The sequence below is a fragment of the Parambassis ranga genome, chromosome 14 (genome assembly GCF_900634625.1).
Source record: "Parambassis ranga chromosome 14, fParRan2.1, whole genome shotgun sequence".
In the NCBI taxonomy this organism is placed as follows: Eukaryota; Metazoa; Chordata; class Actinopteri; family Ambassidae; genus Parambassis; species Parambassis ranga.
The window spans coordinates 9670011-9795925 of NC_041034.1; the positions used below are offsets into that span (position 1 = coordinate 9670011).

Here is a 125915-nt window from a genome sequence, read left to right on the forward strand (position 1 = left end):
TCTAAATTAATCACAATTTGTGCTGCATGTTGCTGCCTCAGCTCATCAAATATGGCCTCCATCAATTCTGTCCAATGCGTGTGGGCGCCGCCATGTTTGTTATCATCTGAAACTATTTTGTGTAGGTGCAGTGATTTCGAGCATGTTCAGCAAACACATGCACAGTGGGGGAAAACACATACTTCAGACCATATCTCAGCTTAAACTGTGCGATACTCTCACAAGGGGCGACAAAAATATCAAACATGTCAGAAAATTCAACTGATCATCCGATTGCCATTCGTGCAACGTTAATCGCCTCTCGTGAGCTCCAGTATGCCCGATTAAAGACGCACGACAAAGCTGAAATTCGGCCCGACCCAAAAAAGTCGTACGACTCAAAATTCGGGTCAAAATCGGACCAAAAAATGCACAGTGTGTGCCCGGCTTTAAACAGGTCTTGGTATGGCAACACAGGGAAGCCTATTTAGAGCAATCAGAGAAGCAGTGCAGCGCTGGATTAACCTGCTGATCTAATTGTTTCCTGCAGAGAGTGCTACATTTTTTTTGCACCAGTGCATCCTAATTCCCCTGATTGCATCCTCACAGATGCGACTCATCGGCTCATTTAAGTGACAACAAAGCTGAGGCACCCGTTCACAGAGAAGAAAGAACTTTAATTAAATATAGTGAGAGTCAAAAAGTTATTTTACACTTCAAAGTTCAAAATAAAAAAACTCAACATTATCATCTTTACAGTAGTTCCCTCTGTACTTTCCCCCTTTCACACTGATACAGTTGATAATGTGTGTATGAACGATGCCAACTGCTGTGTAAGCCTGAATGCAGACAAGCCATGATAAGTTTGTTAGACAAGTGCTTCTGATCTTACTTCCTTAAACAAAAACCTCTATTTGCTCCTTCCTGTACAGGTATTTATATATGTACTATTAAAAAAAACATCCTTTTAAACATCACATTTTTCTTTTTAGAGAAAAAAATGACACACATACCTACACACCCACCCACCCACCCACACACACACACAGACACAAACAGAAGAGTGGTCTTCAGACCCATGTTTGAGATAAAATAAATAGGTGGCTCATTTTTAAGGGGAAATAAAAAAAGAGGAAGAGTATTAATAGTACAGGGAGAGAAATGGAAACCTGACTGAAGCAGGTTGCAGGAGAAAGAGGACAAACTTTTTTCCTTCATCGCTTTGTTTCATCCAAAAATCCATCACATGGAAGACAAACACGCATAATTATAGCAACATATTAAAAATCTCTACATCTAATAAATGCAACAAAACCTTAAGAAAGAATGATATCATGACAATCTGACAAACATCCTCCCGCTTCGAGAAAATTACACAATGGCTTATTTGAGTCTGATTGAAACTACCAGTGGAAGTATGGCTTTTAACAAACAGACACTAGAACACACAAAACAATAACATTCATATCCAGACATGAGAGATTAAAAAACCAAAAGTACATCCTCGTATCTTCAGTGAGGTGAAATTCAGGATTCGTTTTCCTGAAATGAAAACGTTTTTTTAAACTTTTAAGACATTTTATGGTATTTTTCTCCATTATTTCTGCACTATTCGGACAGACCTTTGCTGCTTTGTTCTGGCTTGAACACATTTGAATTTACTTCATATCTCTTAGCATAATTATCCATTAATGTTTACACTTCCTCCCACAGAAGTAATAAATGCACATTGGATTTTTCTTTGTCCAGTTCAATTCACTTCCGTTTTCTGGCATCTTCACTGCTTGAGACTCTGACAAATATAATGTTGACTGTGGCATAAGACTGTTTAGGCATTCATGCTAAAGTAAGGGCTTTGGCAAAATTAACATCCTATCATTAAGACTGTTGAGCAACATGCACTGCAGGGCTGAGAGAGCAGTGACACATAATGTGATAATGCAAACATTTAAGACATGTTGATAGCTTCCCTGCGCTGCAAAAGAAATGTCATGAACTTCAAAATGAGTGCAAAGAAACAAATGAAACAACATCAGAACAACATGGCTAGGTGACAAAAATCCACGTGTTTCATTACTGAAAAAAGTGTCCATTAAAACTATAGAGGAGGTTTGTGTTTGGTTAGTTAAATATTGTGTCTAGAGCAAAATATTTAAAGGTACAATTTGTGAGGAAAGGGTTCAGTACCTCCCTCTGTGTGGTATCGTGCAACGTGTCTTTACATTTGGTGAATAATGCATCTCAAAGAAGGGACACATGGTTAAGTTTATGTTAAGTTTAACGGAACATATATGATCATATTGTGCAACATCACCCGAACACTATAGGGACTATAGCTGCAAAACTCTGGGTAAAGAGTAAGAATGCTGCTGGGGGATGGTGTCAGGAGTCCAAGGGTCAAGTCCACCTCACACTGCAAGCTGTTTTGTTTTTACCAAGTAAGTTTTTTAGTTTTTTTTTTAATTGCAGCTGTAATTGACTTAAAAATCTACTGGTAAAAGTGAGATAAAGATAATCTTAAAGCACACAAATTCATAATATTAAACTCGTTTTACATAAAAAATTAACTCGGGGTTGCCATTTTTGGGTACCATCAGAAGTAGTCCCTGCCCCCAGTGAACACATAGAAATGCAACATGTGGCCAGAGAAACACATTCACATGTTCCATTATTGAAGACCAAAATATTGTCCTCACGTTATATTAAACTGGTGAGGAGGGGCTGGCACCAGCCTGCATAATCATCTGCTGTAAAGCTATGCATTGGTGAATGGACCAGATCTTCAGTCCTTGGCATCACCTGATGCCTGTGGGGGGAAGGAGGGCATACCTGTTACTGCTTCCTGTTCTGTGGAGAACTTACATTCATTTTTGTATATTTACCAGTCTCACAAATTGTACCTTTAACCTCAAATAATTTATAGAGTATTTCTGTTGCTCCTTGCCACACATTATGTTGTTTTGCTTCTTATTACTCAGGTCGGGGTTACACGTTAAAGTTTTACACTACATGTTAAAAACATGGATCTTATTACGCACTTGAACATTTTTGGCTTTTTTGTTTTTCTTGCAGCGCAGCATGTAAGACACACTGTTGGTTAGTTTTCCTACTTAAACCAATCATAATCAGATCAGAGGGCAGGCAAGCAAAGAAGCTCAATCTGATTGGCTGGCTGATCACAGTAACGAAATATATGTCTATACTAAACACAGCAAACCAAAAAAAATATTAAGACAAAACTCAAGATGCAAATCTCACACAATAAAATCAAAGTGAAAATGGCAGCAGTCTTTTAAGACATGATCCCCTCTCTTGGAGAGGTTGCTGTGGCTGGATTTTTAAACAGATGTGGGCAAGATGGAGGGACTCTGTGGCAGTTGTTGGGTCAAATCCTCAACAGTGAAGCTGCTGTTGGCACCCGGGAATCACACACTCTCATTTCCGGATCATCAATGGCCTTTTTACAGTTATGTCTTCTCTCTTTATTCTTGAATTGTGGAAGTAAATTGTGTTCTACAGAAAGACTGATTTGTGTGTTAGTAAAAGCTCACGGGAGAATCGGGGAAAAAGATGAAGAGCTGGGATTTCTTTAATGGTTGAAACTGCAGCATCAGGTGCCAGCGGGAAGCATTTCTGATTAAATGCAGCACTCTCAGTATGAGCGCTGAGAGAGTGACATCGGTGTGGATTTGGCAAAGAGGAGTGAATGTGTGCGTTTGGCTTGTCAGTGTTGCCTGGATTTGACCCTGTATGAATCTTCATCATCGTCATAATCATCACATCCTGGCCAGATATTCTTCACATTATATTCCTTCATTAAAGACTTTATCAATAGAAAATCCCTCGTGTAGGTTACAGTTAGAAGATGATTATCACACATTAACCATTACAACAAAAAGAAAACAAAAGTCATTCAAGGGAGGAAGTGGATATTCTCTAAAACAAATACACTTCCTGTGTCCATGGAGAGTCATCGTGTAGGCATGGCAGTTCTCCTATAAAAGCATCAAAGTACAAAGTCTAAACAACTTATTTTCTTGCAAACAGTTTTTTCTTCTCCTTCTGTTTTCTTACAGTTGTTTGTTTTTTTGTGTTACAAAGGGCCTGAGTTGGGTTTGTTCCTTCAGATCAGGACAGCTGCTTCCATCCCTGACCGGAGTCTGACTCGCACCAAATCCTCCAACAGGATCAATGAGAGTGTGCTTCATTCAGCTCTCTCACACACACAGACACACACAATCATGCATTCACACCTTTACATGGGTGGGACGATCATTCCCGGGATTGCTGGTGGGTGGAGGGAAAAAAACAGGGAGAAGGAGGGAGAAAGAGAGGGGAAGAAAAGGAAAAAAACTTTTAAAATGGGGCCAATTTTTTTTCATCGTCATAAAAAAAATCCCTCATAAATACATCAATATGTTTTTCCCATCTGTGCAGCTGTGTGACTGCAGCAACATTTAAAACATCAATACACAAATAAATCAGTAAAAATCTGAGCAAGGTCACTACATTGACTCTCTCTCTCTCTCTCTCTCTCTCTCTCTCTCTCACACACACACACACACTTAATGCTGCACAGCAACAGTTGGTGTATTTTACTGTATGTTTGTGTGTGTGTGCTTGACAGATTGTATCATGGCATGTGTTGTCTTTAAACCCCAGGGAGGGGTGTCAACATGTGAGAAGCAGATCCCAGCCCAAAGTCTCTCTCTCTCTCTCTCACACACACACACACACACACACACACACAGCAGAGTGGAGAATTATTAAATAGATGTAACGTAGCATGATAAAACTCTACAAAATGTTTTGTTTCAGTTGAGCCTACAGTTGCCTTTCTCCTGTTTTAGACTCAAATAGTCACACACATGCACACACACACACACATGGTAGGGCAGGTACACTGACAGTATAAACTGTCAAGAGACTCAAACAGCTGTCATTGTTGATCGCTCCCCAGTAAGCTGCCAGTGTGTGATCACACAGTGTGTGTGTAGGAAAGTAAGTGAGTGAGTGTGTGTGCATGTGCAAGTGAGTGTAGTGTGTTTATTTCAGCTATGCTTTGAGGCAAGGCTTTTAGTTCCCACACCCACACACATGTTCACACACACACACATACACACACACAAAACTAAACAAAGTCAGTGATGTTGAGAAATAAATTCTCTGCGCCAAATTGCTTTTTTTGGCCTTAAAAAAAAGTAACTTCCTGTCTTTCTTTCCAGCCAATAGGAGGATAGGGAGGAGTTACCAGACAACCAAAGAAATAGATTAAGAAATTTAGGGTGAGAAATGTTTCAGTGATTCCATTCAAAAACAGGGTATGGTAAAACAGGGCAGATGATTATTATTTTACTTAAATTAGTCTGTTGCAGAAAGTTGCAGAAGCAGTTAGTATAGAGATGAAGGAAGAAACAATGGAGGGACATACTTCAGGTGAAGGCCAGGCCTTGTAGAGAGCTGGCTGTTGAGTACTTGCTAGAGTCCACAAATGTTTGATCTGGTACAGAGAGAGGCACAGAGGACCGGGGAAATGAGAAGGCAAGGGTCAGAGGAATAAGAAGGAGGGAAGGTTAGAAGTCAAGAGAAAAGGAAAGAAATATTAATCCACATTGTGCATAACAGAAGACCTGGATAACATGGATTAGACTGTTCTCAGGTTTACACTAACTAATGTTTACATTTTCCCATCTCTGTCATGCATTTTTTCAAAATGATAAGAAGAAGATGGAAAAAACTTATATTACTTATATTATGTAAACATCCTATGTCCCATATACCATATATAGGCTATGATATTTTTGTATAACTCTATATAGGGCTGTATGATGGCGCTTTCAAAGCAAAAGATTATTATGTAGTTAAAGAAAAAATGATCACATCAAGGCTCAAAACAGAAACGTTCCTGATCTACTGGGGAAATCCTCACACTCTGACAGACCGGGACAGTAAATTACCTTGGAGCCCGTTACCATTGGCACTGGTGCAGGAGGGTGGAGGGGAGGATGAGGGCCTGACCACCGGAGCAAAGGCAGACTTCTGTTTAACGGCCGCTGACACCATGTTGGCCGGAGAGAAGGAGAAGACACCGGAGGAGGAGGAGCAGTTAGAGGGGAGGGAGGTGGAGGAGGCCATAGTGGGACTGGATGGGACAACTGGGAGGAGAGACACAGAGACCGTGATTACTTCACTGCACATGAATATGCGTCCACACAGTGTGATTTATGATTGTGACTTCACAAGAAGTGACACCAGAGGGTTCTGCTTCTTAAATGTTCACATTTCTATCCTCTGTCATCATCATCATCATGCTCAGTGAGAAAAACCTTAGCAAACAAATAAAAATCTCTCTCTGTGTTGTTCTTTTCTTCCCTCCCTCCCTTCACTGTCTTCTTTTTCTGCTAAATTGAAATAGGATGCAATTAACCAACAGAGAGAGAGAGAGAGAGAGAGAGAGAGAGAGAGAGAGAGATGAGGTGTGGGTGTCAGATAAAAGGCAGCAAGAGAAAGAGGGAGGAGATGGATGGAGGACAAAATGGTGCTATGAGCTGTGAGTTGGTGATTGTTTTTGAAGATAGAAGACAGAAAGCCCCATGGAGGAATCTCCACACAGCAGATCTGAGACTTTTCACATTCTGTCCACAGACATTCAGGCTGCGTACATACTCAGTGTGGAGCACCTGTAAATGAAGCAATTAAAGAAGTTTGTTTACTGAGGGAATATGCACGCATCCACTCACTAGCATAAGGCGAGTTGGCTGCAGAGCCATTGAGGAAAGTGGGCGAGCCTCCCAGGTTGGTCATGCCTGTGTTGTTAGCATAGCCGTTCATGGTGCTGGTGACTGAGGTGTAACTGGTCTGCTGAGGTGTGGAGCTGGGCACGTAACCATGAGGCGACACACTACTGCTGCTTCGCACAAAACCTGCAGAAAACAGTGAAGAAGAGAGGGAAAAGTCACGTCAACCCAGTACCATACTGCTTTTCAGCTTGTAAAGCACTTTTTTTTTCAAAAATCAAAATGTGTGTTGTCTGAAGTCCGAAGTCCTACCCTGATTGGCTTGTGGTGGTTCTGAGACGTTGACGGACAGCTGCCCAGTGAAGGAGTTGACCCCCATCATGCCAGAGTGGGTTGAGCCGGAGAGCTGGGTGTGTCCTCGTGGAACGCTGTAGAGAGCTTCTGCAATGTCTGCTGCTCGTTTTAGGATGATCTCCTGCAGGAAGAAGTAAACTTATGAGAATAGATGCAATATTAACACACGTCCTTCTGCCGTATAGACAGCTGTTTGAGTCTGTACCTGGTTATTATGAGGCAAACCATACAGGGCTTCCACCAGGTCAGCTGCTCTCTTCAGAATAACCTCCTGGGTAAAAACAAAATAGAATTTCAATTAGTTAATTGTACAGATTTCTTGTATTCTACTGTTCTGTTAGAAGTCAGATACATGAAAAAACTACCACAAAAGTCATTAAGTACACACGCAGCCCCTCTTTCTCAACATCCTTTTCACATTCATCCACGATAAACAAATTGCTCTTCACTCCTTTTAAAGGCAGATTATCTGCTGTCAAGTTGAGTGCTTTATGTGTCTTAATGACATCTTAAAGTGACAGGTATTTAAAATATACTCTAGTGCTCTGTAGGTGCATCCGCTGCATATTGTGCTTTTGTAACAGTCCTCCATCCTCATGACTTACTTCTTTTTTTTGGTCCATTTTCACTTTTTCCTCCACCTCCTCCCTCAGCCCCCTTTCATTGGGAATTGTCTTCACCATCCACTAAACCCTCACCCTTCCTCCCACCCTCTCTCTCTCTCTCTCTCTCTCTCTCTCTCGGTGCCCACCCCGGGGTCTAAGGTGTCTTGTTTAACAGTTAATGTGTTGTCGTTTCCACAGCATGAGGCTGCCCGGTGACACTGAGAAAATTACTCTGCGCTTCACAGTATTAACCTGCACTGCGTGACACACTCACACGCGCACACACATACTTATGGTTGGCGAGCATGCGTGCTCTCCTGTGAGTTTGCGCCTGGTGGAACATATTGCCTCTCCATCAGTGTGTGTGTGTGTGTGTGTGTGTGTGTGTGTGTGAGGATATGAGAGGTCACAGAACCAGTCAGCAGTTTTAGTGTGCCTGTCCACGGTGCTAAATTCAATCTTTAACACATTATTATGGTCCGCCAGCCTCTCTGTTAACCTCTCATTATTAGACTGGTGAGCTGAGCCACTCTCACACACACAGACACACACAGACACACACACAGAAACTTGATCCTGACTGTTCGAGTGGTTCCAGTAAGGCCAGTAGCTGATAAACGGGAAGGAAAGATGATCCTCTGGTAACATCATCATTATCAGGTCTGCAGGCTTCGGCTGCTACATCACTCAGCGCCACTGACTGCTGGAATCAATGCACTCTGAATCCTTTTGTTTTTCTCTGTCATATTTAGACACACAGATACTCACATCTCCTAATTAATCTCTCGCCGGTTGTGTCAGTAAATTAGAATGCATTGTTTGTCAGATTACCTGCTGTTTAATACAGATGAATGGCGCTTCCAGCTGCATTGTGTTAAAATGAATGCTGAGTTGCTGTTGATCTTTTTGCCATCATTTATTGTTTCAAAGAGGATTAACAAGGCAAAAAATATGCAGCTTTTATGCTTTAATTACACCTCCTTCAGTACTAAAAAGACTTAAGGCTTTTGATGTGCAGCCCAACGATTCCACACAAAACGTAAACACATTTTGCTCTTCTGGACTATATAAGATGAAAAAAATGTATCAGTGGTGTTGATATGATCATTTTGAAAGTGGGTATTGCATAAAAAACAACAGGTTAAGGTCAGATATTAAAGTAAAGATCATCTCGGAACGTGGTGATGATATCATTTTCTAAAGGTCCAAGATGCTGACTTTTACAAAGAGAAGATGAAAATAAATCGTCAAATTTAGGTGTTTTTGACATGCAAATCACCAAATCGGTGCTTACTGAGGTGTGCTGGGATCAATCTTTACCTTCATGTTTCTGTCCATCAAGTTAAAGAAGATAAATTCTGACAAGAGTGACAGAAAGATGATCTTGTTTTCTTTGTTTACAGTAATTGCGGCCACAAAGCCTGATTTTTTAAGCCTTAATCTCTAATCTATTCATGTAATCGCCCCACCTTTCATCTGTTGTCAAGTATTTATGGAATATATACCTGACATGGACTCGTCTGTCATTTTTGTCTCTTGTCAGTCTTGAAAAGCAGCTTTCAGTCTTAAAAGATTCAAGTCCTTAGATGAGTTTATATAACACATTCTCAAGACTTTTTTTAACCTTTTAGCAGAATCTATTCCTGTCGGTTTCAGGTACAAATGTAGACAAATAGGTCGACTGACAGCCACAGAAAAGGTGCAGGAGGTGAGTGGAAGAAAAGACAAATCTGCCGGCAGAAAGAAAAAAATAACACAAGGTGTCTAGGTGCTTTTACTGTCTGAGTTACGAGCAGCACTAATGTGATAACCATACATTACACACACACACACAGGCACACACATGTTGTATGCATTAGCTCCAGGAAATGCTGAGCTGAGTTTCTGTGGGGTCAGATGTGTGTGTAACATGCGTGTGCCAGGCCAGCACAGACATGACACACACATGACTTATTCCTCCCTAATGCTGGCACATTAGCCGCTTGATCCGCTTCTAATGTGCCATTAGAGATGCCGTACATGCAGGGTCACACCTTGCACAGAGATGATGTCATTTTACATGTGAGCTCGCAAGGATATCGGCTACAATCACACACACACACAAGTATTGACATGTGTGCACACACACACATCCTTTTGAGAACTTCTCTTACTGACAGAGATAGTGCAGCTTCAGATTTCATGTCTTCACACCGATGTGACACACACTCACACACACGCATATATATATTGTGTAGTTACATTTATGTGTGTTCATGTATCACCAGGATTACTCATGTTAGTGATGAAGATGACATGACCTCAGTAATGCATGACATCACCAAAATTAGCAGCATAGCGATGTCAGCTGAGTGAGTCACCAGAGGAAGTCAACAGTCTCACGGGCGATGAACGCTGGCCGACATTGTCAACCCGAACGCCCTGAACCACAACTTTGACATGTGTGGACACAATGATGCATACATGCACAATTTGCAAAGATGCAGGCAGACCCACACGGCCTCTTCATATTCAGCAGCTCTTTTGGTTTTTCAGTGTGTTCACACTTGTCACACTAGGTAACACGCAGACTCACACAGTCAATGGGTACACAGACATCCACAGAGGTGTGTGTGTGTGAAATCATGACACACACAGAACCTCTGTACTTCAAAGCCACCAGCTAAAGCACAAATATCCTAGTATCAGGTATAGATGGAAGAAAAAATGCAAACAGACACTTATAATACAAATAAACACTGTAGATTTCACATGCCTAATACTAACAATAATCTGTAACATGCTATGTTTTGTCCTATGCTGCATGTTCTGCTCTTCTTTTGTTCTCTCTGTGCTATCTTCCTCCTCTCCTCCTCCTTTACCCGGCCCACCATCAGCATTGTTTCATATTTGTTGTAATTATTTGAACACCTGATTCCTTCATGTCCTTTTCTGCAGCAGTAAAGAGGAGTGCACAGGCCAAAGAGCACTGAATCTCTTCTCTGTGTATCCAAAGAGACATCTCTGCTTATCGCTTTCTTCGCCACGGGCCAATCACCCACACATGCTTAACAACAGATCACTGTGTCAGCGCTGTTTTTAAAACAGTGAATATTTATGTTGAATTCCGTAATTGATGTAGTAGTTTGATAGTTGTCAGTTATATTAAAAAAGACAGAAAGGTTCCTGACTCTGGCTTCAGCCTGTGTGTCTTCACATGTGTGTGTCAGTGTGTATAGTTACTGTATGTGCACATATGGATGGATGCAGGCGAGATCACAGTGACACAAACTGGCAGCTGAATACTGGTGTGTGTGTGTGTGTGTGTGTGTGTGTGTGTGTGTGTAGCCGGCAAAATCCCCTCAATGCTCACTGAACAATTATAGACTGGCCTGTCCACTGGTAATCCTCTCATACACTCCACTGCCCCGTCTGTCCGTCTGTGTGTGTCTGTCTTCTTATTAGAGCTTCAACAGACTCTTACAATAACTTCAATAAATGGCTGGATCAATACTCAAGACAAGAAGCCAAGTGTGTGTGTCTGTTTGGCGCCAACCTAAACACTCCAGTATAATCCATCAGCCACACACACACAGACACATTATAGCCTTCTCGCACAAAACAACAACCAAAGAGTGTTTTTTCCTGTTGTTCCTACATCACTCCACACTCAAATAACACACAAACTCGTGTGCTCTGTGACACACAGACACACACACACACACTGATTGCTGGTGGGCAGCAGTAATAAAGTCTCAGGGTTTGTGTGACCACAATAGGCTACACAATGATAAATTACTTAGGAATACACACACAGAAACAGATACATGCAATGCAACCTTGTTCTGAACAGAGAGAATCTACAGCACAACAAAGACGGCAGCAAAGTACAGCAGATCAACTCAGGATGTGTTTAGGTTAAATGCTTTCTATCATTAAAATGAAGGAGTTTGCTCCACAGTGCTGCTGAGAGGTGAGTGGAGACACAATAAATAAGACTTGTTTCCTGGATCCTTTTGTCTAATTTTTTGAAAAAGTTTTCAGAACTACTATACAGTGACACCGTGCCGTGAAACTTATTGTCTTAGTTCTCATGTTTTGTAGGAACTTTGTCTCGATTTCACCATGAAGGAAAAGTTTATCCATGTTTGGCTATGATTAACCTCGATATCATCTGATACCTGATCAATGCAGCCAGCTACTCTGGCAGCAGCTTGACCGTTGTCATTGTAGCTTTGCCTGGAAATATCTTGTGTGACATCATGTTGCTTATAATAAACTTGATATTGATCACCCCGTGGGTAAAAGAAAAACAAATAAAAAAGTTGTTTTTTTATGGATAATTGGGGTAAGAAATGATATTAATATGTGTTTTTTAAGGTATTTATGGACCAGTTTATTTCCAGTTATGTGCTCATTTGATTTATTTCACCTGACAAGAATAAAAAAAAGAATCGTGCTCTCAGATAAGGCAATATTTTCCATTTTCCCCTTTAAAATAGCTTTTAAGCTGTAAATGTCAAGTCTGTTATACGTTTGGCATTGATGAAAGCACATAAAACCTATGCAAAAACCCAACAATTAAATTTGACTGAATCACGCTATCTAACAAGACGTCGGAAGATTTATTTTTTATTTAGGATGAGAAAAGGTGGAAGCACAGTGTGTATCACATGGACTGGCTGTTTATCCATTAAGAGGTGAGTCACTCTGCTTTGACTCAGCCCTTTACCAGAAGCTGGACCTAACATCACTCATGATATCACACACTTCAGGTTGTGAGCCTTATTTCCTGAACTGTATTTTCATGCAGTGCTTAGTGTGCGTGGCTTTAAGTCAGTGTGAAAGGAAAAAGCTTTTGAAGGAGTTAAATTTTATATTACTGCACTCCATCCATCTGCTTTAGTGGATTGCATTGTTTATCCTGTATTCATTGTGTTGATGTCAAGGCTGAGACTTTTTTTCTAGCGTGAACGGCTACAACACATGGGCCATTAGGTCAAAAACATTACATTCATATTATAAATGGACAATGCTGCAGTTTTTATTTGAGAGGCGCCTGCTTGGTTGATGAAAAAAAATGTACAAAAAGGAACCCTTGTTCTTTGTTTCTGTAGGAATCAAGTTATTTTTGGTTCTCTAATAAAGGCCTCATAGTTTCCTGCATACAAATATGGATTTACATGGACCTGTTTTATACAGTATAACCCTAAAATACCTTCATCTTTGTCCTAATGCTTTCTACAACGTACCCTGCATGGGCATGAATGCTGGCAGTGCACCAAAACTGCAAGCTATGGACTCATCCAATGAGGACACAGGACACTAACACAGATTAATTCTCATCCAATCAGTTAACAGACATAATTAAAACCTTGTGCATTGGAACAGACATAACTGTAAAGTGTGTAACATCATACTTTTCTTCTGTCATTGTGTTTATACTAGTCTGTTTTTTTCGAACTGTGCAGAAGGTGTGATGTTTGTTTGTGTGATGTAGCTAGCGCGTTCCCACGGTGATAAAGAACAGTACATATGATCACTAACACATGTGCAGGGTCCAGGGTGTCGGCATGCGACCATGATGACAACACAGCATCGCCACACCATTACATCATGGCCGGCGCCCAAACTTTGATGATGTCACAACCAAGACAGCCAATCCTGGATCAGCTCCAGTGGAAGACGGAGATGTTTACACGGTCGTGACTGTGTTTCTCCCCCCCAAAAAAAACGCAAATTCAAATTTAATCTCTATCAGCTGACACATTTGCTCTGAGGAAAGTCATCCTGCATGTACAGATCATCAGGATGACAGAGTCTGGTATCAAAGTGGAGCTCATCGTTTGTTGCTAATTGTTTACATCTGCTGATCCTTTAAACACACTGCTTGATCTCTGGCTGATAAACAAATAATCAGATATGACTCTGATCTGGAAAAGATTCAAACGCTCACCCTGCAAATGGGGGTTAAGCAGCTCACACACACAGAGTTCATGAAGAGGTAAAAGCAAAACCCACAGGAGATTTGAAAACAGCTCAGAAATATGAAAATAACACTCACTAAACAAACAAAACATAAAACTGTTTTTGTTCTAGCTTCATATGTGTGGGCTGGTTCTTTGAAAGCAGAGAAGCTCAATGTTAGAGAGAAACTGTTTCTCTGCAGAGCTACAGTGTCTCTGCTTTTGAAGTGTCCCTAAGCAGGAGACACAACTGGTTTATTTTAAGGTGTGTTTCCTAGTTAAAGTGTCTGAAATATCTGTGAAAAGTGAATTGTTCTGGTACCTTTGGCAGCCTCTCGGGGTCCCCGGGGTGCCGAGGGATGACCTTCTGAAGCCTCTGGAAGCCGTAGTCGATGGTGGGTTCATTTAACGCTGCAGAAGACAGATAGAAACAAAGAACAGGGGGCATGACACAAATGGAATTTTCATGGAAAAAAACTACATTTGCAATTGTTCCACAAACTTTTAGACACCGGTACGGACCGTTTGGGGGATGATTCTCCTTGTAGCTCTGCTCTGGCACCAAATACTACAACAAACATATGGTTGCCGCAGTGAGACTAAACTAAAACTGTAAAAATGTTTCTGCTCTAATGAAACTACAGAGTCCGATGATAAGACTCATGTTTTAATCTGAAAATATTGATTGTGCAGACAGGAGGACATTTCCTTCCTGTCAAAGAAAGGATGTTGTGGCTTATCCTCATTCTCCTTCTGTTGCTAGAATAAACATATATCATAACATTTTCCATTAGCTTTCCACTATTCCTATCCACCATCTGCTTTGTTTTTCCATCCTTAACCTCCTTCAGCCTCCAGAGCAGTCCTACTTCTTTCCAGCTTAAAGTGCTATTGGTGTCAAAGACTGTAAAATCTATCGGAAGCAGTCAGACTGAGCATTACACAGTGAGAGTGAAAGCAGTGATCTCCTTGGGAAGACGTCTTTCCTCCATTATTTACTCACTTAACCGTTTTTACATTAATGTTGTTTTAAAGCTCGTCTTATAATTGACCAGTTGCTTCTTTAAGGCTCCTGCTGTTCATCCTGCACACATGATAAACACACACAAAACCACAACATCTGTGGCAGTCAGCGGGGGAGAAGAGAGAGGATGACATCCCATTTCGTGACATTTTGTTCCCAAGCATCGCACTGGTATCAAGTAGGGTCTTTTTGTGAAAGTGGGTTGGAAAATAATGAACCAGCTCAGCGGGATCTCTACAAGCCGACAGAAGCCTGGAGGTTAGAGAGGCAGGCTCATGACTGAAAGGTCGGCAGTTCAAAATCTGGCTGGGAAAACTGTAACTGAGGAAAGCACATCTCTCAACAACTTATGTGGGGATCATCCTGAAGCAGAATGAGAAGAAGGCTGTATATAAAAAACTGGAAATGTGCTTCTCTAGTCTGCATTTACAACAACTAACACAAGTTAAAACCTGCACATATAATTAAAACTATGATTGTTAAATGAGCAAATACTTTTGGAGTAATAACTGTTAACACAAAGTCACTTCACTGTTGCGGCTGAACCTGTGGTGGTGTAACTGTGCAGACAGTTAAATGGTACATGCAAATGTGCAGAGATGGATCTAATGGTGTCGAAAGCATTTTGTATGATAATAACGCTGCAGGTGTAATCTGAAGGGTTTTTAAAGAATGCTTAGTGTTCACTTTAATGTTCCAATTACATTTTCTACAGTCTTTATCCAATCAATATGTCAATCATGTGGAGCTCTGAAAGCCCCGTCAGTCAGAATGACAATTTAAAGGATTGTGTGTGTGTGTGTGTGTGTGTGTGACTGCATTCACACTGAAGAAACCTATACGTTGCTGCATGTGTGTGTGCGAGAAAGAGAAGAAGGAATACGAGAAGCAGAAAAAGAGCACGACAGAGGCTACAGCAGACGTAGGTGTGGAATATGAAGGGTGTGTGTGTGTCCAAGTGTGCAGCTGCAGTGATATCTGGTACTTTCCACATTCTGATAAATTACTTGCAGCTGAATGTCTTGTGTTGTTTTGTAATTCCTTTTAGCATGTGTGCATTTTAGATATGTGTCTGTTTTATTATCACATCACACCCCAGTTTCTGGTTTCTGTTATGTCCTAAACCGCTCAATTTGTTAGCAACATAACTTATTATAAATTGTGAGCTGTAAAAATACCAGATGTTAAACTTGTCAGGGACAGCGCTTCCCTCTGCTCTGAGGCAGGACGTAGCAATTTTATGATTCATGTGATAATTGTGTGAATGTGTTCGAGTGGTGTGAGAAGAGGTGGGTGGCGAAGAGATAACAAAACGAGCAAGGAATGGATAAAGAAACTACAGGTGAAAGAAGAGAGGCGAGAGAAGGAGTGAAAGGGGAATGTAGCATGTGTTAAAACATCCTGAAAAAAAAACTAATTCATGGTTGAGAAAAACAAAAAAAAACTTCTAAACACAGCTGCCTAACAGTCGGAGGGATATCAACTGTCAGAATTAACTGTCAGTGTCAGATCCACACTCTGCACATCTCTGGAGACATTTAACCGATGCCAGCGCTAATAGACCACACACACACACACGGATACATAACAGGATGACTTAGAGTTGTCTCGATACTTTAGGCCTAAAGTATATCCAACTGTCTCTTTATTAATAGAACACTATGTTTCTTAAAAGGATGGACGTTTGTGTGTTTATGGATTAGTGTCGGTCTGTGTGTATGCAGGCCCGTGTACAGAGTGTGTGTCTGTGTGTATTCTGAAGCCTAAAGGTCAGGTTTCTTTGGTGGTTTCTTTCCGCACAGAAAACAGAAATAGTATCAGTGCAAGTCTTCCAATTGATTACACATCAGCTTTAGAAGGCATTGGTAATGCACTCGCACTGTGGAAACACACGACACCCACAAACACCCACAGACACCCACCCGTCCACAGTTAGCAGGGTGTAGTGTCAGTTTTCAAAGTTTGGGATATATTGAAGTTTCTTTTGCTAGAAAGAAACTTCTTGCTTGTTCTAAAAGCTTGTTCTAAAAGCTACATGTTGTCAGGGTTTTGTCGTAGGACCCAGACTCAAGACCAGTTCTGATAATTTAATTAATGATAATTCTTATATTATCTTGTAATTAACAGATGTATTTTTTGTATTTATGTTTTGGAGTTGCTGCTTAGATCAGGAAAAGATTCCAGATTTAAATTCCTCACTGGCAGCCGATCCTCAACCACCTGCAACAAAATTCTCTCCCATTTTTTTAGAATATTTAGTGTTTTCTGCATCATTGAGTTACTCCAAAACTAAAACCCATCTATCTGTTTGATCTAAGTCATGACCTGAAAAGAAGCAACAGTAAGGACAACAGCACAGCATGACTACAGACACTTGGCATCTATGTCTGGAACGGACCAAGTATATGTATTTAGTCCCAGGCTCTCTTAATTTGAACTATTTTCCATCTGCAACAAACTTTTCCGCCATTTTCCTCATGGTTTTACTTAAATTCAAAGTATCTCAGTCAAACGACAAGGGGGGATGTTACCAAAACAACCAAACTGCAGCTGAGTAGATTTGGTGACACTTTGGCTTGAACCCGTCTCATCTCGACAAAATCTGCCACCCTGCTGCTCGTGAATCCATCTCAGCATGAACTCCTCCTCCTTTACCTCCCCTCCTCACTCCCTCTCTTTCTGCTTCACCTCATTCTTAACTACACCTTCTGCCACTTTCATCCATCCATTCTTCCATCCCTCCTCCACCTCCACCTCCACCTCCTCCTCCAGCCTTGTTCTTCCTCTCAGAGTCCAGAGCTGCCATCAGATCAATACTCATTGAAGTTTCATGAGGACAGACCATCCACTCCTGTTTCACAATAAAATGTGAACAGAGAAGGGAGACAGGGAGAAAAGACGAGAGGGACAAAGAGTGGAAAAGCGTGTGTGTCTATCTGTATTTTTTTTTATGTATGGGGATGTTTTTTTTTGGTTATTTTTCATAGTGTTTACTGGAAACAGAAGACAAAACAATGCAGGAAGTGGGAGAAAAAGGTGAAGCAGCGTGGGTGAAAGGACAGAAAGGGCTGATGTAAAAGGAGAAGAAGAAGAAGAGGAGGAGGAAGAGGAGAAGAAGAGGTGTGGTGTTATCGATTCTCTGGCCAGCCAACAGTTCAATACCACTGAATTATTGCTTCATTCTTCCCCTTATGAGATGAGATCTCTTTCTCTCTTCTTCTCTCGGTGTGTTTGTACATGTGTGTATCTGCATGTGTGTATCAGTATATGTGAGATCCACTTATGACTGGATCAATACTTTACAATCTGGTTTAAAAGTCCACCTTTCTTTTGGCCTCTCTTTTTATGGGTGCCTGTCTCTTTCTTCTGTCTCTGTCTCCCTCCACATTTCAAGCTCTGGTTTGCCTTCAAAATAAAAGTTTATTTGTTCAGGAAAAGAGGGAAAAAAAGTGAGTTATGATTGTTCTCACATAGCTGTACTGATGATGAATGAATATAAATATAAATGTGTTTGTGCACATGTGCTTATAAGTATTTATTGATTGTCACTTTGTACCATTGTGTTTATAGGAATGTGTGATGTTGAGAATGTTAATTTTTCCCATCAGGCAGATGAAGCAGCCATACGGCACCATGTGTATGTGTGTATAAGAACTGTGTGTGTGTGTATGTATGTGGTAGACCATCTGTTTACCAGACTACTCAACATCTTTCCTTCATATCACTCTGATTTACAATTACTTTCAACTCCTGCCCCTGTTTGAAAGTGTGTGTGGTAAGTTGTGTAAGACATGACCCCATAGGAGTGTGGCTTTCTAAGTGTGTGTGTGTGTATGTGTGTGTGTGTTTAATTGCCCAGTCCTTACACCCAGAGGCGACCACGACCAAGGCATTGAAAAACCGCAACAACCAATCAGCTCTCAGCAGCGTGACCCTTCACCGGCGACTTTTACCAGAAAGAGCTCGACCTTGAGGCGGGGTCAGGCAACCGCAGGAACAGATCGCGTTTCCTGGGTCACATGTTGAAGCGATCAGCCAATCGCGAGGTCACAGGGGGTCACCTCCGCCCAATAGGAGAAGCATTTAGACGCCAGACGGACCAATTACTCGCCAGCTAGCCTCAGGGTTGGACCAAAGACGTTTTGACTGAAGAACACTAAAGTCGGCGCACAGGCTGGGGACTTTTGTGTGCAGGCAGCACGGCAACACAACAAAAACATCACTGTGTGGAGATACTGTCTAAAAACAGGATCCTGAGCCCGCTCTATTACAAACATAATCACTGCTCGTACAGAGGAATTCCTTTACAGAACATCTACACCATGTTTCTTCTCTTTTGTTTACTAATATTATCGTACACATGCAGCATTCTGTTATACTTTTCTCTAAAAGTTCATCACCTTCTTTAACACTTTGTGCTTTCAACAGCCAGCAGTATAAAGCTTTAATAATCTTGACACCAGTAGTAAAACTGACAGTTGATGTGCGTATTGATCAGCTTTAAATCCTCATCTTTATCTCTGGTTAATTACTGCCATCATTAAATGTTTCGATCCTTAAAGATTTCCTACATTTTTAATCCCTCCCTCTCTCTCTCTGTGAGGATGACGTCATCATTATGGTGTGATGGAGTCATGTTGAGCAGATCAATACCAGACATCACATCACCTCCATCCATTTCCACATGTATGTCCGAACAAAATCAGCACACACACAGACACACACACACTTGGTGCATGCACACACACACACACACACATCCATGCTGTCCTCGCTCTTGTTCACATTCAACAGTCCGCTCAGAAATCATGCACACTGCTTTTTCACCGTTGCGTGTATTGTGTGTGTGTTTTGCATGTGTGTGTATGTGTGTGTTGGTAAACTGGGTGTTCTGGATGATTTCACTAATAGTTTCAGTATGGAGGGCTATAAAGAGCAGACTGTTTAATTGTAGCTGGTTTTAACGAGCCTCTGATTATGGCAACATTCTAACGAGTGTGGGTCGTTAATGTTGACTAATCTACAGTCATTAGTTCAACACTGTCTGGCCTGAGAGTGAACTGCAACTCTATTCACACACACACAAGCAGTCACTCCCTCCTTCTCTCTCTCTCTCTCTCTCACACACACACACACATGCAGAAAAAAACTTTTTATTTGAAACCTATTTTAAACAAATTAAATAAGGAAAAACACAAAAATAGTTCAACGTGTGCTCGTGCACATGTGTGCATATTTGACCTACCTGTGTATATGAACCTCCCTGGTGTGCCTTTGCAGAACTGTTTGGACTTGTAAGACAGAGTGACCTCTACAACCCCGGGGATGTGTCTGGGAGGTGTCTGCACCCGGATGGCATGCGGTGTAATCAACTAGAGGAGCAAAGGAAAAGGGACCGAGAGTCACTTCACAAGATGGGAACAAGATAATGCAGTTTTAGTCTCTGATTTGGTGCAGACAGGAACCAAACTTTCATTTTACTTCATACCTGTTGATGTTGGTGGTGATAAAAAGGATTTTTACCTCATAGCTTAACACTTTATTGGCATTAACAAACATCCAAAATTCCTTACTATGACATTTTCTTACTTTTTTACTATTTATGGGAAAATAAGACCACTGCTGCAGCATCAATGACAATAACAACCTAACAATATTCCATTAACTTTTGTCCATTGCTCCTATTCAGTGTATGTGCATATGAAGCTCTGCTGCAGTGTTTATTTCAGTTTGTGGGTTGGAGATTCATTTGCACTTGTTAATGTGGCGAAATGCATATATAACTGACCTGTATTGACATTTGTATTTGGTGCATTTAGGTGACGTCTGACACTGTTTTACTTTATGCACTTTCATTTACTTCAAACATTTAAAAAAGTCCATCACAGAATCAGTTTAAAAAGCTGGTGTGTGTAAAAATAAAAATTACCCTGCACCTGCATCGATACTAGGTGGAAAACAAATTCTAATTTTAAGCCAAATATAAGAAACACTGTCATATTTTTTATGGAAGATAAGATTAAAAAAACATAGTTTGGCTCAAGTTTACATAAAATCTTTAGGCAGAGAGTTGCAGACAAACAGAACTTGGCAAACACGCAATCACTTTCCACCAGCAGACTTTTTCACTGTGCTTTCTTGCGCCGGAATCAATAATCAGGTTGAGTGCAAATGAAACATTTGGTTGGCCAAAATCAGAGCCAGGCTGAGTCAGTTTGAACTGAACTGAACTGAGACTCTGTACACATGTTAGTGTGTGTAAGTGCGGCTCTCAACATTGTAAACAAACCCCTCAGCGCAGCGCACACACACACACGCAGCCATGTATGCCAGTATGTACACACACACAGACACTGTTGTTGTTGGAATGGAGCCACAGTCGTTCAGCACACACGGTGAGTGGAGTCAGAAGACAAATAAACATTCTGTAGAGGAGTGGAACTGGGGAAAAGTATGATAGTGTGTGCTATGTATCTGTGTGTGTGTATGTGTGAGCATTAAGCTGATAGCAATCAAAATCTGTTGATTTGATCAGTATTCCAAAGAGAGTGAGACAGAGGGAGTGTGGGTGAGGAAGGTAGAGAGGGGCAGCGGTGGTTTGTTGGTGGGGACTCATTAGTGAGGCAAACCTCATTTAGACAAACATTAACACACAAACACACACTTGATCACACACAGTTAAGAGCCTGATGATGAAGAAAAGTATGTTTTCATCATACTTTTCATCATATTAAATTACTTCCTACAGTCCAAGGACAAAAACACACAGTGGAGGGGTTGAAACAACATGACGGCAGGATAATGGCTGCTGGTAAACTGACCTCACTCCAAACCAGCATGGTACCGAAGATAACTTGGAGACCATCGAAGAAGTTGTCTCCTATGATGATGACAGTTGCGCCCCCTGTGGTCCATCCCTCGCTGGGACTGATGGCTTTGATGCAGGGAGCTGCTCCTTAAGAGAGGAGAGAGGAGGGAAGGGAGGACAATTATAAACACACACAGGGGTTTAAGGGACATCAGAATAAAACCGAATATTCACTCTTGACATAAAAAATGTTTTCAACAATTCGTGCCTTTAGAGAACCGATCCATCTCTGCACAGAGAGGAAATCTGGCTCAAAACATTTCCATCCCTGTTGCATCTGTCCCTCATAACTCTTCATGCTACACCCTTAGATTCTGGCTGCATTCCAGACTATTACACTGAAAAAGCTGCTGATTCAAAGACTGAGTCCTTTTCAACGGGTCCTTCAGACGAGAGGTTTCTCCTCGTAAATTAGTCTGCTTAGTAAAAACAAGAGGATAAACACAGGAAACAAGTGCTGATGTTTCTCACCGAGCTTGAAGATACATCTCTTTTCTGTTTAGATCATTATTATTTATTATGTTTGGGGAGTTACACACACATAATTACACTTAAAAGTGAAATATAATTTAATACACTGTTATTATATACTGAATTCATGTGAGGTTCAAACCTCTGAACCTCAAAACTTATTCTACAGGTCGAAATGACAAAATTTTTAAACTAACAAGATTCTGTCATAAAAATGTGCACTCCTCAGCACAGCTAGCAAACCATGACTAAGTCAATTATCCAGCAGGATTTTTACAGTAAATGTGAAAACCCATTAATAGATGGTGTAAAGAAAAAAGGTAAATATCTGTAGCTTGTAGAACCCATTTCTCCCCCACGATTAGTAACACAGTTTATTCATATTTCTGTATAGTCAATAATTAAAGAAAAATAACTTTTTTTTAATCATTAATTAATAGCTATTGTTCTGCATGATTAACCATGATTATGTTTGGGATTCAGATGGTTAAAAGCATCAGGCTCTTTTAGGTTATTTTCTGTTTGTTTATCCCAAAGCTTGACTGATGTGAGATTACTGCTGTTCATTTTTAACCTAATGATAAAACACATGCTCCAGTACCCCTGGTATTACTGTAAACAGGATGGATACTGTCAGCTTATGTCACTTCATTGTGAAGTACTGTGTGTAACCAAGCTCATGAATCAATCCCATATCATAACAATAAAAGCCTGACTGTCACGAAGCAGCTCTCACCATTGTGTAGACTGTGTGTGTGTGTGCGTGTCACTATCAGTATTCAGCTGAATTGAAACACCCTTTAGTCTGGGTTTTTTAATGAAAAAAAATCATAATTGTATTAAACCCACACACTCACACACCACCACACTGTGCATTGTGTCTGAGTGTGTGCAGTGAGTTGGATTAGCCAGATGGAGGGGCAGGAATCACCTGATAGGATTAAACCATCAACCATCTGGTGGCCATGCTGCTTATGCTCACACACACACACACACGAGTACACACACACTTCTGTGTTACCGTGTTCTAGGTAAGACGGCGTTCCTTCCACAGGGTCAAGCCTGCGGGCCCGTCGGCCATGTTTGGAGTTATTGTGGACGAACATGTTGTCGGACACTGACAGGACATGACCCTCCACGCTCACCGTAGTCGATACGACCACCTGGAGAGATGAAGCAGATGAAAAGTGTGTGAAGAGTGTGGATGAATGAAAATAAGAGAGAGAGAGAGAGGGGGGGGGGGGATGAGGAATTACGAAGTTAGGCTTAGAGATCATTGCTATGAGGAGCTAAAGCGTGAAACTGTGAAAAGCTCTTTAAATGTAACCCGTTATCACTGCTATTACCATCACCCTCAACACACACTAAGTCACTGTGACTGCACTGTTTGTGTGTGCGTGTGTGTAGAGTGTCTGTCCTCCTCTGTTCAATAGTTCCTGATGGGTCCGGCCCTTAATTATCTCCCAGGGAAACAGAGCTGTCTTTTTTGGTTCCACTACAATAGAGCTGCACAATTAGAGGCACAGATACCGTCACACACTTGCTACCATATGACTCTCTCTGTGTCTCTGACACACACACACATATAAATGTGTACATAAAGTATCCCACATCCACACACACACGTGCCACAGTAATAAATCTATCAGTATCTGCAGGGCGTCCAGTATCTCTACTCAGACTCAAGTGGTGTCTTCCTGATTGTGTTGCAGCCATGAAGATAAGGAACTAATCCTGGCTTCACCGCCTTATATCTTATTCAACTGTCCCCCTAACACCTCTTTTCTCCCATTTTTTTCTTTTCTTTGTTTTCTTTCTTTCCTTCTTTCCCTCCCTGCTTTCTCTCTCTCTCTCTCTCTCTCTCTCTCCCCTCTCTTTATCATCTTCCTCTCTCCCTACATTGTGTGTATATTTATGTTCTGAGTAGTCAGGGTCAGGATCTCATGTTTCCTGTAAAGGCGCTGATAGCTTATTTACTTGCACAGAAACACACACACACACACACATTACTGTGTTTATGTGTTGCAGCAGCCATAAATTGTGTGTGTATTATTACAGAAGACAAAGGGAAAGGAGACAAATACACAGAGAGACTGAGAAAAAGAAAGGTGACCAAATGCGGTGTACCTGGAACCTCCTCATGTCTCGTGGGTTTCCTGCATTCTTTAAACAGTTCTGGTTGCACTTGAGGAAAAACTTGAGGAAGAATCTGTAGGGAAAGAGAAAAAAAAGGCCATATTGAAGGTTACACTGCTTTCTTCCACAATATGAGTTCAAGCCCACTCAACAGCATACAGAACAGACAGATCCCCCAAAACAGAAATCAATATTTCATAATGTTTGAAAGTCAAAATGGATTTCCATGTGGAATTTTCCAGCAGATATAAGAGAAAATATATTTTTTTGTTCTTAAATCCACAGCAGCTGTTTTGAAGTACCAGACAAAGACACCGGACGAACATATGAGAAGGCAAGTAATCTCGCACGCTCTCTGCAAAGGTGGTGAAAATATGCAGCCGTGAGCCAGTTTGAGGAAGTTTGACCTTTAGTTTAATGATTTTAAACTTCACTAATCCTAACACTAACATTATACCATATTTCAAATACTTACTGATATCTACTGATAACATGATGCCTTCTATGTTGTGAAGTCATTAAAAAAACAGGAACTTTGTTGACATTCTGTGTTTGAAATGGGACCATATGTCATGAATCCATATTACAGAATAAATCAAACATGCAGATGGCCATCAACGGCAAACAAACACATCCAGGTTGTGTTTTGGGGTGAGCCAGCTGGCCTGCCTGGCACAAGCAACAAGGCACACACTCACACACAAAAACACCAACACACACAAGTTCATGTTTACATATGGGTTTCCTGTTTGTTACATCTGCAGGTATCACAACTCAACATCACAACTCAACGTCACAGTCGTGGATTTAATTTCTGTTTGCATTGATACAGGAATACAGAAAAACAGAAGAACATTTAAAAGATGTTGATGGCATGAACTTGAAACATGTCTCTTTTGCAGCATAATTTGAATATAAAGAGCTCCATTATAGTCTTTTGAAGATTGCATTTGATCGGATTTCATTAAATTGTGTCCACTTGTGAGCTTTTCACAAGTCTGTATCATCTCTATTCCCTTGTGACACAGCCTGGTGCTCCACTGTTCAGGAGATGACAGCCCTTGTGTTGGACCGCTGGAACAAAGCAGAGGTGTGTGTGTGTGAGTGTGCAAACATGTACTCTGCTTGTGTGTGTGTGACGGTGCAGCACAGTCCAGTGGCAGGTCTGAGTGTAAAACTCTGCATTAACGAGCTCAGGCTTCGTTAGAACACCGGCGCTGGGATTCTGCATGCCTAATTATCTTGACCCCTCACCCCTGGGTGACAGCCTATCACAGCGGAGGACAACCACAGTGCCCTCTGCTGACCTCCCACTGTCTAGTCCTCCTCACAACACTAGCATAGCGTTAACACGACCACCTCAGCTGACCCTCTGTTGTAACGCACACACACACACACACACACACACACACACACACACACACACACACACAGTGCTGCTATTCTGCCTGATATATGAACAGACTAAAGCAGCACTTTTCTCCAATGTGAGTCAAAGTCCTGCATTTGAAAGAGTAAAAATAATGTGAACTTAAACACATTGTGCAGCCAGATGCTGTTGTAATTTAAACTTCAGAAACTTTGAAAACAAATCATTGATTGAGTCAGGCATATTTAGACCAACAATGACGATTCTCATCCTTTTGCACTGTTCGCTTCACTCATCAGCCTTTATCCAGGCAACAGGGTGGATTAAAAAAAGACCATTTTCCAAATGTTAAATATGTTGCAACAAGCTTCTCTACCCTTTCATTGGTTACCATGGTAACCCATTGCACAAGTGCATAAGCTACCATATTTTGCACAGCTGTTGTTTCTCAGGTGTGGCTGGATGGTGAACCAAAATGTGAAGTATAAGAAGAACAAAATGAAACTTCAAAAATAAATTATAGGGACCACATTCACAAAGACCTCAGTAGGACCACTTTCCTTAGCTTTGGAAGCCCTGACACTGACATCAGGCTGCAGACACGCTGCATCAGAATGCACAGAAACTATTTCCGCACAGTGAGATTGGAAAACAGTAACAAACACATGTTGAAAAGAGTTCTGATCATACGTGGTATATCGGGCTGTTTACGTGAGCTTCTTCTACCCCTCTGTTTTTGGTACATCGCTGCCTTTTACCGTTCACTTTTGCCACCACCTGTTAGACCCTTGTTGGCTTTAGCGATCTCATTATTTTCCATATTTTCTACATTCTGTGGGTTTTCTGTCATTGATCGCCAACAGTACATATTCTACATTTTAATGCTGTATCTGACCCCATCTGGCCTAATCAACTCAACCACAAAAGGCTCTGCAGCAACACACACACCTCTCTCTCTCTCTCTCTCTCTCTCTCACACACACACACCTCTCTCTATCTCTTGCTCTCTCTCACACACACACACACACACACACACACACACACACACACCTTGTGTAAATTGATTGGCTGGTCCACTCACTGGTCGTTAAGAGAGGCCTCCAATTAAACTGGGCAATTATAAGAGTCTGAATGATTGTGGGGGAGGGTAGCCCTCTCCCCCTCTCTCTCTTCTGTCTCTCTCCCTCTCCACCGGGGGTGGGTCATGTTCAAGTGATAGCAGCAGCAGTTGACCTTTGCTATATTGTGAGTACCACACTCAGAGAGCTGACCCGACACTGTCCCTGCCTGCTGCAAACACACACACACGCACCCCATCTGTTCAAGGAAGTGTTAGAATGGTGTGCAGACATTAAAAATTAAATAAGAAGAGGACAAAGGTAACAATGTTTAATTGTCTTGCTTGCTTTTTTTTTATTAAAGCATTATAGATTATACATGTGTCAGGCATGTGCAGCAGGGTTATATTTATCAATTGAAATCAATTTAAAGTAAAAATAAGGCCTGGTTAAAGATTCTTTTTTCTGTAGGAAATCTGATTAATCTGTGAGGACACATCCAAATGTTTGCTGTGAATAAGTCATCAGCTGTCAGCTGCATCCTTCGAAGGTCTTAATACTCTTTTATCGTTTACTGTACACTCAGTGATGTGCTGCATTTGCTCCTTTATAGACACAGCTATGGTGACATCAGCTACCTTAGCTAATAAAGACCGCTTGTATAAAAAAAAGTATATGAGCAAAAGTTTTACCTACTAATGTAAAACAATCTATAGCTGGTTGTTAGCCACAGTTTAATTTAGCCTGATAGCATCTCATCTACGGATGCATTGTTTGATGGATAGCCATGGTGTTATTGACTGTAGCCAGTTAGCCATGATAATGTAATCAACTGCTGCTATCTTGTCTGTTAGCCATAGTAATGCAGCAAACAACAGTTGGATGCTGTTTTTTTATCCTGTTAGCCATGGTGTAGTGGTGAACAGCACAGTTACATCCATTATTCAGAGGCTGAGATGGCAATTATGGCTCAGAGCACAACTGACATTAATATTTAATATATAGGGCTAACACAGACCTGAAGAGAGAGACAGGAAGTGACAGAGAGAGGGGATGAAGAGGGCGAGCGAGAGAGAGAGAGAGAGAGAGAGAGAGAGAGGCACAGTGCGGGAGACAGACAGTGTGTGTGAAGGAGAAACAAGTGGAAGACAGAATCAGGAAAGAGGATTATGGGAGTTTGTTTCGAACACTCTACTGTCATTTAAACAGTTACAATGCCAACAGGGCAAGGGTGACATCCGGGGGAATTCCAGCTCTTTGTGTGTTTGTGTGTGTGTCTAAGACTGAATGTCTGTGTCCGTTTTATTCCCTAAAGACTTGGTATTCTACTGAGCCAAGAATAACGATGCTGCCTTGGAAGAGAAAAAAAAAAATCACACGCAAACACACACATGCACAGAGGCGCACCCACACACACACGCACACACACACACAGGTTTTCTGGTGAGTTGTTACAGACAGGTGGAGAAATTGCAGTGAGTCAGTTTGTGCAGACAAACTGAACAACAGATCAGTGCTTTTGCTGCTTCTGACTCCTCTCTTCTCTGTCTCTCTGCTTTCTTTAGATGTCTTGTTTCACCGGCCTGCCAAGTTTCTTGGCAACACTTTCTGACAGAATGATGATGTTCTCTACCTTCCTCTTTGTGTGTGTGTGAGAGAGAGAGCGAGAGAGAGAGAGAGAGAGAGAGGGACAACTTGCTAAAGTGTGTGTACCCATCATACCTGCCAATAATTGATTAGTTACTGGTTGCATGGCCGTTTGCAGACAATCTGGATGAGAGCAGCATGTTAATAATCTCAGTATTAATGACCAGCCTTCTCATATGTCATTTCAAATAATATATGTAGCATGAGTTTCCCCTCTCAGGCTGTTGATCTGTCAGAGATCAACTTCCTGTTTCCTGTTTACACTGAGAGGTTGTTATTGTTTAATGTGATGACATCAGATAGCATTGCTGCACTCCGTGCATTCAATCCGAGTAGGAAAAACAGGGATATGAAATACTATTGCACAGTTCTACTGTTACCACAAAATAATGTCATAATGTATTGCTTCCTGTTTTTTCCCCCTCATCCTGCTTCTGTAGTGTCCTGCTCAACAGCACTACAGCGGAGATGAATGGTGGTCAACAAGGCTTCAAACACAATACACAGTCATTCCAAAGATGTTTTATATCTTATGCAGGAGTATGACAGATATGACAGAAAGAAGATGAGAAAGGATAATTTAACAACTGTTTGGGGGATAAAGGTTTTATAACGCACTTTTTTAATATTGTTATATGAGGACTTAAAATTACACATAATTATTTGGCATGACCGCTTAGAGTCGGCCGTTCCACGACTGCCCGCTGTCTCAGTTGCACCTCTTTACCTGTAGTATAAGTTTAGACGGGCTTTGCTAACATGCTAACATGGTGACAGTCGGAGCCTCCCATAGGGAGTCAGAACGGCTCTTCAGTAACAGTTAAAACAACAGAAGCTTTTCCCATAGTTATATAGTGTCAATGGTTTAATAATGCCATACCAAATTGATTATATTAGGAAAATTCTTCCAGTTGCTGATCAAATATTTGGCACATGTTGCACCTCATAAAGATCATGTAACAGTGATCCAATATATATAATAATATAATAAAATAGATATACAGCGTCCTCCCAGACAACACTGAGGGTTTTTTTCTTGTGCTTTAGATGCCTCAGAACTTTTACTGTATGAAGTAACTTTAGTGGCTGACTCGACGTCCACATGCGCACACTTACAGCCATGGATGCTGAGAGTAAGTTGAGCGTGCAAGAGAGAGAAAAAAAGGAGACTTGGAAACTAAGACAAGGAGGGAAAAACTGTGAGTAAAAGGGTGGAGAGAGAGAGAGTGGTCGGCTGAGAAATGGAGTGCGGAGAGAAGAAAAAAGGCAGCGGAGGAGAGAGGGAGGGGGAGGTAAGGAGGGAGGGAGGAAAGGCATGGGAGAGGGAAAGAGAGTTATGCGAGGGAACAAGACTTAAGAGAAGCAGAGCCGAGCGAAGCAGAGTTATTTTACATAATGATGGTTGATATGCACAGAGGTAATTGATAGCTGAGCTGCAGCCCAAAAAACACCCAGCTAGCTGTCAATCATGGCTCATCTCCCAGGAGATATGCTAATGATGATGATGATGAGGGCTTAGCTTCATATTGCTATCATTACTATTAATGCTGTCATTGTTGTCATCTCTGCATATTTAAATGACAGCACAGGCCAGAGTGGCGATAGCCAGTGTGTATGATGTCTGTGAGTGGGCTCATACTTTCTGCCAGGGCTGAGCGAGAGGGAGAGAAGGAGCAGTATTAATAACTTGTGCTGTCTACTGGTTTAGACCTGTGTCATTACATCATTGTTACATGTAATAGTGACACTGATGTCATCACTCTGTGACAGGGCAGCAAGGTGTCACTCAGCGAGACTCACTGTTATTATCTGTGAGCAGCAACTGTTCCAGTGAAGGATCGGCAATAGTGTGTTGATATGATGAGTCATTTGTGCACTTAATGCCAATACAGTGTTTAAAACTGAAACTGATCGTTACTCCACAATGTTTCTCCTACAGACAATTAAAGGGGCAGAGTGCAGAAGTTTTGTGAGGTTCTATTAGCAGACATGGAATATAGTGTCCATAATTATGTTTCTAATAGTCTATAATTACCTGTGAACCATTGTATTTTCATTAGCCTGGGTCCACAGAGCCTACCATGTGCATTCAGTAGCAGGGAACAAACATTCTGCAATGTAGAACATGTAACAATAATATGAGGTTATAAAAGATGTTATCATTTTTGAAGTAGTGAATGGCTACTGGCACTGTGATCTGACACCCCGCCTGTAGGTGTCACTAAATCTGACACACTAGTGCCTTTAATTAAGAGTCTCACTACAAAGTAATAACTATTGTTTACTGATCAGACAAGTAAACAAATCAACTGTGTGAGTATCTTTAAATAGTAATTTACTGAGTTTAAAAATATCCATACTCCTCCTACCCATCAACAGTTTTTATAAGTGTTCACTATTTTAAACAAAAGAAGAAATTAAGCAGAACTGAGGCTCTCTGATGTTGCCGTTCAGTTAGAGGCCACAATAAGATTAAATTGCAACATCATTACCTCCAAGGCAAAGCCAGCCAGAGGTCTTATTCACCAGAGAGGAGAAAGGGGGGAGAAACAGGAGGGGGGGGGGGGGGTGAGGAGGTGAAGGCAAAGATGAGGGGGGACCGTCAGACAGAGGGAGGAGGTTACTGTGGTGTATATTTTAAAGGCTGAAGGCAAACTGTTGAATTATAGATGAGTGAGATTGATTTGGGAGGGAGCGAGGAGGAGGAGAAAAAAGGGAGAGAAAAGGTGGAAGGAGGGACAGAGGTAAGAGAAGGAGAGAGGCAAGGAGCAGGAGAAAGTGAAGGGTGAGCAGCTAAAGAATCGCTTGCTTCAGGCCAAACATGTACAGTATGCACACACACACAAATGCACACGCACACGCACATACACACTTCTTACCTAAAATCGATCAGAAGCTGAAGCTGGCTCTGCTTTTCCTTTTTTTTAGTCTTGCACTGTCTCTCTCTTTCATGCACACAAACACACTCACAAAAGTACACTCCCATACAAAATCACAGTCTTAGTGGATTACATGGTACCTAAACAGCAGTACCTGTGACCTATAGGGCTGTAGGCAGATAAACTACGGACTTTTCAGTGTGAGTGTGTGTGTGTGTGTGCTCCTTTGTCATTGCTGTTAGAAATAATTCATGGAGGTTGGGGGGTAAGAAAGGGAAGAGAGGAGAGGAAGAGAGGGATGAAGGAAGCGATATTGACAGGAACCTCTTCCTCCTTTCTCCTCCTGTCTCCTCCTCTCTCCATCAGTCACTCACTCAAACACACACACTCGCAGGTTCACTGCCTGTGAGATCACATCTCTTGCTCACACACACACACACACACTCTGCCTGGGGATTTTCTCAGTTCTACTGATGCTGATTGAGAAAAGCGTTTAAACGTCTTCTCTCCAGTGAGAGATGTGACGCATGTGTTGCGCCAAGTTGGCTCTTCTCTTCTTCTTATTTTACATCTCATCCCACATGCAGCTCCGACACTGTGTTTCCACTGTATCTATCTCTAAACTTATCTAAAGAGCATGCAGAAAAATGTCTGTTATAGTCATTTAGATGGTCACGGTTGACTCAGTGTAGCTACCTAAAACCTCTGGTTGGAGGTATACTTCAACTATTTAACCCGTCTTTCCTCTGCAGCTGCATCCATTGTAGCACACATATACAAGAGGCTGAGTGAATTTCATTTAGATGTCTTGTCTATTTAAAGACATAATGTTTTATTTAGTCACAACATCTTACTTGAGTGAAATATTTAGACTTCTGCTGACTGTCCACTCAGGTTTGTACACATCGGTTTAAACTCTTCTCTCTTTGTTGTCTTAATGTACAAAACAAACGTGTTTACTTGTCGTTGAAAACTCTAATGTTTTTGTGGAATAGTCAAACTAAAAACTATAATATTGAAAATTGTGAGTTTAAACTGAACAGGAGAAGAAAGGAGGTGAGCCAGCAGACAGGAAGGAGAAGGAAACATTCAGGGCAGGTTGGAGCATTTAACTCCCGCTACGTTTGTCAAACAAATTAAACGCTGTCGAGGCTCCTCACCTGTGCGTGCACGCACACACACAACCACTCACATACGCTGCCTGTGTGCCACGCATATGGCTCACCAGGCCCAAATAAGGAAATATGCATACATTACCATAACTAATGTACGAACCACTCCATTTAATATGCTAATTCCCTGAAATATTACTGAGCACCGTCTGTTGTGAATGAATAAATTTGAATTGCAATTAGAATAATCCTTTATAATTAATGAAAACTGTCAATTTTGGTTCAGAAGTAATTTGATTAACGGGTTGATGGGGCACCAATTAAGTGGAGGATGAGGAGGAGCAGAGAGGAGGATGAAGAGAAGAAAGATGACAAGCTCTTCAGATAATCACTTCCTTTTTCACATGTAATGAGAGATTAAGCCCAAATTACGTAATGTTCCTTTAAGGAAGGGTGAGAAGCAAACTTCTCTTACCTGTTCCGACATCACAGCAGTGACAGGAGGAAGCAGTGAGGAGAGGAGAAAGAGAGAAGGATGATTAGATTGTGGACTAAATATACAACCAGAGAGACACTTCAAACGCCTACGTTTGGATTTTAAAACGCTTATGTGTTCAAGCTATAGCTGCAGCACCCACAGTAATGATATCGTTGGATAACTAATTCACAAGCACCTCCTACCACTAATTAACCACATCCATGTTGCTGTTATTAGCTAATTACAAGACTGGACACATGCCCAGCTAATTAAAGCTATTAAGTGTGTGTGTGTGTGGGGGGGGGGGGCTATGTGCACAGGGGATGGTGTACATCAAGGCATCTGAGGAGTTAATGTTTTAATGACAAAATATAACAGAGACCTGCATGACAACAACCCCCAGCAACACTCTTACAACAATAAAAAGAAGAGAAAAAAAAAACACCACGGCTCCATGTATTCCCAAATCAATAGCCAAGGTCATTATGTGCAGCTGAATCATATGTTTCACTAAAGTTGCTGCGTGTTAATAATATTTCAACAGAGTTGCAGGAAAAAGCTTCTAATTTAGCTCGTTTACTCAACACTGTCATCCATCATAGTGGAAATACAAAAGACCCCCCTGACTCTCCGCTGCTTTTCTCGTCTCACCAATGCTCGTCTCATTTTCCGTCCCCCTCGCCCCATCCTCTCCTCCTCCTCCTCCTCCTGACTCTTTTTTGTCTCACAATAATTTATCCACCTACTTTCTCTTTTTTTCTTTCTTTTCCTCTCATTAGAAGATCATGCGTTTCTTCATTTGAGCTCTCTAATCCTCTCTTCTTACATCTGAATATTCATAGCATTGTTTTGTTTTGAATATTCAAGAACCAATTAACATGCTGCGAGTGAATAATTAATGCTTATTATTTTCTCCCCTTTAAATTTTTTAATAATTAAAATCTATAAATCTGAAAACAAAGCGCCTCATTTTCACTCACTGTGTGTTTGTGTGTGTTGTGTGTCATCCTGACAGACTATTTAACAACAGCTCAGGAACTCTTTCTTTCATCTGCCAGCAGTCGCTCCTCTTCTCTCCTGCCACCCAACCAACGTGTGTGTGTGAGTGTGTGTTCACACTCATGAATAAATGAACTTGTTAAAGAGAGATGAAGGGGAAGAAGTAGACAGGTTCTGCTGTCCTGTTTAAAACTACCTGATCTGGTTACATGTTGTAACTCTCTCTCTCTCTCACACACACACACACCAACGCTACACCACCAACACAGAAATTAACTTGACGAGAAGATTCTCTGAGTAAGAAGTAGAAGAAGATAGTGGAAGAGAGAAAGATGCCTTCTTGTCCTTTAGTCTTATAAATACAGCAGCCTTCACGACAGGCATCATTCCTTTTAATCAGTGTCGCTGCTGTGATCAAAGAAATACCACCTCCACCAAAAGAGACAGCAAGAGACAGAGTACAATGGGAGACTCCTCACTGTGTGTGTGTGTAGGTGTGTGTGTGAGAGAGAGAGGATGAGAGAGCGACAGCAACATTGTCTCATGCCTGCACAACAGCAGAGCCATCATGTCTACACGCTGTCACATAAGCGAGGTCTTACAATACAGTCAGATTTATACACCTCCTTCCCAATGCACATGTGCGTGCACACACACACACACACACACACACACTCACATGTATACAGTGACAACTGTCAAACACTCACCTCCCAACTGGGGTGTAGGTAATTAACCAGACAAAACAACTCACAACACCTCAAGGATCAAAACACAGAAGAAGAAGAACAAGGAAGACACGCGACAAAAACACAAAAAGAGAGACAAGAAGAAAAAAGATGCTGTGACTTCAAAACAACAAGCTAACACACCCAAACAAGGAGCTCCACTCAGGAGGAGTACAGAGAGCTGGATAATGATGAAAATAGAATAAATCTGCACTTTTCTTTTTATCTGTATCAAGCTTCTGCTCACTTATTCAAAATGTCTCTAGATCCACACAAATGGACATTTTATGTTACCCAGCGTTTAGAGGTGATACTAAAATCCAGCGTTACTCACTGCAACAAAATTCAGCAGAATGTTCCCTTCAACAAGCTTCTCCTCCATGTTTATCACATTTTTGTGTGCAAACACTGACAAATTCCACCACTACAGGTATTTGTCTGGTTGGGAAAGATTAAAAAAAATATCACTCCTAGTGTACTGATGTTGTTGTGGTTACCATAACAACATGGTTATGCTTGAGGCACTATTGTCTTGATGTCTAAGACATAGAGCGACTGATACAACTGCTACAACATGGGGGTGACCTGACTGGCGCATATAAAAGACAAAGATAAAGACTTCCAGCTAAAAACTCAGACTTCCCTATAGTGTATAGGGAGTCTCTAATGTGCATTAAGTACTTTTTAATTTGCATAAACGCATCAAGATTAACCTCTGCAACCAAACACCTCTACAATATAGATTAACCTTACAGCACCTGATTGATTGGTTCCTATAATACATATATAACCTGGTGAGACATGATAGCACTATACAGGTGATTAGTAATAATATGGCTCTTGCACTGGATATGTTTTGAAACAAGTGCTGCAATGACTTTAAGAGCATGTCACATATGTGTTTTATATATTATTGTAATATTGATGCACTTTTAACATTGTTGAAGATATCAGGTGTCATAGAAAAGTAAATAATGCTTTTACTTTCTTTCTTTGATCAATTGAACAAAGAAAAAGCAATTATTAATTTAAAAACACATGAACCAATTTAATTAGCTCCTTTTCTCAATTAACAGTTCACCCCCTTTGTTCTCTGTCATGGGTGGATGTTATCATGATGACAAATATCAAAGTATGTGTGTGTTGTAAGTGTCTGCAATACGACTCCCTGAATACTGCCAGTGATACTTCCTGTTATGCTAAGCCTTCCAGTGTAAAAGAATGGCAGAGCGTAAACCACTAATTAGCTCCCACTCAGACAAACCAAGATTGTACAGCAGTGTGCATACAGTTTTTTTTATCCTCCTCTGTTTAATCTCCCTGTTGTTTCCTATTTGTTCAGCTCATTATGTGATCAAAGCCATTAACATGTTTATGGAGCAGCTCTTTCATGTTGCAATAAAACACACTGAAGCAACTCATACAGAGTCGTAAGGCGATGAAATATGAATGTGGAGGCCCGAAAGACGAAAAGGAAGTGTGTGTACATATTTGTGTGTTTGTCTGTGTGTGAATCCCAACCTGATGAAACTCAGAGCTAACAAAAACATGAGGTGGACAGGGGGCATTTGAGTCTTTGAGCTTTTTTTTTTCTCGCACACATATGTACACACAAATGCACATATGGAAAAATACATACAGAGAGGCAGTAACTGTTAAATAATTCAGCATACACAAACACACACACACACTGGAGGCAAGGTGGGGGTAAAAGCACAGCTAAGCTAACAGGCACGCCGTAGTGGCCCTGCAGTGTCAACAACCAATCAGGATCGAGCATAGTGGCCAGAGAGGGAGATGTGACCCCCAGTGACCCTGGACTCTAATGATTTATAAACACAACTGAGGAGTGTGTGCATCTGTGTGCGAGTGTGTGTCCCGAAAACCCTGAAGCTATTTAAATGTGGAGATGAATTCTTATTTATTCGCATAGAAACAGGGTGAATGTGGAGACCCCGAGGGTAAGGTTCAAAACAATACAGAGAGACAGAGAGAGAGAGAGAGAGAGAGATGCAAATAGATACAAGGCAAAACAAGTGAAAAGCAGAGATTAGGAAAGATGGAGGAAGTGGAGGAAAACGAGAAAAAGAATGAGAAGGAAGAGAGGTGGAAGCATAAGAGAGAAGTTTAAAGAGGTAAAACTGCACTCTGATCACGTAGAGAAAGGAGGTTAGAGGGGCGTAAAAGACCCTCTTTACGATACTGAGGGGGCACACACACACATATTCCTCTCCCCTGCCCCCAGCTCTGTATATGTGTGTGTGTCCTCATGCAATATTAAACAGTGAGTATGTGTGGGTATAAAGAGTGGTGGGGCCGGGATGCAGTGAATTATATATCACTATTGATTTGTGCACACACAGAAACACACACATGTGCTCAAACAAGCACACACACTCTTTATTAGATTAAAGCTCACAGCTAAGACACAGACAACAGCAGCAGATGTAAAAAGAAAGAATCTGTCCACAACCACACCAACACTCACACACAATGAGACTGAGGTGCAGCCAACATCATCCAACCCAATGTAAACGGTCAGGGCTGGAAAATAAAACCAAACAACTGCAGCTCCTTAAATCTCCACATGAGGCTGGCTCCAAAGTGAGGTCATTCCCACAGACCTCCATTAATATATAACTTAACCTGTAAAGCCGATAATGTAGATATTTATATTCCCTTCCATCCGGGTCTTTTCAGTCAATATATGTCTTTTCCTTTAAATCATACCTCCATCATGTGATAGAGATCCACTTTCACTTGTTTATGCAACACAACACAACACAACACAAAGTGTAGTGGGTGAAAAAACAAATGTGACCATTATCATGCCAGCTTGATAGAGTGAGGGTTATTTTCAAGAGTACAGTGTGGACAGTATGCTCTTAACTTATTGCTTGTTACAGCTGAGGCTAATTTTACTGTAAAAACTGACATATACTGTATCCAGCATCAAAGGATAATAGCTCTTTGCTGTATTATATGCCACAATCTGGTGACTAATAATATTTTTTTTACCACCACATCATATGATATTGGTGTTAATAAAGTAATACAATCTAAGCCATTCAGTTAATTTTTAACTAAAATCAAACATATAAACATCTCAAAATAGTGAACTGACTGACCAAGCGTCCAAAGCTAGAGTCAACTTACAGTCACTCCTACATTATGCCCCTCCCTCCATTTTCCCCTTTTTCCTCACCCCCCCCCTCCCCTTTCTGCAAGTATCTGGCATTTTAATGCATCTATAGTCATGCTAATGGTCCTCAGAATTCAAAATCATTTCCTCTTTGTCCCACTCTGACACTCAGCACTGATAGAGGAGTGGTATCTCTCCCTCTCTTCCTCCTTCTCTCCCTTCATACTGACAGAATGTGATTTTGACAGAGTCCTGTCAGTCTTTCAGTCTGTCTTTCTATCACACTTATTCTGTGTGTCAGATTAATGGAGGTAAGGAGTTGAGAGTGCTGACAGGGCAGGTGGACAAGGAGGAAGAGGAGGGGGAGAGCAGAGGAGAAGAGAGGAGAGGAGAAAAGAAGAGCATGCGTTTTACATTATGAGTGCTTCCAACCTTCCTATTCATGTTGGTTGACCTTTCCATCAGTGGGTAATGGAGAGGAGAATGTCCTTACTATAAAGGCTGGATGTTAAGTCACGCTCCTCTCTGCCCCAAAGAGAGAGGGGAGCACCTGATGTCACTCCAGCACAGTGCCGGGTGAGAAGGGGGAGGTCGAGGAGGTGAATGGAAGCGCAGTGGTTGGGGTGAGGGACATATGGTGGACAGATATTACAAAGAGGGGGTAGTGGAAATGTGTGTGTGTGTGTGTGTGTGTGTGTGTGTGTGTGGAACAATATTGGTCTGCCAGTGCAGGTCATTGTAGAGAAAACATAAAACATAATCATCCATTAAAATGCAGCTTCACACCCTCCATCACATCCACGATGGAGTCACTGCCATAAATGCTGTGTGTGTGTGTGTGTGTGTGTGATTATGTACACACATTCACACATGCCTGCCTCAGCTATGATAGATCCAGGTGTAAAAAGCCTAAAGAAAGACAGAAGATGGGGGGGTTTGTGGTGAGTCAGGTTACTTATACATATATATGTATATGTGTGTGTGTATGCGTACATGCAGTGTCTGACACTGTTAGTGTTATATGTCATATTTTTCATACATTAGCGAGGGAGTGACTAAAACTAGACTGTGATGTAAACATGTTACGTGCTCAGGTCTGTAGTATCTATTGCTGGTCTGTCACTGTAAGTTTAGATGATGAAGTAGATGATATGGTTTCAATTTGCAATTCCCAAGGGCAATTTTCTATTAAACATGCCCTGAACTATTCATCTGCTGTGGTCCATTATATAATGGTCAGTTTTACAGTGTATAAACACAGAATAAAAAATATATAATATATATAATATAAATACTGATTCTTCAGTTTTAAAATGAATATTTTATGTTACACTACATGGATGCAAGATGTATACACAAAAAGGTAATTGTGAATTACTTGTGATGTACAAAAGAACAACACAAATTCCTTGCTTAAAGCTTTGCAGATGACCGCTGATAGTCTTGTGAATTATTATGATGAATACAATGGAGTTGTGTCATCTTTGAAAGGCGACTAAACAGATTTAAAGTGGGATGATGCTGCTCTTTGTCCCCGGGGACGAGCATGATGAGTTCCAAACAACTGCCAGTCAAAGAGGCCAAGTCTGTATTTCAAACTTGTAGTCTTGATGGTGTCACAAAAACACACACCCACACACAAAGACATAAGCACACGTGCACACACACACACACACAGCTCTCTGCTGTGACGCGATCGCACACTGTAAATCTCCACTGATTGAGGGTAAAGCGAGCGTCAGACGGCTCTGTGTATAACTAGCTCCAGCCCAGCAGATCAGAATGGCTGGCAGTGAGCTTACATGTTTGTCATCTAAAAACTATTCACCCTCCACTTAGCCAAGAACACAACACAAACAATAGACAGCCAGTTAACAATGTACCATTATCTAGAGCTATGATGGGAGGAGGGGAGAGTGTATGGAGGGGGGAGAAAAAGAAGGAGAGAGCGACAGAGCGAGCAGCAAAAAAAAAAAAAACGAGAATAAAGGCAAAGAGATGAGAGGGAGCATTGCAGAGAGACCAAACTGTTATTTAAACCAGGCGGCCACGAAAACATCACAATAAATAACTCGGCTGTTTAGTCTCCACCTCAGATGCTGGGGGAGCGACAGAGCGCATCACCCACTGGAGAGGGAGGGAGGTGAAGAGGGGTGGGGACATTAGAAAGATTGGGGAAGGGAAGGAGTGATAGAAGAAGAGATGGAGGGAAGGAAAAAAAGAGAAGAAACACATTACAAGATAGCTCTGTGTTGTCAGACTCAAAGCAGTATCCAGGATCGTCTCTCTTGACTAATGAAAGGAGCAGCTTCGCAGTCGAGTTCCAGGCCTGCTTGCAAACACACATGTGCACACGCTTATACTGTTAACCTTTTAAAAAAAATATATCCATAAACACATTTTATTCTGTTGTATCACGTTCAGCTCGCACCTTTCAGTCACACACACGCAGCCCTTTCCTCGTCTTCAGCACAAAGAATCGCACAGCGAGGGCACCTTTGACTGCACAGAGCGCCGCCTCGCCAGCCAAGGCCGTTGATGAGAGGAAAATAGTGCTAATGCAGCAAGGAAGCTGTTCTTTCCCAATTAAGCCAATAAAACACATGCTCCCCTCCTTCCTGTAACTGCCTAATAAGCCATAAACACAGCTGAACATTTATAATTCGAGCTACTCCATAAAAAAAGCACTTCCCATGTGTGCAGGGGTGAGGTGTGTGATGAGGGTGAGAGCGCTGGCGAGCGCAGCGGCATGGAGAAATCGCTTTTTCTACTAAAAGAAATATTTAGTACCTTGCTGAATTAATGTGGGGGACGTCGAGGTGGTGGGTGAGGACAAGACATGTGGAGGAGGAGGAGCTGTCTTTGCCCTCCTCTGCTTCATCCTCCTCCTCCTCCTCCTCCTCTTTTCAGGAGAAACTGAGGATGCTGAACTCTTTACAAAGATGACACACAAACACTAACAGTACTTTTACACATGTAAATGACAAAATGGGGAGGTGAGGACTGGAGGAAGAAGAGAAAGAACAAAGGAAAGAAAAAAGGAAATAGGAAGGTCTGCAGATGAAACTGACGGGGTAAGGAAGGAGGTCAAGCAGCATGATGAAGAGTGAGGTTTACAGGAGTGAAGAATAATGGGTGATAAGGAAGGAGGAGCAGCCTTCCTCCATCCAGCGGGTTTTCGTGTGAGTTCAGCTGCTTCCTGGATCACACTTGTGGCCTCCTTGCTGGGCTGGCTCTGATTTTCTGCTCCTGGGCAGGAGGAGTCGTAAACACAGCGTGGGATTGCTGTAAAGCAGTTCCTTAAAAACACATTTGCAGTTTACTGACTACAGTAAGTGCAGGAGCTCTGGCCTGGTGGGAGAGAGAAACTTGGAAGGAGAGCAAAATTAAAGATGGAGGAAGGAGGAGACAAATTGGTGGATTCTGTCTGCTTTATGATACAAGTTGTTGTGTTTCTCTTTGGGCATTATTAAAGTTTCATTTGATTTGACTGAGAGAGCTTCGCTGTTCGGCAAGTGTTCAAGAATCTGCCTTTTTTGTAGAGGTGAGTCTACAGCAAACATTACATGTACACTGTACTCACACACAAGGTTGGAATGTGGTAGAATGTGTGTGTGTGTGTGTGTGTGTGTGTGTGTGTGTGTGTGTGTCTTTCCTGCTATTGTCAGACAGAGATTGATACCGCCTCTTGTTACTGACAGACGATTGTCGGGGCTTCCTGAACTAATTATAAAAAGCAACAACAGTAACACACACACACACTCACACACCCTGTCTGCCCTCCTGTCTGTGATCATCTACAGTAACACATATATAAGATGCAGTTTCAAACCTGGCCTTGCAATTTCACACTGCATACACCTCATGGTTATTTCAAAAGGATAATATAGACAAAATGACTTGTAAATTAAAATTTCAACAAACAGAAGAGGAGGTAGAGAGCAGTGAAAACACACAAGCATCAGTCTGAGCTCACCTCCTGCTGTCTAAGTGTCTTAGAGGTCAGGAAATGTCATGTTGCATTTACACATACACAGTATACACAGACATAAAAGCTGCAAGTGTTATTTATCAACTCTGAGACTAAACCCATCGGGCTTTTTGTTCTCTGTGTGTGTGTATTTGTATGGGATGAAAGAGTATTCATGGACTACACAGGAAGTGGCAGCAATCCACTTCCTGTACGGATGGAAATCTCATCTGCAGGGTGAGCTGCCCAGGGTGTTACCACACGCAAATGCACACACACTGGAGCGTAAATATATATGGAAGAAAAAAAACACACACACACAGACCACCACCCAGTCTATTTCAGTTTGCCGTGTATTGTCACCTGAACCTGCAGTAAATACAAACTCTTGGTTCTCAGCCCAGTTTATGCTGCGGGGGCTTTTTCTTTGTGTGTTTGTCTTTTCATAAACCAACAACAACAGTGCTATTAATACATGTTTTTCTTTCTATATAGCATAAATATAAAGGACTGCCACCACAGTAGGAAAGTTTTTGGGGGCAAAATTTAACTCATAGACCTTAGAGATGGGAATAGGGGTGGGGGTGGAGGGGAATGCAGCAGGGTAAACAACATAAAAGATTAGTCGATTATGCCTGCAGTAAACAAGAGCCAAGTGTAACAAAAGTATTAAAATCCTTCATTTGGAACTGAAAATGACAGCACAATTAAAAATGTCGCTGCTCAATTAGAAACCTTTCTAAATAAAAATAATAAACTAATAATAACACTGGCACTATTTATTTAAAAGCAGCTTGTGTGTCTGAGAACAAATGAGAAGAATACTACAGGAAGTAATGTTTCTGGGCCAACATGGCTTGACGTAAGCACCGGCGAAGCAAAGCAAACTGTGTGGATCTCATTTGCAATCACTTAAACCTGACATTTACACCGTGCAAGTTTAAAGTTATTAAATAAAACTTAAAATATATTTTTTTTCACTGTTAATCCTGCACTAATGTCGTCTCCTTCCAGCCTTAAATTTATGTTCTAAGTGGCCCTGAAACACACACAAAGCAGGTATGTTAAATGATTCTAGCACACAGCGCATAAATAAACCCACATGTAGGAGACGTTCAAAGACCAGAATTAGCATAAAATAAAACAAATTTAAGAAATGAAATCCCCTCTGTTTCGCCATTTATGTGCGCCTGCCTGTTTGTCGAGGCAAACATTTAACTAGTAAATAAAGTCGCACTCAACACTCTGGCTGCATCTCCTGAGATTTAACCTCAACCCTGGAGAGTGTTGCATAACAGCAGCAAACTTGACAGATAAAACACAGGCTGTTAGCACCCCTCCAACACACACACTCACACAAACACCCATCCCCGCCACCTCCTTCCCCAGTGTTTGACTAGACAGCAGTATCCAAACACAGGGACTCCTCACTACACTGACTTTACAAGGACTAATTACCGGCTGGCACTGAGAGTAGACAGATGGTAGTAGAGAGAGGAGAGAGGGGTGCAGAAAGACTGCGCGCAGAGAGGAAGCGAAGAGATATGTATCGCCGCTCCAATGTGTGTGTGTGTGTATACATAACCCAGTTTGTGTCAATAACTACAGTCCACCCCACAGCGGATAAAAGAGCTGCCTTAACATGACAGTGGTGTCTGACACCCGCTCCATTTGTCTGCTACTCAAGTCCATAGAAGTTGTTTTGTTCTATTTAAGCCACCAGTTCTCCTCTTTACAGAGTACAACATACTTCTTCACCACTGTGACAGCAGCCTCTTGACTTCTCTGTTAAAGGTATGGAGAGAGACTGGAGGCACGTTGCTGCACCTTTAAACTGATGTTTGTTTGGAGCCACAGACATAGCCTCTGATCAGTCTGAAGGCATGAGCTACGTCGGCTTTGCTTGTTCATTGTGAAAAAGCAAAGGTGACCTAAAGAGAAGGTTTATGGTTTAGAGAGTCTGAGTATTGCCTTTGAGGACTAAAACTGGTTCTGCATTGGTGCTAGAACCACTCATGGCCATGTTATATGTGACCAACTGTGATTGATAATGACATCACTTTATGGTTGTTCTCTGGCACCAGAACCTGCCTTGAACCAGCAACCAGTTCTTGATGGTGGACAGTGGTGTTGGTGGAAAGAGAGGAAGTGTTAAATGCACATGTAAAAATGACGGCCCAGTCACACCAGTGGCCGGCTGCCCTTTTGTTTGCCTGTTGATGAAAGTGAATAAGTGTCTGTCTTATCTCTCTCCAAGCTGCTTCAGTTTCAGGCTCCTGGTATTGTTCTCAGTGGTCTGCTGACTGCCGCACTGTCGTGGCTTACTGGGACGCTTAAACAGAACACAGCGCTGCTGATGCTACAGCTTGCTGAAGTTGACTTTTCCTGAAGGAGAAAAATAATAAATCTGTGTTCAGGCAGTGCCGCTCTCCTTCAGTCTGCTGCTTTCACCGCTCCACCTCTGCCCCGGCTCACTCCTACCCCCCTCAATTCTTTTTCAACCCTCTCCCACTTTTTCAACCTGCCTCACCTCCATACCACCCCCCCTACTTATTCCTGCCTGTATCCCCCCCATCGCTCTGCCTTTGCATCCCTCGCTCGTTAGCTGGGTATAAATCTCCAGAACTAACCCAGTAATTTAACCAATTAGCATCTCAGATATGAAGGTGGCACCTAAATTACGACGGTGCAGAATAGTGATGCATGTAGCCCCGGCTGCTGAATTTACAACCTCTCGTTACATATTCAACCAGCATAAATCAAGCGTTCCCCACTGACACGCGGCCTTATGGGTAGGCACGGGCCGAGGTGGAGGGAACCGTCTTAGGGACGTGAGTTAGTTAATCATGTGGAAATAAGAAGCATAACCTAGATTCACTCACACCAATAAAATACTGATACATTCAGTTGCCTGCACATACACTTAACATAAAAGCTCATTTACTTCCACAGACACACACATACACAGACAATCGCACACACTCTTGCACAAACAATGCATTATATAAACAAACACAAACAAAATAAAGCAATCAGAAATTAAAAACAAAAGAAAACAATGTAACATTACATCTAAGCACAGATGTTTTGTTTCAGGCACCTCCCTTACCTTCCCTCTCTTCCTCTAATTCCTCAAAACACACACACACACACTGAGTGTTTCCGTGTGTTGATAGGTGAGACAAAGAGCCCAAACAGTGTGTGTGTGTGCGAAGGCCTTTCGTGTTATCACAGCGCGTGGTTTCAGCAGCAGCCCAGCAGCCGCGCAGGGCGCCTGGTCGTCGCAGCGGCGGGTGGCGACAGCCAGTGAGTGATAACTGTAGTAAAAGTGTAGTAAACAGTCTGAGTGATGGCGGCTGTCGGCGGGGCCAATTGAGCGTGTGACATCAGCCGTGACACATCAGCAGAGAAGCACAACGGTAATGACAGCATCGCCGCGCAGCGTGCTCAGGCTATCAGTTACTGCTTAACAGCCACTGCCACACACACACACATACACAAAATGAACATGTGATGGGGATAAATCTGACTTTCAGCAGCAGTTAGAACCTGCAGTTGTTCTAAAATGGCTCCTAAGACATAAAAGAGAATCAGTCTTCATCTGTGTGGGGGGAGGTTAGAGGTAACTTAAGGCTGTTAGGGTTTGGGTGTAGTTAGAAAGGTGAAAGGTCGCAAGCTCGAGTCCCAGGAGGAAGACAACAAACATTGCTGCTCCCAAAGGAAGAGACTCTGAGCATCATTATAAAACTCACACACACACAGACTATATACCTACTCAAATCATTATAACATGTAGTCTTATAATGAGGTGGTCACCTTCTAAACCTTCTAAAAACTAATCCCCTGATGTCTCTCTCTAACCCTCACCTACCAGCCTCCCAGGAGACCTGCTGACTGTGAGGGACTCATAATTAGACACGGGGACACAGAGATAGGAGACAACACTTAGTGGAAAATGTGGCTTATAGTTAGACAATAATTAAGGCAGGGTCCAAGCATCATTTAGAGGCATTCTCTACATCCTAATCTAACAGCTTTATGATTACACCTCAGATTTCTGGAACTTCTCTACAAGGTAGCTGCAACACTAACTTTACAAAGGATCATTTAGTTGAGATTTACCAACAAACCTATCATTTTTTAATGTCGTAAGCACAACAGAAACCCATTGTTTGAAGTCCCTTTCATCGTGTTCTGCAGCCCTGAAATTTTCCAGACATAGGCACATATGGGCAGCCATTAAACAGATTTTACTCAGCGTAAAGTCCCACTGTGCCTGTGGGTAAACAGAGCAGGTAATTGTCTGGAAAAAAAGAGGACATGTTGATGTCTTTTCATGGAGTCTATCTGATTCAAATCTAAAAGCTTGATTTTGCATATCAGTTCAAATACAAGTACAATTTCCATTCCACAAGCTTTAGAGGTGAAAACTACCTGCATAACCTTAAAGGGTCAGTGTGTGGGATTTAATGCCATCTAGTGTTAAGGCCCTCCATTTCCAAGCATATAGGAGAACCTATGGGAGCCACTTGAAAATGCGTTCTGACACACTGGTCATTTAAAGACATGAAATGTTTTAAACTGACAATTTTATAGCAAAATTTGCATTATGTAACACTTTCTACCTGCGTTCTTGGTGCATCCATTGAGATCAACATTAGATTAACTTCCTTGCCCAAGGACACGTTGGCGTGTTTCCAGGGTTCTGCTAGGGATCGAACCACCAACCTCACGATTAGCGTACAACCCGCTCCTTGGCAGAAAAATGCAGCTGCAAGATGAAAACTAGTAGGAAACTCTGACATAATGTGGGTGTTTCCAGCTAATAAAAAGACTATTGTGTAGGACCGGAATAATAATGGTTCTGTCATACAAACAGTTTACATGAAAATCATCAGAATTATAGCTTCCTCTTGTCATCTTAGTAAGCAAATACATGAACATAACTAAATGCTTTTCTTCATCTTTCTTTGTCTGTCAGGGACAAACACACCAAGTTGCCGACACCTTTTGGCTTCCAGGGCAGTTTCTTATAAGAGCAGGCATTCTAAATATGCCGAGAAGACCAGTTATGTTTATGCCAAAGCTACGGGTCACAGAGAAGAAATGCAGATTTAGAGAAACAGGCTTTCATTTTAAATAAATACCCAGATGATAGCGGCGGGTTTGACACTTAAGCTGGCTAACACCTACGCAGTGTGACCTAAGTTCAAGTGTTTCTATCTCTCTTTCTCTGCTCGGAGAACGATACAGAGAGAGAGAGGAGAGGCAGAGAGCAGCGATTTACCTCAGAGGGTCAGGAGAAAAAAAAAAAGAATCAGCTGAAGTTCTCTGTGATCAATACGTCCAAGAAATACATGCACCCACACAGTGCTGCCACAGAGCACACACACACATATAAGCCATTCCTAATAGGCACACACACACACAAGCTTCAAGCCCTAAACACTTAACCATAAAACACACACTGTAGAAGTGCTGGCCACAGCTGCGCTCTCCTCTCCAGCACAGCACTAACTGACGGCTAATCGATTAGAGCTTGGCGACCTATGACCCCGCTAGCTTCCTGTCTGACAGATTACACCTCCGCAGTTCCATAGGACTGCATTCGCCTGCCTGTGTGTGTGTTTTTGCTTTCTAGCTGCACAATGAAACCGAAATAACAGAACGTAAGAACGGTCCATTTTGACAACAGCACATACATGAGCATGTGTTACTGCAAGTGTGTGATGATATGTGTGTGTGGGGCAGGAAGTTTGTCTTGTCTGCAGCTCCGCAATACATTGTGTTTGTTGTTGTTTGGGCGTGTGCTATGTGTTACCATGGCGACACAGACGGTGTGCAGATCAGGCAACACAGTCTGGGTGGGGTGATGCATTTATGTGTGTGTGTGAGTGAGGAGGTAGATAACAATGCCCCTCTCGGCAGGACACTGGTGCTCTCTTCCTGGTCTGTTCTATACGGGAAACACTGCCCCAACACACACAGATATTTATACCTGTGTGGGCTGCAGTGACTTCACCAGCTCACCCTGCACAGTCCTAACAAAGGGAAACAAGACCTCATTGTGGACTAGTGTCCCTCCAGCACACACACAGAAGTGTAGTGCTTGCAGACTCAGCCGTCCGTTAGATCAGACAAGGTTAGCATTTTTATTCCGACACGGCTATTAATAATGAAATGATGCATGGCTGGCACATTTATCCTCTCCTCCCCGCTCTCCTCGCCTCTCTTCTCCTCTACAAATTCCTTTTTACAGTTGTACAAACTCTCATACAGTAGGTAAACACACTCTCCTTCGGCCTCCCAAAACACCTCAACCACCGGTTCACTTTGTGGTAAGGGGAAAATTCCCACTCTCATCAGAGTGTCTGTTAACATGTGAGTGTATGTGTGTGTGTAGTCTGCAGGGAGTTTCCAGATAAACTAAATTTGTTTGCTTTTTAATGACAGAGCTTAAGATATTCACACACATGCGTATACACCACCGCCAGCCACCTATCGTGAATGAGCCACTCTGTACTTTTCCCCCAACTCTATATGTGTGTGTGTGTATGAGAGGGAGAGAGAGAGAGAGAGAGAGAGAGAGAGACTAATGGCTGTCCAGTAATGGGTGTATGGTAAGAGAGATCTCTGTGTAGGCACCCAGAGGCCTTTAACCACAGTCTCATCGCCCACCAGGAGGTTATCCTCATACCACACGAACACACACACACGTCAGCTAGTCTTTTGTTAGACTGCCAGACAGCCACTGAAGCTTGTCCAATAGTAGGTTACATAATCACCCTCTGAGTTAATTAGTCAGTAAGTTTAGTAGATCAATCAGCCAAGTCAGTGAATCAGTCAGTCGGTAGGTTAATTAGTCAGTCAGCTTGACGGATAAAGATTTACCCGTAAAGACATGTCCTCTGTTCCACCTCTTGATTTTATCCTGGATGATATCATTTATAATATCGAGTAGAAATTCATCCTGATGCTCTCTGTCAGCCGCCCACATTTCAGATTCTAATCCAATCGCTGCCATTTGATCAGTGGATGTAAGAGCAGATTTCACTGAAACACTGTTAACTTAAGCGTCGTTGTTTGTGTTTGTTTACAAGTTATGTCAGGGAACGCTGCACATTTAACAGAATTTGATGAACTAATTAGTCCTGATTCCAACTAATAAAAACACATTTTACTCAAAAACAGAGCTGAAATAAAAAATGTGAGCCACCTCCGCAAATATTTACACAAGAAATATTAACAGAGCAGAAGGTTGTGAACCAACAGTTTAAAAACTGTGGAGAAGATTTGACTGGTTCAACACTAAACTAGTTCATTTTCCAAACTCTGAGCATCATATAAATTTCAAGCTCTAACTTAAACTAGCTTTTGTGACATGAACTTGCACAACACTAAAGTGAAAATAGAAAACTACCAGCTCTCTGAATATTTAGAAATGTGTTGGATGAGACATTGTAATAATTTTAAATTCTGACCCACTCAACCCCAGACTGCACAAAAACAAAAACATGAAGCCTCTTAAAGTAATCGAGGCATCATAACGGCTTCGACAGGAACAGATGGCAAAATGTGAGCGTTTTAAGGCCATCATGTCAGCGTTTGTAGCTTTTAGGGTAACGTGATCCCAGCCTAAGGGTGTGTGTGTGTGTGTGTGTGTGTGCTAGGGAGGGGACCAGCAGGAAGAGAGGATGAGAGAGGTGAAAGAGGAGGAAACGAGAGTAGAAAAAAATGGAAAACTCTCTCTCTCTCTCTCTGTGTGTGTGTGTGTGTGTGTGTGTGTGTGTGTGTGTGTGTGTGTGTGTGTAGACATTATACATCTGTGTGGACCCTCTACAGTCGTGCCCCATGGCAGTTTTCTTACTTATATCCTCCATAACACACAGCACAGAAAGATGGATGGAGAAGTAATAAGCAGCACAGATGAATAACATGATATCCTCAGCACCACACAACAACAACAACAGCACTCCTCCACTAAAACTAGCAAAAACAAAAAAGAAACAAACCCTAAAACCTTAATTTCTGGGGTGACTCTTCAGCCTGTAGCCTTAGATATTTGTTGGAGGTTGAAGGGTAAGAGAGAATTAAAGAAAATAGACAGAGAAAAATAATCTGACTGTGTATGTATGTCTATTAAACCTGGCACACTAAATCAGCATATGATGTGTATGTTGGGTTTCTAAATGCTAGGACAGGTGCCCACTGCAGGACTAAATGAGAGAAATGAATAAAACATAGTTCTGTGTCCCTCCTTCATATACACAGTCACACACACACAAACACAGCAAAGTGAACGCTGACATTATGTCAATGGTATGAATAATTCCCAGTAGTCCTCATCTCCAAGCAACCGCTGACCTTTAACACAGGAAGTGATGCAGCAACACAAGCAGAGTCAGCCTGAAAGAATTCAAATCCTTAGCTTAAAAAATGGGAAATGTGGGACCTCTGCAACAAACCAACCAAAGCACACGCAACGCAAAAGACAATACAATTCATTTTTAATTAGGTCTGAGAACCCTTTATCTTTCCAATTAACCTGCCACATTTGGAGCTTGACAAGGACAATCAAAGAAAGAGTCACACACAGGACCTTCACTCAAGTCCTGAGTTCAATTCTAACATGGAACTGTAAAGCCAGCCGTGTTGTCCACATTTTTGCCATAATGCTAATATTGCATACATACAGTCACAGTAGCAAACACTGCATCCATGTCATGTGTCATTTCACCTGGGAAAACAGTGTCAATCATCACAACCATCCATTGACACTAAGAGAGCTGATGACTGTCTGTCACAAAAAGAAGAAGAAAAGGTAAAAAGCCTTTTTGTGATATCAATTTCTGGGTTTTTCAAAGGAGCCCCTTTTTTTAATGTAATGTTAATACATACACGACATTATTCTTGCATTACAGCACAAAGTCTTGACAGTACTGTGCCTAATTATGGCCATGCCACCACACAAAGCAAATTAGAATATGAGAGGATTAAGATCTGAAAGAAAGGAGGGCAAAGAAGGAAAAGAGTGATGAGGACGGGTCAAGAAAGGAGGAGGCATATTATCTCACAATCTGTTTTAGATGATGTGCGTGTGTGTGTCAGACAGTGACAATTGAGCGAACAGTGACATACCAGGTTGGCAGAGATATTTTGGTAACTAGGACAAGAGAGAGTGAGTTAGGGAGGGAGGGAGAGAGAGATAGTGAGAAAGACAAAGGCAGAGAAGATGAAGAGATCGTTTAGAAGATCCCACTCACTCCCTCTGTCGGCTTTCTTCACCCCCCCGTCTTTTCCTCCTCCTCCAGCTGATTGACAGCGCAACCCCCTCCCCTACCCGGCGCTCTTTGATTGACAGGACTCCCCAGACTGAGGCTCTTATCCCTTGAAACAAACCTTGCTCTGCTCCTCCTTTGCCTCCTCCTCCTCCTTTCTCTCCTCCTTCTGCCTAGACAAGCCTGCTCCCTCCTCCTCCTCCTCTCTTCATACTCCTCCTTTCTTCCTTTTACCTCCCTGTAAATGCTGTCTTATCATCTTCACCTCCTCCTTCTATCGTTTCACCATCCCTTCCTCGTTCCCATCATCCCTTCCTCAAGCCATGACCCCTCTTAACCCTATAGATTACACACACACACATACACACACACTGCCAGGGAACCCCTTAAACCCTCAGGCTTATGTGGGCCTCTTTAGACTTTGAGAGGACACACACTAGTACCCCATATGCACACTCACATACTCCCAAACTGCCTTCCTCAAGTCTTGACACTGATCTAAGTCCTGAACACACACTGCCTGAGACTATAACCCCCTTAGACTACACGCACACACACACAGCCTGCACAGCCTGAGCCTATTAAACCAATTGTAGACGTCTAAACAGGCAGCAAGCTGAGCAGTGAGGTAGGTAACCCCTCAGGGCCACAGAGAGACTAAAACAGAGTCAAAGAAGGAGAAAGGAGACAGAGAGTGAGAGAAGAAGGGAGGGAGGGGAGAAGAAGGATATGGGTGAGAGAGGGTGAGGAGGAGCACAAGTAAAAAAGAGGAGCAAAAAGAGGTGAGGAATGGGGCAATGTTGGAGGAGAAAGAACCCCCCCAAAAAAAGGAGGCGATGAGGATGTGGTGATTCAGAAAAGACAGTAAAGAGATACATGGAGAAAGTGAATGGCAGCCACACACACACACACACACACACACACACACAGAGGAGGCGAGTGGATGTGGCTCTTTAGGAGTCAAGCAGGCGTATGATAGGATATCGTTGCATGTCGTTAACCCTATATTAACCCTGAGCGGCTGCGGGACACTCACTGCGCTACAACACGGATTAACTGGGCCACACACACTTTCGCACATTTACACATACACACATGATGCGATGAGCTAGCTGTCAGTCACACACATGCACACAAGGACTGATATCCACACTGACACCACGCAATGAGCTGTCAATCACCCCACCCCCTGTTTCTTTTACCTGTTTGTACCCAGAAATAAGTGCAGCAGCCAGCAGCATGTTGGAATTTGTTTTTGCCATAATGACAAAGGAATTTGTCATCCTTGTTTCTCCCCTGTAAAAGCTTTCAGTTTAATACATGCCCCGGGTTTTATATTTCAGAACTGTGCCCTCCGTCAGTTTATGCTTTCCATAGCCACAACAACAACACTGTACACACAACACTCACAGTTTCTGCCATTATTCAAAATAACTGCAATTGAGACGTGAATCCTAAAAACTCTGGCTTCATTTTATATGGTGCCATGCAGAAATCACAGCAGCAGAGCAAAGGATGCAGAAACAAGAAACAAGAGCTGCTAAATGCTTAACTTACTAACAAACATGAGCCCACCTTGCCCTGCATTGTTAATGGAACACACAATCGAAAGCTCACTTTTACTTGCAGGCTATTAGCTAATTAGCTACACATCTGCCACACAGAACATATACTCACCTGTTACTTTGGTAGACAGTTTAGAGGCTGATGTGTTCCCTACTTCTCCATCACACTGCTAAAAACACACCGCTTCCCTGATAGCTATTAAGTTACGGCAGGTGTGCTCATTTCATCACCTGACAGGGCCCGGCCTGCCAGCTGCTGTCAATCAAACGCAGATATAACATGTGGTGCCTTTAAAAACACATGCATTTTTTTATATTAAATATAAAAATAACTAGGACTATTAGCAACACATTTAAAAACAATTATAGCTGCAAAGGGCTGCGTGTGATTCCAGTTGTGTTTACAAGCAGTGACATTAAAACTTTGTCTCTCTCTCTCTGCATGTTTGGGTCAGACAGCAGAGTTCCAGATGTTGCACCAAGAGGCTGTGAACCAATGCAAACTGAAGGGGGGCTTACAGGAAGTATCCCACGGTATCCACGGTAACCTTGACATTCCATCCTGACCAAAGTTCCCTGACATCTCCCACAATTCACTCTGCTTCTCTCCTTTAGCCATGGAAAATGTCACAGACGACACACCAACAGTGCCTCACACAGTCTAATAACACACATAAAATGCATGTGATTTATTCACTTTATGTCTAATATATCAGATATTCTTTTAGCAGCCCAATCCAAGTAACAGCCATCTAAACACACACAGATGTGCGCACACACACACTCTCTCACACCTTCCGGGCAAATATATAATGGGGTGTAAGCTGAGATGTCTGAGATAGCCGACTAAGACAGAAGAATGGGGCTGAGGTGAAAAGATACCATAATGTCCTGCACACACACTTATACACATTACACACACATACATAATTATGTGAACCCATCAATCTTATAACCTTTTGCACTCTGTGTCTCATATAGGACACACACATATATGCTTATTATATGATTCATGCTCTTTGAAATGGTGCCATCAAAAGTTTACTTTGAGACACAAGTGTTTATCCACTTCATGAGATTTCTCCAAACACAAAAAAGAGGAGAGGAAGACAGAAAATGACGTTCATAAGGGTCAAATAAAAAACCTTTGTAACAAGCATATTCAAAATCATATTATAATAAAATAATAGAATGACAGCAAAAACACATAGAAAATGTGTTGATATTTTATCTTATTAAGATTTGATTTGATTTGATTTTTTGAGAAAAAGCGAAAAACCACATGAAAACAATAATTCATGTATGTTTGACCTGACGATGGAACGAAACTAAAAGTGTTACATGACGTAAAGCAACGTGTTTCTCTTGTGTCTTTAAAAGAAAGACTAAACACCAGCTTGTTTACATGCCTGCCTACCTCAGCTGTCAAAACTACACAACATCATTAGCCTGAGGTTAAAACCTTGTGTGTCCTCTTCTAAATGTCAAGGAACTGAAAAAATAATTTTATGTCTTGATGACAATGTAATTTGCATCTAACTATGCTAACTTCATCCTGTCATGGTTGTGACACTGTAAAATGCTGGCTGGACTCAGTTATTTACAAAGTTTTGCCAGTATATAGGCAGAAGAACCAATCTGGGAGTGCATCGGCTATCGTTTGACTGGGTCTGAGGAGGGTGATGAGTAGCAAAGACAAAAGCATGGATTTATCCACGCAATCACAAGGTAGCTGCTGTAATCTCATCAGAATAAATGCTAACACACCATCTTTCCCCTACTAGTAGGTGGAGGAGGGTCTCATTACCCACAGTTATGCCATTGATAACAAATGCTGGATGACACAGTCAGCAGAGATCATTCAAAAACTCAGCTGCTGAGAAGGTGTTACATACTCAACTTTATCCATCAATACAACACACATTAAGGAATTTATTCCCTTTCATGTATATGATTGTCATTCATATGACCTGTTGAGTGAGCCTTCCAGTGTTCATGTGGTGTGATTAGGTGCCAAATATTTTGACTTAATCACCTACATCTGGTCGTACTGTCAGACAATGAGTCATGTTCAAATGTAAATGAATTCAAGATTTTTGTGCAGGCAAGGTGGGTTTTTATCTCCTGGAGCAACTGAAAAGTGTGTTCTGTAATAATGTGGTGACGAGAGCATTTCACTCCTTTCACTGTGACACACACACACACAGACAGACGTGCACGCAGTAGGAACTGTTCACAGAGGGTTACAACAACTGCCAAGAAGAAATCAGATTAAAATGAGGTTGGATCTCATTTCAGTTTTTCTCTGTCACTTTTTTCTTTGCTCATGACCCATTTTTCTGTGCTGCTGCTGCAGGAGAGACAGAAAGAGAGGGGTGGGGTGGGTGTTAAGGGAGGGATAACTTCAGTCCCTCGCCTCCAACAGACAGAAAGGAAGAAAGAGACAGACAGGCAGACAGACAGACAGGAGCAGCAGCAGGGAAATGACAGACAGCTCCTGCTAGTAAACAGCTTTGTATTTCCATTACATGGAGGAAGCACACGTTCATCTGAAGGTGTGCATAAGTGTACCAGATATGAGGTTGTAACTGCGCAGCTGATGTGCATTTGTGTTCCCCCTGCACAGATCAATGAGGACTGAAATGCACGAATAAATAAAACACACATATAGACATTTAATTCCTCCTGCTATTCACCACCATCAATGAGTCTAACTGGTTTGCAAAGTCTCACTCTGCCTCTCATCAGAACTCCATCCAAGGAGGAGCATCTATTTCAGGAGTGACAGCAGATCATCTAAACACGCAAACATCCCGTCCCACACCGCCATTCAAACGGGTCAGTGCAGTTCCTCATCCTGTGTGTATGTGACTGTGTGTGTGTGTGTGTGTGTGTGTGCGTGGGAGAGAGGAAGACAGAGGCAAAGTGAGAGACAGTACCTGTCGATGATAACGGGGTCTGAGGGCGTCTCATTACGGTTCCCGCAGCTCTTCTTGTCACAGCACCGACTATGAGAAGAGAGGAGAAGACCGTCAAAGAAGAAGACACGGGGCAAAGTGAGGAAAGAGTGTGACACAGCGAACATGCAGTACATTATATGGGAGTTCTAAATTATGGCACATTGTGTTTTTTTTCTTTTTACCAAATTTAAAGCTTTTGATCAAATCTGCCTAAAAAAAGTCAAACAGACATTTTACTGAGAGTCTGTTAAGGTAGATCTGCTCTGAAAGCACAGATAAAAATAGACTTCTATGACATGGAAAGTGTCAGCTGGATCTGAAAGAAGAACTCTTTACAATATGTACTCAAACATAAACCACTGAACATGTGGATGGCCACTGAATCTCTAAACAACACCATCATTTGGCTCAAGCTGCTCTTTGAACAGTAAATACATGGGTGTGGTGGGTTGACCATTTAAATTGATCATCTTTATTAAGTCCTCCATAAGCTCTTGTGTAACATATGTATAAGATTCCATTTTTAACCTTATCCTGCAGTGCCTGTTGCTTCTAACTCCCACTGTGCCCCCACAGCTGCCACTACAGAGTGATGCTACAACCACACAATGGAAAACACGTCTTTATGTGTTTACATGTGTTCTCTTATGGTCTTGTGCGCGTACAGGTAAATTCTAGCAGCTGGGATGTACTTGTTACCATGGTAACAAAGAAATTGGCAGGGAAACATGTCGCAGATGAGAGAAGTTTGTCATGTAACTGAAGTTTTACCTGTTGGGTAATAGTAAGAGAGTACCACCACCACCACCTCCACCTCCTGATGTTATATATGTGTATGTCTATTAATCATCCATGATTTCACAGTTTTAATAGCATGAACTATATACAGATAGGTATTGAGCCCAGTCCCAGGATCTCTTCAGTGTGTACTTTGCAGAACTGCCGTGCATGTGTTTTAACACAGTGCAGTCTCAGCTCCATCCTAATTGTACTGATGAACAGGTGAGATGGAGGGTGGAGGGGCCTGAGGCTCAAAGGAGGAGTGGGCGGGGTGTACACACATACGTGAGAAAAAAAAAATCCTGGCATGCTTATCAAAATTCACACAAATGTACTACAAGTGTGTCAAAGAGGCTTTCTTGCGTGCATCAATTATGAATAAAGGCGTAAGCAGGAGGCAGGAGGATAAAGCCAGTAGGGGGAAGAGTGAAAGGGTGAGCGTGGGAGGGAAAGCTAAAACAAGAGGGGTGTGTGTGTGTGTGTGTGAAGGGGGGGGCAGGAGAGGAGCGGTTTGGGTGGGAAGAAGAGGAAGGGGAGACATCTCAGGTTTCCCACTGTCACAGATGGCAGAGGTGGAAAGAAAGAGCCTGATACGTTACACCTTACTCATTGTCTCCACTATCTGCTGCTCTGCTGATCTTTCTGCTCTCACTGTCATTCCCTTTCTGCCGCTCTATGAACTGGGTCACTACACGGTAACTTTGGAGAACAGAACCAGAGAGAGGAAGAAAGAAGAGGTAAAGGAACAAGGAGGGAAGAGAAGGGAGGGGTGAGAGAAAGGAGGAAAGGATGGTTGAGGGTTTTGATGGGGGTGGAGGAGGGGGTGGTGTAGATGCAGAGGGGAGATTAAGGGCAGGACAGAAGAGGAAGAGGAGAAGGGAGCAGAGTGGAACATGTTATAAATGGAGGGGTAGTGGGAAGGAAAACGAGGGGTGGGACGGGGGTAATGCAGCACTTATTGCTTTGGATCCTGGTGATCTAATCATCTGCTCCCCCCCTCCTCCTGCCACACACACAAACACACACTGTTAAACAATGGAGTCTCAACAACATGGAGTGGAGATACCAGCTTCATCTGATCTGTATTTATGTGATAAATGTTGACATGAGGTAAAACTATTGATATGTTTCATAGAAAAATTCAGGTTTCAGTTTTTTTTTTTTTTAAATAAGACAATTTGCTGTTATTAACAATTAAAAAATTAAATATGTTTGTGTTGTGCAACCAGAACCAGCATTATCACAGACATCATCATATCCCACAGTCATCCTTTATATATGATGATATGTAGAAGAAATATGAAATAAAAATTTTAGTGTTACATATCAAATTAAATGAATCTATATTCATATCCAACATTAAAATAGGAGAACGTTCTTCATTTTTGCAGCAATTACTGCAAGTGAAATGTTTCTCAGGATGTAGCATGTACACGGACTGCTGCGAGCAAGTCATTAAAAATGAATGGTGTGCAGCTAAACATTGTTCAAACTTGCAGAACTTTGTTTAAAATTTTATTGTAGATGCACAAGTTTCCAAAGAAACCCAAAGTGTCAGGCTGAATTACGTACAACGCAATGAAACACCCAACATCACACACACATAGCTCCAATAAAGAGCCGATACAGAAAAAAAACAGCGTGTGACGGTTAAAATACGAAATGCGCCAACATTTGTACCGATGTTATGAGGCCTCTATTGTCTTGTTTTCATCCTGGAGGGAAGCCTTTCACATTTCTGTGCCAGAGCTCCAACCAGTTTAGCGACGCAGGTCTGTGTGGTGGCAGATTGGCTGGGAGCATATGGCTAATAGCACCACAACGACAATAAGCCACACTGATTAATGGGCGCCCTGAGCTCTTTGTGTGCGTGCACGTTCTGTGTGTGTGTGAAGCCCCTGCTTGCAGAATCAGCATGTGAGAACATGAGGCAACAGCCGTACCTTTGACCTCAGCGGCTGTCGAAGACATGCGAGTGTTTACACTCATTGCAGATGCCGTACTTTTCTGCACTGTTGCTCCCCCAGAGGAAGCGTTTTTTTTCACAGAGCAGTAGTTTTCCTACAGTACAAGATTCATGTGTACTGTACAAGTTAAGCAACACTGCTTATTCATGTCCACACTTCATTCCTCGAGTGATGAACAACAATAATTTACAGTAAAATCTGTTGCCAAATGCAATTTATTTGTAAATTTGTTGTAAATCACATCAGAATTTCAATGGGCTTTTTCAGCCTCTGTAGCCGAGCAGCTCGAGGAATATTCAGTGAGCTATAGAATAAAATATTAGTGCGCCTGATTTCACGGCTAAAATCCCTGCTTGTGCATATAGATGAACCCCAATTTATATTGTTACAGTTAAAGTTGTTCAGTGACAAGGTCAAGGAAAAAGAACAACTTAATTCATGTGCTAAACCGGAATTTTTATAACTGCTGTGTGTATGACTGTGCGTGCAGCCGCATACTTCTTTGTGTCTATATATAAGCGTGTGTGTCTGTGTGTGTGTGTGTCTGTGTGTGTGTGTGTGTGTGTGTGTGTGTGAGAGAGCAAGAAAGAGTCCCTGCCTATATTTTATAGTCAGATTGTGGAGGAAGGCCCATTTGTTAGCCATGAAACAACAGAAGGGTTCAGATTGACTAATGAGTTTCTCTGTGTCCTAATTAACCAGGCGTCACACACACACACACACACACACAAACCATGCATGGTCACACACACACATTTTCTATTGTATAGGATAGGTTGGTAAAATGCCTCTATAAATAGAACTCTTTCCTCCCAACCTACTTCCAAAGAAATTCATCTTTAGATTATAATTAAAGCAACAACCTGATAGCCAAAACTCATCTTCCTCAACAGATACAGCTTCCTGTGTGTGTGTGTGTGTGTATGTATGCGTCTGTGGGGGTGGGGTTAATGAGGGTGACAGAATAAGAAATGTACAGAGAGGTGATTGGTGAGCACCTTCTGCAGATGAACAAAGTAAGGAGAGAAGAAGAGAAGAGAAGCAAAGAGAAGAGAGGAGGGTTTAAGGAGGATGAAGATGAGATGTGATGCACCTGTTCTCACCTGCACATGATCTCATGTGTCAGCAGCACTCTGCACATCTCTGGATTCTTGTCTTGACCTTCATAAACAATCGCCTGGAAAGTGAAAAGAACAATAAAATTAACGCCAGCTTTGAGATGTTTGTGTTGTGTAATCAATCAAAATGACGCTTTTAACTGTGATTTTTTTATACGTGATACAACAACAGAGCAATCATTAGAGTTTGCATGAGTAAAACATAGGTATAAATCACCACCCTGTCATAAAATCCTGCTTTTACAGGCATTAAAGTTGCACTCAGACCCTCTGATAGGTGCCACTCACTGCCTGCAGTGGTGCATGGATGCATGAAAACGTACAAAATTTGCATGTTTTCTCTACGCTGCACTTTGCTGAGACGAGATGACAACATTCTGAAGCCTTTCACTGTGGGCTGTGTTGCACATTTAATTTCTTCCATCAGTTTATAACAGCAGCACCGGCAAAGTGTTGTGGATTTAACAGGTTAGTTCCCACTTCACCTCAAAGAACATGCAGTTCAGCAATAACACCTCCACTTGACGTACATCCGTCACCTCCCTCCCAACACACGCACAACCACACACACCTTGCTCACACACTCTTTTTATAGAGAATCCACAAAATAACAACCGTCGGCTGACATGCTGAGCGTGTGAATCTTTCAAGGTGAGCTCACGGTGACCAGAGTTTCTGCTCCTGCAAAGGTTCCCTGCTTACAGTGTATCCCTGGTTCTATAAAGAAGCTCAGAATAAAGCGAAGGCATAAGTCATACACCACTAAGCTATCTATCAATCAATACGTACGCCCTGTCTGTCTTTGGTCTATTCCAGTCTGTTTGATGTGTCGTTACAAACTGCAGCGAGCCTCACTGAGTGACAAGCTCACTTTTCCCAGGAAACGGCGAGGAACTTTCTCTGTCCTGTATGATAATCCTCAGGTTCAGACTGCTGCTGTCATCATGTCAACACTAAAAGCTCATTTACTGAAAAGTGTAGACAAAGCAACACCTACACTGATGCCACACATGAAACACTGAATCATACCTATAGTGTAATTATCTGTAAAAGCAAATACTTGTTTGCCTTAAAACCTTACTCTGTGGAAATCCTGTTTCAGCACTGACTCCAGTGATGAAGGGTGTGTGAAGCGACAGATGTTAACACAAAAGGGAAAGATTACACTGTATCTAATGAGTGAGACTGGTCTGTCTTCCCAGGGGCCCCACAGCGAGCATGTTCCTTATGGAAAGTATATCCCAGTACGGCCCTCAGAAACTCGCTTGGAGCTCTGCTGCATTAATGGAGACCTGCGAAAGAGGCAGAGGGCCCCATTATTGTAGCCCAAAGCATTTCATACTAATAGCTAGTTGTCTCCAGGACCCTCTGTGTTTTCTGGAATTGGAGCCCACATGTGTTTCAGGGCCCGGGGCCCTTGTCAGTTACAATTTTCCATGCATGTGCATATTCCATTTTAAAAGCCCCTGCTAAAAATGTATTGACATGTGAACCTGGGGCCCGAATGACTCCTGGTGGTCTATAGGACTTCTGGGATGTGGATGCCCAGTCAATGTAAGCCTGATGTGTAATATGAAACAAAAATAATATATGAGCATATGGCAGAAGCGTCAAGGCTGAGCTAAAGCTAAAGCTAACATTTCCAAAAGAGCCACAGAAGCTTTGGAAATGATGATTTGCAATTTGAACATTTCATCTTTCCAGGAAACAAAATAAACAGAGCAGAACCATTTTAAAAGTTAAAACACACGGCTGAGGTCAGTCCAAAACACCTGAACCAGTTTTACAAGCCTTGTAAATATACAGTTCTGTACCAGGGGGACAGAAGAGGAACTCAAATTCCCTACCCTGGACAAACATGCATCGATGTCATCTCAATCGTCTCTACTTTTTTGCTCTCCCTCCTCTTTGCTCATGCACATGAATGCTTTTAATCCTTGGCGATGCATCTTTAAAAACAGAATCAGGAGGTAACTGTGCTTTTCTATAATGAGAGGGAGTCCTAAAAAGGCAACGCAACGATATAGGAAGTAACACAAACAGCCAATAATAGACTTATTACCAGCTATCCACCACACAGTGAGACACAATACAGCACAGTCCTGTTCAGACAGGATGGTGAAATGTTTACCGCCATGGTGATACAATGCATGAAAAAACCTCTCTGTGATATCCATTTCTGTCCCAGCTGACTCTTTGCTTTGCTTGCAGTTGACTCATCTCGCTCTGTGCCAGCTGTCTCTGCTTTGTTTTGACTTTATTTGGACCTCTGGAGAGATGCAATTTCCTGCAGTATGATGGCTCAGATACTGTGGATCATAAAAAGTTGCCAATCACAGAGAAATTGTGCTAAACTGACTTCTAAAGTTTCTGATAACTCTCGGTCTGTCCTGCTTGGCAACCTGAGATGTCTGCAGCTCCAAGGAGGAGGAAAAAAATGACAACACAAAGAATAATTTGGAAATAATACATCACCCTCCTTCTGTGACAGACTCTTGTGTACGTGTGCAACTTCCTCTACCATCCCGGCACCACATTTGCCTCAGATTCTTCATCTCTGTCACTTGGCGTGCTCTGCTCCTCTCTTTTATCTGCCTTTTTCCCTGCTCTGTCCCCTCCCTCTCTCTGCCTCACCAGGCCTTTCATGCACCATCTTTGCTGCTCTCTCCTCCACCTTTGAAGTAGCGTGACATGCGCCGCATGTAAACAAGGATCTGTTAAGCAGGGGAACACACTTCCTCCTGCGTTAGTGTCAACGGCGACTAGCGAGCTAGTGATCCGACAGGGCCGCAGTGACAGACGCTTTATTCTCCGGGACAGAGTCGTGATCAACGAGCGCCTCGCTCTGCTTGTAAAAGACTGAGGAGGTGCTCTGCTCCTCCATTTAACACAATCAGCGCTGGCCCTCAGCACACACAAACAAACAGGTAGACATACAAAAATAGAACAGAGATAGTTGCCTACTTTAAGAACAGCTTTACTTTCCTGGCTGTGAAGTCACAGTCAGTGCTATGAAATAAATAGAATCAAGGATGTTAGCTTAATGAGACCACATCCACATTTCAGAGCAGAACACTTACACAAAACTCCATCTGACGTGCAGTGATTTTAACACTTCACAACCAGAGGCTGCACTTTAAAGCACCATCTGTAATTTTTGACCATGAGGCTGCATCCTCATGTATAAAGTCATGATAGTGAGCTAATCTCCCTGAAAAATAAAGAGAAACAAACTCTGACTACCTTCTGTCCCAACAGATTCTACTTCAGATAATGGTGTCTGTCTAAAAACTGTTCAAGGATGTTATAAGAGAACATTCTCCGCTATCAGCATTCAAATCCCTTCTAATCCATGCAGTTTAACCACAGGGGCACGCAATGTTGCAATTGTTTCACCTTAATCCTCATTCTTATGCTTTTCTATTTCTAGACACTCTGACCCGTCTTTAAAATATAAAAAGAGCTATGCTACTGCTGCAGCCATGTCTAGACTGAAGAGATTAACCAGAGCATTCTCACAGCTGCAGCCTCTTCACTGCCCTCGGTGTGTGGAAGCTTTTATCTGGTAAAAGTTTTAAAAAATAGATTAAATAGATGTTACAGGATGTTTCCACTCTAAATTTAAGACAAATACAACAACCTGTACAAAACACTGTTGAGGATAGTATAATGTTAAATTATGCTTTTCCAACCTTTAATCCAACAGCCTACACTTTTGATGTTAAACAGCAGTAAAAACTTAGATTTGAACTTGGAACGTTCAATCAATGTACTAATTTTATAGGCTAAAATACTTCCAGTGCCAGCAGTCTTATTGTTACAAACATGATTTGTGTCAAATTTAAACAAACATCCTCTTAGACTAAAAAGAGATTGAAAACAGACTGACTACAATTTGGTGGTTGAAGAGTAAATACAGTTTTTTGGTCCTAATTCATGAATGTAAAACCTAATTTAAAGGATTAAATTGTAAAAAGATGACTTTGTCTGCAGAAAGTTTAATGTAAATAACGTAAACCTGGTATTTCTGTCTATTTGGGGTAACTGAAAATTGCAGGTCAGCACATGGATATGACATGAGACTATACCTTTTTTCCCCAAAGATTAAGAAGGAGCTCAGAGCTTTCCACTATAACTGAAATAAGACTGTGAAACTGCTGTCAAATAAATGTGCTAGGTTCTTTACAACTCCTTTGACCAACAGCCACAACCTCATCAGCTACTGCTGACATTATCTTCAGTGATAAAATAAAACATAAACTCATTTTTATTGTACAATAAGACAACAATGGCTAGGAAGTGTGTGCACCAGTGTGTGTGGGGATTGAGAGACAGTGGCATTACATCACTGACCAACTATAAGCCAACCACACGGCTGTTTTGGTTTGACCACCTGTTAATGTTCCATTCCTCTACCACTGGGAATAACACACACACACACACACTGAGCATGCTTTATTGTTCCATGTGCTGTTTGGCCTTCACACATACAGTGCACAGTACAGAATACAATAAATGTCTGCTCATCTCTCATTCTCTCGCTACACACACAGCCCAACAGCAGCCCACAGGTGCAACACACCACCTGTCTCCATCAGCACAGAGAGGAGGCTGGCGCTAGTGTGTTGACTTGAAATGTATCTGTGTGTGTGTGTGTGTGTGTGTGTGTGTTTGGGGGTTCAAACTCTCCTCTTCCTTGTTTGGACCTTCCAGAGGGAGCAAGGCTTAATTGTGTGTATGTGTGTGTGTGTGTGTAGCTGGTTGTCACCCCACCAAGCTCAAACTAAACAGTGTTATTAGGAAACAGTGTGGTCTCTCAGGCCTGCCAGACACACACAAACACACAGTATGTGGTGCAGCGTGGCAGCAGTAATGTGAGACTGTCAGGGCCTGGAGTCACATTAGCAAGTATTCAGTGCATAGCATGGTTTCTTGGCTCCATATACCTTCCCACACACACACACACACACACTGCATTACACCAGATAGACAACTTTTAGTCTGTCTCAAAAATGAGTCTTAATTCTTAATGTTTACCTGAGAAACAAAGAGCACAAACATTAAAATTGCCTTCTGTTTGTTGCTCAGTCTGCATCCTCTGCATTCTCTCTATAAATGTACATATAAACAAAAACAGAAAAATTGGATCCGATCAGAAAATGCTTACTACTCAGCAGACCAAATCCCAGAGGTGCCGTTATATCTTTCCACTTCCTACTGTGAGCAGCAGAATTACGCTCCTGTTCCTCAACACCCGCTCACTGCCTCCTTGCTCTAATCACAGCAAGAGAAGCACAGGCAAAAAAACGCCTGGAGCCATGCGGTGTGTGTGTGTGTGTGCGCCTCCACCCACATACACAACGTGGAAACACCCACCCGCTGAATCACACACACACAATCATTTGTGTGTGTGTGAGTACATGCAGATAGAAGAGGGCGGCGGAGTACAGGCGGATCAGTGGAACAGCTCTTTGTCAGAGAGGTAACAGGAGAGGTGACAGACCGCTGTGAGACAGAGTGTGTGTGTGTGTGTGTGTGTGTGTGTGTGTGTGCGTGTGTGTGTGTTTACCTGTTTAGTCATGGAGTCTATGAGGCGAACATAAAGGTCCTGCTCTGTTCTGATGCCTGGAGAGGAAAAAAAATCCTAAAGTTTACATAGATTCTGACAAACAGAACTTCATGTTGAACTCCATTAAAAAACGCCACATTCAGTGAACATGGAAAGGTGACAGGAGTGGGAACAAATAATGAGCTTAACCATTCTGGCCATGCATCAGCAGCAAACTCACACACATTTTGTAAGTGGCAAGATGTTAAAGACAATACAATAACCAGGAAAAAAAAACATAATTCTGACATACAAGATTAAACACAGCTATTTCAATATTTGCCTTTTTTCTAGTGTTGTTAACACTTGTTTCCTTTAAAGCATCAAAATGAGTCAAATAAAACAACTCTTTGAGTCACTGTAATGTCGTTTTAAGAGGTCACAAAGCCAAAATACGTAGTTGTGAGCAAGTTAAGAGATTTGTGTGCAGATGTGTGTGCAATTGTTTTTGATGTACAGACCTCAAAAATCACACGTTTACACCACACCGCCCTCAAATCTCTGATTCAAGCACTGACATATCTGCTTTCAATAGCACTGATAATTTGTTGTTTGTTTGGGTACAGCATGCTTCCACTGCCCAAGTCTGCATTTAAAACATCAACAAATGCAGAGCATGAATTGTAGCTTTCTCCTCAGCAAGCTGTGATATTAAAGCTGCTGGCAGGCTGCAGCTCAGACTGTCAAACAGCCCACTTCAGACTGGACAAACTAATTTAGGGGACAGTGATGAAGCCACAGAAAGCTGGAACAAACTGCAACTGCAACAGCTGTTCTGAAATTTGACTAATAGAAATCAGTCAAATGACTCAATCATATAACTCTGCACTGATATTTCTGAGGCATAAAGAACTTCTGGCAGCCTGTTGGACATTTTGCAACATTTTGATTTCACTGCTTTGAGGACAGGACACGTTTTTTTAAATCTGGTGCATATTTTCTTTCTTTAAAAAAATGGCGCTGATTGGTCAGACTGAATGTGTACATGTGTCAGGGCACTCACCGTTACTGTATAGAAGCTGCAGCCGGTAATGAATTCCGTTATTGGTCTTTTCTCCGCTTGTCTCCTTAAACCAAAACAAATAATGAGTTCTTTATTGGTAATAAATAAATAGAAAATTAATAAAAACATTTTTTAAAGTGTCCACCTCTCTGTGCACATGTAGGCCCCAGAGGTGGTGAATCCCGCACACTGGCCATACATTAAATACATGACAAAATAAAATGTGTGATTTATGTTCAGAGCTGATATATAACAAAAGAAGTGCAGCTCTGTGTGTAATCATGGTGTTATTGTGGAGGATTTTTTTAATTCTTCTGTAATTACTGATTATGTTTGGAGGGCCAATAAATTCCACACCAAAATCTCCCGCTACATTTCGACTAATTTAAGGGCTGTCATAATTGTTGAGAGGACCGGCTGCGCGCCGCTGTTTATATGGAGCAAGTGGTTGTGTTGAACAGAAGCTGTAAATTAAAACTATTTCACTGTCGAAAGAGCTTTCAAACACAGAAAGAGAAAATAAAAAAGGAAGGTCGAAATACGTTTTTACATTGTAATGTGTATTAAGTAGTGTGTCTAATAAATAATAAAAAAACATAACAATAATAATAATAATAATAATAATAATAATAATAATAATAATAATAATAAACCTTTTTGAAGATTAAAATGTTAAATGATGTGAGTATTCTTTACCTTTTCTTTCTCGATGAAGTCCACGAAGTTTGTCCTCTCTATCTCCACCGGCTGACCCTGCCGGTCGTACAGAGCCAGGACGAAGTGGAAGAAGTTTGACTTGCGCAGGTTAGAGGGCGGCTGCTTCTCAAAGTGAGCCCGGGCCAGACCCACTCCACTGCGGACAAACATGCGTGCATGAGTCGAAGCTATGAAGTTAACGTTGTAAAAAATTAATTCAAATAGGCCTGTATGAGGAGATTTCCACATGATTTGTGAAAATATGATGTCTTTATTTAAAGCTGATATTTATGCTGTTGTGATTATTCACACCATAATTATTTTAGATTGTTTCACGTGCAGAGGATGCTTTATCCCTCTTTGTTGGGTAATTTAGTTCCTTAAATATGCAACAGAATGCGTTAAAATGTTGTATTTTACTGCTGACTGAAATATTGTATTGTGCCAAAATTTGTTTATTTTTCCTTCAGTTTCATGCTCATTAAAATCCCATTACACTATGCTCGCTGTGCGTAAAAGTCTGTAGCACATGTTGATGTTAACTGTTAAATGACAGTCTGCGTTGGAGAATGTATGAATCCCCCAAATTATACCAGCAGCAGTTACATCCAGAGTTCTGTCTCCGGACAGCAGCTCTCCAGTCCTGCACATGCTGCAGGGTCCTGTTGTTCCCATCGTTCCGAAAATAAATGAGGATGGAAGTGCCTCTTTAACTCGGGCAGAGCTCACCTTTGGGCGGCCGTGTTGGCGTCCAGCACGCCGCCCCCCTGCATCCAGCTCCGGACGTTCATGCCTCCCAGCGGCTCCTCTTTCAGGCTGCTGCCGCTTCTCTGGATGCTCTCCTGGATCCCAAACATTAACAAACCTCCGAAGCACGACGTCGGTCCCTCGGTTTCTCGGTCTTTACGCGCCTGGTTGTGCACTTGATCCGTGGATCCTTCAATCTGATTCAAGTGAAGCAACGTGGTTGCGCTCTTTGCTGCTGTTGCATGCGCTTCTCTGAGCTGTGCACCCCTTATTCCCGGGATTCTAGTCCTGAAGAGGGAGTGAGCGCTAAAGCAGAGGGTAAATCATAAAGCTCCACAATGTCCAAAAGGTTAAAACACGTGTTTAAATCGCCGAAAGGGCGTGAAGACCCGGACTGACCCAGTGTGAAAAGATGATAAAAAGTCACTCCTGACGCGCTTGGAGATCCACAGTTTGAACTGTCAGAGAGAAATGAGAGATCAACTAGCAGCCGGATCAGATGTCATCGTTATCTGTCACTTCTTCCTTCCTCTTTTCGCTCTCGCTTTCTCTTTTTCTGCCTCAGCCAAGCGGTCCGGGACGTGTTGGGGTCGGTGATGTCCAGAGCTGCGCTGCTTCCTGCAGATGACTTTGGAGCTCTCGCCACTCCGCTCTCTCTCTCTCTCTCTCTCTGAGGAAATCGCTTTGTGACTCTTCCCAAAGGACCCTCTCTGAGAACCAAACACGGGCTTCTCCCGCCCCGGGGGGAGAGAGAGAGAGAGAGAGAGAGAGAGAGAGAGAGCTAGGATGGGAAGGGTAAGAAGGGGAGGGGACCGGAGGAGAGAAGAGGCGGGGAGGGGACAGGACAGGGAGGGGAGGAAAAGAGAGGATACGCCCCCAAACAAAGGCGAGAGTGGAGGAGTGCGGTCCGCCCCGTGCAGCGGCCACGGAGCTCCGCTGCCCTCTTTGCAGGTTCGGAATGTAAGACTTTTTGCAAAAATGGGTCGAATGTTTTTTTTCCCACCCTGTATATGTGGAGATGAACTCTTGCGCGCGTAAAGTTTTGACTGCGCAGCTGCAGTTTGGGGCTCTACACCCCGGAGGTAACTGCTCAGTGGCACTTTAACACGGCGTCCAATTGATCCACATGAAACGAGTCATTGATTATTTCATTTCAGCCAATCCAGGCGACTTTTACGCACGGCAAATGTTTTCGTTGAAATAAAGATAACCTGCAATAAAAGACTGCAAATGGATATCTGTCCTTTTATTTTTATTTAGAAAAGAAATCGTTCTCATTTACTAAAATTATTTCTTTAAAAAAGAAGAACAGCAGGAGGAAAGTGCGCATTTCTCAGTCAAATATTCCGTTTCAAAGGGCAGACAATTTGGTGATTCCGATATGAAACCACAGCCTGTACATTTAGATCTCGGTTTTATTTACACCAGCTGGTAGGCTTAATTATAAAAGCCATATTTCATCGTCACAACATTCTTGTCCCCCCCATTGTGCTCTGTATAGGCCTGCTTATTGCAGACCAGCGCCGCAAGACACACAAACAAAAGTGACAATAACAATAATTAGCTCAAAATAACAATGAACATAATTGAGGATAATTGCTACCAGATTCCCCTGCTTTGTCTCTTCCTCCAGCACCATCTGTTATTTGAAACAATTTATCACGCCGCCGAGGGGTGAATCCAAACAAAATACAAATATTAATAGATAATTCCGTTGATTTTTTTTTTTAAACAGAATAAAGCTACAGCGTATTGATCTGCTGAGGTGCAAAAGGTCAACAACTTTCGTATTATTCAGCTGGCTGTGAAAATGATTGACAGGGCGATCTGGCGCCGTTCCAGGCTTTAATTCCCAAAGGTTATTGAAAAACGCTCTTGACCTTGATTATGGAGAATAAGAGTCTTTTATGCTCCAGTTTCCTGCCTTATAGAGGGAGACGGTGGCGGATGAGCCCGTATGGGATTATTACTGGAGTTCAGAGCGGAGGAAGAAAATACACGTGAACGGAGGAGTGTGAGGGATCAATCCGAGGGAGCTATTTATCAGATTATTCAAAACTATTACAGAGAGATTTCTCACAGCGCATGGAGGAATAACAAAAGTTCCACACTTGAACAGACTAAAACAAGTCTGAGCCAGATTTATTTAAAATATCTAATGTGAATTTGTTTTTTTATTTATTGAGTTTATTATTTCAGGCCAACAAAGTCATATAGCCTAGTAAATTTGGTACTAATTTACCAAAACCAACTAATTTACTGCAAATATAAAACAGCCCCATTCAGCCTGCACTGAGGATCGAATATATAAAATGTTAAAATGAAATTATATTAGGTAATTATTACAAAATAATGTGGAAACATATGAAGCGTCTTTTTGAAACCACAAAATCGAAAACAACATGGCGGATTAAAGAAATTCATAACATCTTGTCAGAAACCAGCAAACACTCTGGTGTGGTGAGTTCCGCCTGTGTCAGAAATACACACCGGTAAGTGCCCGTGTGTGTGTGTGTGTGTGTGTGTCCGTCCAGCGGTAATTCGTCCCTTGGATTGACAACGATCAAGTCTTAAAAACAACCCAACGGCGCCATCGTGTGGCGAAAACGTGCAATTGCAGTAGAAGATTTTTAAAGCTAGATAAATACTTTATTGATCCCCAGGGAGGAATTTAGGGATAACAAATAAAAGGATATATTGATCTTGAACTTGTTCCTGATTGTTTTCAGTATTAGTTATAGCCCTATTAATCATGGTAAAGATGCCATGCAGTAGATCTAACTAACAAACAGACATATGCTGACATAGGCCTACAGAATTACTACAAACGCATGTAGAAATCACGCGCCATAATATTACCATGACAACAGAAGTGTTACACACCCGCAGTCAAAAAGGAAGGGCGGTTTCAAATCAGCACTGTTTGGACAATTTGGTGACAAATTCACCTGCACATCTGTTCAATTTGCTGGGACACCTTCTACCCCAATTATCTAAGCCATAAAAAAAGTATATTACACTGTCTGTATAATCCCTCAAATATACTCCCTTTGCACATGCATGAAACAAGCACTATATAACTCACTATTTATCACACTTAATCAGTCCACATATTGTAAACCCAGACATTAATAAAACACTCCAGTGTCCAGAGTGGATGGTTCATTTTATTTGACATTCAATTTCTGTAAAATAACCAAGGCAATGCCAGGCATAAAGTCCAAAACCAAGTTAATAGAACACAGCTGGCACTGGAAGCCAGGTTTTACAGAGCAGGTTCCAAATGTGAGTGTTTAAAACTAATAAGAGACAAAAGAATAAATCTGAAACAGGGCATCTCAGAAAGGAGCCCCTTACATGATCTAGTAAACCTCAGCCCATCTAAGAAGAGACTGTATTGGACAGCAGTATAAAGAAATGCATTCAGCAAATACCGTATTTCAGCAGTGACAGCTATAGATTCCATTTTCATATTCGCTTACATGTTAATGTTATAAATTTACAAAGAACTGTGAAAAATCTGGTGAGACGTCAGAATGCATAGGCCAAACTAAAAAAAAGTTTTATTTCTCCACCATCAAATCTATTGAAATGTTTATATTTCAGTTAATATTGAAGCAGAAGAAAATGACCTATTGTTACACTGGTCGTTTTAATCAGTTTAACTGATATGTACAGTGCAAGGATTGACACAATATGTACCATCGTACAATCTTAACATGCATTAGAGCTCCTGAAATGTAAAAAAGAAGAAGAAAAGAGTACTGCTCAAAGTTAGGAGCAGCAGTGACATGTTGGCACATTAGCTCATAGTCACTGATGTATTTTACAGGTTTATCAGCTGATATCTCTGAAATGCATGGAATGCAAATAATGCATTCTGAACCATTGATGTGCAAATTGTTTGGCCACACAGTCATAATAAATAGAGATATTGGAAATATGTTCCAGACAATATAAAGCAGAAGGTCACAGTTCATAGGCTGGAGGAAAAACCAACAACTTCTCCAACATGGAGTAAAAACCAGCGAATATCTGTGGAATCAACAGCTGACAGGTTTGTTAACTTGTTTTCTTTTTAATACTGAAATGCAAATTCAAACACAGCTGCCACCGACAGTTACTACTGTGTGGAGCATGTAACACCTCCCACATCTCTCCGTGTGACACCATTTAAATCTTCGTAACCATTTCAAACGCCATTTTAAAACCAAAGGTTTAAGTGATTGAGTCGATAACAAAATGAGTAGGTGTATACCGAAAGTCATTATCCTCACCTTTCAGCGAAACATGTGCAAAATACATCAAACTTGACATTTTATCTCTTAAAAAAATAAATGCAAAAAGTTAGGAAGCAGTTGGCCAGGTTTGATCCTACATTGATTATGTATTCATTCTCAGCCCTGCAGCCGATGCTTCCAAACATTAAGAAGAACGTCATTCATAGTAATAAGACCTTTCAGTAACAGTGTCGGTAAATAATACTTTAGGATTAACTACAGCATCTCCTTGCCCGTCTGTGCCATGCTGATCCCACTCCTAACAATAGAGGGCACCGGAGTGATCACACCAGCGTGAGGACACGTCATACAGACCGGAGAAGCAGCAACACTGGTTGGTCTCACAGATCAGATGGCCTCCTTTGGCTTTCCTTAAAGCTTCTTAGCAATTCTTTGTTCACAGGTATGTAACAAAACAAAGAATCATCAAACCTCTAGGAAGCTTTAGAGAAACCAAGCCCTGATCCTGCCTATACAGTATATCAACACTCCTCTGGTTGAATATAGAAGTCATACAGATCAACATTTATATACATTACACACAAACAGGTTGGGCTGTTTCCTCGTACACAAACATCAGAGGGTATTTGGTTGCTGACAGCCACAGAAAAGCTTTGGAGCATCGCTAGTATAAATGCCATTAGTGCAAATACAACCCAAAGACAGGATAATGGTAGAAAAACATTGGTAGCAAGGTTAGAGCACATTGGGGACATACAAATAATTCCATGTTTAGAGTGGCAGCGTGCAAGCTCTACATATAAGCGTGCATCAGGACTCAGCATTCTCAAATCTTTCAATAAACAACCTTTCTTCCTGTCTTGCCTCATTGGCCAAGCACAGGCGCTGACTACTGTGTGAGTATGAGCGTGAGTGTGCAAGTGTAAAAAAAAAAAAAAAAAAAATAAAAAACTTAAAATGGCTCAATTTGCTGGTAGATTTCATGGAGTGACTGAACAGCAGGAGAACATCAATGGTCTTAAAAAAAAAAGAGGATGCAAATGGATGGAGAGAAACGATTGGCTCCTGCCATTTTCAATGATCTGAAATGTGACTCAAATGTGCTTGTGGATCATGCTTGGCAGAGCGAGTGTTGATGAGTACCACGAATAAAATAAAGCAAATGACAGCAAAGTTTGGGCTCGTCAGCTCTGACGAAGCTGAACACAACAAACACAAACTTTGGCCTCTGTTGCATTTACTTTCCTCCTCTCCGTCTTCTCTGGTTTCCCCTCGCCTGTCTGCACTGTGCAGTGTCCAATAAAGCAGTACTGTAAAAATGACCTTAAAAATAACCTTATTTTATAACAGTAATACAAAAGTTTGGCCATTAGGAATAGAACCGTTTTTGCTGGGACCTGCCAAACAAGTTTGATTCATATATTGAAGCAGTATAAAGCCAAAGCTTGACACACAAAAATCAAATGAGAGTTAATCTATGTGAACCCACTGATTTGTTCACTCTTCACTAGACCTCTGCTTAGCACCAGGCTTCAGGTCACGTGACGATCACAAGAAGCAACATTCAGTCCCTGTTAATGCTTAATATTTACATAATTACTGGCATCCAGCAGTCAAAAAAGCAAACTTTGACGACATTATGAAATGTTAAGACTTTGTCACTGTTTGCAATGCAACCGGTCATCAATAGTCTACCAAAGCGATCTGATCAATTACTCAGTAAACCATGGCACACACTCTACAGGACTACAGAGAAACCCAAATACCAAGAAAATGTACAGCAGTGAACAAAAGCTGCACACAAAAAGGCAGGATGGGAGCACCCCCTACATCAAATGTCTGGCATTGAAATGAGAAGAATAGTGACATGTTATTAATGTCACTGCAAAAAAAAGGAAAAAACGTATTTCTTTCAAGATTTCATGGACATAACGTGGAACTCCCATTTTTCTGAGATGACATTACTGCTTCCTCCATTTTAAGCCGAGACTGAAATTGAAAAAAAAACTGAGTTGTGCATGCAGGGAAATCACTGCTGGCATGAGCTAAACCCATCATGGGACACATTTAGATCAACGGTTCCACACTACTGCCTAAATCACTGTCGTTTTTTTCCAATACTGAGAAATGCATATCTGTTTAGTGATTGTTTGCGATATGCAGTAGTTGGATTTCTGACATGATGGGAAAGTAACAGCAACAGCTGGACATGTAGAATATAGGCAGATGGAGTATCAAGAGACTGTGTGTATATGTGCATGCATGTATGTTGCATGTGTAAGAATGGAGCTCAGAGGGTGCATGGAGGAGTATTCTCCCCAGAATGCAAAGCAGGCTGGCCAGACTGTGATGAAGGTCCAGAATATGACTCAATAGAGGGCTCAGGTTCAGCAGAGTTCATCTCAGCTTGTGTTGGTACATGTGATGAGGAGGAGTTGAGGGTATTAAAGGGAGATGAAGGTGTTTCGGGCACATCCAATATGTGAGTGGTAGAGGAGGAAGACGAAGACGAATGCTCTGTGACCAACTGGTTCTGCCGAGAATCAGTCATATGTGGGGAAGAACAAGAGGAAGATGATAATGGAGGACTGACATGGTGCAAAGGAGCAGAGGGCATGCCAGAGGAAGAGGGGGAGCAGGAAGAGGAAGTTTCTCCATCTGACACGGCAGGTCCATCATCTTCTTTTCGCTCCACTGATCTCTCCTCTTTCTCATCATTTGTAGAAGTTCCATCCTTCTGCTTCTTGAGGCTTGCGCCTTCTTCAGCCTGTCCTGCAGGGTTCTGATTGGCTGCAGGGGTGTCTTGGTTGGGGATGTTGGTAGCTGGTGATTGGCCCTTGAGTTGGGAGTGACACAGAGGGCATGTTTCCTGGACATACAGCCATTTCTTCAGACAGCCAGCATGGAAGAAATGACTGCACGGAGTGATCACAGCACTGTTCATGTCCTGGGGGAATCACATTTCACATTAGTCTGGCTTTAATTTTGAAACCCTAAACTGATACTTGGTCATGTATATTCTCCAGATTTATATACAAAACAGCTCATACCTGGTAGCAGATAGCACAGATGTCGTTGTACTGCTCAAGCTGTGCGTTGCTAGCTGTGGGGAGGCTTTTGATCTTGTTTACCGCATCTCTCCTGAGCAGGAAGCTCTGCCAGCCCAGCTGGGCTCTGAGCCAGACGTTATAATATGAATGGACTAGAATGATGGTGCTACCCATTACACTCCACTCCCCAAATACAGTCTCCGAAACGCCATAGCAAACCACACACACTGCAACCTGGAAAGGAAATCAGTGACATTCAGGCAGGGGTACTATTTTTATTTAGTACGACACTGCCTTTGTTACAATATACATGATGTGCTCCCTCAAGACACTGTATATTGTGATATGTGTCACATACCAAAAACTCCAGCAATCTGTAGGTCCCATTGACACAGTAAATAACTTCATCCATGTTCTCAACAGGAGTTTTGCGAAACTCCTCCACCATAAAGAGAACATAAATCAGAAGAGTACCAAGAACCTGGAGATGACAAAGAAATGTTCAAAAAAGAGCCGAATGAAAGTTACAGTATCTGTTGTGATATAAGTCCTGAAATATTTAAACAAACACAAAAATATACACCTGCAGTGATGTAAGGATTGAGGAGGAGATAATGATGAGAAGCCAGAAGTCCATGTGGAAGAACTGACAGATCATATAAGCCATGTAGGCTGGAAAGATAAGCAGGAAGAGACACAGAGACACTGCTCTGAAGTGCTTCCACAGACTCCTAGAGGACAGACAGCAAGAGAACCATTGATCAAAGGAATTTAGATTTTTGTCTGTGTGCAAATTAAAGTTTATTTAAAAAAACATGCAATATGTAAGTTGGTCTTACTTGTCTCTGGATGCTCCCAGGGCCAGGACTATTGGGTCAGCTATCTCCAGCATAGACTGCAGGATGGAAGCAACAACAATGAAGAGGATAATGGAAAGAAGGAAGGCTCGATGGATGACCTGCAGTTCGATGAGGCCAGTTTGGACAGCAAGAATTAGCAGAGTAATGCCTTCTGTCATTCCCCTGGGCAGACAGGAAACAGACACGCGTGAATAAGAGAACATACATATGTGATTACACTTATAATAATACAATAATGCAACATATACTGACCTGTGCATGGTGTTGTCATTCATGAAGGCCCTGTAGCCTTGCAGGTAGAACTTGCACAGTGTAAGTACTCCAAGTGCGATGAAGGAGACGGTGAAAACTAGACCCAGCAGAGAGTATGGTGTACTACAACATTCTGCAATACTAAGGATAGGGATAGAGGAGAATAAGGATTGGTCACTGGACTGACCAATACAGTGACATAAAATGTCCCTCTCAGTGTGATCTGTGTTTTTCCATGATCTTACCTGGTGAGAAAGAGGAAAAGGAGCCTCTCCCTTGAGGTAGGCTGGTCTCTGGTGCTGAAGTATGAGTAGATCTGCAGAGCGAACAGCAGCAGCCAGAAACACATAAAGAGAACTGGAAGGACAAGCTGGTTCCACAGAGACATACCCAAAGCTAGAAGCCCATACACTTCCACCACCTGGACAACAGAAAAGGAGAGATAAAGAGAGGAGAGCAGAGATGAAGGTAATCAGCTCAGACACAGGACATCATTAACACTACATATAAAGACACATAAAGAACCGCTATAGCTGGAATCCTCTCAGAAAAACTAAAACAACATCTGTCCACATAATTAGTTTATTACCTGAGCCAGCTCCCTGTAGGCAGTCTTGGCCAAATTATATGGTACCAGTAAGTTAGAAGCTAGAAAGTAAATGACCTCTAGCCCTGTAAAAATCATGGAGAACTTATTGATAAAGACAATGGTCTCTAGTGGGACCAGACACAGCCTGGCCACCAGAGGGAGGAGGTGAGCAGAGAAAAGCCAAATTCTTTTGGTCTGCATCACACAGGAACACAGAGTGCACACCACCAGCTGACCTGAAAGAGCATGCAGGAGACACAGACAAGCACACATGAATACATACACTGTGAAAATGCAATATTGCAAAATCTGCTTATTCCCAATATTGTTTATGCATGTTAAGTAGTTTGTCCAATGAGAATTAAATTGATATATGTTGCTAAGAGATGAAATTAAAACCATAAGAGGCAAACAAATATTGAAAAAGAAAAAAGGGCAGCTTCAATCTCTCAGCTCTCTCTACAATGGTGTATTTTTGTCACTGTAACCATGTGATTTTTGCTTTCTCAGGCTTTCACTGTGCAGTGAAATCAGCACTCAGTATGGTCTATATATAGCGCAGGAGACTCCGTCTCCAACTCTCTAGTAAGATTAAATAGGGTCCTATAAACCCAGATACACAGCAACACTTTTCACACTTTCCTAGTACCACATGTAGGTTTATGCCTTAAGTGCTCAGACATATAACCTTAAATACTTTATAGTTTTGCCAAGTCACTTTGAGTAAATAAAGATGCAGACTGATCAATTCATGTGCATTATTGTACCAATGAGTGCAGTGGTAAATCTGTTCATGGAGAGAGGTTCCAGGTAGACAGGTCCTTCATAGCCAGACTCAAGTTCACTGCGAACGTAATCCCTGAAAAATAGAGATCAAATATCATCATCTTTACAGTGGTACAAGTGACTGTGTTTATATCTTACAAATCTAACAAATCTAACCCCCTTAAACTTAACTCAACATAGGAAGGCATTTAAAGCAGTAATAGAACATGTTATAATTGAATCTTATTTAGGTCTGTGTGTATACCTTGAAACCTGGTGACCAGCATACAGCAGCAAGGCCGTCAGGACATACAAGTAGAGTTTAACCAGGTGCTGCCGAGGCAGAGTCAGGAGCACCAGACTCAGGATGTAACCTGCAAGGCAGACACATGAGCAAATATAAAATGCTGCAATTAAAAGCATCTGTTTCTTCCTGTTTGCATATCATTATGTTTTCAGCTCTGTATTGAACATGCATATGTGACAGATGTGTCTTATGTAATTGCAGGGAGATATTTCTGACAGTCAATGCAACAGTCACTGATGCAAACAGCCTTACAACTACCTAAAACCATGTCTACTCTTCTACTAAACTCTTCAGTGCATAGCAACACAGTTACTTTGGTTGTACTGCCTCACTTCCCCTTTATTTTTTTCTGTCCACCCACTGAGCTCATCAGCGCATACCAAGCCTATTGGCTCATTAACCAACTGCAGCCAAGTTTGAGAGCTCACACAGCCAAAAAAAACACAGACAAAGGAAACTCAACACTGTACTTGCTTATTTATTTTCTGTTTGGCAGGCTAACATTATAATTTGACAGTAAGGCTTTGCACCGTCAAATACATATCGGGTGTAAAAAGGGACTGAAAAAAAGTCAGGTGCTCATAGAGGTTTGTACAGACGTCCCTTTGTGTTACTTTTCCATTTTCTTGTTCTAGCAGTCAATACAAGTCATTCATATATAATATGGTAGAGCAACCTGCAGACAAACAACGGCTATCACACTATCTGAGAGCTGTCTTAGATAGTCTCTGAGAGCCACCGTTTGGGCAAGAACACGCACAGCTTGATTGTATCAAGAAGCAAATCAGGTGGTTTTGGTCACATTCCACTTCGTCGTCATGCCAAATAATCCCTCATTAAAAAACATGAAAAACACAACAAAACCCAGACTTACAGCTTACTGCTTACAGCCACATGTGAGGGTTGTGAAACTAAGATGTGACATTGCAGAAAACTAAGATGTGACATTGCAGAATTAAATCATGCAAATCCATCAAAAAGAGACATGGCACACAAAATAGCTACAATGAAGATCGTGATGAATTATCACCAAGCAAAGTAAACTGAAGTAAAAGGTGTGTGAGACATGATTACTGACCTACGTAGTGCAGGTACAGTGCCAGGTACTTGTACTGAAACAGGGGGTTGTTAGAGAGGCTGGAGCGCTGGATCTTCTGGAAGAAGGAACTCACATCCCAGCGGTACAGGACATCCAGCAGCATGATACTGGGAACACGCAGACCCACATTGAGCACAGCCTCCACACGGTCCTTCACTGCCATGGCCACAGCTTAACTTCTGACCAGCAGGCAGAACTGACCACTAAATCAGGATGCTAAAAGTGGGTGTTCTGCAGAAAAAAAAACACAAAAGAAAATATGTAGTTAGTTACAGAGCCTTAGACCAAGAAATTAAGAAGAAAATATGCAAGAAAACTAGCAATAAAGCAGAGGTATTGGTGAAGATCACAAAAGGCAGAAAGCCACAGAGAGTGCTGAAGAAAGGAGAAGAAAAACACAAAAAAAACCCAGACATCAGGAAAAAAAACGGCCTTCTCCACTCACTATGTTGTAAAAAGTAAATGTAAAACACACTGTTGGTTGTGGCTTGCTGTATAGAACTGCCCAGAAACACCAAATGTTCTGCAGGATTTAGTGTGTGAGGTGTTCCCCACTCTTTTCTCAATTACTGCAGGGAAACAATTAATAGGCACAATTTACAAAGATAGCTAATCACCAGCTACACACAGTAAAACTACTGAACGTAACACTAAAAATTGCACTTACTTGCAAGACAATTAAAGCATACTGAACTTATTAAAATGTCAACATTATGATTGACCAAAAGTTCCACTTTAATTGCAGCAGGTACGACCAGCTGTAAGAGGGAAATGCATTCTCAGCGACTCTCAAAAGTCTCCAGCAACAGACACACATCCCATATCGTGGTCTAAACCAATCAGAGACTGTGAAGGGCGGGACCCCCGCATGTGTATCTTTGACAACGTGTCTACTGCGGTCAGACCGAGATCGAAAATTCAGAAGAAGAACACGGACATATGCTGTGCAGAGCTGATGCTGTGTGATAAAGCTTGTTCCACACTCCACGAGAACAGAGAGATATGTTCGTGTTCCCGAGGTGACGAGAACAAAGTTCAGTTCGTCCTGGACTTTTTGAAACGTGTGTGCAGAACTCATACGGCCCCCTCACTGCGCCACGCAGTGCGCACACACAGACAGGGTTTAAAGACGTTTCGCTGCTGAACAGCAGAATCCACAGTTTAGGTGAACATGCAGTGGAGGAGGAGGATTTGTTGCTACTATGCGGGTTTTGCTAATTTGCTGTTTACCTGAATGAGTGATGATAACGACCTGGTAATGTTCAGGGAGGGGCCGTGACGTGCTCGTAGCTTTATAACAGACTGAACAGCAGGTCTGACAGACAGTATTATTTGACCTGTGTGGTTCCATCCATAAAAGCTGAGTCACTCTGACAGCAGTCAGCTAGTTTAAGGAGTTATAGTACATGGTTACATGACGAACGCCCATTTAAAAAGTATTGTTAGTATCCTGCTATAGTGAACCGTTGTCTGCCAGTATATCTGCATATAGCTAAAACTGTATCAGACAGAATGAAGTCTGTCAGCTGGAGCTCAGCTTTAGAAAGAGAGGACAGTGAGGAAGAGCGGTGAGGAAGATGAGAGAAGAGAATACTGTAGCTACATTAGAAACGTGTTAAAGAAAACAAATATATATCTCAATCACAACTATTAAATAAATAAAGGTGTATATAATTTAAATAATTTTTAATTCCCATTGGTAGATAGATAAGTGAGGAATGACTGCCAGAAAATACAGAGAGAAAGCAAACGGGGAAATGAAGAGTGCTGTATGAACTTTGAATATTCATTATGGATTTCTGACAGGCAGACTTGTTGGCTAGTTTAATTTGAATGACTACTATCAGTATTAAAATATTTTTATATAACTGTTCATTATACAAGGTCCAAGGTCAGTTTAGGATGATATGTGATTATTAAACCTGTTTATATTTCCTGGAGATCAATTTTTGGACCTCAGTATTTCTAAAACTTTGGCTACAGCCCTGCGAGGCCCGTCAGGTAAACAGTAGATGTAGCTGCAGATGATAACAACTTCTGCATTAAGATAGGTGTCAAGTCAAGGCCTGATCCATAAAATATATGGACAGCAATTAATCAAACTGCTGTGTGATGCGGTGCACCTAACTTTTGTGCCAGTGCACCCAAGAAAAAAAGGTTAGGCGCACCGGTGCAACCAGTGCAAAAAGTTAGTCTAGAGCCCTGTGCAGTGAAGGTTTTTAACTATGATCACATCATTTTCACAGATGAAACAATCTGCTACTAATGACATTTGCTTACCAGATTTTCGCGACCATAAGGCGCACCGCATTATAAGGCGCAGTGTCAGTTACAGGGTCTATTTCTGTCCTCAGTACATACACAAGGCGCACCGTATTATAAGACGCATGCTACACTAAAACATACCAGTACGTAAATAAAAAGGTAACGGGACAAAAAATTGACTTAAGTCGAACTTTATTGTGAAGGAACGACTTTGTATATAGTTTGATTACTCGCTGCATACAGCGCTGTGGCTTACATAATACAGATGCAGCAGTTTGTTACACACGTTACTGGCAATTTTGTCACTGCAGTAGACGTGGAAGCTGGCCAGCTTTTCTTTGTAATCCGCTGGAAGCTGCTGCGCCAGTACCGTAGCATTCAGCTGATTGGTGAATTGCTGCCAGCGTACGTAGTGTACGTGTTACGTAGTATCCATCTGATTGGGTCATCGCTGCTAGCGTACGTAGTGTACGTATGACGTACTGTTCAGCTGATTGGTGAATTGCTGCCAGCGTACGTAGTTTACGTATCACGTCCCCGTGTCTGGTACTCAACCCATACACAAGACGCACTGCATTATTAGGTGCACGGCCGACTTTTGAGAAAATTTTCGACAAAGTCTTAGTCGCGAAAATACGGTATATAGGGTTTATGTGACAGTAATGTTGACAGCTTTACCCTGAATTTCACTGAAATTAGTTCCCTGATCTAACAACTATCCGAGGACTTCCCACTATTTAATTTGGCAACTGCTTATTTTGTAAATTACACTGTTGTTGGCACCACAATCCAAATGATAATAAAAAGGTGTTTCCTGCCAGAAATAAACAAAGTGCTGGCTTAATGCCTCCAATGTTTTATGTTGGTTGGGACACCATACCCTATGTAAGACACAAATCATTTTGCTTGTTGAGTGTTCTTCACCCATACAGAAAAGCAGAAAGCATTACTGTGACAAAGAGTAGCTATTCTGGAATGTTTGCTCCAGTACAAAGCTGCTTCACCCGATTTGCATGGACAAATGTATTGGTCAATAACCAATCTGGATGCGTACATGCAAAGCATTCCAGGCCTTTCTATTTACATATGACCAAAAGCAAATAACTTGAGTACTGCACAACCATGAAAATACCCAGAGTGGTCACGGGTTTCAGGTTTTTTGTTTGTTTGTTAGTTCAGTTTAGGTCAGGTTTGATGAATGAGGCATGCTTGCAAAATCTGCTTATTCCCAAGTGCAGTGTTTCACACACTGTTCTGATGCACTGGCATAATGATTAAACTTCTCATGTGAAAGAAGTTTTGTGAAAACGTGCTGAAATACTTAATTACTATGACATAAAATTAGTATTAGTCATTAACTATACAAAGGATTAAAAAACATATATACAACAATGTGTACATTGTTTACACTTATATAGGACGGCATTTCTGTTTCATTTACTTTCTCAAACTGAATCCCATTACAATCAGTGCCCCAGTAATAAAAGCAAGACTTTCATCTCAGGCAAATGACTTATTTACTAACATTCATCATTTAACTAAATGTAAATTAAACACATGTAATGCAATCGTTGTGGTCCAATCTAACTTCCCATTATGACATCATTATGCACATATTGTATTTGTCAGTTTAAGTTGCAGACAAACATGTTTTCCCCTCAGTTTTGAAGACATAAGGACCTTGAACAAATCCGTCATTGTTTACTGAGCTTTCACCCAGAAGCAGTGGAGCATGACTAAATTCAAAGTATCACAAAGAGAAATTCCACAGTGCACATTTAGCTCGTTTTTTTAAGGCTAACGGAATGTTAACACTCCTGCAGCCTTTTCTAAAACTCTCCTACAAGCCTATAATTCAAGTGCTGCTGCAAACTACCTTTCACACAAAAGTTCTCCTTGGAGCAGAAGCAGCTTGTTCATCAAGCAATACACTATACAGCAGAATGACGTTTAAACATTCTACCTTAAGCTTCTGATGAAAACCAGCCTCCATTTACTTTACAGAGTTTCCATCCACTATTATCCCTGCAGCCCGGGACAGGATACTGAAGTCTTACATAACGGTGAATACACCACGACTATCACTGGCCAGACGAATCACTTCACGGAATCACAACTTATATAACGTCTACCAATGTATTTTTATCTATTGTAATCCATTCACAGCTACGGGACATGGTTTGGTAGTTTCTGGGTCTAACTGAGTACATTATTTCCGTTCACGTTTCATTTCTAACTGAAACACATGCATCGCAAGCGTTATGGATGAGTGAGTGCTGCATAGACTGAGGTACGCCATGAACTCTAGTAACCCCTCGGTCTCGACGGAAAAAAAACATTAGCTACGCTGCAACACTGCTAACTAGGCGGGCTCGTATGTGGCAGCTTTATTTAGAACAAACAACTCAAATCAACATGTTTCGTTCTCATGTTTGCGATAGTTGGGATATAAATGGGATACAAATAGCAAGCTGTGATGGTGTACGTGCAGAGACGATGAGCTGCATCGAGCAGGCAGCAGGCACCGTGCCAACAATTAATGCTAACGTAGTCTGCTAGCACTGCTGTCAGTTAGCCAACTAAGTACTGACAACAATCAAGCTTCATGCACCATAACAGGAAATAGAAACACACATAAAGCAGAGGGCTGGTCCCAGTGTTACAGGCAACGACATCTATGAACAGTCACATTAAACGTCTAAATTAAAAATATTGGATAATAGCACAATCTGCCCATCCGTTATCAGGAAGTCTAACTATAGCGTAGCTAGCTAGCAGAATAGCAGAGATCCTGGGCAAGCTACGGCGACTAGTCAAGAATGAAAAGAACAAAAAAAGACTACTTACATTTGAAGGACAATGTTCGTACTATGTACAACAGTTTCGGGATGTTTTTTGGGTCGTATATCGACCATTTTAACTCGGCACCGCCCGAGTTAACGGTCCTTTCGATGGGAGCGTTTCTGAAAGGACGCGGCCCATCCACACATCTCACCTAGCAGCCATTACCCGAAGTACCAAGGAGGATGTACTGGGCATGCGCAATGTAGTCAGTCTGATTAAATCTTTGAGCCTACTCTTTATATTTCTAAAGCTATGGATTATACTTGACGCTGATATTCATCAATTTTTATGGACTGTGTCTGTGATCTTGTTTTTTTGTTTTTTTTTTTTTGGTTGGGGGGGATAATTATTAAGTGCAACCATTAAAACGATTTTTATTTGTAATTATACATTTATTTATATTGTTTTCTGGTCAGGAATGGTCACTAATCAGCATACACAACAGAAAGACATAAGTTCCAGAGGGACTTAAGGAAAACAGGCATTAATGAATTTCAAATACCATCCATTCTAAAAGGGAAACCTTGGAAATATTTGCTAAGTTATCTAAGGGAAGCAGGCTTAGTATTTAGAATTTAGTTTTTTGTTGTTTTTTTTTGCTCTCTCCACTCAGGCCCACACTCCAGTAAAGTATAGGTGGCGGTGATGCACCTAAGAGTAGGACGCCACCCGCCAATAAACTAAAAAAGAAGAAGAACGGTCACTATGGAAACAAAGCTTTTCTTGCTTCGTCACTACCGGAAAGATTCGAGAAACCAGGAAGCGCAAAGTGTGCGCCTCTCGATGAATGGAACTGATCGGCAAACTTCATCCATTCATTGAACTCTGGGTGAAAATTTCACGGGCTTGCCACTCATTGCACGTTATCTTGTTCTACCAGGTAAGATTCACCAAACACTGGAGTGTAGTCAGCTAATGTTAGCTACTTGTAGGGTTATCCGGTATGTTTACAATGTTGCTAGTCAGTGTTAGCAAGCTCCTGCTAAAAATATCAACATCAGGCACAAAGTGTCGGCTCTGATTAGGCGGCATTTAGCTGTTCAATCTTAAAATAGCCAGACAAAACAACACATGCTCAACAACAGTAATGCCATGTTTTGTTGTCTGTGTTTACCATTTGCTACTTTCTGTGTTTTTGCCTCAAGCTGCAGCCAGCTACATCCTGACACCTCTCTTGTTCTTTCCCCTCTTTTTGCAAGGAGTGCATGTTTGTTACTGTTGCTCAAAAATACCTGCTTAAAGGTGTGTGCACTTGTGCGCCAGCATACTAAGATTTGCTGCAATCGCCAGTGTGCGTGCTTGCGTGCGTGCGTGTGTGTGTGTATGTGTGTGAATTGGCTGAGTGAGCCATGTCGGTATCCGTGATCATAAAATGGGGAGGTCAGGAGTACTCCATCAGTTCTCTGTCTGAGGAGGACACAGTGATGGACCTGAAACAGTCCATTAAGACTTTGACTGGGGTGCTGCCAGAGAGACAAAAACTACTGGGACTCAAAGTCAAAGGTGAGAGGGTGTCACTGATCACAAGTGTGTGCAAGTTAGTGTAATAATGTGATTTGATAACAAAATCAGGTGAACAATACACTACTACTTTGTTATTTAGTTATTGTTCCATTTATATAAGAATTTACCTTCATTTCCTCAAGCTTTGGCAATGCTACTGTGCTTATAATCAGCTGATGTTTTATATGTATAATTATGTGCATTTCTCAGTCTGTTGTCAGCCTGTGTATCAGTTTTCTCCATCTGTCTTGATAAAATTCAGTGTATAAAAGGCTTTAATGCTTTGTTTTATTTTGTGATGTTGTGCACATTTTAGCTAAATGTGTCCCATTCTCTATTTCATCCCTGTCTCCAGGTAAACCAGCTGAAGATGAGGTGAAGCTGGGCTCTCTGAAGCTAAAGCCTAACACCAAAATCATGATGATGGGTACCAGAGAGGAGGGCTTGGTAAGTAAATAAAAAAATGAGTTATCTGCATGTTTGCTCTGGCTTCCTCCCACATTCTAAAGATGTGCTTGCTAGGTCAATTGGTCACTCTGCCCGTAGGTGTGAGTGTGAATGGTCGTTTGTCTCTATGACCCCATTCACACTGGAGAAAGTCAATCTAGCTAGAGTAGGATTGAATCCAGATAGCCTTTAAGATGAAAACATTCAGAGCTATTTTCAAATCTGGCTATCACACGTGTGTCCGCGCTCAATCCAGCTTAACCCGGCTTCTTTGCTGTCCTCCAAATCGCTAGGTGGCGCCTCGTAATATACAGAGTCCATTCAGGCTCGGTAGAACCCCGTGCACATTTTAGAAAAAAAAAAGCAGTTTATTCCTTTGTAACCCTGTCTAAAATAAACTCGGGGCAAAGCTGTCGTAGTTCGACGGTTGTTTACATACGGCTTTTGTACACGACCCTGACACTGTCTCCATGAACCCGGAAGTATGACGTCTCTAGCAGGATTTGCTAGCTGCATTTAACCTGAGCCAGATGTAAGCCAATCCGGCTAGATCCACCTCCAAGAGGTGGATTGAAATCTATCCAGATACGGCCCGAATCCCCCTCTAGCTGGATTGATTTCCCCAGTGTGAACAGGGCTATGTTGCCCTGCAATAGACTGGTAACCGGTCCAGGGTTTACCCCACCTCTCACCCGTAGTTATCTGGGATAGGCTTCAGGGTTAATATTCAGGGTTAATAGATGATGGATGGACGGATATATAATTATGTCTAGGAATGGTGATATTATATGGTATATCCTACACACTGAACCTTTAAGCTCTAATGCTTTCTAATGTATATCAGACTGATACATTTTAATCATGTATATGTTTTGTTTTATTAAGGAAGAGGTTTTAGCCCCTCCCCCAGAGAACGATGACGTTGTCAATGATTTTGACATCGAGGAAGAGGTCATTGAAGTGGAAAACAGGTCAGACGTTTTTATACGCCTTTGGTTCTATGGTAGCAATATTGAATTTGAGAAATGTTGTAAGGAAATTTATCTGTGATTGAAATATGCATGTCTTTAGGGAGGAGAACCTGGCTAAAATAGCCCGCAGAGTGAAAGACTATAAAGTGGAGGAACTGAACCCTCCCAGAGAAGGCAAAAGGCTCCTGGTACTGGATGTGGATTACACACTGTTTGGTAAGTTACAATGAGACTAGCATGTGTCATTTTTAAGGATCTGACTGGCACATCTCTGTGTGTATGTGTTGTTATATTACTGCTGTATAGGGCTGAACGATTTTAAGAATAAATTGAATTGCGATTTTTCTGGCAAATATTGCGATTTCGATTTCATCCACAATTTTTTTCAAATCATGTCAAAAATGTTTCTGTGTAAATGACTTCAGGTAGCCTACTCTGTCACTTCTCAAAAACTATTAGTAGATCTAAAAGTAAACTCTGATAACGTGCACTCAGTATTAGTTTTAATAAACATGAAAATTTAAATAACAATTACAGAACAAAATAAAGTTTTATTTCAAATAGGTTAAAAAGAAGACTAATGTAGTTCTGTAAAGTATTATTCAACAGTCATTTAAACAGACTGAAGTGTGCCTCCTAAGGTTAAACAATAAATACAGTATTGAGACTTAAGTAACTCTTAAAGTTCAATGTGATTTAGAACAAATGATCAAACTTTAATGGGAATCATATCTAAGGACAAATGGAGCTGCTGCTGTCACCTCTGTCCACCGTTTACTAGAGTCCTCATATGGAGCCTCTTCATCAAATGCCTGCGTTATTGTTTTGGTGACGTCATCAGCTGTTGCCTCTGTCTGCATCTGACACACACACACGACATACGCAACACACACACACACACACGCGACACACACACACAGGTGTAGAAGAGCTGCTGACGGCACAACAGCAGCGAACCTGAATATAACGAGCTGGTAATGTTCAGAGAGGTGGGCGCGTACGTGCTTGTAGCATTTACACATTTCTGTGCACACACAGACACAGGCTTAAAAGACGCGCCGCTGCAGCCGGTAGAAACAGCAACGAACATAAAGGTGGAGTTTGTTTTAGGGACCAGTTCCTCCGTTTTCTTTTCGTTTTCAGCCGTAGCATTTGACAAAACAAAACCTGATTCAGTTAGGAGCAGTGCAAAAAACCGTGGCTTTGACGATCTCAAAATCGCGTCATCTGAGATCGCAATTTTCGGTCTAAAACGATAGATCGTTCAGCCCTACTGCTGTAGTTTTACTTTTATCATACACAATATCACATCTTGGTTTAAAGCAGCATCTTAGTTGGTTCTGTTTTGCTGTATTTTGTATCATCTGTAGCTGTTTAAGAAATACATAGAAATCTGTTTGTTGGTGTACTAGTAATTTCCTTAACATTGAACACTGTGTGTGTCTTTGTCTGTGTTTAGATCACAAGTCATGTGCAGAAACCGGTCAAGAGTTGATGAGGCCATACCTCCATGAGTTTCTGACGTCAGCCTACGAGGACTATGACATTGTTATTTGGTGTATGTAACGTCTTTTCTTCTCAGTAGATCATTTGTTTCCTCATTTCAGATAATTTATAGGTGAGGGAGTTGGCAATGTTCCCTGTCCTGTAGTCCAGACAATAATTATATTGACTGAAGGAAGGCAGGAAGGGTGGGAGACAAGTTGTATAATGTTTGTAAGTGCAGTTGTAGTTTAATTGATTTGTGCGCATGTGTTTTCTTTCTTTAGCTGCTACAAGTATGAAGTGGATAGATGCCAAAATGAAAGCAAGTATTCCATTTTTACCTTCTTTCCTTAGCCAGACTGTACATTTTTGCCAGAAGGTGGCAGTGTTAATCAATTTACCCTTCCAGTGTTCGGACCAGAGGATAACACTGCTGTGTGTGTTTGTAGGAGCTGGGTGTGACAGACAACCCTAACTACAAGATTACGTTCATGTTGGACAGTGCAGCCATGATCACAGTACACACCCCCAAGAGAGGGGTTGTAGAGGTTGGTACACATACAGCTACAAGAATTGTCTGTTTTCATTTGAGCAGTGACTTTATCTTTCACAACAGAAGAAAGCATTGATTCAAAAGTTTGCTGAGAATCTCTGTCAGTGCTCAGTGCTGTTTCCGTTTACAAGGAGATGAGTGACATTTGTTTATGCTTTATTCTGAAGAGCTCTCAAAGCTCCAGATGTACTGCGTGTGTGGAGTGGCATGATGGTAAAGAGTCAATGGTGACAGATAGGCTTTAGAAACACGCAGGAACTACATGTCTCTTTGTGATGTTTTTGGCTTATGTTTGGTGATAACACTGTTTGATGGTGTATCCAGGTGAAGCCCTTAGGTGTCATATGGGGGAAGTACAGAGAATTTTATAACAGGAAGAACACCATTATGTTTGATGACATCGGGCGAAACTTCCTTATGAATCCACAGAATGGACTAAAGGTAAGCTGCCAGCATCAGTGTATAATTTGACCTTCTCTTCCTTATTATTATCATCCTTTTCCACACATTTGTGTTTTTGTGTGTTAGATCCGGCCCTTCATGAAGGCCCATCTCAACCGGGAGAAGGACAGGGAGCTTTATAAGCTTGCTCAATACCTCAAAGAAATTGCAAAGCTTGAGGACTTTAGTGGACTCAATCACAAACACTGGGAGAGGTATGCACTCATAAGAAAACAGTACTGTAACGGTAATCATTTGGTTATTAGTAACACCACCCTCGCAGCACCTGTTGGACCTGCTAATACATGACAATATGATAGTTAAAGTGTTAAAATCAAATCAAATGACTGATTGTGTGTGTGTCTGTGTGTTTGTTTAGGTACCTATCTAAGAGGCAGCACCACTGAAGAGGATTTGCACCATGAACAAAGAACGGGGCTGGACACAGCCATCCCACCATCTTAGTTCTCACACTTACACTCGGCCGTTACAGTTCCTTCACACTAAACCTTACCCCAAGTCCTTCACTAAAAGGCTCACCAATTTATATATCTGCATGTTCTGTGCCTCTCTCTAGTGTTGAACATTTTTTTCAAATATTATTTACATCTACTATGGTAACAAACACGGTTACTACATCTCAGTAAAATATACCTGTTCAACCAAGTCAGGTGTCTCTGCCTGAAAGATCTGTTACACCTACCAGATCTTTCAGATCGCTGACAGAAGTTGTTTGACAAAGAAGTAGGCATAGTCAGTGGTGACTGTCAAGCCTTTTCTTTTATGCCAAACAAATTCATGTCGGCAGGTGGTGCCCTCCCAGCTGAGACTGAGTCTGATCATTGAGAAGACAAAACACATTCAAGCAAGAGCACATTCTGTGACTAATGTCTACAAGTGTTATTTTTTTAAGAACAAGGCAGAACGTTTCGAGAGCGGTGGTCAAAATATAGACATGCAACAATATGCAATAATTCCTAAAATTACTGTGAAATAAAAATCTGTTGATCATGGTTTCATCCAAAAAATATTTTCTTCTCAACAACGGACTGTATGCAGGGATCACTGCACGCAGGCCTGTAGGTTGAAGGACGAGATACATTAACATTCTGGACATGCATAGATGGTTTAGGTTTCCATGGTTGGATGGCAGTGTGTGTGTGTGTATTTGTGTTTTTTCATGCATGTAATTGTTACATGCTGGCTCTGTTACACACAAAAACGGATTAGCACTATCTTTTTATGCAGAACTTATTCAGCTCTGCATTGTGGTTAGAGCTTTTTATTCAAATGTTGAGAGATAATTTTGGGAGCTCAACAATAGACTACACAAACACGCAGTGTTATATTTAGGTTTTCAGTAGTTGTTGTAATTTTAAGTTATGGATAATGAAAGGGGAAGGCTTGCCCCCCTTTTTTGAAGAAGTACATGCAGCTCTGAGAACAGTGGAGATGAAATTGTTTGGATTTTGTCCAGTTTACAGCTCATTTTTTTATTTCTTGAGATACTTTGCCGTGTTTTCCTCATCTCGCCCCTGACATCCTGGCTGTAAATATGACAATAAACCCTTTTTTTGTACTAAACCTGCCCTCTTTGTTTATTGTTTCTTTAGTAGGTCACCAAATAGTCGCATTTGCTTTATAATAAAACCTTTAAGAATGTGAAATGCTTCTTAATTTATTATGAAAGGTAAACAGATTCTCCAATGATATTTAAAATAAGTTACAAAGTATATGAAGGAAATAGCAGATTTTGATCAATAATTAAGCTTAATAGTTTAACAGCTTTACAGATTGATGAATAAATACTGTACAGTTAAATACTAAAATAGACAAGCTAATAAAGACAGGATTTATAAAAAGTATTTCAGTGCGTCTTTCCTTCATGGCTGCAGTCCAGTGATTAAACAGAAGTTAGCACATCACAGAACCTTTGTTCACTCTGGAGAAAGAACAATGAAAGAGTTAATAAAAAAAAAAGATGATCATAACCAGATTCTTTCCACTCGCGGTTGTCGGTCGATACTTACGTGCACTGACTCCAGTGACTCCACGGCCCACTGGTGTACTTGTCCTGAGCTCGCACACAGAAAACATACTTCTTTTTTCTCACAGTGACATCATACATGGTTTTATCAGTGGTGTTATGCTGCAGAAGAAACAAAAAGAAAACATATTCAAGACAAAGAATGAGGCTGAACTACATGTCAGTTAATGCATTTGAGTGTAAAGTACCATTATGGGCCTTTCATTGTTACAGGAGTCTTCACTGTGGACCACTTTGACCTCGAAGTGAAGGCCAAAGAAGGTGCATGGCTTCTCCCAGGAGGTGGGGTAGTCCCAGCTGAACACTGTTCCATCACTGACATGCAGGTTAGGGAGTTTTGCCGGCCTTACTAGATGGAGTAGAAAGGAGGTGAGCAGTGACACAATGGAAGAAATAAGGTTGTCTCCCCTAAGACATTAAAATATAACAACTTACCAATCTCTCTCAAGAAGAAGGACTTAGTGTAGCCCTCTAAACGAGCATGGCTGTGTATGTAAACGGTGAGGAAGATGCGGTGTTGTTCCTCTTTGTATGGGCAGTTGGCGTCCTGGCAGTGCACTCCTGATCCATCAGCATCCAGCTCACAGGGAATCATTTCCATATAACTAGACACAATACACATTATTTAAATACAAGTACAATATATATATATAGGTATATCATATGGAATATATATTTTTGTCCTCACCGTTGTGCCTTAACCAGCAGCACAACAGCATGAGATCTGGACATTTCTCTTGTCCAGGTGCAGTGGAAGGAGCCTTTATAGTTGGGCGCTGAGCAGTGGATGTAACCTGGAGAAACAGCAGCACTGTTAGTCCCTTTGATCCATTCTCTGTTGTCCCCTTTTAAAATGTTTTTTATATCCCTCTTCAACTTACCCTCTGATGGGGATTTTTCCTCCAGTATGACAGTCCTATTATCTGGATCTAACTGAACCAGGATCATCGTGTGGTTCAGGTATTCTCCACTTGGACCAAGGTGACAGGTGTAGTTTCCACCATTCATCTCCTCCACTTCAACTGTGACCTGGTTTCCCTCTAGAGGAGACTCGAGCATCATACCTGAAATGAAGACACATTGATGAAAAATGATTCTAAGCTGCCGTGATGTAATAATGTTTGTCCACACATGACTTTAGTACTGACAGTCTTTTTACCATTTTTCTTCCAAAACACAGGCTGACTTTCATAAGCATCTCCACAGGTCAGAGGAACGTTCACCTTGCTGCCCATAACCTCAGGCACCCTCAACACCACAACTAAATCATAAACACAACAGTTTGGTTTCAGTCAATATATGTTGTTGTTGAAAGGAAAAAACAAAAAAACAAAGTGGAGCATAATGGAAAGAGATACAAACCATTATCCATGAGAGTCCTAATGTTATGTGAGCTGGCATGGCCCAGTACAGCCCACAGGGCGATGAGCAACGTAAGGTAAGCATGCATCTGTAAGATGTTAAAAAAACAACAAATAATAATAATGAATGGAAATATTATTATTATTATTATATTATAACCCCTTAAAACAAAGTAGATGTTTTAAGGGGTTAAAAGTAGTACTTACATTTAAATTAATTAAATGCATATTTGTTTGTTTTGTGTTGCTTATGATTCAGGGGAAAAAAAAGAAAAACAAAACAGTGCTTAAAGAACTATGTCTTTGATTAAAATTGATAAGAAAAAAATAAATAAATGATTATTTGAATAAATGTATTTAAATAATCAGATTTTTATCCCTTAAACACCCAAGTTAGTGATTATTTTTGTAAAAAAAAAAGCCATTTCCTTTAATAAACTCCCAAATAAAATACTAAAAGATAACAAGAATAAAGTCTTACCATGATCCAAAATGTTTCACCACTGACAGATGACCTGCTGGCAGTCTTTCTTTGTTCAAACTAGACATGCTGCTGGCTGTATTTATGTCAGACAGAAGCAGAAGGTTAAAAAAAACCCCAATGTGAAGAGGAACCTCCCTGAGTGTGTATGTGTGTGAGAGTTCTTACCTGTGAGGGCTGATGACATAAGATCATGAGTTGGCGTATTTAAAGGGCAAATGGTGTAATATTCATTCATCACATTCATCTGACTTTGGATCATAATCTTGCTTCATTTGCTCAGGAACAATGGGGAAGAAAAGGCTTGTGTATTAAATTACATGAGACGATTGTTGTATGACAGTGCAGCTACACTGACCACTGAAGGAAGTAAAACCAACAAGAGAAACCTCTGGGAAAATAAAATGGCTCATGTTGTGCGCATGACAATATGTATGTGCGTGCGAAAACAGAACTGGAACCCTGGAATATGATCATGAGTTTTCTTTGGAAAAAAAAAATTAAAAAAGAAAATCAGGCCTCAACTGAAGAGAGTCAGACCGATGCACTGAGAGAAACTAAATCAGTCACCAATCACATAGAGGAACCAGTGAAAGAGTTTTATGAACACACCGTTCTTAAAAGCCACACACAGCAGATTTGGGAAGTTACCTGTGAAGTGTAATGATTTATAGAGGAATTTCCATCACTAACATGTCATGTATGTATATATAAATAAAACCACATTTCCTATAAGCACCCCTTACACTTCAATGACATGGTTTCTTTTGCAGCTCTGTGATTTAAAAAAATGTTACACCTCAGTTGAGCTTAGTTATCTACATCCACGTCCATTCTGTGTGTAACTCACGCATGATATTACCGTTCATGGTTAACAGTATATCAGTTATTTATTCAGTACGTACTTCATAGAAACACAATAGATACAGACAGCAGTGATTGATGCTCCTTCCTTGTTCCATTTCTGGCTGAATGACGTGCTTTCTTGAGCTGGGAATGCCAGTTGGCAGCAATTCAACCAAACGCAATGTTAAAGTTCTTCTTCTCTCTAGGCCTTGTTGCATCATCAGTAGTTTTTTTAAAGGATTTTTTTCTTTGTGTGTGGTTCTGCCTGGAAGGAGTGAGTTGATTAAAAGAAAGAAGCTGGAAAAAAAAATCAAAAAGGGAAAAATCAAAGGAAAAAAAATGGAGCTGTTCTACTTTATTGTATAATTGCTAAAATAAATAAGATGTTAATGATGATGTCAGCTTTCTGACACAATTTTACATACTGTACTGTAACTGTGATGATGTGACAACTTCAGCCTAACATTTAAAGTGGAGAAAAGCCAGACAACAATAGTACCTACATGACCCAATTTCTGTCCAAATATATAAAAATATTCAAACAATCAGACAGAGATTGAGGAATATAAACAATGACCAATTTTAATTAAAAACATTCTACTTTTTAATCAAAATATGCAACTGTGTTTCTGATGTCCATCCTTTTGTCACATGAGTAATGTATTTGTGTCTTACATGAACATTTACACACACTCATACTTATTCACACCCACTCATACACAGCGGCTGACAAGGTAATGCTTATTACACGATTGATCTGATTGTTCGGTGAAGCAGAGTGAAATAAAGAATCTAATCCAGCAGCAGGTTGGTTAAAAAACAAACAAACATTCAGTCAGGCCCCCCTGACTGCAACCTCTGAGGGAGGACACATCTGTTTGCTAACTAAGAATACCAAAGTTTGTTTACAGATGTTAGCACACTGACTTAATCCCCTGACAAGTGTGTTTGATTTGATTCACATGTAACTACAAAAATGCCTGAATAATGGCCATGATTGTTAAACTATACTTGTTATCTCAACTGTCTGAATTTAAAATGCACTGTATGTATAACCCTGTAGGCCTTAAAAAACAGAATTCACTCCACAGGCCCAGCTTGGCCTGAGAGCAGAACTTGAATGGAATCTGAAACACAGAAACATCCAAACATCAGCGTTGCTAAGAAAACCCTTTAAGCCATTTGACAAAGGTCTCTTTTGTTGTTTGGTTTCCATAGGAACAGTTAAAAAGACTTCCAAAAAGGTCAAAATTTCAACGTGTAAAACCAAAATGAAGAGTCTTTTCTCAATTCAAGAGTCATTACGCTCCAGACAGATGGCAAACCTTTGCCCAAACAAAGCCCTTCTCAGCAAACGCGGGAGAGGAGAGGAGAGGAGAGGAGAGGAGAGGAGAGGAGAGGAGAGGAGAGGAGAGGAGAGGAGAGGAGAGGAGAGGAGAGGAGCTCCTTGTCCCTTTTTCGCCTCCATCCTTCACACTGTCAGGCCAGCTGTATGCACTGCTTCCAGGTTTCCAGGCTTTGTGGGAGTTAATTCTCCACAGGTGTGGGCTCTAGCGGCAGTGCAGCTACTCCTTCCACTACCTCTGGCCCAGACGCCTCTGGTGTATGTCCTGGTGTGGTTTCAGGCTCTGGCGGTGGGCGCTGGCTGAGGATGACCTGCACTACATAGTCTCTGGAGATGTTGAGTTGGTCCAAGCGCAGCCTGTCTGTCAGTGGCCGACCTGAGAAAAACCAGCGTTGGGTGGCTGCAGGCACGCCCTCCTGACTCTGGAGACGACGCTTCATCATGCCCACTGTGTCCGTGGAGCGGACCGCCAGCCTGAGGTCACGACCTGTGGAGAGCCGGAGCCGAAGCTGGCATTCCCCTCCTGAGCCTGGGTCGCTGGCACTGCCCGTGGAAGGGTCTGCAGCTCCGGAGTCTGGATCTGACCCATCGGGCTCATCAGAGCGCTCCTCAATCATGTTGACAGGAGGAGAGAGGCAGTAGACTGGCAGCTGGTATCGATTTCCCAGTTCATCATAACATTCGGTCAGTGCTCCTGAAAGAATGGAAAAAGTTTTTTTTTTAAAGATTTAAGTAAAATAAAAAGTAAAACTGCTTTTTACTGTATTATGAATATTCACCGTCATATACAGTAATTTAATATACTTGTACACATAGTGGGAAACCTTTGTGAAGTGAAAAACCGTTTTGCCCATTAATTTTTCACTTTCATTCTTTTTATATTCATTTTCCTTTTTATATTAGTGGCTTTGTAATCATACATGAACCAAAAGTTCAAGTCACTTTTCTTTTGAACAAAGCCAAAACCTGAACTGTAATTACACTGTAATGATATGAAATGCAGAAATGAGAGTTGAACTCAATAGAAAGACTGAGGAAAGGTTTGAGTAAAAACAGGAAATGTTGAAGCTTTGCCTATAAAACCAGCATTATTCTCTGTGATTCAGGCACTGAGAGAAAAGCGTGGATGGACACAGGGAAATCAGATGTAATGATGAGATCATACTGTCCCAGAAACAGAAACTGAACAGGGGGGAGGCAGGGGTCCTCAGGGGGATTTCTGACAGATCGTCTCACACAAGTAAAGTGACTACTTTACACTTACCTGAAAACACCAGGTAATTTTAATGCGGTTGTGGGTTTTTTGATTGCAGCTGTGCTCCCCAATGTCTTATACTGTTAATAATTTTAAAAAAGGTGATCATGATGCTTTTAGACATTCTGAAACTAACTAAATGATTTAAAAGTTCTCGGTGGTCTTTTGTAATGAACATATCTGAAAGGTCAGTGCCGCGTGGTGTTCTACGATTTAAACAGAGGCACAAGCCGCTCGACAGAGACAAGTCCGAGATGAGTCAGCAGAAGCCCACAGGATGTTACTCTGTTCCTGTTCACTAAATGACGGCTGCTGTGGTCAAGGTGAGGGCATTAAAGCAACTCAAGGCCTCAGGAAACCTTTATCAGAGTGAGGGAGGTAAAAGTGCAGGAAGCACAAAGTGCGAGCTTTACTTTGTTTAAGAACTATGTGATACTGTGGATAACAACTGTTCAAAAACAGACGTCACCATATAGTTGTTGAAAAAGAACTAGTGAACAGCTTAAGCTGACAACTTCACACAGAAGTAAGCTCTAAAGAGTCACTTTGATGACCACAAAGTTAGTCTCCTGTCAAGTGGAAAAAACAACAACAAAGCAAACAGCCCATCACTTGCACTGCAGGGGTTGGAGAAACCTTCAAAACGCAGTTCCTTTTCCTGATTGGTTCTAACAAAGAGTCCACGAAAAAAGGGCTTAAGCTCATTCTGAAATTTCATAACATGTCCTGCTGCTTCTGTAGTGACTGCCATGAAATGACTCTTACTGCCATCCAGAACATTTTTATCAAATGATGTTCACATTTGGAATTTTGAATGAAATGTTTTAATTATGGGATAAAATCACCATGAAATTAGGAAATTAACCAATTCATGTCCCACGTAGGATGAATTTTAATCACTTCAGTGACTGTTCTTGTTCTCTATCCAAATTTGTACAGAAATACAGACTGCCAGCCTCAGCTGTGGCTATTTGTCCATGGTTCTAATTTACATGCTAAAAGCAGAAAGATGGTTAACACAGTAAAACAAGCTAAATCTGCTTATCTATCCATCTATCTGTTACATACTTTAGATTAGAGGAAATTCAAGATAAGATCTGCGTTGTTTCTCCCATCTTACTGAACACACCAGAAAGTCAACCACAAACAGATTTTTACTGTACTTACACTGAGAGATTATAACTTTTAAAAACACTAGAAACACACCCCTTCATTAGTTATGTATTGATTCCTTACTGTACTTCCAAGCAGCAGCAGTCTAAACTTTAAAGTGAGGTAACTGAGATTCACTCAGAGGTTCTTTGACTCTTTTGAACCACAGGCTGAATAATGTAGAAGCTTGTGAGCAGCTTTATATTCACTAAATAGTCAATTATAGACGATGTGAGAAAGCATAAAAGGACAGCAGAGAAGCTACTCAAACAAAAATTATTAGTATGGCAGAGTACTTCCCATTTAGGCAACTTCAACATTAGATGACACTTGAAACCCACAGACACTTCCTGGGGAAGCTTTACCACATCATTTATATTCTATATTCTAACTAATGTAACTTACTGAGAGCTAGTATTGAATAGCTCCCAGTGGTAATGGCAGGAAAACATGTGTCATTAAAACCATGCCACAAATTTTGGTTTGTCACAGCACGGAATACAAAAACTTATCACCTATATCTACCAATGTCAAAATATGTTACCGTGCGGCAGTGTGATGCTGGCCCCGTCGAGGATGGCCTGAGCCAGCAGGTGGTCATTGCTCTCAAAGGCACTGGCCGCAGCCCGCAGCGCATCCCAGATTTCCTTCCGGCCCTCGAATGCTGGCGCCGTATCCCAGAACTCATCTCTCTTGCTGCGCAGCTGGCCTTCAGTCATCGGGTAGTCACTTTTCCATTTAGGCCGCTCTCTCTTCAGGGGCTGGTTACGCCCAAGAGCCACTGGGATGGAGGAAGGGAGAGAGAGAGGAAACGAGGCAGATATAGGGGGATAATAAAGAAAGGAAGAAAAGGGGGGAAGAAAGTAGAGGAAGAAGAAAAGAGAGAGAGAGACTCACAGGGAATGTGAATCAGGATGAGGTAATAAAAGATGATGAAAGAAAACGAAGAGAGAGAGTAAAAAAGAATTTCCAATAAAAAGAAAGAAGAAAAACAAAAGAGGATGTACGGAAAAGAAGCAGATGTAGGATCCAGCATGACAAAGAGAGGGGAAAGGTGGGGAAAAGGTAACAGATAAAAATCAAAAGTAGAGATTTAGAGAGGACATAACAGGAGTCAGCACTTATCTGAAGCAAAGCACAAATCTTTCAAGTTTGCTCAGGTAGCCGACTAAACTCAGATGACAAATTGAACCCGTTCCTTCACCATAACATGATACACACACCTACCTACACATGGACCAGATGTGTCACATTACTAAACACAGTTTAAAGACTGGGGATATAGCATCTAGCAGTGTTCCATCTGCAGCAGAATGGCTGATAAATAACACCATCTGGATTACCACCAAAGGGGACGACAGCTTCAGGAGGACAGGGTGTGTGTGTGTGTGTGTGTGCGTGTTACAGAGACAGCGGAGAGGGGAATGACGGATAAAGGTGTTGAGTTACACCTGCTGCTGCTGGAACACATGTACTCTAATGATCACATGACACAGTCTTGACACAACCCTTAACTGACTGTAAATAATCTGTTTGCAATGACTTTATTTTTTAACATGTCTGACTTTGTAGAGCATTATACCATAAAGCATTTGTACACCAATATGCTTATAAAATACCAGATTGTGATAGTATATGGTGGATCAATTAAGTCCCTACTTGACTAAATAGGATAGACATGTTGTGAGAGGGGAGAGGTGGGTGCTGCAACAGCAAACATTAACAGATCTGAGTGATTATGCAAAAGATTAAATCCCACTAATCGATCAAGATGTTTCAGAAACTTGACAACTTACACTAAAACTAGAAATAAAAAAGACCTGCAGGGAACTAAGCAAGTGTATTAAAATTATTTTGAAAACCAATAGGTTTATGGACATTCCACCAATACATTCCCATGTGCTTGTGGCCAGTCTGTCTCTTTGTGTTTGCAGTCTTACTTCTGCATTAGCCTACTTTCCAGCTTACATGTCTGCAAATAATTCTCTAATGTGTCTTTAAGCTTCTTGACTGTCTTTCAATAATTCCTTAAGGAATTAAGTAGGCCAAACTTACAGTACAATATTATCACACTAAAACCTAATTATGACATCTGCTTTAGCAGAAAATACATTTAGAAGTCTTGAGGTCTAATTCCCTCATCTCCGCCATCATCTGGGAAGGTGACAAGTAACAGCAGCTCGTCTGCATCTGTTTAACAATTCACAGCTTCTTAATACTACACAGATATTTACTGGCATGATGGCATCCAGTCCAGAGGGATGTCTAAAAGAGAGGCCAAGAACACAAAGGATACAAGAATATATCTGCATGTTTAAGTCTCCACCCCCACCCTCGCCCTGTCTGTAGTTACAAAAACTCAGCTTCCAGAAAACTACAGTACAAAGTTTTCGACCGCATTTCAGTGTTTTTTTATCTGCATCCTTTTACACTTGTCATAAGCCTTGCTTTTAAAGGGTGAAAGCAAAGGCTGCTCTTATTAACTACACTATTATTGTGTCTAGTGTACTTGTATCAATGCACACACTGTACTAATATATCCAGCTGGTGTCTGGAGGAAGCAATGATGAAGCATCGGTTATTACAGGCTAACTTAGACCTATAATTTTTGACAGCCTCATGGTATGCATTGACAGGATCCATTATTTATATGCTACCCATTCATTGTCCATGCTTTTTTTTTGGTAGAGCCGCTTGATGCTTCACAGGAGCATCAGGCTGGCTGTTGCTCATTTGCATAAAATTGAGGCCTCTGATATATTATGCAAATGAGCAGTGACCAATGCTTCTGAAAACTCTGCCCAAAAAGGCAGATTTCTGTATTGCTCCATTGAGCATGTCATGTCGGCTGCAAATTCTTAAAACCTGTCATTTTAAGTCACATTAAGTTTCAAATTTTAGTGTCTATTGTCCAACTAGGTTATGATGGCACTGTGAATACACAGGAAAATAAACTAAATTGTGTTTTATTTCTTTTGAAAAAGGCAAAAGGCTGGTGGGGCAGTGGGCAATATAATCAGTGTACGGTATGTCTGAAGACCAGTAATGCTGTTCCCTGGAATTGACTTAAACATATTAATGAATATCTTTTGGTTACATGAATATTATGGGGACGCCAGTGAACCAGTTTTACACATCCTGATTACAGTATCATAGGGTAAAGTATTGATACGACCATGCAGAAATAAACTTGAACATTTTTTGATCTGCACACTTGCACCAGAACCTGATGAAACACTGTTTAAAATAAGCAGTAAATAACAATAATCTTATGCAGTCTTTTGTGTGGTGTTGATACACTGCCCTGCTCTTAAGCCTTTAGTAAACACTGTATAAAAACACACTTCCTTAGATCATGAAGTTGCAGCAGTCTGAAGTTTTGACACCTCCACTTTGCCCTGTACTGAACGCAACATGCCCCAAAAAGACCTCACTGATACAGCCTGTCAATTAAAACAGAACCAGCCATGAATGCAGCACTGATCTGAACAGTACGTTTAAGTTGTGCTAACATTTAAATCACACTGAATCACTCCTGTGCGCTCCCTGCATGCCATTGCTATCTGTGACCCATATTTGTTATGCAGAAAGCTAGCAAGCTAACTAGCTGCGTTTTAGCCGGCTAGCTCAGTCAACACCAAAGAACAAAGGGAGGCAGCGTCGCACAGTAAATATTTCCCAGTTTGTAAAGCAGCAGATGAGCCATCATGTGTGGCTCCAAGGCCCGCTGTGTGGAAGCAGATACCCGGGGGTGCTGCTGTGTGTCTGCGGCTCTGTCTGGCTCGGATATAAAGGGAAGGCAATGAGACCTCCAGCCAGGACAACATGCAGAAAGCCCGGAGGAAGCCCCTGAAAAAAGCCAAGCTTGCGGCCACTAAGAAACGTCGATAAGCCCCATAAGTTACCTCCAGTGCCGTCCGAGTTCTCGTTTAAGCTGCCCGAAGAGTCGTGGTGGCTCCCGACACAGCCACCCATGGATGTTTCGGCAGAGCAGCCCGGGCTAGGTAGCTCACCCCCCGGCCCACAGCTAGAGCTACATCCACTACCCCTCTCTGTCGTTTTCCTCTCTTCCCCCCTCCCCTCTTTCCTTCCGTCCTTTCCTTTCTCCTCGTTTCCTCTTTCCTCCCTCCCTCCCCTCTTCTTGCTCTCAGCATTGACGGGGCGCAGCAGGCAGTGTCCTCATCTTCCTCATGAGCTGGGAAGGCGGAGAGAGAGAGAGAGAGAGAAACGGGGGTTCACATCGTTACAAGGTGACCGAGAGAGGAATGAAGGAGAGAAAGAGAGGGGCCGAGGGAGGAAGAGGGAGAACAAAGGGGAAGTGCCACTGAAAACAAAAAGATGCAGTCTTCTGTGGGGCATCAGATGTTTGCAGGAGACTTTGCAGTCTGGTGGTGGTGGTGATGATGATGATGATGTACTCTGACATGTCTGCTGTCATGTTTTGTGAGAAGCTGTTTGCTGTCCTGATGAAGACACATCAAAATACTTACCCCTGCGTCCTTGAATGCCAAGCAAGCACTCCTGCTGTTTCTGCTGGCCTCAGTGACTCAAACCCATGTTAACCAACGGGCTGGATCAGCAGTTCTATTCTATTCTATTGGTCTATTTCTATTCTGTGCTGCGCTGTCTTGCATGGTGTCGTTTTAGAGGTTAGACAATGTAGATAATGTACAATATAATCCAGATTATATTCTGTTCTTTTCTATCTTGTAGTAGACAGGTTCTGTATTTAGACTATTTAGTCTGTTGTTTCAAGTAAAGACACATTAAAAAAATCACATTTCAGTTATTGCTTATTATATATATATATATTATAAGCAAATATATATATATAAACACATAGGCCCTTGTTTTAGATTCAGTTCTGCAGTGGATGGACAAGCTCCTGGAGCCCATGTGTTTATATATATATATATATATATATATATAAACACATGGACCCTTGTTTTAAATATTCAGTTCTGCAGTGGATGGACAAGCTCCTGCCTGGTCACTATCTTTAGGACTTCGCAGAGATACTTGGGTGTAATTTGACACACCAGTGCGCGCACACACACGCACACACACACACTCAGACACACACATTCAGACACACAACCACTCACGTTTGTTAACATATGCACACACCAGCACAATAGCAACAGGATAGCATGGGTAATTTGACAACAAAGCTGTCTGGAATTACAATTATTTCCCAGTGCTGAGAACTGAAAGGAGGTACTCATGCAGGAGGAGAAGGCTTACTTGGAAACTCTTTTTCTGACTATCTGCATGACATAAATGATGTAAGATGATGTAACAAGTTACTGAGAAAGTGCTTCTTATGCTGCTGCATACTGTATGAACATGATCACAGCAGGAGATCTGTATCAACCTTCTGTACTGCCTTCTATATGTAGACTCCCATTCATGATGCAAATGACAGAACATGGCATGATTCATTTAGAGACAGCTTATGTAAAAAATCATGGAGGCCAGAAACACATTATTTCACATAAGGGTTAAAATAAAGCTTACAACATGTAGTTGTATGGTTCTAATTAACATTGTTGTTTGTGCAGTGTGTTGTAAGCTATGCCATATTACCCACACTTGACTGTTCAAGGCAAGAATAAGCTGTTGACTAAACACACATGGAAGGTGTGCGACTAGATTCACATCTAAGAACTGTCTTCTGGTGACTTTGTTTTATCCTGCAGTATGATTAAATTAGTTATAATGGTGCAAAATTACTGAACAGGGAGTTAGCACTGTCCCTTCACAACAAGAAGGTTCCCGGTTAGATTCTGGCTGGAGTCTTTCTGTGTAAAGTTTGCACGTTCTGCCTGTGCCTGCATGGGTTTTACTCCGGGTACTCTGGCTTCCTCCCACATTCTAAAAAATTGTTAGGTTAATTTGTGACTCTTGCGCGTAGGTGTCAGTGTGATTGTGAATGGTTGTCTGTCTGTCCCTGTGATGGACTGGTGACCTGTTCAGGGTGTAGCCTCTCACCTGGACTGGGTAGGGCTCCAGCCCCCCATGACCCTGCACTGCAGAACAAAGCTGGTTCAGATGATGGATGGAATTACTGAACAGGGAGGAAGTGCAATTTAAGAATTTTGCCAGCAGGAGGAGCACTTTAAAGGCACTCAGACATAGACATATATATAATAGGTGGACATTAGTGTCACAGAGCTGAAATGTGTCTAAAATGACACAAATTAGACCTGCTGACTGCCAGCTGCTGCAATAAAATATTGTTAATGTAAGTAATAGGTGTGGAGCAGCATGTCGGTTCAGTGGTTAGCACCCTGGCTGACTGGGGCCTTTCTGTGTAGAGTGCAAATTCTGCCTGTGCCTCTTCCTACCACATACAAAAGACATGCATGTTAGATAATTGGGACTCTAAAGTGGCTTTAGGTGTGAGTGTTTGTGTATCTCTCTTTGTAGGCCCTGTGATTGACCTCTCCAGGGGGTACCACGCCTCTTGCCTATTGCGTTCTGGGATAGTTTCCCCAGTGATGGATGGAAGTAAAAGGTGTGTTTATATGTTATGTGGTATACTGTTGCAGTTTTTTATGCATTGTGGAAACATTTTCATAAATTATTAATATATTTAATATTACTGGTGTTGCTGTCTTGTCTTTCTAAATGGTCATTGTGCTATACATGGCTCGGACAGTAGATGGTGCTAGAAAGATGGACCTGTAGACTGAGGTGCCCTGTTGGGACATCTGAGTTGAGGCTAAAAGGTCAGGTGCTTACCTCTTCTATTTTTAGTGTAATTAAAGATCCTCAGCTTTTTTAAAAGATATAATGGTACATATACTAATATAGTAAGTATATGTAAATACATTATATACACTAGAAAACACACTCAGGCAATATTCAGCTGCAGCAACATCTGTCAATACATCTGCTGTCGCACAGGCTTCAGTAAAAAATACATGGAAGAGTACTTTTCTGATAAAAACATGGCATGTTGGCTAAAAACAAGAAAGCAGAAAATTGCTAGGGCACTCTGACCACTGAGGCAGTAATTGCTCAGCTGTCTGTCCTTTCTGCTGCCAAACAACCACATGCCAGACTTCAATTTTCAACTAGGGGAAAAAATAATAAGCTTATATTCTTTGCTTTTGAAATGGTCCCTTCTTTATTTGGCACATCTGTTTAATCTTTGTCACTACTTTTCTTTTCTTTTTCTTTAGTCCCCTCTCTCTGCACCTTTTGTATGCATCCATTAGAATAGGTGGTGCAGAGGTTAATAGGCTTGTCATCGATTGATTGATTTATTCTTAATTACACAGCTCTTGCACCAGCTCAAAAAAATCGGTAGGCTTATATCTGGTCTATTATTTATTCGGTGCTGCGGTTCCAATTGTCTGGCCATTTGAAGATGTCCAACGGCCCATCTGCTGGTGCACCAATCGATTTACTGTTATCTGTCAAGCACTACCCCCTCACTACCCTCCCACACCTGAGCGTTCTTGATGATGACCACAGAGACAGGCTGCTGGATGATCTTGAAGTCATTCAGATCCAGCTGTGTGTGAAGGAGGCTGCGGGACAGCACACAGTTGATTGTCCCCCCCCCCCCCCCCGCCGGCTGATTCATCTCAGTGTCACACTTCTATGAAAGATTGAAGAGAAAAGGAGATAGGATGGAGTAAAAAAACGAGAATAAGAAGATATAAAAGGATGAGGGGCTGGAAATTTAGAATGAGCAACAGAGATGGGGTTAACACACAGACAGGCTGAGAGAGATTCAGGTCAAGCTGACCCTCGGGTATTCAACATCAAGATGATCCAAAACTATGAACACACACCATTCCACCTGCTAAACAATCGATATTTGTGCAGATGTGCACTCCAGCTCTGACATTTTCAGAATGCTGTGTTGGAAAATTTACAAAATCATCGACGTATTATGCTCAAGCAGCTAACAGGTGATCTCCTTACCATAGTAAAAATTTATATTCTAGCAGTGCAATGGATCAGATGATCAGATTTGTTTTAACCATGCCTTAAATCCCTTGCATTTTTTCCAAGATGCACCAAATCTCCAAAGGGAGAATCCTAAAATCCAGATGTGCTACTCTGACACAGACAAATTCCAACTGTAGCCTGTTCATTTCTACAACAAGAGGTTTCGACAAAGTAAGAGCTATTACTAATGTAAAACAAGCTTTTTATGTATTATCCTTTTTAGTGTTGAAATAAATGTGTAATGTGCTGCCAGAAAACCTCGAGCCTGCAGGTTTACTTGTGTCTTGTGTTTGTAGGTGCTGTGGATGCTTTGTTGGCTGGACGCTGTATGTCATCAGTATTAGTATCAACAAGGAAAGTAGTTCTCCATCATGAGACCATAACAGCGGACAGGTTCAAAGGATCTCCAAGTTCCAAGTACATCAACACAACCATAATGAAAACGTACATTACCACAATTACAGCTGTAGATAGAGAGAGAGAGAGAGGAATGGAGGGAGATGGTGGAGCTGACATCCTCTTACTAATTTTGGGCATTACTGCTGCAGTACTGGTGGCTTCGTATATCTTATCATTCCAGAGTCTGTCTAGCTTTCTTTTGTCCTGTGTGGTGTGTGTGTGTGTGTGTGTGTGTGTGTGTGTGTGTGTGTGTGTGTCACATCCAAAGCAAACATCACACACAATCCTGACTTGTTATGGTAAAGCTCTCTTTCATGAAGATTTGTCTGGATGTGTCATCAGTACCTCATACTCCCCGCTGCACTGTATATACTTCATTTGCTCTATCATCACAGCCATCTCTCTTGATGTAAACCTTTACACTTAATACATTACACTGCCTTATGTGTAACCTTTTGACTGGTGTTTCAGCAATGCTCAAGACAAATACTGTTACATAACTTATCCTTTCTGACCTGCAATTTAGGATGTTGGACTTCCAAGAATAAAAGACCGTGCTTAGGATTTAGGAGGGGTCTGTACGAATGGAATGCAGCATTTATAAATGTACTTTCACACATGTCATTTTAAGCTGCTATTATTAGTTGTTTGATTCTTCATTTGAACCCAAAGAGAGACCTAAACATCTCATCTTGATCTCACTAATGCTAACAAATCTATGTTAAGAGGAAGAGTAGTTGCAGAGCTGCAGAGCAACATCTATTGCACCCAATTTTTAATATCTGTGTTATTTAGTTTATAAAATTAAATAATTTTTGATGATTTTGAGTAGATATGGGGTGAAGAACAGTCCTTATTAGAATGTTACAAGGAGGTGTAATCATAGATTAATCACAGTCATAATTAGACACTTTCTTCAGTCATGTGTTTGTGTAGCTGTGCTACATTTACAGCAATTACCTGCATGACCTGTAACAAGTTCATCATGATTATCAGAGCTGCAGCCACTGACAGCAAGAAGACAAAGAGAAGGGTTGTGCAGTTCTGTGGCATATGGTGTCCATCCATCCATTCATGCGGGTTTCCTGGTTAATAAGTACAAGGCAGACAGTTGGAGGAGTTGAAGTTCACTTGTGAATATAGAGCCTTCAAAATAAAAACATTATCTAATAATTTAAAATGCTCTCACATTAAATGTCAATTTCATTTCAGAGCCTTTCTACTAATTTCTTTTCTGTCATCTGCAATAACCAATGCAGTTTGGTTGTGGAAAAATTCAGCAGGCTTTGGCAGAGCTTAAAGGGCAATTAGCAACATCATGAAATAAACCAGCAGAGTCTCCTGTTTGACAAGAGAGGGATTAAACAGGTATTCCACCAGCTGAAGGTGACACACAACGCCTCTGAATCTGTAGGTCTTCTCCTTTCAGTCAGGTAGCCTCATCTCCTGCATGCCTGTAGAATTTCTCCTCCTATAGTATGCATACATCGCTGCAAAGTGTGTCACAGCTGGATAGCCTCCAGGCTAACATAGAAATGCGACCACAAAGTGAGCCTGAGACACCTTCTTGTCTTGTTTGGATTATTCGGTAGCAGTGTGAGTCAAATTAGGTTTTTGTATCAGAGGTGTCTCCTAATGTGTCCTGGCATGATTGGATGATAAAAGTCACGAAGCGAGAGGAGCAGTGACAGCCTCCAACAGCCAACACATAAAGTGGCTGCTCCTCTCCTGTTGCCTAGCTAAGAGGGTGTCTAAGTGATAATCTAATGGATTCAATCCTAATCTAATTAGATCTAATTGAGCCCGGTGTAATGCAATCCATTAAGGTGTAGTGATTGGAGTTCTTAGAAGGGTGATGGTGATGTTTGAGACAGGCCTATTGCAAACAACAGCTTGGTGTTTATTTTACTAAACTGTTGGTGTGTGTGATTCATTTGCTCATATTTACGTCAAAGGGAGCCTTTCTTCAATTTCAGGAATGAGTAGAGGGAATGTTGAACGTGGAATGAGAGAATGACACACACACTCACACACACACAGAGCGCTCGCCAAATGGCATGTAGACAGACAGCAGGACAATCAGCGATATTTAACTTCCTGTGCTCCTCTGGAAGTGTACCATGTACACACACACACATACACACACACACGGTAGTATTTCAGGTCCCCAGGTACACACACACATATAGAAACTTACATGGATTCACACATGGCCAATCAGCTGGTGTGACACCATATGTTGCAGTGTTGGCAGCAGTGTTCAGTCGGTGGGTGACAAACCATTCAGAAGCTACACACACACAGACATAACTCAACTATCTTTTCAGAACAATGCTCCTGAAAGACTCAACAGTGATGCTAAATGACAGAATGATTGATGAATCTGAATTACAGAAAGCTCGTGTGTTTGTGATATGATGGGAATCTGAACACACACTTGGAATATTGTTATTATATTATATCTAATATCAAGACAGACACAACCTTAACCTTTGTTTTAATGTTTATTCTGGTTTAGTTTGATGCGGTTCTTGCTTGCTGCAGTAACATATGGATCCATCGTGTAAATCTATACACAGAGTATAAACAGCTCTGACAGCTATGTGACTTCCAGCTCCCAGCATACCACCGCCAAAGCCCCAGATACCACCGAATGAAGTGGAGCTCCCCTTAGTGTGATGGTTGAGGCTTGTGGAGACTCTTCTAGCTGTCAGGCAGATCTGCAGGTCTGTGTCCTTTGTTCACCTAATACACTGCCCTCTATGTAATGGAAAGTCAATGTTTCAGCTCTCACTGAGTGGTAAATGTTTAACATTTAAGTCAAATGGCCAGCAATGAATGCAATGTATGGTAAACAGGGAGGGATTATGCCCATGTTTATTATCCATCTTGTCCATCGCAGAATGTTAAAACATTCAGGTTATCCTAGTTGCTATAGAGATAAATAGATTAGTAGATACTTTGAGAAATAATGAAGAGATCAATCCCATTCTGTAGTCTGCCAGTCAGAAGAGAGCTAATTTACCTTACCATTAAAACAGAGGGACACATCAATAGCTATTTCCCCTGAGTGTTTACCTTTGACAAGTGTTTCGACTGCAGGAACGAAATGAAAGCGAGTCTTTTCATTTTGAGAACTACTCAAAAGTGCCCATCACTCTAATGGTAGGGAATCATTGCAAATTCCTAATTCCTCTCAGCATTAGGCTAGGTTTTACACATTTTCTATAGTAGTTAAAGATCTGGATCAAAAGTCTTATTTTGTGTGTGAACATCAGACAGATGGAGATCGTCTATGTTGGGGTTTAGCTTGTTTCACGTTTTTTTTGCTTGTGGCTATCTGGCTGTTATCTCTGGCTATTTTTATAAAGGGGAGGGTTATGCAAAGGGGAATTATGCAAGTTTTTCCAGTAAAGACACAACACACACTGTTTGTTTGTGAATGAGGATTTTATGATCATGAGCAGACAGCAGCAACTGTAACAAGAGAAGTATTATGATGTGTAGGCCAAAGTCACAGGGCTCTTGAAAATGTCATAGGTGGTTGTAAAAGTTATGATGTTAGCTAACAACAACAGCTAATAAGCTGAATTACGGCGCGCACAACCGAACAACCAGTGACTCGGGGTGAACAAATATGAGGGCGCTTGAGTCGAGTGTCTCATAGGTGCCTCTGAGAAGCACCCAAGGTCGGACAAACATTATGTAATGTCTCTGTACAAACAGCGGTCCACTGTGGAAGAGCAGGCATGCAGACAGATGCATGCAGGTAGCTGTGTATACATTACTTAAAAAGGAGGGAACAGAAGAAATGTCACCTTTTGAGTGTTCATACCTTACTATATTTAGTGTCAGCATTTATTATTAATCATGTGAGACCGATCTTTACATGACTGATTCCTTGCCTGATAGTTGCATCTGCAACTGCAGTGTAACTGCAAAACATGAAAAACTGACTTTGACATTTGCGTGCTGCTGCTGCTGCTGCAACAACACAGAAAGTGTGCATCACATACTGCACCCTTAGATGTTCAACACATCTTCATGACACTTTCAGAGAGATGTGCATGTGTGACATTAACAGACGGACAGACACACAAACAGCCTGTACTCTTCAGGCTTTCTTGCACTTTGGCAGGAGATGTTGAGTTCGGCCTCAGTTCTGTCAGCAACACAAGCTCGTCATCTATAAACTCTCTGTGATCATAAGATACACTTGGCACACTTCTCTCTTTCTCTCTGTAACACACACTCTCTGAGAACATTGCGTATCTGTGCATGCACGCTTTGCATATCATGTGCTAATGAATTGTTGAGTTTGACCGTTACACAAGAGGTTCATGTGTGCATGCATGTATGTGAGAATATCTACCTATCTGCATACATCTCTGCCTTTTCATTGATTATGTCCTTCTATATTGCATGCATAGCAAGTGTGTGTGTGTTTGTCCAGAGGGCATACCTCTGGCTGTGTGCCGAGGCTTGAGGCACAGCCCAAAGAAGGGAGGGGGGTTTCTGTCTTGATCTACATGGATTAAATTGCATCTGTTTGTATACAGGGGTGTGTGCACACATCTCTGTGTGTGTGTTTGTGGGTGAGTGATCACACAGGATACATGTAATTGTCCACTGGCAGCTCAGTGGTGCTGGTTAACACCTCATAACAGGATAACACACAGACACACCCAGGCAAACGTATGAGGGGGGAGAGCAGATACATGTGAAAAAGGTTGTTACAGGATGTAAAACATTTACATCATGCCTCCTTTAGTCGGTCCATCACTATTGTGTAATTCAAAGAATTATATATGACAACTTGGACTTGAATTGGGCAAAACACTACAACTCCTCTACAGCTTCATATGTTGTGGGATTCCCTTTAATGATACGCATGTTGAGGGTTGGCAGAATTGCTTAACAAAAACACACAAATCACAACAAATATTTAGGGCTCAAACCCTTTCCACATTTAATAGTAACAGGATACACCAACAAGCACAGTAACACACCAATACAGTGCAGGACGCACAACATGAAAGCACATGTTAAGTACATTAACCTTAACATACCTACATCGGAAACTTGTTCCGTGGAAACAGAACATTAGACTTAACATACAGGCACGTACACACAGACACACACAGTGCGTTTCATGTCTAAGTGTAATGTGGAGTGTGTGTATGAGTGTGTGGTGAGGCAGTGTACCTGATTGTATTTCCTCTGCAGCAGCTGATACTGTAGCCGCTGTGACCACCTGCACCTGTCACTGTACGTCATGCCTCACACACACACACACACACATGCACACTCTCACTGCACTTACACTGAATGCAAACTGAGTCTTACTGAATAATTTGGATGACCGGATAAGCACAACAAAGCCTCTGTATCAGGGGCTGAAGCTGCAGTCCAATAAGCATCACATTTCCAGATGTTGACAAAGACGCTTTGAGTTGAATTTTTTTAGGGTTATGAAATTATTATTTTTTTTTAACCCATTTGGCTGCCTGAGAAATCCTTGTTTCCATCATGGATACTAATAGGGTGTGAATGCTAAGACAAAATGTCTGTGAGGCAAAATTGTCTTAAACATGTCACTTTGGCAATTTATCTTTCACACACACACACACACACAACGCAACAGATTTAAATACAAGTTTACTCACAAACATGTACAGCATATTATGAATAAATATTTACAGCAGTGAGATGACATTCATGTGACTGGTGGAGGTAGAAAGGAGATTTCTTATGTAACTTCTCTTTTAACAAACACACACAAAATATAAAATTGCAAATTCTTTTTCCACATGTGTTAACAAATATGTTTTTTTCAATTTCTTGAATTTCTTGCTAACTTTTGTCAATCATGCTGAAAGTTTATGTTTTTTTATATATTACACATTTTATAAAGTCAAATACAGTGATCTCATACATGTTACAGTAAGTTTCAAAGATTCAGTGGCACATTTCAAGCTTCAAATGTTCACAATAATCACAAATACATAGAACATACAGTCAAACAGGCACATTTATTGATTATATTCGAAATAATAGACCTCTTTTCAGATTTGAAACACAAATCAAATCATTACATGTACACATGAAGGCAGGACTGAGGTGACTTTTTTAAAACTGATTCCAGGTAGTCTAAATAATACTATAGGCGAGCTATCACTGTGAAATTGGAAAGTAAATAAAGTAAGCACTTCAGCTATGTGTAATCTGACGGCAGTGTTTACAGTGAGCGTAACAGACGATGCAAACAGATCCCACTGCATGAGACAGATTATCTCCCCAGCTCTGCCTGCTTCTTACTGTAGCAGAGCTTACACAGACGGGGAGAGGGAAAATAGTTCCAGCTAATATATAATGACGGAAAGTGAAAGGGCACTTATGATAGTCACAAGTTTGGATCTCAGATGTCTGGTACACAAATAAACACAAGTAAATGATGTGGCGCACTGATGAGGTTTATCAGGAAGGAATGAAAAACAGATGAGCTGCGTTTGATTATACACAAATGAGACTCCCTGTTTTAAATAAGACTTTCAGCCACAGGGTAAACAAAATATAATTTCCTATCTCTGCTTCATGGAGGTTTTGTCAGGGTCTCTGGTGCTGTGTGGTTTCTGATGGATATTTGCGCTGCTAGCGTTGTGCTGAATTAATGCTACTTGCTTTGAGAATGAATTATGTGGAAACAAGTGGAAAAAAAACACTAAAATCTAGCTTTGGTCTTCAGTGGGAAAAAAGTCCAGTCCCAAGTCAAATGACTGCAGGTACATGATGCCATATAGACATACAAACTCAATAAATTAGGTTGTTAACTTGGGTAGGAACAATGTCAGGCTTCGTGATGTTTCACTACTCCTTAGTACATGTTACATATATATATATACAGGTGAGTCTGCTCCTCCTACTCAGTTTGACTTGGTACGCAAAACCCAATGGTGCCCCAACCCCCTTTGTTCTTCCTTCTCTCTCATCCATCTCTACAGGAACACCAGGGGGGCAAGATCTTGAGCTGCAGAGACATACCCTCCACCCAGAGTCTATCCTCCTGGGTTCCACAGTTTAAGCACTCCTCCTCCTCTTCTCCACACGCTCCTCATTCTTCTACTTCTGTACCTTCAATCCCCATCCCTTCAACCCACTTTCCCTCCAGTGTTCATCCCTCCCCCTCCCCCTATTCTTCCCTATACAAATAAAGCCATCAATTCAGAGGCATGGCCTAGTGAACTTCTCTTCACTCTTTGACCCATCACCATCTCAGCAATTATTCTATCCTTCTTCATTACAGCAATTTGAAAACACATGTTTGCTATTTCATAAATTTTCTCCAGCAATTTTGCTTTTTGTGTTTCTAAAACTCACATAACGCTGTTGTGAAAGGATATTCTGAGGCTTACTTGATGTAAGTAGTTGTTGTCACAATGAATTATATGTAGATTTTTCCCTTCCCCTTAAAGCCCCCAAAATCTTGTTTTCTCACAGCAGTGGGCTAATGGTATTTTTTAGTAATTCTACTAAACAGGTAAAGTCTTCCTTCACCTGTTTGCATGCACCAATCAGAATTTAGTAACATGTGATTCAAATGTTTGGCTGTTTTATTAAGGCCAATCAACCCTGATTAAGCACACAGTCATGCAGAGAAACCAAGAAATGTACGCTGAAGATTTGCTGTCTGACATAAGACAACACAACTGCTTCAAATCTGAAAATGTGCAAATCAAGTACAGAACCACAAATCAAGTACGCTGTAGTTGTAACAAGAGGACACTGGGGTCTTTCCATGCAGCCAGACAATGTGCAGGTATCTGAATCAGCAATTATTTCCCATTCCTTAAGGAAAATCTCACTTGGAATGGATTGAGTGCGTACATGAATGTTATTCTTGTAAAATAATATCCATTTAATAATACCAGTTTGATGCTTGGTGTCCACGTTTCCTGTGTTGATTAATGCATATGTTATTTTGCTCTCAGCTTGCTTTTATGTTGCAAATCAGTCGGCTCTCACTGCTGAACGTGCTGCTTTTGTTATTTATACTGTCACAAAGAACAGCCTTGCATCAGTAATACCATCTAACCACACAACCTCATCAGAAACCATAATGTTGAGCTTTAACACACAAACACACACAAATATTTGGTGTTAACTGCACAGACATTCACATTCAGTTTACAGGCTAATGTTGGTCAAGCTATTGAAGTCAGAGTTTCCTTACAGCTCCAGTTAGCAGAGCTGTTAGTCTGCCAGTTGGTCCGGGAACCTGGAGCTACATCTAAAACCTGCTCAGAGCAAGTCGTTTGAGGAGTTAGCGAGCTGTCTCGAGTAGGGTTCCCCTGACCACTCTTCCACCCCGACACCTGCTGCACGTCCAGGCCGCTAACACAACCATTCAGGTCTGAGTTTCCTTTCAGCCCATGTGGACGCTTTGAGTAACGATCTCTGTCTCTGCACCATTCCCATCCCCTGATCCCTGCCCTGTTTCTTCCTGTACCTCTGAGACAGAGAATCTCCTGGAAGGCGTGTCTGAAATCTGGGCTTCGGCAGTAGATGAGTGGGTTGAAGGCTGAGTTAGAATATCCAATCCAATTCAGGAGTCTGAAAAGCACATTAATGTCCAGGTCGACGAAGGATACGACGATGTTCAAGATAAAAAATGGCAGCCAACACAGGGTGAAAGTCCCTATTATGATCCCAAGAGTTTTAACAGCCTTGTGCTCCTTAAGAGAGAACTTGAGACGCTTCGTGGCTTTCTCCGTCCTTGCTTCCTTTCCTTCTACACCTCCTGATTTCTGAATGTTTAGTCTGTCCTCTCCTGCTGCCTGCTCCCCCACCTCAGCTCCTGGCTGGAGTTTATTCACAGCGGGGCTATCATCTGCAGTGTAATGGAAGTTATAGAAGTGCCTCGCCCTTCCTCTGATCTTCTCGAGCTGTTTCTGAGCCTCCTGGAATACACGGCTGTACAAGAAAATCATCACCACCAGCGGCAGGTAGAAGGACACGATTGAAGATGTCACCGCATACACTTGGTTGGTGTTAAATTCACAGCAATACTCATTTTGCAAGCAGTTCCAGGCTTCCTCCTTCTTTGACACCCACCATTGCAGATAGATTGGCAGGAAGGAAATGAGGGAGGCCACAATCCAAACTGTGAGGACCACTGCGAAGGCCCGAACCCTGGTCAGCAGCAGGAGACAACAGAATGAGCGCACATTGGTTAAATATGATGTTGGTTTATGCCTTTACCATATCCTGAGGTTAAACGATAGTACTGCACAGATTTGTACATGTTACCTACATTACCCACAATGCAAGACAGCAAGCTTGCAGACAGTTTGGCATCTGAAATCACTTATTTGTTCTACATCCTCCAGTCATTGTGACACTAACATTTTATTTGTTAGACAAATCAATTAGGAAATGAATGGAAACAAATGTAAGTCTGAAAGGTATTTTAGAGGTGAATAACAAATACAAATCAGGAGTGACATTTAGGCACTCTGCAGAAGAAAGGGCTACAGTTTCCTGCATGGTGCACCTCTGCCAACATCCAAATAAGGGATGTCAACAGGGTTTGTCTTTGACAGCAGACAGAAAACACCTGGATGCGGTGCTGTGAGATGTACAACATGTTGGAAAAATTGAAACGTAGAGAGTGCTGCAGCAGGAGTATCCTCCTTGTCTGACTCAAGTTATACACCAAGAATATTCAATAAACATATTTATACTACTTCAAACCACACAACCCATTCAGAGCTCTCTTATACCTGGTGAGAAGTGTTGGGTAGCGAAGAGGCGAGGTGATGGCAAGGTAACGATCCAGAGCGATCACACACAGGGTTTCTATACTGGCTGTCACACACAGCACGTCAGTTGCTGTCCAGAAGTTACACATAGTATTTCCAAACTTCCAGGTTCCCAGTAAGATGGAGGTGGAGCTAAACGGGACCACAAACACCCCCATGATGAGGTCAGCGACAGCCAGTGAGGCAATGAAGAAGTTGGTGACCGTCTGCAGCCGCCTGAAGCGCAGGATGGCTGTAATCACCATCACATTACCTGCACAGAAAAAGTCAGAAGTGTCAACAGTGTCATCAGTTCATTTTAACAACAACACAGCTTCATAACTTACCAAACACTATGGCCAAGATCAGGATGGCCATGGCAGCACCGAGCAACACAAGCTCCACATCACTGTACTGTGATGATGTAGAGTTGCTGTGCAGTGATTGGTTACCCAGTGGTGGCTCAGCACCTTCCATGATCTAGAGTCAGAACACACAGATAATAATAAATTATTAAATAATAGTTATAATTGGGTTGTACTAGGTGGATCTGGCTGTGAGGGGGATTTATCTATTACTAAATTTGTCTTTTTGACAAAATAATACCTTTAACTAGGCCAAAGGTCAGTCTGTGAGAGCTGACCTGTGTGTTATCTTACAGAGATAACACAGAATTTGCCCTTTCACAGAGGAAGTCACATGTTTATCAAGTTAAATGGTGAGTTTAGGTACCTATGTGCAGCATTTTGTCCTGAACTTGATTATTTAGCATGTAAATTTATGCTATGCAAATCCATTGGTCATCAGGACCCACAAAAACATCAGATATAAGATCAGTAAGTTTAGTCATTCTACTGTGAATGACACTTCTAATACAGCAAATAAGTCAGGTAAAATTCCTTTCCTTTGTATAAATATTTTGTGCAAGAAATATGTCAGTATAGCACAACGCTGGATTTATTATTTAGTTGTTTTACTAAAAATCCTCTAAAAACTGAATCTTATGTAGACAGTGCAGGTTCAGTGGCTCAGTTACTATTCAAGATCATCCTACAGCACACTGGCGTCAGTGTTATATTTGCCAGTTTTTAAGTGAACAGCATGCGGACTTCATGTTTTTTAAAGCACATCCAGACGTTGTTTGCCTTGACTGGATCCTCTGCATTAATGTGCGCTTGGATTTGTTCCAGCACAAATCCAAACACTCAAAACATGTGTTAATGCCAGCAGTAAAGTGACACATTGATTCACGAGTGTGTTTACCCACTTCTGCCGTGGTCAATGAGCAAAGTGTTGAGCATTTGGATGCTTTTCAAAGCAAAATAAGATTTTTGTTTTTTTTAATGACAATCATCGCTTAAGTGGAATAAATTGCTGTCCTTAAGTAAACAGAGCCAATATATGATGCAGCATAGGAGTGCCAGTGTGTGTGTGCGTGTGTCAGTCACACTGTCTGCAGCACACAGGAGCACTGTTGTGTGAAAATTTGTCATTTAAGTATTTTCCAGTTCAAAACCATGATAGACTGCAGAGGTGTGTCGAGAGAATGATGGATCTTTTGGAATGTTCATTTTAAAAATCAATCTCTCATTACTTGGGTTTCAGTGGTAATGAATGAAGTTCTGCACAGAGGGTCCCTCACAGAGAAAAGCATTTAAGGCCAGTTTAAAACAGAAAAAAAGGTTTTATACATTTATTTGTACTGTGTTCTGTGTGGTTGACCCTTGTTTTGGGACTGACTGTCCACTTACTGCTCTCCCTTAATCGGACTAACTTAGGTGGTTACCTGCACTGACACAAAGTCAAGTGAAGCCTGTAAAACAGACCCTGATCATCTCCCTTGAGGTGTTTAAACACTCTGAGACAAAAAAAACATTTGAACAGCTATCTGTGAAGCCAATGATCAAACACCAAAGATTTACCGAGACATAAAAATCCCAATATTTAGGCAGAGGTAGCTTGTTGATGGCTCATACTGAGTGCTTAGCACACAATGGTGCTCACAGAAACACAAGGAGACAGACGGCAAAATACACACACACACACACACTAATAACCCAGCTTTGGCTGTGCTTAGAATAAACAGAGGAGAGCAGAGCAAACTGTGAAAAATGCAAACACTCTAGGATTAAGGCATAAAGCATTTTTATCTGTCTTGATAATATAAACTATTGAGATAAAAGGTCATTTGGAGGAATCTGACGTGTTTCTGCAGTGTGTGGTCACAGCTGTTAGAACAAAGGGGATGACAGGTGGTGCTTTTAAAATACTTGAGACACAACATATTTTAAATCTACAGTAAACGTAAGACAGAAAAAAACATGTCTGCTTGGATAGTTTTTAAATAGTATAGTAATAATAAGTAATAAGTAATTTATTACTATAAGTAATAGTAATAATGGTTTTTAAAGTGCACACACACACAGCAACAATGTCAGCATGACTATAGTGGTTTAACATTATGTGTGCATGGAGGGTGTATGTACTGTAACCAGGCAGTTAGTCCTCTTACCTCTAGGCTTTCTGTTCTCTCCTTCAATCCAATGATTTCATTCTCCTGATGTTTTTTAAATCCCCAACACAAACTGTAATGTGTTTCTCTGCAGCTTTTTCTTCATGTTTTGCTGAGTTAACACTTTCTGTTTTCCTGCCTGTGACACACACACACACAGTGTCCTTCGCTTTCTGTTCTCACTCATGTATAAACACGCACTTTCAGCTCTCGTGCCTTTTTGAAGCAGCTGAGCCTGTCACCCATTTTATAAGCAGACCATGATGACATCACAGCAGGACAGTAGCCTATCAGAAGGGGAGGAATGTCTTTTAGTGTAGATCGCATGTCTGACTGGTCCATGACACCCTGTGTGCTCTGTGAGACACAGTTTTTTTTTTTACCTTCATTTATTCAAGGCGGCTTTTTCTGCATTTCTGCAATGACAATTCTGCTTGTCATTCACACGTGGGAAAATATAGCCACAAACTTCTGTTTGGGCTGATCAGCACTTTAACACGTGCCTCTGTTCAACAGGAAGGACCTGTGTTCATTTATACGCCCAGAATACTTAGAATTATTTATTTATATCAGAGAAAAACACAGCTCACCAACATGACTATTAATTTAATTAGCTTAAATTAGCTTCTTTTCCATCAAACCACAGTATAGTTATTATATATATATATATATATATATATATATATATATATATATATATATATATATATATATATATAAGGGACTCAAGCCTGTTTTTTTTACCTCTTTTTTTATTTTAGATACTTTAATAATCGTTTTTAAGGATGCTGCCAAGCAGTGTCATACAATGACCAGTAAGGCGTGCCACACCAGTGAGTGCACTGGAGGCAGGTAAAGTCTTCCCTAAGGACACACAACAATGACTAGGGACACCAACCAGTGTCCATAACCGGTTCCGGGTTATAGGACAACCCTGCTATACCACTGAGCCACTGCTGCTGATGTAATATTAGGGTATAACTTGTCATAGAGGTATTTAGACTGGATTACTCCACTACAATGTATGTATGCACATTTTTAAAGGAACAATTCGTATGACTTTTCATGCTATGATTTCATGCCAGAGTATAATGTTGCATGCTAACCAGCCAGCCACAGAGTATAGTCTGAAGTAATAACACTGTGTACTTCTAAATGGGGATATGGGCCAGTGTAGACTTCCCTCAGCCCATCATATGAGGAAGAACTAATGTCAGACAAAGTCATGTCTTCCCTGTTACCACAGCTCACTACGAGGACCATGCTGCTGTATTTCTGTGTTGTCTGAATAAAAATTACATTATAGATTATTATTATTTGGTTTATTTTAGTACACCACATTAGCTCAGACAAAAGAGCATCACATCTATACAGGATGCAACAATGTGACAGATAACACGCTACCAAATGTCCCCACATGCCACAGAGTGTACCCAGCCCAGTTTTGAGGTAAAGCCACCTTAGTGGGTCTGAGCACAGTGAACTTTATGTTCACGGTAACTTCCCACATGTGGTGCAGTGACCTCAGATGAGAACAGCTCACCAACTGGGTTGCGATAACATCACAAACAAACACTGATATTGGCTACACTCGTTTGTCATGGTTTCTGTGTTTTAATAAAAAGTGTACAAGCTGCACGTTTTTTTTTTAATCTGACGTCCTCCTCGTCCTTTGATCGCCTTTTCACTTCGCACCAAGTTTGTCAGGAGGCCCAGAGCAACATCCATATGGCCAAGAGACTGATTAAGATAATGTTCTGAGTGACCATGATTCATCTCTACTGCCTGAGTCAATTACAGTATGTTTCGACCACCCGGCTTATCTGCAGCCTTCACTCTTCTGAGGAAACAGACGCTCTGTTCATGCAAATGCAGGCCGCCTGCAGTGAGTTCCTATGAGGGTTTGCAGAGGAAACCACAGCTGGTTCCACAGAGTTTAAAACCTGAGCGTGTCTATTGTTGTGTGTGTCTTGTTCACACTATAATGTGTCTTCCTTAAGGGTAGAGACACTGCAGTGAGTGAGGCCATATCCTCCTGTCTGCCCAGCTCCAACACATTCCTCTCTGTGCCTCTTCCTGCCAGTGCCCCACCCATTCCTCTACCACACCTTCTGATCCTGATGTAGTCAAACTAAGCTCATTTCTTCATCTGAGTTCTTCTCTGGTGTGTGTTTCTTCTGTTCTTCCTTCTACTGATTGCTCAGGTATATTTTTTTTCACCATGCCAACAGCATTACCGCAAGATGTTAAAGAAACAGATACATTGTGAAAGGTTCTGGGTGATAAAAGTACAAAAAAGTACATTGAAAGTACAGAATCTTGCAAAAAATGTTTTTATTATATTTTCTGTTATTTTCCTTTGAACCAATACCCAGTGGCACTGGAAACTTTTAGGGTTTTTACACAAATAACAGCATATTGAGTAAGTGGTAATCTATAATGTGCTGCTGCTGCTGCAGATATGAGTTTCACACACATATCACTACAATAAACTGATAAGCAGCGTGATAAGAAATATTTTTTTAGTACAACCTTTCCACATTGTTTGATGTGTTCATCGCCAAAACATGTTTGAGGGGAGATAAGCTTTCTGCACAGCCACACAGGATTTTTTTTTATCTGACTTCACCATCATCATTTCTGTTGAAAAACGTGCATCTATTCCAGACTACTCCAACAGTTATTACCTCTCTTTGAAGTGAGTGACTTCAGGAAAAGACATCTGAGCCTCATGTTTTGGGTGCTGTTTATTTGTCCTTCTGAGAGAGGACCACCCTTTGCAGTACATTCTGCAGATAATGTGCCGTTAGGGCCCAATGTACTGTTTCCTGCTGCTACATCCTAAAAAACTGGTGTACTTACTCAAGTTACATACCAATGCAACATATTGTATTAGATAATATGTTGAGCTTTAAGCTCAAAATATGCTGTGGATCTGTTAATTTATTAATCTTGTATTGTTGTCTTGTTATTTTTGTTTTGTTAATAAAAAACAAAAGATCACAATTATGGTTTCATCTTTTTTCCCAGAAAAACATCACTGTTAGTGTTACTGTAGAACCCAATCCAATCTCTTTCTAGTCTCATCCTACACATTGTTAATGTCCCTCTGCTGCTGAGACAGCTGTCTTGTGATGATTGAAAGGGTCAAAGGTCACCAGCACAGAGCACATGTAATGGAGAGAATTAACTTTGGCTGGATCAGTTCTTCAGCTGCATAACTACATGTGAGTTAAATGACGTGGGTGTTTGTGCTGACCAGTATGAAGAGGTGAAATTGTCCTCTTCATGCAGATCAGGAACAGGGCAGATGTGCAGAAGGATAAATATTCAACTTTCTGCCTGTCAGCATGTTTTTTTCCTTCTAATACCCTCTCATCATGGTTGCTGTTGCTCTCCCTCTCTCTCCATCACTCACTTACTCTCCTCTCTGTCAGTCTCTCTGCTTTCTCTCATCACTCTCTCCCTTTTCATCTCCTCTTCTTCTTTATGCTCTGCTCTTCATCTTTCACCTGCACTCATTTGTTTTAGCCATGTTTCTTCACCCCATTTGTGTCTTTTTTCTTTCTTTTAAAGTACTACTTGCAAACATTCATCAGCATTTCTCTTCAGGATAACCAGATGTATCAAACTTTTCAACAGCTTTACAAGTGGCTGTTTTATCTTAGGATTAACTATAAAAAACAGCCTACTGCTGAGCTTAAAAATGCACATCCTTAAACTATGGCTGATGTAGACAGATTTATGTGCAGGAGAAAGAATTCACATTCATTTTTACCCACTCATTATATTCAGCTCTGTGGAAAGTCCATTTGTAGCCCAAAACAGTTGCAGGTATTTTAAGCTCGGAACAATAAAATCATCAAGCTGCAACAGTATCAAATTTTGGAGTTATTTAAATCCCCTTTAATATAATTAAATCCCATAACACATCCATTCAGCCCAGTTGTATGTTTTGTAACCCAGTAAATCTGCCTCCATACTAATTTGTAACAGGATCCATCATGAAAATTGGTCTCAAGACATAAACTGACATGATATAGCATTGCATGCTAAACACATTATGTAACATTGTCACAGACTAATTAGCATAGCTGTTATCCAACCATCCAGCCTCTCATCACTGAGAACATGTAACATGGGGTTGATATTTCCAGGCCTTGACAACAACCACTGTGTAAGTGTCTGCCACTCGCATGTCATAGGTGAGGGTGGGACTGGTCACCATGGCAGCCAAAACTGGTGGCAGCACATAGAAGGGGTTTCGCCTCGTACAATGTGGGACACAAATCCCAGACTCTGCCCATCAGCATTATTGATTATATTTTTAGACGGTATGAGACAAAAAGCTGTTAACTCTTCACTTCAACACTTACATCAAACTGACCATCCTACAAACTGCTCCTTTAAACCTAACCCTATCATATGTAAATACATGAATTATCTATAACCAACATCTTTCACATTCTGTGTTTATTCACCTTTTTCTGTTACACACCATGTGCAGAGAGAGAGAGAGAGATAATTTACAGTACTTCCCTGCAAAGGCTCTGAGAATTCCTCTCTGTCCAAACACATCTGCTTTGGATAAGAACCAAAAAACTGGCTCCACACCCAGGTTTGAAAGATGTGCGAGAGCGAAGCGGCAGTCAGCCAGGGGAGGTGTTAAGGCTGTGAGGTCTAATCCAACAGTGAGCTTAAATACTGGCGTGCAGCTTATTATGAGCAGTAAGAAAAACAGACTTCATCTATCCTGAGCTCAACTGTTTGTCTCCTGTAGAAAAATGCTGCATTGCAATCAACACATTATTATCACAGTAAGAGAAGGCAGTCATCAGTCTCCCACGTGAAAAACGACCCTATCGTATCATTAGGAAAACACACAACAACATGTGATCACGCACAGAGATGGAAAGATAATTACCATCTGATATGATGAAGAACACACACTGCAGAGATGTTTCTTTATGTGAGATATGATGGAACACAGTAGGTGCAAATGAATTTAAAACTTAGATATCTGAAGCTCTCAGGACATTGAGTGTGGTCCAACTTTCGGACAAAGGATAAAGACAAATATGTGCTAGTTTATCATTTATCTCATATATCACTAAATTCAAAGGGTTTTGGGGTGTGTGCACTGTGACCTTTGACCTCTGCTCTCTGATTTGTCACTGACAGTGACCCTTATAGGAAGTAGGGCAGATCATACAATGGCTGTGACTTCACCTTCAACTTGTCCCATTTCCTGACTGGCCGACCTAACACAGACAATGTGTACTAGATTTTATTCTTAAAATGGGAGGAGAATGGCCACAACTGTATGTACAGACTAGTGTCTCCTTAATACTATAAATACACACACAAGCAGTATTCAGCCTATTATGAGAAGAAATTCACACTGCATGAAGGGTTTTAGTGGCATTACTGGGTCACACAGCGCTGTCACACAAAAATGGTCTTCATGCAGTCGTCCATTTTATCTGCCTTAAGAGGTCCTTGGGGACATAGTGACATTAATGGAGAGTGTCCAATCCCTTCATACAGCATGGTGCAGAAGTGGGCTGCTGAATTCTAACATAGCAGGAAGAGTCTGGAAGATGACTTCTGTCCCTCATGTCCTGTCACTGTCACCCCACAGGAGACCACTGACACTATCCATGTCATGATACCAAAACAGATAACAGATACCAAAACAGTGATATGCCACAGAGCTCAGCATGTCCCAGGGAAATGCCCATGTAGTTAGAGACAACAAAGATGAAAGGATGAAAGATGAAACAGCAAGAACTCAACTGAGTCCAGAATCTGGTTTGACCAGTTTTTGTAACCATGGAGAACACTTTCCAGAAATAAAAAGCCAAATTAGTTGGGTGAAGCGAATACCTCTATTTTAGCTGAATCTGAACATGAAGCAACATCAAACATATGTTTCCTCTCAGTTGGTGGAGACCAACTGAGAGAGCTGTGAATCTACTGAGTTTAAGAATTGTGTTTACAACTTCCTCAAATGATTACTAGTTTGGTGAACTAGAAAAATATCAGTTCATGGTAAGAGTGGCTGGTAGTCCTGCTGTGGTTGCATCTATAGGCTGCCGTCTTGCCACATTTCCTCTCTAGTCTGTTACTTCCTATATATCGAGTTACTTCCTGTCCAAGAGGACAAGTGTGAACTTACCACTGCCATCGATGTTTATGTGTTTTTATCTGTCTGCCACGTATTTGCTCACAGGGTGGACAAAAGTGCAACATAAAAAGTGATACATATAGTCAAATAAAACTAAACACTGCCTTCTCTTTCTTCAGAAATGAGAATCCAGAAAATCCAGAAATGCATTTATAAACCATATTTGCTGCCATCACTTGCTGTGGTCCAACTTCTCCTCAGGTATGTCTGGTCTGTCTGGCAACAGTCTCACATCTTTTTTCACAGGCAGTAAATGTCCTCTATAGGCTGTTTCATCCTATAATAAGGCCCACACATTGAGTTTAAATGATAGAAAATCAATGGCCTAGAAATGATTGCTGCAATCGTAAAGGGTATTTGAAAATACTATTTCTGCTGTGCTTTTGTGCTGCAAAACCTTGTCCTCTCTCAAAACCTCCAAGTTAAAATAATGTTCCACAACACACACGCACATATACAGATATACACCCAACTTAGGGTGCCAGACACTGTTCTTCCTTTTTTTTAAAAAAGGTTACTTACCATTGTGTCCTGAATGCTTCTGAACAGGCAGACAGACTTGACAATAGGTCATTAATCAAGCATGAACATCCCCACAGACACATAAATTGCTGTGCGATACTCCAAGTGACGTTTTGTTTTTCTGACCCCTGCAAGCTTCCAATTGAAGGCATCAGCCTGGCCTCAAAGCTTTGACCCTGTGACTCTGACAGCAGCGTAGATACAGCGGTGACTGTCCTGCAGCAGAGGTACAACAGAACAAAGCTGTGACACCCACAACATGCCAGAGTTCATCTGACAGTCTGTTCTTACAGTGCAGGGTGGGCAGGAGGTGTTCGGAAGTGTCAGTAGTTGAGTTGCCAGTGTTTGCAGGAAGTATCCTGCACATTGTTTTTCAATTATGGGGAGCAGAGCCAGGACCGACTAGAGGTTTACTGTATAAACATGTTTTGTTGTTGGAAACCTGCTGCACACAAGAGAGAATCATTATATACTGTTTTAAAAACATAAACACACAAAAAGAGAGAGATTGCATGTTAATTTATGAACGTTCACATTAGATGCAGCAGTCTACCAATAATATGAAATATTCCAGTGCATTAAGTTGATGTTTTTTATTATTATTTATGTTTGACAGAATGATTGTCAAACAAACATGTTATGATGATGATTGTCATTGTGTCTGTTGCAGTGATTCTCTACATGTAGTACAGTGCTGCCATTGCCCAAGCATACACTGCCACCTCTTGGTCTTTCTCTGTACCTGCACGTGATGGGCTGGCAATTGATCCACTTTGCTTAACCTATAGATCCATTCACACCCCGATACATAAAATAGACCATAAGGTCATTGAAATAAAACTTCAGCATGACTCGTTATCATTTAAATTATAAATTACTGCAGGATGTATCGTGATTTCCTGTTATCTAAAAGTCACTAAACCTTCTAAGTTCACTTTAATCGAAAAGCAAAAACACGCAAACTACGGTGGCCGAGAGGGCACTGAATTTGATAGCGTTGGGTTGAGAATACGCAACATATGTTTCTAAAAAGTGGACACACAACTCTAAGTACCTTTTGAAATGATGAAAGTCAGTGCACTTAATGAAAGGTTTTTATTGTGTTGTTTTATCATATAATATAAAGTTTGCGGTGTCACTTATGGGGCACC

General features: G+C 41.4%; 6 protein-coding genes across 10 annotated transcripts; 1 reads left to right on the forward strand and 5 right to left on the reverse strand.

Moving 5' to 3' along the window:
* Nucleotides 1–1031: 1031 nt before the first annotated feature.
* LOC114446034 (transcription factor COE1-A-like) lies at nucleotides 1032–67333 on the reverse strand. Of its 4 annotated transcripts, XM_028421426.1 has the most exons (17): nucleotides 67206–67333; nucleotides 66477–66633; nucleotides 65781–65844; nucleotides 64739–64794; nucleotides 59155–59228; nucleotides 55284–55352; nucleotides 24111–24192; nucleotides 23005–23146; nucleotides 21466–21599; nucleotides 19890–20016; nucleotides 13943–14031; nucleotides 7276–7341; nucleotides 7029–7191; nucleotides 6720–6902; nucleotides 5937–6134; nucleotides 5411–5479; nucleotides 1032–4266 (listed from the first exon to the last, which is right to left on the reverse strand). In XM_028421426.1, the coding sequence occupies exons 1-16, from the start codon at nucleotides 67331–67333 to the stop codon at nucleotides 5412–5414; spliced, it is 1800 nt and encodes a 599-aa protein (XP_028277227.1). In that variant the 3' UTR covers nucleotides 1032–4266; nucleotide 5411. The 4 variants fall into 4 exon arrangements, with proteins under 4 accessions (XP_028277227.1, XP_028277229.1, XP_028277231.1 ...); XM_028421428.1 differs by lacking the exon at nucleotides 5411–5479; XM_028421430.1 differs by lacking the exon at nucleotides 5411–5479 and having other exon boundaries at nucleotides 4235–4266; nucleotides 21466–21593.
* Nucleotides 67334–70370: 3037 nt separating this feature from the next.
* Nucleotides 70371–83660, reverse strand: LOC114446151 (RING finger protein 145-like). The gene is made up of 12 exons (XM_028421609.1): nucleotides 83499–83660; nucleotides 78366–78617; nucleotides 77246–77354; nucleotides 76983–77074; nucleotides 76216–76451; nucleotides 75872–76047; nucleotides 75627–75767; nucleotides 75354–75536; nucleotides 75098–75245; nucleotides 74873–74995; nucleotides 74515–74748; nucleotides 70371–74411 (listed from the first exon to the last, which is right to left on the reverse strand). The coding sequence occupies exons 2-12, from the start codon at nucleotides 78547–78549 to the stop codon at nucleotides 73755–73757; spliced, it is 2283 nt and encodes a 760-aa protein (XP_028277410.1). The 5' UTR covers nucleotides 78550–78617; nucleotides 83499–83660; the 3' UTR covers nucleotides 70371–73754.
* Nucleotides 83661–84240: 580 nt separating this feature from the next.
* Nucleotides 84241–90479, forward strand: ublcp1 (ubiquitin-like domain containing CTD phosphatase 1). Of its 2 annotated transcripts, none has more exons than XM_028421456.1 (11): nucleotides 84241–84375; nucleotides 84641–84998; nucleotides 85354–85445; nucleotides 86331–86416; nucleotides 86517–86632; nucleotides 87876–87974; nucleotides 88186–88223; nucleotides 88351–88449; nucleotides 88779–88895; nucleotides 88983–89110; nucleotides 89275–90479. In XM_028421456.1, the coding sequence occupies exons 2-11, from the start codon at nucleotides 84845–84847 to the stop codon at nucleotides 89300–89302; spliced, it is 957 nt and encodes a 318-aa protein (XP_028277257.1). In that variant the 5' UTR covers nucleotides 84241–84375; nucleotides 84641–84844; the 3' UTR covers nucleotides 89303–90479. The 2 variants fall into 2 exon arrangements, with proteins under 2 accessions (XP_028277257.1, XP_028277256.1); XM_028421455.1 differs by having other exon boundaries at nucleotides 84695–84998.
* A 226-nt stretch (nucleotides 90480–90705) lies between these two features.
* il12bb (interleukin 12B, b) lies at nucleotides 90706–92886 on the reverse strand. Its single transcript, XM_028421808.1, has 9 exons — nucleotides 92785–92886; nucleotides 92305–92392; nucleotides 92102–92203; nucleotides 91824–92006; nucleotides 91631–91736; nucleotides 91378–91547; nucleotides 91131–91291; nucleotides 90926–91044; nucleotides 90706–90837 (listed from the first exon to the last, which is right to left on the reverse strand). Exons 1-9 carry the CDS (start codon nucleotides 92785–92787, stop codon nucleotides 90810–90812), a joined length of 960 nt encoding a protein of 319 aa, XP_028277609.1. The 5' UTR covers nucleotides 92788–92886; the 3' UTR covers nucleotides 90706–90809.
* A 994-nt stretch (nucleotides 92887–93880) lies between these two features.
* On the reverse strand, nucleotides 93881–101509 carry ubtd2 (ubiquitin domain containing 2). Its single transcript, XM_028422490.1, has 3 exons — nucleotides 101288–101509; nucleotides 97927–98163; nucleotides 93881–95669 (listed from the first exon to the last, which is right to left on the reverse strand). The coding sequence occupies exons 1-3, from the start codon at nucleotides 101355–101357 to the stop codon at nucleotides 95158–95160; spliced, it is 819 nt and encodes a 272-aa protein (XP_028278291.1). The 5' UTR covers nucleotides 101358–101509; the 3' UTR covers nucleotides 93881–95157.
* A 9242-nt stretch (nucleotides 101510–110751) lies between these two features.
* adrb2b (adrenoceptor beta 2, surface b) lies at nucleotides 110752–118137 on the reverse strand. Its single transcript, XM_028422327.1, has 4 exons — nucleotides 118056–118137; nucleotides 115891–116023; nucleotides 115526–115817; nucleotides 110752–114935 (listed from the first exon to the last, which is right to left on the reverse strand). The coding sequence occupies exons 2-4, from the start codon at nucleotides 116018–116020 to the stop codon at nucleotides 113948–113950; spliced, it is 1410 nt and encodes a 469-aa protein (XP_028278128.1). The 5' UTR covers nucleotides 116021–116023; nucleotides 118056–118137; the 3' UTR covers nucleotides 110752–113947.
* Between the last annotated feature and the right edge of the window lie 7778 nt (nucleotides 118138–125915).

Coding starts and splice junctions, on each gene's coding strand:
- ublcp1 (XM_028421456.1), top strand. CDS start 84,845: ATGTCGGTATCCGTGATCATAAAATGGGGAGGTCAGGAGTACTCCATC. Junction 86,417..86,516: donor GTCATTGAAGTGGAAAACAG/GTCAGACGTTTT, acceptor GCATGTCTTTAG/GGAGGAGAACCTGGCTAAAA. Junction 88,450..88,778: donor CCAAGAGAGGGGTTGTAGAG/GTTGGTACACAT, acceptor TGGTGTATCCAG/GTGAAGCCCTTAGGTGTCAT.
- LOC114446151 (XM_028421609.1), bottom strand. CDS start 78,549: ATGGCAGTGAAGGACCGTGTGGAGGCTGTGCTCAATGTGGGTCTGCGT. Junction 74,749..74,872: donor ACAGATTGCTGGAGTTTTTG/GTATGTGACACA, acceptor TTTCCTTTCCAG/GTTGCAGTGTGTGTGGTTTG. Junction 74,412..74,514: donor TCTGTGCTATCTGCTACCAG/GTATGAGCTGTT, acceptor TGATTCCCCCAG/GACATGAACAGTGCTGTGAT.
- LOC114446034 (XM_028421426.1), bottom strand. CDS start 67,333: ATGTTTGGGATCCAGGAGAGCATCCAGAGAAGCGGCAGCAGCCTGAAA. Junction 23,147..24,110: donor GAGACATGAGGAGGTTCCAG/GTACACCGCATT, acceptor TCATCTCTCCAG/GTGGTCGTATCGACTACGGT. Junction 6,903..7,028: donor ACCACCACAAGCCAATCAGG/GTAGGACTTCGG, acceptor TGTTTTCTGCAG/GTTTTGTGCGAAGCAGCAGT.
- adrb2b (XM_028422327.1), bottom strand. CDS start 116,020: ATGGAAGGTGCTGAGCCACCACTGGGTAACCAATCACTGCACAGCAAC. Junction 115,818..115,890: donor GATCTTGGCCATAGTGTTTG/GTAAGTTATGAA, acceptor TTTTCTGTGCAG/GTAATGTGATGGTGATTACA. Junction 114,936..115,525: donor TACCCAACACTTCTCACCAG/GTATAAGAGAGC, acceptor GCTGCTGACCAG/GGTTCGGGCCTTCGCAGTGG.
- ubtd2 (XM_028422490.1), bottom strand. CDS start 101,357: ATGGGTGGCTGTGTCGGGAGCCACCACGACTCTTCGGGCAGCTTAAAC. Junction 98,164..101,287: donor GAACTCGGACGGCACTGGAG/GTAACTTATGGG, acceptor CCTCCATCCCAG/TGGCTCTTGGGCGTAACCAG. Junction 95,670..97,926: donor CAGCATCACACTGCCGCACG/GTAACATATTTT, acceptor CCATTCTTTCAG/GAGCACTGACCGAATGTTAT.
- il12bb (XM_028421808.1), bottom strand. Junction 92,007..92,101: donor TGTGTTTTGGAAGAAAAATG/GTAAAAAGACTG, acceptor TCTTCATTTCAG/GTATGATGCTCGAGTCTCCT. Junction 91,737..91,823: donor GGAAAAATCCCCATCAGAGG/GTAAGTTGAAGA, acceptor CTGTTTCTCCAG/GTTACATCCACTGCTCAGCG.